General features: G+C 43.0%; 2 protein-coding genes across 12 annotated transcripts; both read left to right on the top strand.

Annotated features, from left to right (window-relative positions):
* The first annotated feature begins 11,996 nt into the window (after window positions 1-11,996).
* LRRC8B (leucine rich repeat containing 8 VRAC subunit B) lies at window positions 11,997-54,136 on the top strand. 10 transcript variants are annotated; one of them, XM_030573149.1, is made up of 8 exons: window positions 12,001-12,066; window positions 27,946-28,203; window positions 29,012-29,067; window positions 32,952-32,977; window positions 33,702-33,838; window positions 44,575-44,673; window positions 47,739-49,900; window positions 50,684-54,136. In XM_030573149.1, exons 7-8 carry the CDS (start codon window positions 47,765-47,767, stop codon window positions 50,954-50,956), a joined length of 2,409 nt encoding a protein of 802 aa, XP_030429009.1. In that variant the 5' UTR covers window positions 12,001-12,066; window positions 27,946-28,203; window positions 29,012-29,067; window positions 32,952-32,977; window positions 33,702-33,838; window positions 44,575-44,673; window positions 47,739-47,764; the 3' UTR covers window positions 50,957-54,136. The 10 variants fall into 10 exon arrangements, with proteins under 10 accessions (XP_030429014.1, XP_030429008.1, XP_030429010.1 ...); XM_030573148.1 differs by lacking the exon at window positions 27,946-28,203 and having other exon boundaries at window positions 11,999-12,066; XM_030573150.1 differs by lacking the exons at window positions 27,946-28,203; window positions 32,952-32,977 and adding an exon at window positions 30,685-30,744 and having other exon boundaries at window positions 11,999-12,066.
* A 35,622-nt stretch (window positions 54,137-89,758) lies between these two features.
* LRRC8C (leucine rich repeat containing 8 VRAC subunit C) lies at window positions 89,759-114,809 on the top strand. Of its 2 annotated transcripts, XM_030573619.1 has the most exons (4): window positions 89,759-89,804; window positions 90,631-90,712; window positions 109,522-109,663; window positions 112,368-114,809. In XM_030573619.1, exons 3-4 carry the CDS (start codon window positions 109,526-109,528, stop codon window positions 114,636-114,638), a joined length of 2,409 nt encoding a protein of 802 aa, XP_030429479.1. In that variant the 5' UTR covers window positions 89,759-89,804; window positions 90,631-90,712; window positions 109,522-109,525; the 3' UTR covers window positions 114,639-114,809. The 2 variants fall into 2 exon arrangements, with proteins under 2 accessions (XP_030429479.1, XP_030429480.1); XM_030573620.1 differs by lacking the exon at window positions 90,631-90,712.
* The last annotated feature ends 18,052 nt before the right edge of the window (window positions 114,810-132,861 follow it).

Genomic DNA, 132,861 nt, shown 5'->3' with positions numbered 1-132,861 from the left:
AACCTTGGAGTAGTGAAGTGTAATCCTCATCCTCAGTACTGGACAGTGGTGCCATGGCACTGGGCCCATGGTCCAAAGGGACCCCATCCCCGCCCGCTCTTCTCTGCCCCCGCTCTCTTCTGCGGGGGCAGAAGTTTGGTGCTGCCCCCTTCCACATCTCTTCCCCCAGCATGCTACATTCCTGCCCCTCCCTCTGTCCCTGCCACCTCTCAGCTGTTTGCTGGCAGGAGGGAGGGAGAAGAATGGCATCTCAGGATGCTTGCTCTGTGGAGGAGAAGAGACAGGGGCAGGTCCTTGGGGAAGAGGCTGGAATCAGGGCATACCCCCTCTGCCCCCTGCCATGAGCACCCCCATGACCCCAGCCCACACCCCCAGCCCCCTGCCCTGACCTCTGCACCCCCTCACATACCCCCAGCCCCCACCCTGATACCTGCACGCCCCCACACCTCCCCAGCCTCCTGCCCTGACTCCTGCACCCCCCACACATACCCAGCCCTCCCCACAGCCCATGCCCTGACTCCTGCACCCCCCCACATCCCCACCCCCACCTTGAGCACCAAACAGAAGCTTCTGCACGCCCCCCCCTTCTCACCTCAACTCCTCGCACCAAACAGGAGCTGCCCCAGGTAAGCACTCCACATCCAAACTCCTGAGCCCCCTCCCTCACCATAGCTCCTGGCCAGACCCCGCACTTCAATTTTTTTACATTTTTTTATAAAGCGTTCCTATCCAAAGCACTGCCGCAGGGGCGGGGGGCACCCCAGGGCGGAGGGGGAGAGCTGCCGCGGGGGAGCGCCTCAGAGCAGGGGTGTGGGGGGGGAGGCGCAAGGTAGAAGTTTTGCCTAGGGCGCGAAACATCCTTGCACCGGCCCTGCTTGGGCTCTGCAGCTCCTGAGCATGTGAGCCGCTGCCGGGGCACAGAGCCCTGAGCCTGCTTTGGGAGGGGCAGCAGCTCACACTCCCAGGAGCTGCAGAACCCAAGCGTGGCGAAGCAGGAGCCAGAGGAGGCACACGGGGGCCTCTGCCCACATGCATCTGCTGCAGGGGCCCCCAGAAGGCAGCTCCTCCCTGCCGAGCTGCTGCAGTGGCCCAAGCCCGGCAAAGCCAGTGAGTGGACTCGGGGCGGGGGCTGCCAGGGTGGGGAGGGCTCACGGGGGGCTGTGCACCCTCCAGGGAAGTTGAGGGGGTGGGGAGGGGAAAACCTGGTCTGGGGAGCAGCCCCTGAGCATGGTTGGCCCCTGGGGTCTATAAAGGCTTGTTGGAATTTGCCCCTCAATGAATCGATGTTATGGGGTGGGAGGGCAAGTTGGAAGTTTCGCCTAGGGTGCAAAATATCCTTGCTCTGGCCCTGAATATACCATATCTATTTGTATTTCCTTTTCCTCTCATTACTCAGAACACTTCCTTGATCCTGACTTTCCAATTGCTGGCTGCTGCTCTATTTCAAACCTTCCCTTTCTCAGTACACTCCTTCAAAATTGCTTTATTTCTTATCTTTCTCACCATCTCTCCACACAAGATCCTTAATTCTTATCAATGTGGATTTTCCTCTGGCCACAGCACGGAAACTACTCTCCTCTATGTAGTTAACTTCTTTCTTTCTTCTTTCATCCAGCTTGCCCTCAGTGCAGCTTTCAGCGCTGTCAGCTACTCTGCCTCTTAATGTTGCAGCATCTGCACCTCTCTTCATCTGTCTTCTCCCTTGCTTATACATCTTTAATTTCTCTTTTCCTCTGTTATTTATTTTAACTTTGTAACTGTTATTTAATTCAAAGTGTTTTGAAATAGTTTAGATAAAAATGCTATACAAATAATATTGTATTGTATTATTATTAGAGACAGGGACAGACTCAAACACTGCACTTTGGGACAAGCTGTAATTAAGCCAAAATTAAAGTTACTTCCATGTTTTTGATGGAGCTAGCACTTTTTACTGTTGAACCAGACTGAGACTAATGCTTGCTGAAGTGTGTAAATATAGCTGGTTTGAAACCCAGCCACAGCCTTAATTCAGCAAAGCACTTAAGCACATGCTTACATGTATCCTATTCAGCAAAGTGCTTAAATATGTGCTTAAATCCAATTAAATTAAATGAGATTTAAGCATATACTTCACTGAAATGGGGCCCAAATCAGTATATTCCTCCTCCTAAAGGGCAGTTTGAGTCATGGTACAATCCTCTTATCTACTCATCTTGCAGATTAACACCCCCCCACACACACACACTCTCTCTCTCCTTCTGTATTAGTATGTAATTGCAACCCCTGACTAAGAGCTTTGATGGCCACAACACACTATTCTAACATGAGTGTGATTTGAATACAGGAAGATGCATCTGGATGTGACAGTTTCTGTCAAAAAGTCATTTAAAATGACAAATATTCTGGTTATTACCAGCAGGATGAAACAGGTGGCTAGGCAGGAAATATAGGACCCAGTTATTGAATATACTTTATGAGTCACAAACTGCATAAACAGTGTTTAATCTCCTTTTGGGGAATGTAACCTTTTGCCATGGTGCCCAATATATGCATCCTACATAGGAAATCCTATGCTTATAGGGTTGGATGCAGTGTAGCTGTAGTCATATCAGTCCCAGGATATTAGAGAAACAAGGTGGGTGAGGTAATATCTTTAACTGGACCAACTTCTATTCATGAGAGAAACAAGCCTGGGACAAGCATGAAGTTGGTCCATTAAAAGATATTATCTCACCCACCTTGCCAGGGTTGGAGGCAGTTTTAAACACAAACTTAACTTCATGCTTCATCTGTCATATGGTTCCACTTGTCACTAAAGAGGAATTAAATATTGATATAGACTACATCCATAAAAAGCACCATCGGACAACAGATGCATAGAGGTGTCCTTACCAAGTACCACGTATGCTATAGAGTCATTTATATTTTTCAGGGCCTCTGCCCTTTAATAGGGCAAAAAACGATGCTGTCTTGCTGCTATGGCTATCTTGTTTGCATTGACTTAGTCACAAACAGTCACAGAAAATGGGAAACAACACAGAGTGAAAGAGGAAAAGGAAAATACGTATCTCTCAAAAGCCCTGCATAATGCAGGATGTCCCAAATTTGGGCTGTATTTCTGTCCATGCCCCATGGTTCACTTCCAAAGTGAATTAAGATAAACCGAATTAAGGCCACTTTAATTCTGAATAACAGTCCACACAGGGATTTAATGTGATTTAATTAATCCACTACAAATTCAGACCTTTAGGTCTTATTTACTCTTGAAATGCTACTGTGGCACAGCTCCACTGCTGCAGTTGTGCTGCTGTAGTGCTTCAGTGTAGATTACTACCAATGATGACGGGAGGGGTCTCCCTGTCAGTGTAGGTAATCCACCACCCTGAGAGATGGTAACTAGGTTGACAGAAGAATTCTTCCATTGATGTAGGGGCATGTCTACACTACAAACTTAGGTTGACTTACATCCATCACAGTAATTGTGGTACACATCCTTACCAGGAGTGCTTTCCCCGACTTAAGAGGCTCTCAGCTTTACACGCAGCTCCCCACTGGGAGCTGGTTCCACCCCCCCCCAAAAGATCTCCATGCCCTTGGGCTCTCAGCTCCCCGCCGGAGCTTTGAAATTGACAAGAATGACAGCCAACAGCTGATGTAAATAGCTTGCAGTGTCTACACAAACACTGCATCGCCCTAACTACACCGATATAAGCCCTACACCTCTCGTGGAGGTGGAGTTATGTTGGTATCGTAGGGCACTTACATCATCAGGAGCAAGGCTGTAGTGTGTACACTTGCATAATTAGGTCTATGTAAATTGTCTTATGTCGATCTAACTCTGTAGTGTGGACCAAGCCTAGCACTGTATATGCTGGGGGGGTTAGGGCAGCTTAACTGATTTTTCACACCCCTGAGCTACGTTGTTAAGATGACTTAACTTTGTAGTGTAAACCAGGCCTTAGTTAGATCACATTAATTTTCTTGGCTATCCTTCTGTAGACAAGCGTTACATTTCTCATTGCATTGCAACTAATAAAGCAGCAGCTGATCATCCTGGCCTCATATGCCTAATACTGGCTGCTTCCATATTACCAGGGCTGCTCTGGTCTCTTCTTTTCCAAATGACTGGAATTAAGGCACAGGATTAATAAGACTAGGCTTTAGAGTCTCAGAATTTCAAACCATCCAGGTTAGCCAATTCTGTGGTGAGAATCTGGACTATTTGATTTTAGTCTGTAATATCCAAGGCTCTGGGATTGTCATCATGCAAGCGGAGACTACACTGATCTTCCCAACCAACGGATGCTGGATAAAACTTTTCTGTTTGCCACAATCCTTAGATGAACTAATTAAGAATCCTTATGCAAGCTTGATGCTGTTCTAAAAGCTATTGGCAGAATTACTTATTTGCCTATATAGTGCCACAAAATTTTGGCAGGTCCATGCATGTGGATTCAGTTGTAAGCTCCTATATATCCAGTAGAGGTCACTGTTGCTGCAAAATATCCTTTCAAGATAGCTTCTGATTTAAACCTATGTGATATGCAATTTCAGGAATTACAAAAGGAGACACAGAAACTTTAGTAAGAGCAAGAAGCAATTGAATAGTATCAGATTTCCTGAATATACCAATAGGGAAAGCCCAAAGGATTGTAAGTAAAGTATTTGTGAACCTATAGTATTGAGGTGCAACATTTCAAGATGCTTCAAATCAGAGCCAGTAGCCCTAGTAGAAATATCAATGGTATTTTTAGATTACAGTTGTCAGAAGGGCTCCATGGGCCTCTCAGGATGATCAGCTGATTCTATATTGTTTCAGCCAGACCATGCAGATGTTATCTTTAGGGTCAGAAAATGGGATGGGGAGAAGCAGAAACCAGGCCAGAAAAAACATTGCTACCATAGCTTTGCCAGAGATGCATGTGGTGATCATCGGAAGAAGTTATCTATCAGGCAAATTCTTCATACAAGAGGATTGGCTCAGGGCTTGTCTATTGTGTGGTGGGGTGCACGTAAGGTAACACAGTATGCAAGCCACACCAATAGTGTGCAAATGAAACACCTGTTCCATCTTTCAGTTTGCATCCTGTATACACACAGTGGTGGCTTTACTGCCTGCCAAGCATGTGGTGTTCTCAGACAGTATCTCAGCCTGCATCCTAGGATATTTTTTTTCCCTGTGAATTGTAGGATGCAAAGCAGAAGCCAGGTGGGTTCAAAAAAATTTTTAAATCCCACTTTCTTTGCCCATGCTTCCTTTCTGGATGGGCTAGCGCCCTTTTTGAATTGCTGTTATTGGCCAACACCCAACAGTGCTCCACGCCACTATGCTGGCAACTGCAAATTGGAAAAGGTTACTTGGGCTGTATTTCAGCACTCAAACTTTCAGCTTTGATCTTCACCCATTGCACCACTCAGCAGATGATGTGGCAATTGCTCTTCCAGCAACGGGAGTAGATTCAGCAGCAGAGGAAGTGGGATGAGGACAATGAAAAAGAGAGGGACACAGGGCAGTTGATGCTAGAGGATTGGTTCCTAGAGCAGCTTCTCACCATGTAGTACCATTTCTGGGCTTGCAAAACCAGTGTGGATTGGTGGGAAAGGATTGTTCTGCAGACCTAGGATGACCAGAGAATTTCAAGATGGGAAAGGCAACCTTATTTGAGAGATGTGCTGAGCTAGCCCTGGAGCTGCAGTGGAAGGGTACCAACATGGAATGTCCTATACCCGTGGAGAAGTGGGTCAGCACTGCCATCTGGAAGCTTGCAATCTTCAAATGCTACTGGTCCATAGTCAACCAGTTTGGCATGGAGAGATCAACTGCTGGGCCATTTTCATGCAGCTGTGTCACACAATGGAAAAGGTACTGTCACACGGAGTTATAAAGCTTGGTAATGCTCAGGAGATTATTGGGGTGTGGATGCTCTGGCTCCGTCCATCAGGGGGTGGGTGAAGGAGTCTGCATGCTCTTCTCCCTTGCTACATCCATATTCCTCACTGTTTTAGAGATTCCCACATTCATTGCATTGCAATAGTGGTTGTAGCAAAGAGCATCATGTCATCAGACTTAGATTTTTCTTTTTCTCCCCTGCAGACATGGAAAACGTGTAGAAAAAAATAGATAGGTTCTGCAACAATAGTCAGTTCTTTTCCTGTAAGAATGTGTGTTATAGGCATTTATACCTGAGCAGGGAGCAATCATTTTTGTATGTTTATGTTCATACAATGTCCATATGTTACTGCAGGGAGCCCTAGGGAGAAGACTGGCTTCCCACAGGGCTACAGAGAGACCAGCACTTGGGGAAGGGCAGGTGCTAGTAGGGTCTGGGGAACTAGAGAGAGCTCCTGATGGGCTGCCAGGATTTACAGGCTCGAGGCCCTGGGAAGAGGGCAAAGGAGCTGGAACCAGAGGCAGGAGCAGAAGGAACTGAGGCTGCAGGGAAGTGGTCGAGGGTATAGAGACAGTGAGCTGGAAGGAAGAGGCAGCAGGAAGCTGCTGTTTGCAGGGTCCCTGGGCCAGGGCCCAGAGTAGTGGGCAGTCCTCCCGCCACTAGCCGCTGAAGGAGCGGTGCGGCTGTGGACTGCCAAGCTGCTGCGAGGAGTGTCTGGACTCTTGTTGGAGGAGTCCCCTGGAAGTGGGGAAAATCAGATGGTGACAGGGCTGGAGGGCTGTGCCACAAAGCAGACACCGAGCAACAGAGTAGAGACTGCGGCTGCACCATGTTACTGGCTGCCATTTAGAGATGGCGAATGGCGGTTGAGAAGGGGTTTCACTGGGCAGGAGAGATAAGGGGAGGATTAGGAAAATAAGTAGATAGACATGTGTCCTTTGTTGTGTGGGCCTGAAAATGGTTGATGGTCAGGTCTTTCGTATGTGACAGAGGCCAACTGCCGGGGCAGGGGAGCTGCCATCTTGGAAATGTGTACTGGGGACTGAACAGACAGTGTGGGCCATAGGAGGGAGGGATATGGGGACTGGAGACTCAGGATCTTATACCTAAAATGGCTGCATCCCCCGGAACAGAAGATAGTATGGCAGGTATCGGGTTCTCTTTCAACCTGGCTGGCATCCGGGTCCTCAGTCCCAAACCTGTCTGGCATCTGGGTCCTGAGTCCCAAAGAGAACCTAGTTGTCATCATCCAGTAATTCTTGCTGGTTGTCCTCGGGGTAGGGGAGAGGAGTGGGCAGCAGCATCCACAACATTTCTGGGTTGGTGTGTAGTTGTGAAAATTCTGTCCAGTTCCTCACAAAATGAATAGGTCACATGTCTACTGCTAGATTTTTTTTTCCTTTCATCCGCCATTTAAATGTAGGTCCTCCTGAGTTGCTTGCTCTTTATCCAGCATTGGTCAGCATCCCAGACAGGAACCTTTTCAGTGTCTACAGACGGCTTCCACATGAACTTTCTACATTAATATTTCACCCCAGATGGTGATGAGATCCAACATTTCAATACAGGTCCAAATGGTGAAGCATGTTGTGGGGCTCCTGGACTAGTATTTCAGCAATGCTAAAACACTCAAATCTAGGAGGAATGGGTAAGATCTGGCCCTGCACCTGCTTTTAAACAGGGAAGGGGACATTATGGCAGGGGAGGCACAAAGGTAAACAGACAGGTCAGTAATCCAGGTTAAACCCCTCACATAGACTAGCCCTCAAGTTGCAGATAGTTGCTTCCAAAGGAATGGTCAATCAAGATATTATTGTTCCTGCAACTCTGCACAGTTAATAGAGGAATGGGGAGCCACATATTGATCTCTCTGGCACTGTGAAGAAAGCTCAGTTAGCAAAAGTTTGCAGTAGGTTCAGAGAACCAGCATCCTGAGCAGTGGATGGCTTTTCTCTAAAACAGAGTTTCTCACACTGTGGTCCATGAACTCCACTCAGGCGGTCTGTGGATAGTTGCCTCTATGGTGTGTGCCTGGGCGGCTGCACACAAGAGAATGAAGGGTCACCCACCTAATTAGTGGAGCCACGCAGGTGTGGTTCCACTAATGAGGTGCCTGGACCCTGGAGAAGATGCACATGTAAGGTGAGGTGGTGGCCTTGGGGGGAATAGAGGGTAGGTGAGAGGGGGCAGTGGGGTGAGAAGAAGGGGTGGGGGGAATTTGGGCCATGCAGGGCTTCTTTCCAGCCTCAGTTCTGTGGCTGCTGTGGCAGAGGAGATACCCACCTCCTTTCCAGCCCCAGCTCGGGGGCTGCCATGGTGGGGGAGAGAGGGAGAGACCCCCCCCTCCTTCCCAGCCCAGTTCAGTGACTGCTGCAGTGGGGGAGACCCCCCTCCTTCCCAACCCCAGCTCGGGGGCTGTCACAGCAGGGAAGAGAGGGCAAGTCCATTGCATTAGAAAGGTAAGACTACTCATTTTAAAATAAGTTGTGCGCTTTTATTTGTAGAACAAAAAATGTTTATTATTAGTAAGGTTTTTTAATATATATAATACTTTTATTCAAAGTGCTTTACAATCGTTAGCTAACAGTCCAAACAATATTTGGAAAATCATTAAGTAGTCCACCAAGACCCTCAGCAATTTTCAAGTGGCCCATGAAAAAAAAATTTGAGAACCACTGCTCTAAAATATATTGGGACACTATCTATGTCATAGCTCCTGTCTTTTTTTATATCCCCAGTGTTCTCAGAACTGTGAAACTGAAGGGATCAGAGTAGGTGTTTGTCTCACATTAGTCACACAGAGTATAGTATTTGAAACTGATGTTGCTTACCAGAATTCTGGCAGATTTGTAACTACTTTCATATACTTCCAAATACCAATCTAGAAAAGCTTTGTCTGATGGCATGGCTTATGAGAAGTGAACTCTGAAACACTTTGGATTGTCATGTGGTAGCCAGCTATCTCCAATGCATATTATGTAGTGTGGAGAACTTTTATTGAGGCAGTGCTGCACTAGGAAGTTTGGGAGAAATTCATTTCTAGTATAACACCATTGCAACATGAAATTACATGAACACAATGAATATGGCCTGTTAAATGTAAGACTATAGGTGCACAAATGAAGACATGTTGATTCTTTCAGTGGGTGGCTAACAAATTGTTCCCTTTGGACACCGTTAGTCTTCATCCGTTTGACTTTTCGAAGGTGCAATTGATGTGTTGAATGGTCCTCCTATGCTTTTCCTTCTGTTAAGTCAGTGACAGAACAGATAACTGCTAAACCTAACAGGTTGGCGACTATGAGTTGTTAATGTGACTGCTATGGAACTTTTGAGGTATCAGATTCAGTTTTATGATTTAATCTGATACATTTCCTTTAATTTTTAGCACAACAGAATGTTTGTCATAACTATTCCTAGTTTTGTAGTTTAACAGGATATTAACTCATCTTCTTTTGGCTCTAATCCTGTTGCTGACAATGAGACAATATGGCAGATCCTGGATATAGTTCATGTTTTAAAATTTAGCAGACTTAAAAATAATAAGATGATATTTTATTTTGTTTACAGGAGGGAAAATAGTTCTATTACAGCTGAATAGATTAAATCATGTATCAGGAAAGCACCAACATAGCAGAGGATTTATCTTTCTGATGGAAATCAAGGTGCAATCAGCCGAGGAGATAGGAATGTCATGAGCCAAATGGCAATTGCTTTTTAAAGGAGAAATTTGCCAGCCAGCTATCTAGTGCTTATCAGGAATTAAAAAGAATTCTGAGTTCAGTAACTGGAGACAATTCCATTCAATCTTCTTTGTTGACATGACAGTAATGACTTAAATGATTTAGAGTAATGCTAATCAAAGTCCATCCCCTGCAGGTTAAAGGGATACTATGGATTTAAAACAGTAACTTTGTAAACATTTCCTTCCCCAGGTTACTAATAACATTTTAGATTATTAAAAATAATAATTAAAAAAAATTTACATTTCACTGTTTATGATGTTTGTTTACAGTTTGCATTTCTCTCAGCTTGGACAATGAAGTCAGTTTCACTTTTGTTTTGAGTCTTATTTTCAGGCTCTCAATCCTATGATGTTTAGGTTGCAAGGGAGTGTGTATTTTTATAAATAACTGGTTTAGTTGGAACTAAAACAATATTATCTTTTTAAGATTTGCATGTGCTTATTTTCACAAAATCTAGTTTGTGCCATTTGATTTATGCTGTTCTCTCATGTTCTGAGCAGAAAAGGAAAGTTTGGTGCTTTTTTGAAAAAAATAATTAGATCCACTTTCCTGGAAGCCAACCTGATTGTTGGATAAATGGCTTTTTATAGTGGAATGGGTATAAAGAGTAATACTGTATTGAAAATTGAGTTCCAAATGAATCTCTGTTAGAGAGCTGCTAAGAATGAAAGCTGGGCATAAAAATTCTGCCAATAGATTGGGCTGTCTGTCTGAGTCACTAGGAAGCAGGAGCATTCCTGTCCCAGATTATAAGAGCTAGATGCAGAAATTTAAGTAGGAATAAAAAAAAAATCAGTCTTTAATGGACAGAGGCAAAGAGGAAGCTGCTCTTTGCAATCATGTTTGAAAGGAAAGTTTATACTGCCAGTTATTGAAACAGGAAGTGAAGAGGGAAATTCAAATAAATATGTGGATATATATTTAAAGAATTGTTCATATTAGTGAACCTTTTAATTTTATTCTAGGGTTTCCATTAGAATCTGAATTAGCACGGAAGAGCTATCCACACAGACAGAGGGATCATATTACTGTGACTCAGAAAGCATTTGTTTCTGCATGGACACAAAGGAAAATCCTTGCTGCAGTAGCTCACAGGATTGCTGCCACCAGCTTTGATTTTGATGGGTCACTTATGCTTGCAGAAAATGTAATATGTTAAATGTACTTTGAGTACAACTCCAGAGTGGCAACATTATTATTATTTCTAGTGCACAAATGTGCCAGGTGCTTTATAGGAAATATGTAAGAATAGATCAATGCACCATCACATCTTTCTGGTGCAAAGATATTTTCCCCACAGAACACAGCAAGAAAGATAGCAATCCTAAGCATTAGAAAAGCTACCCATGGCAAAAAATGTTGTCGTCTGCAAGGAATATATTATGGGAGATAATCCTGCTCTAGCCTCTGCAGAGGGGAGTTGGACTGGATCAGGAGTTGTTTTAGTATGGACCACATTTAATAGCAACATTATCGTTTGGCCGGCTTCCGTCCCATTAATAAACACGCAATATTCCTCTGGCAACATTCCTTTACCTGGAATACGAATACAGGGTAAAACATGTATTTTCAAATTTTTTAATGCAGCTGGAAATGAAGAGCCAGTTGTCTATGGACTTGAAATCAGTAAGTGCTCTCCAGAACACTAGTAAATCTAAAATCACAATTTGGGAACATCTAGACTAGATGACCTAAAGGGTCCCGTCCACCTGTAACTTCTCCGACTATAGAGGAGTCCAAAGGCCAGGTCCTAGGAAGGCCACTGCCTCCATTTCAGCCACGCGTGGGTGAAGGAAGTGGTGTTTCACCGCTGTGGCTGGCACACACACGGACTCTGTGGCCACATGCGAACTTACAGCTGTTTCTCACATGGTCCGTCATCGCCTCTGCCTCGGTGCTGGATCTTGCTCTCCAGCTCTTGCGGGCAGTCGCTGTCTCTGGTGCTAGGTGTTTGCAGGGTGCCCGGCTAGCACCCTGGGGCCGTACCCTGACTGAGGCTTTGGGGTGCTGCCCTACTAGCGATCCCCACTGCGGATGCCCGGGGGGCAGAGGCGCGAGCAGGGACGCAGCGAGGAGTCCAAGGGCGGGTTTGCTCCGCCGGGAACTCGGGCGCCCGCCGACGCCTCCAGGCAGCTCCTGGGCTCTCGCCGGTCGCCTCCCTCCCGGGTTGGGCCGGGTCCCCTGTGGGCGTATCTCGCCGGCCAGGCCCGGGCGCAGCGGCAGGACCCCGGCTCTAGCAGGGGGTGGGCGACATTCTGCGCCTCTGTCTCCAGCCCCCCGGTCAGCGGCTCCGCCAGCCGGGCCCCCATTGGCGGAGAGGTGGTAACGTGACTGGGGAGGCGGGCGGAGCCTGAGGTGCCGGTTGGAGCCGGTCCCCCGCTGGGCGAGCGTGCGGCGGGAGCCCGAGCGCTCGGCGCGGTGGGCCCTGGGGGACGCGGACCGGCCGGGTAAGCGGGGGCCGGCGACCGCGGCAAGCGCCTGGCTGTCCCTGACGTGCGGCCGGGGCGGCGGCCTGAGGCTGGGGGAGCCGGGAGCCCGGGGGGGAGCTGCCCGCCCGGTGCCGGGGGCTGAGGGAGCGGCCTGCCCCTGCCCGCTGTGCGTGGCTCTGGGTGCCCCCGGGCATCTCCCATCGGAGGTGGGCTGCCGGGATCAGCCTCCTGCGTGCGCGGGGCGGGGGCAAGTTGCTGCCAGTTTCTCTGTCCGGCCCTAGTTACATTGCTGTGCCCCGGGGGGGCGGGGGCAGTGAGTCTGGCTACCTGCCCCACGCCCCCCCCCCCCAATGGGGGATTATCCTTCGGCGAGCGAAGAACCGTAGCGTGTGTGCACGTCCCACAGCTGCAATTAGCCTAGGAACAAAACCGGTGTGTGGAGTGTGGGGCCCACCCCAAAGCTTTATTCTGCCTTACATAACTCGGCTTTCTTCAGGTGTCGTCTGGTGACCCTGTGGTCTAGGTTACCTCAGAGCTTGTTTTCTTCCCTCCCCAAAATACTGATGAGCAGAGGTGAACGAACCCCTAGATCCAGGCGTGAACTTATTATCTGGTCCTCAAATGAGAGGGGCCCAAAGTCTGGATCTGAACATCTGATCAGTAGGAAAAGATCGGATCTGAAATTAGCAGCTCAAGCTTGTATTGTGAATGAATACCTCTGGACTTCCCAAGAAACGGTTCAACAGAAAATAAAAAAACTTGGCTTCTTGCACTTGCTGCTTTCCTATCTAAAATCAAACACAGCTTCTCTTTATATTCTGAGCCATGGTGTTGAAATATCAAAATGCAGTGGTGGAATGAAACTTGATTAGGTGGTGCCTCCACGCTCTATAGCAAAGCTGATCCAGTTTCCTGAACGGAAATGGAGATCTTGAGTTCTACAATAAAATTAAAAAATCAATTACACTACAGTGATAAAACTGTCAAAATTGACTGCCCTATAGCTTAACCTACTTTTAAAACGGTGTCATTTAAACAGTCCTGGTTATGGAAACTGTTTCTGAAATGAGAACAAAAATTTTAATTTCTAGTTGATGCTATAGCAGGGGTTCTCAAACTGGGGCTCAGGACCCCTCAAGGGGTTATAAGGTTATTACATGGGGGATTGTGAGCTGTCAGCCTCCACCCCAAACTGCACTTCTTCTCCAGCATTTATAATGGTGTTAAATATATTACAATGTGTTTTTTAATTTATAAGGGAGCGGTCACACTCAGAGGCTTGCTGTGTGAAAGGAGTCACCAATACAAAAGTTTGAGAACTGCTCTGTAGTAACAAACTGAGGGCACTGAGTCCTTCACACACTTGTGTGAGAGTACATATCCTGCTAAGCCTCTGTTTTGCTTTTCTGTCCTTTCTTACTGAATTTATAGGATAAGGATCCTGCTTTCTGATGGCAGGATTCTTGCGTATTTTAGTATCCTGCCTGATGTGCACACCCTCAAAGCAAAACACAGCTGGTATGTCTAATTTTAAGTATAGTGGTCTTGTATGTTTTTTTAAATCTTTCAGAAAAAGATAAAAGGGGGGTAAAAGTAAAGTGCAAATTCACTATATCCTCCAGTATTTAAGTACAAGCCTCAGGATATAAGTTGAAAGATGATCATGATTATTTTGTGCATTAAGTATGTGTGTTAGGAATAAATGTTTATACATCAAAACTTGCCCGGCTGGTTCTGTGAGTTATGGGTGGAGCTTTGTTCCCCCCCCCCCTTTATTTAAAATGTCAGGTACTAGTTGCTACCAGAGGCGTGGTACTAGTTTAAATAGTGGTTCTTGTATGTGATTTGTGGCAAATCCTAGCTATTGATCATATGTACAGTATGGCTTGCAAAGCAGTTTGAATGGCATCCCATTGTACCTAGGTATTCAGTTCTTGGTATAATCCCTAATTTACATTGGTATGTAGAATAATCTAACTTTACTGTATCTATTTTGTTAATTTTGCCTTGAAACTGTTTCAAAGATGCCTGTGACAATATGCTTTTTTGCTCATTTTTACAAAAAACAAATGTACACGGACATCATTGAAGTCCTAGTTTGAACAGATTTACCCTAATGAAACAAGAACACACAGTAAAAACCAAATGTTTTTAATGGTTACTTTAAAAGAATAGCTGCTATAAAATGTGATGTTAAAATGTATTACAAAACTGCATTCTGGCTTCTCTGATACCATTTTAGTCTATATTTGTGCACAACTTTTTAATAATAATATCCTTTCTATTAAGCCGTTAGGGCATAGCCCTTGGGCCTCATTGAGATGTGAAAAGATTTTTTTTTTTTCTTTTGGTAACTGCCTTACAGGTGTTAAACGGGAAGGCTGACATCTTTATCGGTTCTTCTCTCCCATCTTCTAACCTGGCCTATCTTATCCAATTTACAAACTCTCTTTTCTTCATTGGTAGAGAGGACTCAGTAACATTAGATAATGGAAGTAGTACCAACAGATCCTTCTCCCGCGAAGGCCAAGGGAAGAGGAGTTGATCAAAGTTTTTCTGTCACTTTCCTTTCTTCCAGGAAGTCAAAATGCTCATGAGGAGGAAGACAGTTGCATTTTTCCTGTTGAATTTCCTGTATAGTTGTAACAAACTGTGGGTACTGGAGTAGATGAAACATGCTGAGTAACTTCTGGGTAATTTTCAGTGACACTAAATTATCATCCCTCAGAATTGGGAATGGTACAGTGCAGGATAAATTCTACAGAGTGAGCTGCTATAGTGGGAGCACGAAGTATAGCATTTTTGGTAGGTTCCTAGCACTTCTCCTGTTCTTCCAGTGCATGACCAGGCCAGCCAAGTGTCACTCCTCTCAGAGATAGTACTAGAGAGAGACCCTCCCTCATAAAATACTTTGTAATGTATGGAAAGGTCGTGCATTGGGGTTTGAGTTAGGAGACCATGAGTTCTAGGCTCTCACTGTTAATATTTCTGCAGTTCACAACCTTTATTATTGATCAAGGCCTAATACCTTACTTTGGAATATTATGACAGACCCAAGTCTTATCCCCTTAGATCAGTGGTCTCCTATCTTTTTACGCCTAAGATCACTTTTGTATTTAAGGGCAACCCAGGATCTGCCCCGCTCTGCTCACTTCTTCCCCCCTCCTCTTTCCGTCACTCACTCTCCCTCCCCCGCCTTCACTCACTTTCAGGAGTGGGGTAGGGAGTTGGGGTACAGGAGGGAGTGAGGTGTGCAAGCTCTGGGAGGGAGTTTGGGTACAGGAGAGGGTTGGTGCAGGGGGTTGGGGTGCAGGAGGGGGTACAGGATACTGGCTCCAAGAGGGGGGTCAGGGCTGGGGCTTGGGGTGCAGGAGGAGGTATGGGGTGCTGGCTCTGGGAGAGGGCTCAGGGCTGGGGTTTGGGGTGTGGCCTCCTGCCAGGCAGCACTTACCTGCAGTGGCTCCTGGTCTGTGGTGTAGTGTGGCTGCCGCTAAGGCAGGTTCCCTGCCTAGCCCGGTCCCCACCACTCCCGTAAGGGGCCAACATGCCCCTGCCGGGGGGCTGAGGGCACGTGGCTCCGTGCACTGCCTCTCTCTGCAAGCAAGCCCCCGCAGCTCCCATTGACCACAGCTCTCTGTTCCCAGCCAGTGGGAGCTGTGGGGCGGAGTGCTTGCAGGCAGGAGCAGTGTGCAGAGGGAGACCCCTGCCCCGAGGCCGCACTGGCCGCTTCCAGGAGCAGCGTGGGGCCGGGGCAGGCAGGGAGCCTGCTTTAGCGGCAGCTCTGCTACACTGCCAAAGATCACGATCCACTGGTTGATCCTAGAGGATCTCCCAGTCGATTGTGGTCGACCAGTTGGTGACCACTGCCTTAGATACACTACCTTCCATGTTACAGGTATCCGATCTCTCACCAGATACCATACATCCTCAGCATAGGTTCAATGTCCAATTGACTCTTTCTACCAGATCGTTAGTCTGTGGACGATAGAGGGATGCCTGTTAAGAACAAAAACATGGTCAGGCCAATGATCCATCTGGCCTAGTAACCTGTCTTCTGACAGTGGCCAGGGCCAGATGCTTCAGAAGGAGTGAACAGAACAGAGCAATCTATTGAGTGATCCATCCCCTGTCATCCAGTCCCAGCTTTTAGCATGCAGCAACTGTCAAGCATTTCATAAAGTCTAAACACATTCTTGTAATTCTGTTGCCTATTTTAACGATACAAACACACAGGTGAGCCAGAGGGTTCCATCTATTTGTCAGTGGTCAAAAGAGACATAGGAACCTGGGCACGAGCTGGTGCCTGGTCTACCAGCATCATACATACCCATCAATAAGGAATCTGATGATACTAATGTAACATGGTAGTAGGGAGGCAGCTGTTTTTTTAATTAACTTTTTGTAGTTTTAATTTATTTATTTAGATAGTAAATCATGTTTATAAAACATTTAACTCACTCAGATGACATTAGAAAGATTGTTTCCTTTTTTGAAAAGATGCAGCACATTTCAATCTTGTATCCAAAACCAATATTGTCACCAACCATAATAAAGTGATACCAGCTTTTTAAAAAATCCCTTACTCATGTTAAATTATAAGCTTTCTATAACTTAAAGTAATTCTAGTTCCAGTACATAGTTTGACAACGTGTATCTTCCTATTAGCCCAGGAATTGTACTGACAAATATTATAGTTTAGACATTTAATACTGTAATTTTTTAGGAAAATATTGCTCTTTGAAATACACCTCTACCTCGATATAATGCGACCCAATATAACACCAATTCGGCTATAACGCGGTAAAGCAGTGTTTCTGGCCAGGAAGTGGGGTAGGGGTGCACACTCCAGTGGATCAAAGCATGTTTGATATAACACAGTTTCACCTATAACGGGGTAAGATTTTTTTTGCTCCCGAGGACAGCATTATATCGAGGTAGAGGTGTACAGTGATTATGCTATTGGCACTATAAAATCTGAATTAATTTTTTCTTTTAAATAGTAAATGTATCCTGTGAAGAACAACAAATATGAAAACTTAAATGCTATACTGTGGAGGGGTGAATTTGGGAACTGAATTGAAATTGTCATGTCTGTCTCCAGCCAGTGGATTTATATTGATAAAAGCATGATAATTTATGATTTCCAATTTGCAAGAAATGGAGGCGAGTGAAACTAATTCCTGTATTGCTTTGCTTGTGGATTAGCATCATGCGAAAACTGAGGGAGTAAATGTTAGACATCTTGTTTAAATATTAACATGGTAGTGACGCTGACCCCAGTTCAGCAAAGAACTAAAGCATGTGCTTAACTGAAGTAGGATGGGATCACTGATGTGCTCAAGTACCTTGCTGAATTGGAGCAATGATGTCTACATGGCCCACCTCAGTGAGCCTTTCAGCCTCGATAGACTCGGGCTTGCACTACCACACTAAAAATAGCTGTGTAGCCATTGTGGTTTGGACTTGAACTCAGGCTCTGAAGCCTAGAGAAAGAGGTGTGCTTCAGAGCCTGATCTCCAGCCCAAGCTGCAACTTCAGAGTGCTGTCTCCACAGCTGTTTTTAGTGTGATAGTGCAAGCTCTCAAGACTGAGTTTGTCAGCCTAGACTGAAAGGATCACTGCTGCAGGCTGTGTAGATGGACCAAACAGAGTGCACTCTGTCTCACATCAACAATCTAAAAGTGCACAGGTAAGAACCTTCAGTACTGTATTTGCTAAAGTTCTTAATTGACATCAGTGTTAGTAAGCTTATTAAACTTGGTTCAGAGTTTGTAGTACACCGCTACCTCGATATAACGCCACCTGATATAACATGAATTTGGATATAATGTGGTAAAGCAGTGCTCCGTGGATCAAAGCAAGTTGAGTACAACACGGTTTCACCTATAATGCAGTAAGATTGTTTGGCTCCCAAGGACAGCATTATATCGAGGTAGAGGTGTAGTTAGATGAAAATTTATAGTGGTGTTTCAAAGGCAACCTGCAGAGAAGTGATGGTTCCTGTAACATTGCTAATTGAAGAAGCAGATACTGAATCTCAAAAGTAAAAGATTTTGTCAATCTTAAACCACTTTTTAAGGTGACTTGAGTAGCGCTCTTGTAAAGAACTTAATGCTTTGTATTTCACTCCCCATATTATGTAATGTATAACTTGGCCTTGATGGCAATATAAAAAGTGTGTGTGTGTGTACAGATATTGAGTCATGTTTTGCATTCACCTTGTGCAACTTGGTGAGATTACTCTAGGTCCTCAGTGCAGTATTTGGCTTTCCGTGTTTGCACTCAGTTTGAAGACATAACATTGCTAGTAGTTACATTAAGAGATGATGGTTGTGTGTGTGTGTGTGTGTGTGTGTGTGTGTGTGTGTGTGTGTGTGTGTGTGTGTGTGTGTGTGTGTAACAAGATTTATAAAGGGTCACTTTTAGGCACTAACAATGTTAATGGGGAGGGAAATTGCAGTACTTCGTTTAAAATTTTTTGACGGAGTTGGCCCTAGAGTCCTGCAACAGCACAATATGCAGGGTGTGACATGGACCCAAAGTGCACTGTGGAGGCAGCTCACTCGTTATCTGAAGAATGGTAATCTCTTGTTATTTGGCCACCTCAGAAATATAGTTTTCTCCTCTGCCCCCCACTACTTCTCAAAAATTGGTTTTATGGCTTAATTTGATACATATTCACTTTCATTCAGTGATAATAAAGTGTGCTTAAGAATTTTGCATAATGTTTATAAGCATAGTACCCGAGACCTTACAAGATTTGTGGGCATACAATAGAGTTGATATCAGTTCTGTACCACCACATCAATTTGTGCCACTATATCACTTTGTAATTACCATATATACTTTGTTCATTAGCCCATTCATTTATAAGCCGCCCCCCCCAAAATGGATAGGTAAAAATAGCAAAAACTGTATGACACTTTCATAAGCCGACCCTGTATTTCAGGGGTTGGAAAACTTTGGCTCCCAGCCCATCAGGGTAAGCTGCTGGTGGGTTGGGATGTTTTGTTTACCTGGAGGATCTGCAGGCATGGAGCCTCTCGCTTCCCTGTGGCTGTGGTTCGCCGTTCCCAGCCAATAGGAACTGCGGGAAGTGGCGTAGGCCAAAGGATGTGGTGGCCGCCTTTTCCTGCTGCTCCCATTGGCTGCGGTTCGCCGCTCAAGGCCAATGGGAGCTGCAATTGGCTGAACCTGCAGATGCAGCAGGTAAACAAATTGCCCCGGTCCACCAGGTGTACCCTGGCGGGCTGCAGGTCAAAAGTTGCTGATCCCTGTATTAGATATTCAATTCAATTGATTCTGTAGAGTTTAAAATCATCACATTTTGGTGTAAATCTGTTTATAAGCCAACCCCCTGCTTTTTGATGCATCACATTTTTACCAAAAATATTCAGCTTATGAACGAGTATATATGGTACACATCCAAAATTAGTTTAATCTTACTAGGCTGACTTTGAATCACAGCTGAGTCTTTTTAGAACCAGAAATATTTCATCTTGTTCAATAAGAGATGCACTAACCACCAAGAACAACTTAGTCAGCTAAAATAGCTTTCCAATGACAGGGCTAGAATGATATATATTCTGTTCTGTAGGGTTGCACCTGTACTTACGTTTCCATGGATTTAGTTACAGTGTAGGAATTGGAAATAATAAACTCTGAATCTCCTATCTTCCCTTTTGGAAAAGCTGTTTAAGAGGACAGCTCGCTTACTTATCAAATCAGCGGTTCTGGGTCACCAGTGTTAGATTTTTGGCTGCCCCATCTCTGTGCAGACAGCCAGCACAGCAGACCTTAAGCAAACCACCGAATGACCACAAGATCTGTTAAGCTACGAAGGCACCAGGTCAGGTTTATTGTCAACAAAGCACGATAATAGCACCTGGCACACTTTACAAGGATAACGAGAAGTCCTGTGGCACCTTAAAGACTAATGGATTTATTTGGGCATAAGCTTTTGTGGGTAAAAAAAACAAAACAAAACACTTCTTCAGATGCATGGAGTGAAAATTACAGATGCAGGCGTAAATATGCTGATACATGAAGAGAAGGGAGTTACCTTACAAGTGGAGAACCAGTGTTAACAAGGCCAATTCAGTAAGGGTGGATGTGGTCCACTCCCAATAATTGATGAGGGGGTGTCAATAACAAGAGAGGGAAAATTGCTTTTGTAGTGAGTCAGCCACTCCCAGTCCCTATTCAAGCCCAAATTAATGGTGTTAAATTTGCAAATGAATTGTAGCTCTGCAGTTTCTCTTTGAAGTCTGTTTTTGAAGTTTGTTGTTGTTGTTGAAGGATGGCTCCTTTTAAATCTGTTGTTGAATGTCCAGGGGGATTGAAGCGTTCTCCTACTGGATTTTGTATTTTACCATTCCTGATGTCTGATTTGTGTCCATTTATTCTTTTACGTAAAGAAAAGAAAGAAAAAAAGAATAAATGCTCAAATAAATCTGTTAATCTTTAAGGTGCCACCAGACTCCTCATTGTTTTTGTGGATACAGACTAACACGGCTACCCCTCTGATAGTTTACAAGAATACTAAGATGTGTATGCCCGTGACAATGGATGCAGCTAAGTGGATGGCGGAACTTTCCATTCCCCTCTCAGCTGGACCAAGACACTTGCTTAGAAATACCTCTTTATACCCTGATACAAACAGGTTATGTACTGCCCCTCTGACACAGTTAGTTACTGCCCCCTGATGTGGCTAGTTATCATCCATTTCATTGTACATGTTGGTTTGATTTAAACATTTTTATTCATCACTCTGTCATCCTGACCTTCTCTTTTAAGAGGGGTCAGTATGGTCCTGTTATCCTTTTTGTATCATCCTTGATATTGGAATGTTCTGGTGCCATTCTTCTGGAATGTGTTTGCATAAGTACTTTGTGACTAGCACTTCTTAGGAATGTGTGTTTCTGCAATATCAGCCTTATTCTTGCCAGATTCTGTGAACTTGCAAGCAGACAGAGCATGATGTTTGCTCACAGCCTGACTTTTGCTAACTTTGCTTTATATCCGCAAAGCTTGTCCACTACTTTAGCTAAGGCTTCGTACCAGCCTCTAATAAAAGGGCTTATGTCTCGGGCTCTCTTCCTACTACACCATCTACTGTCAGCAAAATTTAAAACCTCTTGAAAACTTTCTAGACATAGATCCAGACTAACATGGCTACCCCTCTGATTCTTTCTAGATGTGTTTTTATTGTATTTTATTTTTAAATCAGTATTAATTTTCAACTTTTAACTATATTTCAGTGTGCTGGGAATTGATTTGACATATATAATGCATGTATTTTTGTAATGTACATTTTGACCTGCTAATCTCATTTAGATTTGTTGTTCTTAACAATTGTTCTTACAAGGCTGTGTAAATCTTATCAATGTTGGAAAAACATCAGCTTGCTTTTTAGTTTAGATTCAGTGATCTTGAAAAATTCTGCTTATTTGTACTAATAATTGTTCAAGTAATTTTAGCAATATAAAAGCTATTCTAACAGAACATAGTGCATAAAGAGTGCATTTAGACTGCTGAGGTTAGAGTAGAGAGAATAAGCACATTATTCCATCTGGAGTATCCATAGTACTGGCCATGAGTTGTGCAGAGTAGTTAGTGCGTAGACCCATGCTATTTATTTCTGTGTGAGCCTGCTCTTTGGTTGCTTGGCTATAATAATAATGCCTAGCTCCTATGTAGTACTTTCCATTAGCACATCTCAAAGTGCTTTTTTACCCAGGAGGGTTGTATCGTATCTCCATTTTACAGGTGTGGGTGTGTGTGTGTGGGGGGGGGGGTTACAGTAACTTGCCCAAGGTAACCCTGCAGGCCAGGCAGAAGCATTACAATTAACTGTGCTAGAGACCATAAATAGTTCAATATTCTAAAGTCATTCCAAAAGTGAAGAAATTTAAGTTAATGTAAAATGGAGATGAAGAAAATCCATGACCACTTTATCCATTTTATAGCACTGGACGTAATTTTTCTTTCAGAGCAGAGTATTACATTTCAATCTTAGTTTCTTGGTGTTCAGAGGTCCTAGTATGTTGGAGTAAGACTAGCAGAATCCCTGCAGCTTTTAAATAATTGTCATCGATTTTAAGGCCAGAAGGGACCGTTGTGGTAATCTAGTCTGACGTCATGCATAACACAAACCGTAGAATTTTGCCCAGTAATTTCTGCATCAAACCATAAACTTCATTTCTGAGCTAGAAGATCTCTTTTAGAAAGACATCCAGTCTTGATTTGAAGATCTCAAAGTGATGGAGAATCCATCACACCCCTCAACAAGTTCTTCCAATGGTGAATTATCCTCACTGTTAAAATTTACACTTTAACATCTAGTCTGAATTTGTCTAGCTTCACCTTTAATCTGTTGGTCAGCTACTAACAGAACTATTGACCCCTTGTATCCCTACCTTGGACCAAAATATGGAGAGAGAACCCTCATAGACCTAATAACTCAGAAATGCCCCCTCTGGCTGAGAGTTCTGCTTTTAAGGGGTTATCTTAGAAGCACTGTAGGCTGGCCCCGTGTGGATTTACAGGAGTGCCGGCACTTCCTGGGGTGCCTTAAGGGGCATTTGAAGACACTGCTTGTTTTTCAGTGACCTGGGTGACACATCAGAAAGTAGTTAAGAAAAAAAAACAGAGACTGTAAGATGGGGGCCACAGAGAAGAGATTCCTACCTGAGGAAGCTTTTTCTTGCTCTAGGACAGTGGTCCCCAACCTGGGGAGAGGGATAGCTCAGTGGTTTGAGCATTGGCCTGCTAAACCCAGGGCTGGACTCAATGACCCATCAGGGTCCCTTCCATTTCTAGGAGATAAGTATATCTCCATAATTAAAAATTTAAAAAAAAACCCTTTTCCAGGTGGTGGGTACTAGATGACGAGCCACCAAGGACCATGGCCAGCGGACAAGCATCCGCCGAAATGCAGCTGAGAAGCGGCAACGTCAAGAGGCATCGCTGCCGAAATGCTGCCAAAGTAGCATCACCAGGAGGCGTCGCTGCTGAAAATCAGTGGCATTTCGGTGGCGGCGCCTCCTGGTGATGCCACTTTTTGGCGGCATTTCAGCGGATGCTTGTCCGCCGGCCAGTATGCGAGCGCACATAGATGCCCCAGTGGGTGTCATTGTGCCTGTGGGCACTGCGTTGGGGACTACTGCTCTAGGAGATGTCTACATTGCATCTGCGAGCAAGCCTCCCAGCCTGGGTCCATAGACTTGTGGTAGTGGGGCTCTTCCTGGCGCTCTAAAAATAGCTGTGTCAGTGTTGCTGTTTGAGCTGGAGCTCAGGCCTTCAAGCCCACTCCCCCACAATCTTCATAAAGCAGGAAGGTATGTCTCTTGGCTCTGCACTGGCCTGTGCAGTACTGAGGTAGGTCAGGATGAAGGAGATCCATGTCTGGGGCCTGCATAGCCATGTAAGGATGTGGGGAGCCCATCGCAGATCTTGATCTTTCTGTCTGATACGGACCTGTGGTGATTACTGGTGCGTCAGGGGGGTTATTGTAAAGTCTCATAGGGCTGCCATACTGGAAAGGAGTAGAGAAAATAAGAGGGTACGGGAAGTCCTCAAGCTTATCAAAAAAGTTTACTTGGTATGAGATGTTTGTGATGATGGTGTCTTGAATCCTGTGCTTGGTGACAGCTCTGTTTCATTCAGAGTTGTCAGCCAGGACTACTGAATTAGAGCAAGATAGCCCCCTTTATAGGGACTTTTCTCTCCCCTCTTTCCCAAGGTTCAGACTTTAGGTAGCCACTGAAAATGCACAGCACTTTCCTAATACCCTTTTGATTTCACAGATTTCACCCGCTGTGAGCTCTGAAAAACTAAGTTGCTGCATAACATTCATGCAGTCAACTCTGTGCAGAGGTTTCTTCCCCACCCCCACCTGATTTGGTTATGGATTTGCAAAATGGACCCAGTAGCTCTGTGCTAAGAGACAGTTGGGACTGGATTTTAGCCCTAAATGCTGTAGGATTCAGTTCTTTGTCATTGTAGTTTGGCTTGCTAAGTAGCAGTAGCATACCTTGTTGGTTTCTTAAATACAGATTAACTTTTAATTATTTATTGTATCCTTATGTTCCTCTGTCTAAATCAGGGGTCGGCAACCTTTCAGAAGTGGTGTGCCGAGTCTTCATTTATTCACTCTAATTTAAGGTTTCGCGTGCCAGTAATACATTTTAACGTTTTTAGAAGATCTTTCTGTAAGTCTATAATATATAACTAAACTCTTGTTGTATGTTAAGTAAATAAGGCTTTTTTGAATGTTTGAGAAGCTTCATTTAAAATTAAATTAAAATGCAGAGCCCCCCGGACCGGTGGCGAGGACCCGGGCAGTGAGAGTGCCACTGAAAATCAGCTCGCGTGCCGCTGAAAATCAGCTTGCGTGCCGCCTTCAGCACACGTGCCATAGGTTGCCTGCCCCTGGTCTAAATGGTTCCCTGTGAAGTGTTTGTGCATTAAGGATACATCACTTCCCTGGCTGTATTTGATTATCAGCGTTAGCTAGATTATACAGTGAGATGGTGGTAGCAGTGGTTAATGTTTTTGCATTATACGATCCTGATAAAATATCATTCTGCTGTCTGAAAGTAGGAGAAATATCTATGGACACTTTTGTCTGTATTATTTTCCCTTGGAGCAAATCCTGCAGAACCAAAATCCCCATCAACTATAGCAATTAGTTTATACTTTGGAGAAGGGGCTATGTTAGTGCATGTACCATTGGAAGACATAGAAGGGGACAGCTAATAAGGAGACTGGGAAGGGGTCTGTACCCCAGAGGCACCACCTAGAGGTTGGGTGAAAGCATGACAGATACTTTTCAGTCTTGCGCCACCTGATGATAGCCACTCCAGCCCTGCAGTAGTCTGTCCCCTCTGTGATTCAGCCCTCCATTTATGGCACAAGTTGTGTCCATCCCTTCTGGGTATGTAAAAAGTCCAACAAATGCTAGTTCCACTGTCCAACAAGGGACTTCAGGCTTCACCCAGCCAAAGTCTCAGACTCAGGACTCTCTGGGTTATGGGGTCTTCCTCATCCTGAGTCTAGTCTCAAAGATAGAGTTTTTGCCTCCAGCCCCATTAGGAGGCAGGTTGGGGAACCCAGGACCACCCTCTGCACCAAATTCTGATCCAGGACCCCAAGGTAGGCAGCTGAGTCCTGCACCCTGGAGTGCCGTGCATCTGCCTCCTTGGATCACTTCATATCAGCCTCCCAACACAAGAGGGAACAGCAAAGCCATGTAAACAAACTAACTCAAAGAATACGTCTTCCACCTTGCATAGTCTTTTTCCCTGAGCAGGTCAGACTGTCAATAGTCAGGGGCCTCCATAGCTGGGCCTCCCACAGTGCTCCTTTTGCAGAGCTTCAGGTTGTAGGTCTGCTTACCTCCATAGGCAGCCTGTAAGTAAAAGGGGAACAGAGTAGCTCAAGGTCCTCTTCCAGCTTATGCATGCATTGCAGGTGTGGCTTGTAAACCCCGTCACAGAGACCTGTACAAGGTTTCAGTCAGGTAGCAATTCCTCTGGCACTCTTCAGTAGTTTGGGTTGTCAGAATAACGAAAGCAAGGCTCCGAACTGAATAGTCCAACAATGCTAGTATTTTACAGCTCAGCATCCATAAGGCTGCAGCAAGAGAAACGGAAATGGGATATTGCCCCAACTCACTGGGTAGCAAATAGAATTTGCCGGAACTATGTATTAGATACTTTACTATATTTGTAGTCTTTCCACCTCTCAATCCTTGTCTTTGTCATCATGCTTTCTCCAGTGTGCCATGGTCAAACATGTTCACCAATGGCTCTGACCACACGCAGTCAGCTTAGGGCAGACAGCCCTGCAGGGTGGATTTAAAAGCAACCATGTTTTATAAAAAAATAAAAAAATATTTTTTAATTTAAATACATTTTTCTTTTAAAAAAATATAAATGTACTTAAAATTATGACAAATTATGTTAAGGCCTAAACTTACTAGTGAATAATCATTTAAATAAAAATAAAATACACACAGATTTCAAAATGGAAGTATTATGTTGAAAGTCCAAGTCCATGATGTGGCTGACAAAATGCAGGAAACACAACTTCGTTAGTTTGGATGCAAACAGAGGATGAATGAGGGGATCTGCTGAAGATAGTTTGGCAGAAGAGGGTGCTAAAAAAGAGAAACTGAGGAAGCAGTGGATCGATTGCATCAAAGAAGATGGTAAGCAGGTGGACCTTAACGCCACCTCAGATGGACAAAGATGGTGGATGCTTACACAATGATCTGACCCCAGTTGAGGGATTAAGGAGAAGAAGAAAGATTTAAATTTAAAAAAACATTCCAGCAGTACATTTGCTGGAGTTCTGAAGAACGTCATATCACTGAACTGGAGGAAGTCACTGGGTAAGCACCTTAAAACAGAGTTTTTGAAGTATTAAACCAGCTTTTAACAGCAGTAGTCTCTTCCACAGGTGCATTGAGAATATTTTCTTCATTTAAATTTATTCAGCTAGTTCAGTTTAATGATTTCTTAAAACATAAGAATGGCCATACTGGGTCAGACCAATGGTCCATCCAGCCCAGTATCCTGTCTTCCGATAGTGGCCAGTGCCAAGTGCTTCAGAGGGAATGAACAGAACAGGTAATCATCAAGTGATCCATCCCATCGCTCATTCCCAACTTCTTGCAAACAGAGGTTAGGGACGCTTCAGAACGTGGTTTTGCATCCCTGCCCATCTTGGCTTATAGCCATTTATGGACCTATCCTCCATGAACTTATCTAGTTCTTTTTGAACCTTCTTATAGTCTTGGCCTTCACAACATCCTCTGGCAAAGAGTTCCATAGGTTCACTGTGTATTGTGAAGAAGTAGTTCCTTTTTGTTTGTTTTAACCTTCTGCCTATTAATTTCATTTGGTGACCCTAGTTCTTGTGTTATGAGAAGGACTAAATAACACTTCCTTATTTACTTTCTCCACACCAGTCATGATTTTATAGACCACTATCATATCCCTCCTTAATTGTCTCTTTTCCAAGCTGAAAAGTCCCAGTCTTATTAAACTCTCCTCATATGGAAGCTCTTCCATACCCCTGATCATTTTGTTGACCTTTTCTGTACGTTTTCCAATTTCAGTATATCCTTTTTGAGATGGAGCAACCAGATCTGCATACAGTATTCAAGATGTGGGTGTGCCATAGATTTATGTAGAGACAATATGAAAATTTCTGCCTTATCTATCCCTTTCCTAATGATTTCCAACATTCTTCCCTCCTTTACCATATCTTCACTTTCTCACTCTCGTAATATTGGGTGTCCTTATCCTGTAGGTTAGTATATTAATTAGGCAAAGCTCATTAGTATATACTAATGTCAGTTGAATTACCATGGTTACCTGCAGTTGAGCATCTGCTGATGTCCCCTTCCAAAAATACTCTAAACTGGTGCAATCTGCCTTCTTGCGGTTACCTACCAGCAGATTGCAATACTTGTGATTATTACAAAACAATAAACAAAGTCTTGTGCCATCTCATGACTTAAGGTCACTATTAGTTTAATTACGTATGCTAATTTATTGAGCAACAATTCCTGCTCAGACTATAAAGCTTTATGCTAACTGCTTAAGCTATTCTTATAGATCCAGGCCTATAAGTCACTTGTGTCCCTGCTATCAGTTCCTTATCCCTTTATCTTCTAATATCTACTATAATTATTACATGGCTACAATTAAAATCAATTTAAACCAAGATATCCTGCCTGCTGATTTTAAATCATGATTAAAATCAGTCCACCCTGTAGCCATGCATTCACACTGACAGCCACCTTCTTCTCAACTCCTAACATACTCTACAGTTCTTCACAGCTAGAAAATCAGTATAAGTCCAAACCTAAATCCTTCTTTTTTCCAGTCTTCTCTCTCCGGGCCTTGGACTATTACAATAAGGAATTGCTTCGTAACTGAATCCAACCTCTGATCAAAGGCAGGGCATACTGTGCTGGAGTTGCCTTTAGCAACAGTCAGAGAAAATACTCGGCTTTTTAAATTAAATCAATATAATTACATAAACTCCTATCATGAAAATCCTCTCAATGTGGATGCAACAGGAAAGATTGTAAAGAAGTTAGTCATACAGAAGAAAACTGACTTACCACATTCAAGCACTACTGTGAGTACATAATGCTCTGCGGGTACATAATGCTCTTGCAATCCCTTTTTTATATATATATATTCAGTAAAACATCTAGGGATCAAGCTAGCTTTTATCTGTAAGTGTACCCTAATATGTGTGCATTGAGCATTGTTAGCTTAATTCTTATTCTTCCCACTCAGATTCTTTGTATGGTCTACGAATTAACCTCTCTTGCTGTGATCAAGTGTACCTTCTTGAGGGCCAAACTGAATTGGTTTTCCTCTTTGCCAACTTGCAGAGTTTTGCCTATCTGTATATTTGGACTGCTTTGTTTTCTTGATACACTTTAATGTTTTGCGTATTGGAATTTTTTGCATAGTGCTGAGATACCTGGTGATATTTAAAAGTGTCAGATGTCCTAGTGAGGGAAGGCCATATATTTCAGTTCTGTGAAGTGTCACTATTGGTAACTCTTCCCCCCCCCCCCTCGCCCCCCAATTGAAGTGCTTGATATTTTGACTGCTGAAGCAAAACAAAAAAACAAAACAAAAAAAAAAGTGGCCTGAATCCCGCCCTTGCAGTTGTGCTGCCCCAAGCACGTGCTTGGTTTGCTGGTGCCTAGAGCCCATCCTGTACAGCATACCATTAGGTGCTGATTTGGTTAAGTTGGTCCTATTTTCATTTTGTATGAATGTTGGAAGTGATGATTTCCAACAGAATCAATTTATAAATCTTATATTGTGTTCTCTATAGTGTACCCTTTAAGGTTTTTAAAGCATTTATTGATATTGAAAATAGTTCATAATTGTCCATGTATAATAATTGGTTTGCATTATCTCTATAGGAATTGTCAAGCAGAAATTCCAACAGCAGAGCTCCCAAGTGACTGGCATTCAGCAGGTAAGACCAGTGTTTTGAACTGCTGAAAAAACTCTGCCTTATCTCTTTGTATTTAAAGTAAGATAAGCAGAGGTTTCACCACTTCAGAAACTAAGTAAAAGGAGCAAATGCAGAATTCTTCTGCTTAGCATTTAAAAAATTAATTGCAGTATAGACTCTATGTGGGTGTATAGACCAAATAACTAAAAGAAAAATCAACAGGCATTGTAATAAGGTCAAATAAATAAAACATAAAGAGCAAATAAAACCTATGCCTTTATAATAGCAAAGAATTCACCATTTGGATTCCTTGTAAAATTGATCTGGAGCATTCTCTGCAAGATAGCTTCTTATATCAGCCTTTTCTATATTCAGCATTCTAGATGCCATAGATTACGACTTTTGCTTCAGAACTTGTACAAATCTTTGTCAGGCAAATTTGTAGTTAATAAATTAAAGGTACAACCATATTTCATTGACAAAATGATTTTAAAAGGTTACTAAGTGCTCTTCAGAGTAAGCTTAGGTTTGGGGGGGGGGCTTAAAACTAGTAAGATGAACATAAATATTTTGACACATTTGGTCTGGGCAAGCAGTTGGCTCTAAGTGCTATTAAACTAGTAGAAATACAGATATAAACCAAATCGATATTTTCCTGCCAGGTGGACAAACAAAACTATATGTTATGAGCTTATACTGAAGACTATCTGGCAGAAAGAATGAAGAGACCACAGTGTCTTAAGGCTTGTCTATATGGGGAAAGGGTTTTTTTCAATATAACTTTAGCATTTTTTGGTATAAACTGCTTTGTGTCCATGCAAGTTTTGTTTTGTTTTTGTTTCCAGTTTATCTGGCATCTGATCATGCTTTAATTAATCTGTTCTGGAAGTGAAATAACTCTATTATAGAATGAGTTATACTGCTAAAAGGTTTATGTCGATGTATTCCTATTTTTAATTAACCATACTGTTTCAGGTAGTCCTCCCACTCTTCTAGCGATATCTACGTGGCATCACAGAAGTAATGCCAACTCCTCCAACTCATCCAAAGCCTCCTGCTTGCATGATTGTCAGTACATCCGGTACACCTTATTCATATTAATGACAGTCAGGCTCATGGTGCACAGCCGTGCTTCTTCCATGCTGCCTGATGTGTTTGGGCAGTTGGAAAATGGTCCTGGCCCAGTAAAACCGGATGAGTTTATGGGATTCCAGGAGAGGAAACATGGGAGTTTTCCTATTTTGTATTTTTGTTGACCATGTCCTGGCATTCCAGTAGGTTTTGGTAGGTATTCCACAGTGCTCTATGAGAAAAATCCCTGAACGCATTGAGCCTGGCAGCAGAACGTGGGATACCTGCCCAAAATGCAGAGCAATTTTTTTTAAAAAAAAGTTCAGAGCCATGTGGACACACTGACTCAGAGAGGAAGTAGATTAAGTTGGCATCAGCAAAGCGATGTGGATGTGCTTTCACTGTAGTTACGACAGTATAACTATGGTAGAAAAACTTACACTGGGAAAATATTTCCTTTGTAGACAGGCCCTAAGTTTCATTGCCTGACCTATTGGGCTAATATTCAAAATGTAACACCTCACCATATGAACTGGACAAAAGTCGTCTGTGTGCCTTATATTTCAGGTGCCAGTAGTAAACTAGCAATGGTCCACGTGACTCAGCGTACACAGAACTTGCAAGAAGGTAATAAAGATATGGCCAAAAATATCTGCCTTTCCACACTGCCAGACACCCAGCATGAAGCACATGTTGCCTAATGAGGACTTGAAGAGAAAAGCACAAGTTAAGCTCTCCACTCTAAAATAGTGGAGCTGAGAGAAATCTAGCAGGGGAAGGTGATGTCTTCACTGTGTAGGTTTGAAGTCTGGAGAGGATTTAGCTACTGAGATAACTCTGCTCTCCAGCAAGATTTCTCAGGGGTATTAATTACTTGCCCTTATTACTTAAGGATTTCAAGAGGTTAGAATAATTTGTTCTAATAATTGGGCTGGTATCTATTTACAGTTATTTCACAGATTAAAACAAAGAAACCTGTCTCTAGAGCACTTTCGCAAACAATAGGGTGTACCCTTATGACTGGATATAAAATCTTCCAAACAGAGATAAGAAAAGGACAGGGAGCCACAAAGCTGTGGTTAAATGTAGTAATCCAGCTGTAATTATTTGGTACGTTTTAGAACAGACTTTTATTCTGCTGCGGCATGCTGAGATGTTGGGCACTTCCACCACACTGATTGCGTTGCTCAGTTTCATTCATGGAACAATCAGTTGCAGGCTTAATTTGATAAACATTATTGCCATCAGCAGTCAGTCTTGTGTGAAATTAACAAATACATAAATAAGCAGAATTTTCCGCACAGAGGCGGAGAAAAACACTGAGGGCAGATGAAAGAAAGCAAGTAAAGTGAAAGAAAGAAATGAAGAGTGTGATTAAGCTAATTTATTTCAAGAATAAAGGGGCAGATGATATCACCAATGATGAAGGGTGTGATCCAATGCCCACTGAGGAAACACCTACCTATAGGCATGAAATTAACCTCTAGCTGCCATTTATTTTGCAGCTTGTTCTCCTGGCGAGGCCTCTTGTCCCTCCCCTAGCTGATGATTGTTTTAGGCTTTCTCTGCGTGGGAAAGTTGCACTAGTTTAACTTAAATATTTTAAAACTGATTTAGTTAAACTGTTGGAAACTCCTTTATAGACTTGCTTATTTTGATTTTTAACTGGACCTGATTCCCAATTAGTTCAAACTAAACTGCAAAAAGCCATAGTTAAACCAGTTTCTGCATGGACACGCTCATTTTGGTTTAAATTCACATTTCCTGAAATGTTAGCAACTTTGTCAGCCCTCAGTGATTGGGATTGTCAACAGTTCATGCTGCAGGAGTGAATTGACAGAGTAGTTCCACACCAACACACAACACAGCAACATACCAACACAGCATCCTAGAACTCGACACTGCATCACGTGGCTTTTGAATGCTGAGAAATTGAATAAAGAATCTCTGACGTTTTCACATGTTCGGCCCAAAGTTTTGTAATCTGTTCCATCTCTTCTAGAGTCTTGATGTTTTGGTACAGTTGATCTTACTAGTGGTTGCTTACTTGACCAATGGTAAACTGAATCCTTTGTAGTCAAACACAGACTCTTTTTAACTGAGCGTGGGAGAATATTCTGTAGCTTGACACACTGCTGAGATTTAGTCACTGTAATATGTGATCAGTTGACTTTTGGTCAAACAAGGAGTACAGCCTCTTCTTTTAGAATGTTTCAGCAGCACATCAATAAGTGGGGAAATACATTGAAATAAACCTAATCTAGCTCAGTTCAAATTTTAAACTGAAAAGCAGTTGATTGGAAGGTACAAGTAGATGATTTTGTTCTAGTCTGCTTAGGATGTCGTGTATTCTCTTGCATAATATTTTGTATGGAAAATCAAGCAGTACAATGCTAGGGTTGTCATTGTGACTCCCTACTTGGATCTGATTTTAAGACCTCATCCATATATTAATAGACAGACCCTTCGTCTTAGAACTAAAAACGCTCAAACCTATGGATTGTATCAGTGTTTGAAACCATTTTCCAACAATGTTGCGACCTCATGCCAGTTTTATCCAGGGCTATCAGAGTGGAAAATGGTGGCCAAGCACAGTTACAGCAACAGTATGTGTTTAAGAATATACATGCTGTAGTTTCAATACGGGATTTACTCTCATAAGTTATTGAAACACTAGTATTAGTTAAGAATTTTCTGCAAGGCAATTGTGATTCTGGTATCAAAGACCTTCTGCAGAGATTTATCAATGTTGCAGAATTTGGGAAACCATTTTTATTGGTTGCATTGAATATAAAAGTATAAATGCTCATGTGTGTTCCATTTCTCACTTACAGCATCCTCCTGAAAGAGCTAGGAAAGGGTTTGTCTTGATTTTGTTGTCTGAGTCCTGATTGTGCTTGATGCTGTACAGACACAGAAAAACACAATATCTACCCTAAAGAGCCTACAGTCTAAATTGCATGAAAACAAAGAAGGAATAGTTCAGACAAATATGATGCAACATTGAAAGGCCAAACTTCAAGTCACATAGAATTTTTATAAATATACTGGTGGGTGTAATGCTGAAAGAATTAAGGAGCCAGTTGTGCAATTGAATCTGCCTGGATTATGCAGCAGTCTGTTGACTTTGGTGGAGCCTGACACACAGTCAGAGGTCTGCCCATGGAGTTCTGATTGCAGGGCCAGGTCCTTTGTTTTTAAAGACTGGATTTGGCAGTGGAGTGCATGGTTGTAATGAGAAGGATGAAGACTGCATGAAAGGTGACATGAAGATGAGTGAAAGAAGAATAAAAATAGAGGTTTTGTGATTTGTTTCCTTGTGGATTCACACTTTCCCCCTTAGTATGGGAATACCGTTAGTATCTAATATAGTTCCTATAACTCAGATTTCTAAAAATTATCCCTTATGTAACTTTAAATTTGGTTTCTTGCTTTAAATCTTTATTTGCTTTTGAACATTGCTTTTCTTCCAAAGCTTCTGCAATTAGTGTTGGAGGTCAGGAACTACAGCTTGCCTAATCAGTGACCTGGCAGTAATAGTATTGGATACACTTTAAGTAAAAATTGTTGGTGTCTCTTATCAGGGCCAGAAAGTACACCGTCTCACTGGAATAACAGAAGGGGGCCTTCTGAAAGACACTGGTTGAAAAGACTTGATGCGTGTGCTCTTCTGGAAAAGAGAACCTACAGAATTAGAGGGTCAACTAAAATGCTTGACAAGGTGTGGACTACATAAATTTGTTTTCTTTGGTTAATGAATGTAATTGTACTTTGAGCCAAATAATACATAATGGGGCTCATTAAAGACTGCTAGTTATGAATTGTCAACAAAAAGCAATATCTCTTTAAAACTAGAACTGCAACTTCTGTTCAGTGAATCTTCCTCTCTCACACCTACACCTTTTGCTCCCAGTTCACCATTCTTGGGGAGAGGATAAAAATACAGCTTCTGGAGCTTATATATATATATTGTGTGTGTATGTATACACACACATATATAGAGAGAGAGTGTGTGTGTGTGTGTGTGTGTGTGTGTGTGTGTGTACAAACACACATATATATATACACACATACACACACACAAATAAAATAAAAAATGTGGCATAAATTATGCAACTTTGACGAGTGACAGCAAAATCTAGAAACCACAAGACAAAGTAGTATACCGAAACTTTTTAGATTTGTAATACTGTGTAGGGCAGGGGTTCTCAAACTGGGGGTCGGGACCCCTTGGGATCATGAGGTTATTACATGGGGGGTTGCGAGCTGCCGCCCTCCACCCCAAACCCTGCTTTGCCTCCAGCATTTATAACGGTACTAAATATATAAAAAAGTGTTCTTAATTATCAGGGGGTGGGGGTCACACTCAGAAGCTTGCTATGTGAAAAGGGTCACAGTAAAAAAGGTTTGAGAGCCACTGGTGTAGGGACTACATGCTTTATAAATTGTAACTAATTACTAGTATTTTGTTAGTTTCCATTGACCACCCTTGTAAGACTTTCAGACCTGAAGTAATTATTTACCTGGAAACTGACAGGGTGACAGGCCTGTCAGGGTGACAGGCCAATTTAGTCTGTGATGTAATTCCAGTGAAATCAGCAGAATTACTGTAAAGATGAATTTTTCACATCTTTTAGGAAAGATTTCCAGTTAAAGCACTTTGGAAAGCTTTTATGGCTTGGAAATGGGTTAAAAGCTGCTGAGAAGGAATTAGAACTGTCAAACCCACTACACGTAAACATTTTTTCATTTGATGAGTCACTCAAACATATTCAAACTACAGATCCGATCTGGAATAAGGATTTTGTATTTTAATAAAATCGGTTTAAGCAAAAATTGGTATTAAATATAGTACAAAATGGTGGGCTATTACGTTTAATTGCTTAAATATTACAGAATTAAACACTAAAGTTATAAATAGGATTAATGCCTATAAGTTAACTTTAATGCACAAGCATAGTTTGCCAGAGGTTTCAGAATTTAGTTATTAACAAGTCCAGATGGTGTATAAAAACTTAGTAGCATGACGCTTGAATTTTTCTAACAGAAAAATGTACTTGTGCTCAGAGACTGGAGAAAACACGTGGTCTGTCTGGGATATACAGTAAAATGTTGTAACCTTCTGGATATGTGTGTTACAGGGAACTACAAACTGATGAAGAAAAGTGTGTGTGTGTGTAAAATGCACATAGTTTAGTTTCACTTTTATATGAAAACTTCCATCTGTGTATAAACAAAAGCTCATTGTAGTCTTTGCTTCACAGGACTGTTCTAAGAAACTGTCACTAGGCCATGCTTTCTTGATATTTAGTTTATTAAAAATATCTTGGGACATATTTTCATCAGTTTTTGCTTTGAATTGATTTAAGTTTGCTATTTTCTGTCTTGATTACCATCATTTTTTAAAGGACATGCAAACTCTTTATCAAACATTTTGAAGGATAATCACTGTATCTTTTTTCACATTGAGTTCTATGGGCTGCTGTAGTCAGCGGAGGCCTTGCTTACACTATGGATATGGCTACACTTGCACTTCAAAGCGCTGCCGCATTCTCTACGGGTGTAGCTTGCAGCGCTAGGAGCCACGCTCCCAGCTCTGCGGCACTGTTTACACTGAGGCTTTGCAGCGCTGTATCTTGCAGCGCTCGGGGGGGGGGGAGGGTTTCACACCCCTGAACGCGAAAGTTTCAGCGCTGTAAAGTGCCAGTGTAGCCATGGCCTCTGAAATAGAACTATTGCTAGCATCTGAAAAAGGGCTAGGTGAAGTTTCCCTGCATTTGCAGTTCAACCAGGCACATCATTAGTTTAGTTCAGCTGCAATAGTTGCTAATTACTTGTCAGTAATAGTTCAAGTTCATAATGTAGACAAGGCCTGAGAATGAGAAGGCCTGTAAAATACATAGCCATACCTGTAGTATTTCACTGGTGACTGAAGCAGGTCTATATAGCTACAAGAAGAAATTTTTCTAAGGGTATGGCTACACTTACATTTGTGCAGTGCTGGGAGTTACAGCTGTGTTTGTACAGCTGTGTAGGGACAGCACTGCAGTGTGGCCACACTGACAGCTACCAGCGCTGTAGTGTGGCCACATTTGCAGCATTTGCAGCGCTGTTGGGAGTGGTGCATTGTGGGCAGCTATCCCACAGAGCACCTCATCCCATTTTGGCGCTGTGGGAAGGGGACGGAAGGGTGCGGGTCATTCCGCATCCTGTCCCAATGCCCCATGGTGCATCGCTACACATCCCAGCAGTTTGGCGCCATTGTGGGTCTGCAGCGCGATTTCTGTTAGAAATGGAGCCCGAGCTGCTGAGGACCTTGCTGATGAATGTTGCCAGCACATCACGTTTGGCAGCTGAGCTATTCCTTCAGCTCCAAAGTGACAGTGAGGAGTCAGACGATGATATTGATTCGCCTGACGCGCAAGACACTAAATTGGTTATGGAAGTAACGGACGTGCTCAGCACCGTGGAACGCCGCCTTTGGGCTCGGGAAACAAGCACTGAATGGTGGAATGACATTGTCCTGCAAGCTGGGATGACGAGCAGTGGCTGCAGAACTTTCGGATGAGAAAAGCCACTTTCATGGGACTGTGTGAGGACCTCGCCCCCACCCTGCGGCGCAAGGACACGAGATTGAGAGCTGCCCTGCCAGTGGAGAAGCGGGTGGCTATTGCAGTCTGGAAGATGGCAACTCCAGACAGCTACCGATCGGTCGGGAACCAGTTTGGAGTGGGAAAGTCGACCATTGAAATAGTGTTGATGCAAGTTTGCAGGGCCATTAATCACATCCTGCTAAGAAGAACCGTGACTCTGGGGAACATGCAGGACATTGTGGATGGCTTTGCACAAACGGGTTTCCCTAACTGTGGAGGGGCGATAGATGGGACACATATTCCTATTCTGGCCCCATCCCACCTGGCATCCGAGTACATTAATCGGAAGGGGTATTTCTCTGTGGTTCTCCAAGCGCTTGTGGATCACCGTGGGCGTTTCACTGACATTTACACAGGATGGCCTGGAAAGGTGCATGATGCACGGATCTTTTGGAACAGTGCCCTGTTCAGGAAGCTGCAGGCCGGGACTTTTTTCCCAGACCGCAAGATCACAGGACGTCGAAATGCCCATTGTGATCCTTGGAGACCCCGCTTACCCCTTAATGCCATGGCTCATGAAACCGTATACAGGGAAGCTTGACTGGAGCAAGGACTGGTTCAACTACAGGCTGAGCCGGTGCAGAATGACTGTGGAGAGTGCTTTCAGCCGTTTAAAGGGGCGCTGGAGGTGTCTTTATGGGAAGCTAGACTTGGGGGAAAGCAGCATCCCCGCTGTTATATCCATGTGCTATACCCTCCATAATATTTATGAAGAGAAAGGTGAAACATTCAGTGCGGAATGGACCTCCGAGGTTCAACGCCTAGAGGCTGAATTTTGCACAGCCAGAGAGCAGGGCTACTAGAGAGGCCCAGCACAGGGCTTCCAGGATTAGGGGTGCCTTAAGGGAGCAATTTGAGGCTGAAAGCCAACAGTAATGTTTGGTGCCTTGCATGGGTGTGAAGTGCAGTGGTTACAATGATTTGCAGTGCCTGTTTTTCCCTTGGGGTACAGTATTTTTCACTTTCTGCAATAATAAAAAATGTTTTAAAAGACGAGAAATCATTTATTCAAAATACAGTACATAAAAGAGCAGGGGGGTAGGGTGCTGAACTGTACATTCAGAGGTTTGAATATGTCCTGCCTGGATTGCCGTGCAATGCCTGCTGCACTTCAGGATTAATATGCTGCATGGTGATGGGGGCTGAGTGCATAGGGTAAGGGTCGTAGTTCTCAGGGCTGGTAGGTGAACGTACAGGTGTTGGGGGCAGCTGGTGGTGGTAAGAACCAGGCTGCTGGAGAAAGGGGTTTTGAGCAAACACTGGGGCACAAGGGAGAGAGCTTTGGGGGGGTGGGGTGTTAGCACAGTACTGATCTGCCTGCATGGCTACGAGGGACTGCATACAGTCCGTTTGGTGCGGCAGGAGGCTTATTAGCTGCTTTGTGCTTTTCTTGGTATCCAATTCCTTTCTCCTGCTTTGTGTTTCCCTCCACTGATGCATTTTCTCTATCCAGTCCTGCAGCCTCTTATTCTCTCCGGCATACTGATTCATAACTGCTTTCACCAAATCTTCTTTGCTTTTCCTTGGTTTACGCCTCAAGTTCTGTAATTTTTCAGCAGGCTGTGATAGGGCCGGAGGATTCAAGGACACTTTTAAAAAAAACAGAAATAGAAACATTTAATACAGAGGCTGCATTGTTTATTATCACAGTGAAGGAGTTTGTAGACTATTTGTAGCATCATTTACACATAGCAAACATAGCACAGAGAGGCCACAGCAGCGAAGACATGGTGAGTAATGGGGTGAGTGTTTCTGCCACGACTCACCTGGGAAGGGGAGCTGCTTGAGTCAGGGCTCACTGCAGTTTCTGTGCATTGGGGAAAGCAGAGAGCAGCTGGGGGGAAAGTGCACTGAACACCACCCCCACAATTGTCACAGCAGTTACTCCTCTGGGAAGGGGAGCTGCTTGAGTCAGGGCTTACTGGGGTTTCTGTGCATTGGGGAAAGCAGAGCAGCTGGGGGGGGACCTGCACTGAAACACTATCCCTACATTTTCAACAGGATTTTCTACTGCCAGATATATCACTGCTGCATGTTACCTGGGAAGAGAGGGAGGGTCTTCTACAGCAATGTGGATTCCGCCCTGGTCCCTATACAGCTTGCCTGTGTGCAGTAATGGTCCCCCCACTCCTCGCGCCACAGTGGCGCGGACGCGTTAGCCTGACTGGGACAAGGACCACAGTGACTCTCCCTATAAACTTGCGCAAGCGCATTGCTCACGCTCTGGCTGAAACTTTTGAAGAGATTTCCGAGGCCTATTACAGAGATGTGATAGACCAAATCAATGGGCTATTCCACATCCTAGGCATGCATGCATGCAGCCATAACCCCCTCCTCCCCCTCCTCCTCTCCCAAAACATTTCCATCCTTAAAATAAAAACTGCTTACCAGGAACCCGCTCCTCTGCTTCTTCTTCACCAACAAGTTCCAACTGCTGCGACTGGCTAGCCTCCTCCTGGCTTGAGAAGAGCTCCTGGCTGCATGCCTCCTGGGACTCCGGGGTGTCTCCCTCCATGCCAGTAGCCTCACTCTCGGTTTTCTCTACACCCTCCCCCTCTTCTCCTTGCTCTGAACTCTCCATCGTGGTCCTCGTCCTCAGATTGGCAGTGGGGTCACACCCAAGTATGGCATCCAGCTCCTTGTAAAAACGGCAGGTTGTGGGGGCAGCTCCTGAGCGGCGGTTTCCCTCACGGGCTTTGCAAATAGGCACTCCGCAGCTCTTTTACTTTAACCCTGCACTGCAACGCGTCCCGTTCATGGCCCCTTAGCAGCAAGGACTTTGATATCTGCCCATAGGTATCATAATTTCTACAGCTGGAGCGCAGCTGTGACTGCACAGCTTCCTCACCCCAAACACTGACGAGGTCCTGCAGCTCGGAAGTGTTCCATGCTGGGGCTCGTTTGGGGCATGGAGGCATGGTCACTGATTGATTGATTGCACTCCGCACCTGGCTGAGCAAACAGGAAGGGGATTTTTAAAATTCCCGGGGCATTTAAAGGGCGGGTCACCTGAGCCCAGGGCAGTGGAGTGTGAAACGATGAGCAGAGTGGCTGAAAAAGTATGCTGGGATACCTCCTAATACCCTGGAGGCCAATAAAAGCACTTTTGGTGGCCACACTTGATGACCAGCGCTGCATCACCAGCGCTGGAATCGTTACACCCCGAGCAGACCAGGTGTACAGCCAGTGCTGCAGCCAGGGAGTTGCAGCGCTGGCTGTGCTTTTCAAGTGTGGACACAGAGTGAGTTGCAGTGCTGTAACCCCATCACCAGCACTGCAACTCTCCAGTGTAGCCAAGCCCTAAGAGATTAAATACCATACTGATGCTGCTGTAATGTAGGCTTGCTTGTATTTTCTGTCTCAGTTTCTGAACTGGTTTCTCTCTCTCTCTCTCTCTAAGAAAGATTGGGGGAGTAAACAGGAAATGGTGCACATTTGTGCAGGATGCGACAGCAGCTTTACACTTCTTGCTGTTTCTTATAGCACAGTCCCCTGTAGGCAGTGCTTAATTTGTACCTCTAAGCTTGGCAGTTCTTAGGCCTGGCACCTCTGGACATGCCACATCTGTTATGAAAGTAAAAAAAAACTTGTTTGACCCCAGCACCTCTTTCATAGCAAATTAAGCACTGCCCATAGGCATCCTGTAGGTATATTCATGTAACACTGAAATATTGTAGGCTGTGTGTTTTGACAGTGTTAAATTAGGAATTTTTTTCTGGGCCATGCTACAACCTTTTAAAATGGATGAGTTAAAAAGCTGAATGATGAACAATCTGGAAGTGTGATTCATTACACAAGAAGAATAAGCTTGAGCAACAATGCCCAAGGGTTAGGAGTATATATTCTGCCAGGATAGACACACTTTAAGTGTAAAGGATAAGGTCTAACATGGTACCTATGACCCACTCATAGTAGCAGATTGATTGATTGGAAACACCTCTTAGAGTATGGTATGGATTTTTTTAGGAATATTTTGTAAATACAATGAGAGACTTTTAGCTGATTTGTTAGCCAGGAGTCTGTCATAATTTGGTGTAACGACTATAGTATATCGTGTTCCTTACAATTATTCTGTACGCCCAAGTTATATTCTACATGTTAGTGTCCAGTTCATTTTTTGTTTTACCTCCACAGTAGATCTGGATTGTTCTTAGCCTGTAATAAATGATAAAAAGCAGTCCATTTCTGAGCCAAAGGAGGAAATGGAATAAGTGAATTCAGACACAATTACAGTTGCTAAACACCATTTGTATCTAATTTATTGGTTTATTTACTTGGCAAAACCGTTTGTCTTGTACAAGCAGTATCTCTCTTCTATTTGAACTGAGAGTCCAGTGAGGCAGAGGTAAATAAACATCTTTTTAATGTGCAGTCAGTTCAAAGGCAACTTTTTGTGTTTTGTTTTAAAACCATCTTAATTTTACTCAGAGCTTTCTGTTGCTGATCCTCATCAGTTTCAAAGACTCATTAATGTGGGGCAGGCAGTAGTAACATATGGACTGAGCTGTAGCTCACGAAAGCTTATGCTGAAATTAATTTGTTAGTCTCTAAAGTGCCACAAGTACTCCTGTTCTTTTTGTGGATCCAGAGTAACATGGCTGCTACTCTGAAACCTATTTTAGGCCAGGGACTCCGGGTACCCAGGATAGCTGTGAATTAAGCTTTAGCAACTGCAAGCAGGCAGTAAACGAGCTGCATATAAACTGAATAAAACATAGAAAACTGTGTCTATATTATAATTCCAGTAGGTTCTCTCATAGGCCCTAGTTCAGGAAAACACATACACAGCCTTCTTGAATAGGGATGCTTTATGGAATCAAAGCCATAGGGACCTATTGGCAAGAGCTGGATATTCTTAAATGGGTTGTAAATAAGGGATTGGAAGTGGCCAGCATAAGCAGGTACTGTATTTAAAGCTGCCTTAATTTAAAATCCATATGAAAGCAGCCTCTCTTTAAAATACGTACAAGTAATCTAGACAGTGAGACTTCTCTGTCTAGAAGGAGGAAAAGCTCTCCAACTCCAAGTAGAAAGTGAATTGCAGTTTTACTTCACTGTTAAACAAAAAACGAACTTTGTTCAGATAAACTACATCAGTGTAGGATGCAGAATGTCTAACTGACAAGAGCCTTTCAGACTAACGGCCAGAGATGCAGAGTCCATGTTTTCAATCTTCCCACCTCTCCCGAAGCTGGAGAGATGGGGTTCTCAGCCTCTCCAGTTCCAAAGCTATCAGGAGGTGGAGAGGTTTCTCCAGCCTCAGAGTTGGGAGGAAACATAAGGGGCAGAGCTTTCTGGCCCTCGAGCTTGGAGTATGGGAGAGAGGCAGGCAGCAGACAGAAGGCTCAGAAGCCCTCCTGAAAGTGTCAGTTTCACTTTTTATCTGCAGGCAGAAAGTAGAATTGACAAAGCCTTCCCCTGGGCAGCTGGGAAGTTGTTCTTCTGAGGTTCCTGATGGAAAATTGAAATTTTCCTATTAAAAATTTTCTTTAAAAAATAAATAAATAAAAAATCATAAAATCATTCCAACAGAAACTTCTGACCAGCCCTCTGAGTTTCTTATGTTGTCTCCATTACTATGCTTTGCACTCCTAAGTATGTGATTAAACACTGCTAATTGGGATCTAAGCCTTTGTATTAAACTTGGAGGAAAGATACAATTGCCTTTTTATTCTCGGTTGGAATTCAGTGCAGCAGTTCGACAGCCCTCTTTCTGCAGCAGACTCAGTGCAGATAGACTCCTGCACAGAGGCTCGCTGGCTTCAGTGGAGCTAGGTCCATTTGCAGGATCAAGGCCTTAATTTGGATATTTGCAGTACCATTTTTCATGGTCTTGAACTTAAGTGTTTTGTTTTAAGAAGCAAGAGAGGGGGCTATACCCACAGAAAATTTGTTTTTAGAAAGTATCAGGATTCATTTTGAAATGGACCTCTGAAGTTAGCAATCCCTGATTCTTTCATCTTGTTTAAGAATGGATCTCTGCAAGCATATACCAAGGAAGGGCAAAGAGGTTGTTTTGTCTAGATGTTCAAATCTGGTGGAGTTCTAGTGTTAGAGGGCTTTCCCTTCACCTTCTCCTCTGGTTCTTGTCACATAGACAGAAAGCAGAAGACCAGAAGCCCGAAGCACAGACAATGCAATGTATATTGGGGTTAGTTTCCAAGCAAGCATATTCCAAAGCCCTTTACAACAGTCGAGCTTATCTCTATGTGCCGATAGTCTGTTTCCCAGTGTTCTGTTCCCAGCTCTGATGCTGCAGAGCATTTACCCTGTATCCCCCTTTCCAGCTCTGATGCCTCAGAGCCTTGCCTGTGTCCCTGTTCCCCTTTCCCCCCACTTCCTGTTTGACCCCAGTTTATATAGTAATATTCTCAGCTATATCTTAACCAATTGTTTTACTGAAATTTAACTAACCAATCCTAAAATATTGTAACACAATTCTCTAACCAATTATATCCCACTACCCTCATCAACTTACACCTAGCAAAATTAATTATACAGCAGACAGAAACAATTGGAGAACAAGACAGATTAACAATAGAAAAGTTGGGGGCCATAAAGAAAAAAACACAGAAATGAGGATTTCACAACCATTGATAAGTGATTTCTTGCCAGACAGGATGCTATCAAACTAAGTTTTCTTCAAGCGTCTTAATATCTGTTTATCTGGTGGTGATGAGCGCTATCAGGACAGGATTGTCTTCATAACAGCCCAATACCACCTTATTTCAATGTGGCTGGTTTGGAATGTGAGGATGTGACAGTTCACTTCCCAGTTTATGGCTGCCCCTGCTGCTTAGCCAAAGGCCTTAGCCTAAGAACAAGGCCTCAGACTATCCTAGTGAGAGAAGCCCCATACACAGGCAGACTGTGATTTTGATTCTTTGATTTTATATACCTGTAACTAGCTAAGTGATAAAAATACACAAGAGTCCTTAAAGTATAGTCCTTTACAGGCAGGACTGAATATCTATAGTCTAACATTCAGCATTTTGGTTCTCTGATATTTTATCTGTCTTTAGGGATGGACGATAGTTATCTGAGCCCTTCTTCAATTGCTTTTCAATAAGAGGTTCCTAGAAACTTAGCCCTCTGTCTCCCCATTTTAAACTCTTTGGAGTTGAGGCACCCCAGCAATTACCAGACAAAGGTCTCAGAGGGGTAGCCGTGTTAGTCTGGATCTGTAAAAGCAGCAAAGAGTCTTGTGGCACCTTATAGACTAACAGACGTTTTGGAGCATGAGCTTTTGTGGTATACTTTCTAATCAGTTTGCCCAGCTCTAGCATCTTGTAACTTTGGATTAGTAGCATCCAGAGTATGGCTATTAATGGTATTTGGCAATATTTTACTAGCTTGTCCCATATAGTAGAATTTGTACTCTTGGTAGTAGTTTCCATTACTCTTTGTATGTCAATGCTGAAAAAATATTGAAATGGACTAAATTATATCTTGCATTTTTTTGAAACCATGCAGATTCCTCCCACATAGCCATTTAGCAAGAAACTATAGAATTGCCATCCAGTATTAGTTAGGGATAAGTTCTTTTATGTGGTTTCCTTTTTATTTGTTTTTCGTATGGGTTTGGCAGGGTGCAGAAAACTTGACCTTCAGATTGTTTCTGAGTATATTGTTGCAGCTGCAAAATGGAGAACATGCTGAATTAGAGAAAGGGCTTGTAAAGCATACCCTTTAAACAGGTCACATCAGCAGTGAAGTAAGAATTCTGATTAAGGCTGATCTACTTGCTCTCTTTTCAAAATAGTCTCAGCTACTTCAACTGAACTCCCAATGTTTTCCCATGCAGAATGAAGATAAACGCAAAGATGGCATGTCCAAGGAATTTTAAAAGGTGTAGACCTCCTGATTGAAGACTGTTGTGTATCTTATTCTCTTAACCAATAAAGTAAGTGTGAACATTTTATGTATGGTATATAAATATTGATTTGCACTTGCTAAATTAAAATAAACTCAACTATATTTATTATCATTAACACACAAAATACAATAGAGCCTTGCTAATACACACTAATTGGGCCACTTACCCTGACTATTGAATTTTATGAATTAGGAATAAGCAAAAAATGCAAACACAATGTGTCATGATCAGTATTTCTCTTCACTTAGTTGTACTTAATTATAATATCATACCACGCTAGTTTTCTATTCTGTAGCATATCTTATAAAATCAAGTGTTTGGTAAGCATACACTTGTCTGTTGAACTCCACTTCTAAATTTTTGCTGGGGAAAGACAGAAGGGTTGAGGGGTGGCCTGTGTGAATTATAGGGCGTCAGCTATCAAAGTTGTATTGCAATTCTAGTCCATTTGGGGTGTTCTGTTTTCCTCAGTTGAACAGAATTCCATCTAATATCAGCAAGTCTATGTCAGGCAGTACTGCTGATATCTCATCAAGATTGAAATGTTCTCCTTATTCTGTACTAATCGGCCATAGTAATCTGGCGAGGGTAATTACTCCTGGAGGAGTTCTACACCAAAAAATTTAAAAGCTCCATAGACAATGTTTTAAAATTTTGCAAAATTTGCATAGTTTATTTGTCAAAAAACACAATTTAATCACTCCGGTTTTAATTATTTTGGTAATTTATTTCAAAATGCCTGTCAGCAAGTTTGTCTGTAACAATACAGACAAAAAAATTTAGGAGGTGTTATTTTGACAACTAGATTCCTTATTAGACATATTAATACAAACTTTGAGTAATAATAATTCATTTAAACTACAATACAGAAACGTATTTCCCGCACCCCTCAGAAACAGTGCAAAGACTTGGCAGAGTCAGGGCAGGGATAGTGGAGGAACTGAGGGAGAGGGAAGTAATTGCTGGGAAGAAGCCTAGGAAGGTTGTTGGATGTGGGTGGGAGAAGTATGAAACAGGGCTTTTTTTGCAAGGAGTTGGAGGGGGAGGGAAGGGAACCTTATTGGGGTGCCTCCCCCATGCAGACTCTGGCAGAACCCTAGCCTCTCCCAATCAGTCAGGCACATCTACCCCCATCCCCATGTAGCCCCCCCTCCTATTCAGCCCCTGGCTCAATGCCATCACCCACTAGCTCCTGAGTCCATGCCCCAGTCTATCCACCCCATTAGCCCTTCTCAGCCCCAGTCTGTGACCCCACCCCCAGCAGTCCTATGTGTCCTGCTCTATCTGTCCCATGCCTCCTCATCTGGCTCCGAAGACTGGTTGTCCTCTCTTCTGGCACCAAAGCATCCCCTGGAGGGTGAAAGGTGTAACTGCAGCGCCTCTCCAGCAGAATCTATTTATGGCCAAGATTAGTCTTAACTCTTTATGCTGTGATTCAAATGCCTTTCCCAAAAGGAACAATATAATGTTTACTACTATATCACTTTAAATCAGGGATCTCAAACTCAAATGACCACAAGGGCCACATGAGGATTAGTACATTGGCCTGAGGGCCGCATTACTGACACCTTGCCCCCTTACCTGCTGCCCTCGGCCCTGCCCCCACTCCACCCCTTTCATGAGGCCCCACTCCTGACCTGCCTCTTCCCACCCCTTCCCTACTCCCATTCCAACCCCTTCCCCAAAATCCCCACCCCAACTCTGCCTCCTCCCTGCCCCCTGCAGGAGGGATATGGGGTGTGACAGGGGCTCAGGGCAGGGAGTTGGGGTATGGGGTGCAGGAGGGATGAGGGGTACAGCAGGGGCCTCAGGGCAGTGGGTTGGGGTGCTGGAGGGGTGTGGCAGGGGATTAGGGTTCAGGGTGCGGCAAAGGGCTCAGGGCAGGGGGTTCGACTGCAGGAGGGCCTTGGGGGCAGGCTCTGGCCCGGCACACGCCGGGGGCAGGGCAGGTTCCCTGCCTTTCTGCCTTGCCCCCGCACCGCTCCGGGAAGCGGCTGGAACGTGGGGGAGGAGAGGCACAGGGATGTGTGTTGATGTTGCTTCAGGCACCGCCCCCAACATCTCCCATTGGCCGGGAATGGGGAACCACAGCCAATGGGAGCTGCTGGGAGCAGTGCTTGAAGCAACATCAACACACACCCCTACGCCTCTCCTCCCCCATGTTCTTTCCACTTCCCAGAGCAATGCGGGGGCAGGGCAGCAGCGCGTCAGGCCAGAGCTGCTCTAGATAAATGCTGGGGTAGGGCGGGGGTCCATGAGGAGCTCGTGGGCCGCATGTTTGAGACCCCTGCTTTAAATGCTAAACAGTAAGTGAACTGCTATTTGTGTTTTCAGTAAGAATTTCCCTAGCTAAGTTCCACATTTTTGTAGCTGTTCCTGTGTCAGAGCAGTAGAAAACAGAATGACCAAAGGGTCTGTCTCATCTCTGATGCATATAATGCTGTTTGAACTCTTCTTGTTTAAATGTTCATATTGTAAGACATGTTTACTTTATCTGAAATGGACCAAAACTTGGTCTCTTCAATGAGTTCATCTCTTGAGGTCGGATTGTTAGCATTGAAGCCTTTCCTAATCATTTACTTAGTATTTATAGAATGTTACATGTATTACTCTAAATACTTCCAATACCTTTGTGAGCCACGTACATTTTAGCCCCATTTCACAGATGGAAAAACTGTGGCACTGAGATCACAAGACCATGAACTGAACAAAGCACGTAATCAATGCTTAACTTTGAATTCAGTGGGACTACTCTTGTTTTTGGTCTCACTGGTAAAGTTCTATTGGAGGAATCAATGGAACTACTCAGAACATACCTAATTTAGGTAGTTTTCCCATTGACTTTGGGGGTTCCCTAAATGACATCCACCAATTCATTATTCAATTTTATGCAAGTACTAGGATTACAATTTGGGAATTATTGAGCCATAGTCCAAAGCTCAGTCCAGTAGATCAGTGTTGTTATGCTTGTTTATAACAGAGTAAACTGCCTAATAATCAGGACTCAAAATAATTGTATTGCATAGTTCGATTATATTAAGTAAATAGATCTGAACACTTGTTCTAAGGATCTTTCTCTTTCTCTTCTCTAGTTGCTGCTGTCCTACAGGTGAAAGTCATGATTACGCTAACTGAACTCAGATATTTAGCAGATGCTCAGTCATCCTACCACATATTAAAACCATGGTGGGATGTCTTCTGGTATTACCTCACCATGATTATGCTGCTGGTTGCTGTACTAGCCGGGGCTCTCCAGCTCACTCAAACTAGAGTGTTGTGTTGTCTTCCTTGTAAGCTGGAATTTGACAGTCGTTGTGCAGTGCCTTGGGATTTGATTAAAACCAACCTTAACGTGTCCTCTAGCTCTGCCACACAAATAATTCTCCCTTTGAGAATCCAGAATGATCTTCACCGGCAGCAGTATTCCTACATTGACGCAGTGTGTTATGAGAGACAGCTTCATTGGTTTGCCAAATTTTTCCCATACCTAGTGCTTCTGCATACTTTCATTTTTGCAGCTTGCAGTAACTTTTGGCTCTACTATCCTAGCACAAGTTCAAGGCTTGAGCACTTTGTAGCCATTCTTCACAAGTGTTTTGATTCTCCATGGACAACACGAGCCCTCTCAGAAACAGTTGCTGAGCAGTCTGTGAAGAGTCTACCACTATCCAAATCCAAAATATTGCTTTCATCACCTGGGAGTTCAGCGGATACAGAGGCAAACAGGCAGTCTCTGCCATATACACAGCCTGGTTTAGAAACAACTGGAAGAGAGAACTCTTCGAGTGTTCTAGACAAAAAAGAAGGGGAACAAGCTAAAGCTATATTTGAAAAAGTGAAAAGATTCAGAGTACATGTTGAAGAAAAGGATGTCATATATAGAGTGTACATGAAACAGATTATAATCAAAGTAATTGTATTTATAATAATAATGATTTACGTCTCCTATTATTTAACTTTTATTACACTTGAAATTGATTGTGTAATTGATGTTCAAGCCTTTACAGGTTACAAAAGGTACCAGTGTGTTTATACACTCGCAGAAATTTTTAAAGTATTAGCTTCATTTTATGTTGTTTTAGTGACCTTCTATGGCCTGACCTGCACTTACAGTTTGTGGTGGATGTTGAGAAGTTCACTTAAGCAATATTCTTTTGAAAAGTTAAGAGAGAAGAGCAACTACAGTGATATCCCTGATGTAAAGAATGACTTCGCATTTATTCTTCACTTAGCAGATCAGTATGATCCACTTTATTCACAACGATTCTCAATATTTCTATCGGATTTGAGTGAAAACAGACTGAAACAGATAAATCTTAACAATAAATGGTCAGTGGAAAAACTGAAAAGTAAACTAATACGAAATTCCCAGGACAAGATCGAACTTCATCTTTTCATGCTAAATGGTCTTCCAGACAGTGTCTTTGAACTGACTGAAATAGAAGTTCTAAGCTTGGAACTGATTCCTGAAGCCAAGCTTCCTTCAACAGTGACTCAGCTAGTCAATCTCAAAGAAATGAATATTTATCATTCATCATTAACTGTGGATTACCCAGCACTAAACTTTCTAGAAGAAAATCTGAAAACGTTGCGTCTAAAATCCAGTGAAATTGGAAGGATTCCACTTTGGGTCTTTCATCTAAAAAACCTCAAGGAATTGTGTTTAACAGGATGTTTTTTGCTGGATTACCACAACTCTATATACAATGAAGGCTTTCAGGATCTAAAGAATCTGAGAACAATTTACTTAAAGAACAGCCTTTCCCGTATACCTCAGGTGGTTACAGACCTTTTGCCTTCACTGCAAAACTTATCTATCAATAATGAGGGAAATAAACTGGTCATACTAAACAACTTGAAAAAGTTGGTAAACCTGAGAACCTTGGAGTTGATCTCCTGTGATTTAGAGCGCATTCCACATTCTATTTTTACCCTAAACAATTTGCATGAAATAGATTTAAAAGAGAATAATCTCAGAACAGTGGAAGAAATAATGAGCTTTCAACATCTCAAGAACCTATCTTGCTTAAAATTGTGGCACAACACCATTTCATATGTCCCTGTGCAGATTGGTGCATTATCAAACCTAGAACAACTGTACTTAAATTACAATAACATTAAAAATGTTCCACTGCAGCTATTTCTTTGTAAAAAGCTACACTATTTGGATCTTAGCTATAACAAGCTAACATCTATTCCGGAAGAAATCAGTTATTTGACAAATCTGCAGTACTTTGCTGTGACAAAAAACCATGTAAGTAGAACTCTTAAATTTAAGCATTAGAAATTCTGATTTTGTCTACCCTGTTTCGTCTTGAAGACTCTATGGCCTGCTAGAGCTCACCAGCTTTATGGCACTGTAAACAACAGGGATGTGAAACCCAGTTAACTGAGAGGGGAAGTGATTTGATTTTTTTTTTTTTAAACTGGTCAAAGCAGGGTCTGAACAATCAGGTAGTTGACACAGATGTTCTGTTTAAATTGGCCTGATCTGTAATGACTGTTCAGTTGGGTTCAGCGGTGTTAGATATAACTTGATTGTTCACAGATGCGTTCAAATATTCTTAAAGTGTTTGTATAGCAGACCAAGCGCCTGAGTACTCACTCACTGCATGGATGCAGTTCTGCCTGCTTTGTCAAAAGGATTGTGGAGTACTTAGGATGGGCCAAAGGAATGTCATTTATTAAGTATAATTCTTAAGAAGGAGCATAAGTAGGAAAAACAATGTGATCATACCAGCAATTTATTTTTTAGATTTCCTTGATGTTCTATGAAGAATTAAACTTCTCACCTAGCCACATTTATAACCAGAGATACACATACAGCACTGTTTTCGTGCAAATATTGAAAGTAGACTTTTTCCTAACTGTATCCTTTTTATAGCATAAACAGTTGTCCTTTCCTTACGCTGTATCTATCTTTTTTTTTTAATTTAAAAACATTTTGAGGGTAAAAAGTACATTGAGTAATGAAAAATATGCAGTTTTTGTATAGCTTAACAAGCTTTAATTAGCATGTCCTCCTTCCTCTTTGTAGATTGAGATACTGCCAGATGGATTATTTCAGTGCAAAAAGCTGCAATGTTTACTTCTGGGACATAACAGCCTGACGAGTTTGTCTCCTCGTGTCGGCCAACTGTTGAACCTTGTTCAGCTAGTGCTGATTGGGAACTACCTTGAATCGCTTCCTGCTGAACTAGAAGAATGTCAGTCTCTGAAACGGAGTTGTCTAATTGTAGAAGAAAGGTTGTTAAAAACGCTTCCACCTTGTGTGAGAGAGAGCTTGCAGACGTGCTTGGATAAATGTTAAATGAGATGAGACTGTGTACGTCGATAAATCCTTTAGGCCTTTGACTTACTGTCTGTGTAAAGATAGATGTAGGTGGAAAGAAGGAAAGAGAGGCAACAAGTAGTTTACAATTCAGGTCTAAATCTACCCATGTTGCCCTGAGTCGTCTTTATAAGAAAAGGAAAAAAATGCATTTGTCTTAAAACAAGCAAGCAGAAGTGTAGATTTAGCAGACAGACATTTGTGAATAACCTGATAGGTAAGTGATTGGGTTCTACTGGCTGATGTGCTTTCAGTAGTAAATGTTTATGGTCACTAGTGTTGGGATAGAAGAGTTGCTTGCTTAGCTGTAGAGTATCTCATTTTTTCATGGAAAATTTTATTTCTTCTGAAAACAATTTTAAATGGCTTAATCGTATATTATGTTGGGAGCAAGGATTACCTAGGTTTGTTTTTTCAGATACATACTTACCACTGACTTGGAGTAGCATGTGTTAAGTTGGGACTATCCTATTTAAAGTAACACAATTAACTGGTTCATTGTGCATTTTGAAAATCATTTTACAACGTCATTTTACAGTTTTAATGTTTTTTTCATGTGAGAAAAGTGTTGAACGTTAAACTTGTAACTTGGGAAGATGCCACTTGACTCTTTTTATTAAAAAAGTTGGACAAGTATTCTACACAGCCTTCTACAACCCACTTCAATATTTTATGTCTTTAAAGTAGCAAAAATTGAGCTAATTAACTATCTCGTTTGCCTAGTAGGTGGGATTCAAATATAGCTTATTTAATTTTAAAAATCAATCCGAAGAACCCTAAGTATTCAAGTAGCTACTGTTCATGTAACAAAGGTACTTGCTTTGTTCACATGTACTTAACTGAGACAACATAAATTGATAATTCCATAATACCTACCTTCATTGATCATAATGGCAAATGGAACACAGTGCAGCCATGAATTGTTTGATAAGTTGTGGGGATCCCAGCTGTTAGTGTGGTGTATACTCCCACTTGCCACTTAACCTTCCAATTGTTGATTCCCTCAATATTCCCTCCCCGTCACTCCCACTGCGGTATTAATGTACTGGTGAAAAATTTTCATCAAAGATTAATGGATGGAGAGGGAACGATACAACTTTAAAAAAAAAAAAAAAAAAAGAGGAGGAGGAGGAAAAAAGCCCATGCAGTTCAGAAGTGCTTGTAAAAACACCATAAGCTTTTTCTTTTCTCCTAAGTGGTATGTGCCTACAAGCTGTGAGCTGAAGGGAAGCTCTTATTACCCTTTCCTTTATTTAATATACTCCAAACTGGAAGGAAATAAAGTGATTGCAGATTTTATATATTTTTTTCCTGTACACTTTGTTTCATTATTTACTTCTAAGTCTGCTATTCTGGAATTTATCATCTCAGCTAAGAATTTTGGATTTTGCCTGTTACGGTATGTATATACAGACACACAACCTGCTAGCATGTATTCAGGGAACATTTTTCTAATGTGTTAAAATTCAAATGTAAAATGCAGGCTAATGTATGTTTAACCAGATACAACTACATCTGACAAAAACACTAGAAACATTGACTTCTTAAGATTCTTGATGTTGAATAATTGTAATCCCTGGTTTGTCATTAAATCACTAGAAGATGAGTTTAATCTAGTTTATTTTTTGGTCACTCTGCTCTCATTCACAATGGCATTGTCTTGGAGTTAAGGTTTGCCTTTTAATTTAAAAAAAAATCATATACTTAAATTCTGATCCCTACATATAAAGAGGAGATGGTCTTTAGCTATCCAACAGGTTAATACTTATTCATCAGGCAAATTGCATTCCAAAGACCTTTCTAAATAAAACATTCTTCTCAGGGAACCGAACATATGGAACTTCATGAATTTTTCCACAGCTTTTCAATCTTTTAGTTTTAGTAGGTGCTGTATTGAATGAAATTTTGTGTGTCAACTGATCAATCACATCTAAATGTTAAGCAATATTTCTAGAATAGTATCTTTTTGTAACTTCCATTTCTAGTTTTTCCAAGTCTTAGTCCAAGATATAATTTTCATGTCATTATAGGTCCAAGGGGACTTGCATAGTTCACAAACAGAGCTAGTCTTAGAATATAACTATGTTAGAGCGGAACAACTTGTGCCACTATCAATAGAGTTGAGTTAATAATTACAGTATAAATTATGTCAGGAAATTTTAAAATCATTTTGTGCTGGAATTTGCACAAGATTTTAGCCTACAAAGTACTTTAAAAATAATATTACAAAAGTAGATTTTGTTTTGGATAAAAGTTCTTTTAGTCTTAAGCTTTATTTCATTCCTTTGTTGAAAAGCAGCATTGATATTTAAAAGAGCATAAGGTTAAACAGATAACTGTTTGCACCAGACATTTAGAACAAATTTTTACAGCTTTTTAGTTGTGTAAACCCTTTTTCTTGATTAGCACTCTGACACTGCTTAACTATGGCTTTGATCTACTTTATTTCATCCAGAGTTTGTCCTTCAGAAGTGAACTACACTAATAGGAATAATGTAGAGGCTGATCTTGCATTCTTAAAATGTGCATAACTCCAAAAGAAGCTGGGGAAACTGTCTAAGAACCATGGGATTAGACCCATAAACACTGTTTCATGAATGGAGTCTTTTTAAAAGAAAAACAAAAAAAAAACCTACAGCTGTACTGGATGTGTCTAACATTTTGTTGGTTTTTCCCTTTTAAAAAGGAGAAATGAACTCAAAGCCTACATCTTAAAGTAATATAATATGAATATTATGTTACACCCTGACAAAGGCCAGAAAGTTTAAAGGCTGACATCTCTAGCCTTAACTCATGCCACAGTGTGCCTTTTTTGTTTTCCTTTCTGTACCTGGACACTCCCCTCCCTAATATTTAAGAATGGAGGATGGAGGCAATCATAATGGAATTTCATGATGTCTATTTCAGTCATCATTTAAACATCAGCTTAACATTGAACATTTGTTCAGAATGAAGAGATCATCAGGGAATCGGGATATTAATCCAATTTCATAACTACTGTACAACAAGCTCTGGTGACATCTGCCCTATTTGTATAAACCAGTCCCATTCATCAAAAAAAGGCTTCTCAGTTTGTTTCAATTCTGTTGTGTTGTTGTTTATGTATTTTGTATTAATTGTGACCTTGTATATTTTGGACATTTTTGGCTGAAAAACTATTAAATTCTTTGCATTACAATTCTATGCACTTTATTTCCTTACCTACATACATGTCAGCAGCATTTCTCCCCATCTTTGACAGATGAAATTTAGTCATTAGAACTTTGTTCTCTTCTGTTAAGGGAAATCAGTTATTTTAATTATTTATAGTCCCTCTGTGTTTGGATCAGAAAACACACCAAAGAAACCCTGCTCCTTGAAGTGCCTCAGCTGCCTTTAATTTGAATTTAAGATGCCGTATAAACAAATTCTGAACACTTTTTGGTAATGCAGCACAGCATTACACAGTGGAACCTGGCAGATGCTGAGCAAAGATCACTTCTCCTGTGCTGAGCAAATAAACCTCAGTGCATTTAACCCGCTGCTTAATGATGGCCTATAGGGGGTTCTCAGGACAAATTTGGTGGCCTCAGAGTGCGGCCGCCAGCTCTTGCTGATGGTCTTTCTCACACTTTTTCCTAAAATACTTAATTAGCTTTAAGAGAAACAAATAAATATACATGTCAAAATCATTGTAATTTATTTATTTCTAGCTTATAAATCTGTTGTGAAACATGACATTAACAGACATACAAGTATCACTTTTCACAGCAGACTTAGCTCTGGCAATCCTGGGGACAAATTAAGCCCTGGATGGGGGTGGATGGGTCGGGGGAGGCAGTAGGGGCCGGAGTCTGAAGCTCCTGGATGGGGGACGGAGCCCGAAGTCACGCGGCAAGAGCCTGGGGCCCCCTACTACACAGTCAGAACTCAGGGCTGGAGTCCGAAGCCCGTCACCCTGATGCTGAAGCCCAAATCCTGAACCCTGGGATGGGGAGCTCACCAGCTGCCTGCTCCTCCAGCATAGTGCCCCAGGTATCTCCAGAGGAGGCACAGCTCAACCCTTATTCGCGACCCCAACTCCAAGGTCATGCATCCAAGAGCACCAGAGAGGGGCCCTGTTCCTCTCCCCACCCCCCACAATCTCAATCCAGAAGGCTGTGGCTGTAAGAAAAGCCCCTGGTTGCTACATGCAGCAACAGTGGCCACACTTGAGAAACACTGGTATATATTGCTCATAGAGTGACCATATGTCCCATTTTTAAAGGGACAGTCCTGTTTTTTAGGACTTTTTCTTATACAGATGCCTATTACCCCCCACCTCCTGTTCTGTTTTTTCACAGTTGCTATCTGGTAACCCTAATTGCTCATATTACAAATTGTGTGATAATCTTTATTAACAGGTTGCTAAGATAAAATGCCCACCCTATTGTGTGTTGTAGTTAGTGGGACTTAGCTTCAGCAGGATGCCATATTTAATGCAAAGTTCCAGTTTATAGGGATGGAGCTAAAGTGAGCATGTATTGGCAGGTAATGATTTTGAAGTTTTCCTCTTGCAAAGAAATTGTGAAGGCAATAGCTATGGCAATGTCAGGAGCTTCAGCAGAAGTGTACTGTCTAGGCAGTTCTCATACAGTGTGCTGTAAAGGAAACACTTGGTGGTGGAAACTACTTAGCTTTGATCCTCTTCACAGTCACTGTCTTGCTACAGAAAGGCCACATCCCCTAACCTTTCCAGCTACACTTCTAGGAGCTTGTGATTTTATATAAGCATGAAGTGCAGGCAGGGGTCACAATGAAAGGAGGGGGAAAGGTGATGGTACTCTTCCACTTTCTGCCCCTACAATAACTTCTTCCCAGGCAGATGACCAAAATGAGATGGTGCTCACAGAAAATTGTTCATATGTTCAAAATATGATCCTGTATGGGCTTTGGATTCTCTTGGGCTTGTCTCCATGATTTGGAGGGAAAAAAAATAAGTGGTGGTATCTCCCAAATGCTATATTCTTGGGGCATCAGAATGAGATCTTGTGGTAAATTGTGCAGATCTGTGATCCTTCCCTTCCTCTCTTGTATGAGGAATGGAACAGTTAGCAAGGTTGGCATCTAAATTATCATCACTGAGTTAATGCCTCACGAAGATAAATGGGGCAGTCAACATCTCAGAACTATGGTTCCAGGCTCTGTGAAAACTTGTCTCTGTCTCAGTTAGGACTTGTCTACATGCACACTTTTAAAGTGTTCACATGGGGAATTTAAACCGGGATAAGTAGAATGGTATAGATGCCAGTAAATTTCCCTATGTAGACCAGCTCTTAACCTCTAAAATGTGAATGTTTTTCTACAACTAGTCAATAGTTTCTGGAGAACTAGATGTCAGGAGCTTGAGAGAGAGGCTTTTGTGGCAAAGGAGTGTGAGCCCTGAGTGCAGGAAACAGCTCCATTTCCTCTTGCAGATTGTTTAAATCAGTAAAGTTCTAGAACCTTTGAGGATGTGTCAAAGCTATTTGGGGTTTTATCACACCCTGTATTTTCTCAAGTGTACAAATCTAATGTTGCATTTCATGTGAGCGAATGTGTGTCCTTGGAATGTAGGAAATACAGCATATAGTTTCTTTAGTGCATAGTTTACCTGGATTTGGGCCCCTCAGTAAGCCAAGCCTGGCTGTGAGCATCCACACTGCTGAGCCACACTGGAGCCATAGCTGTGTAGCTGCATCCATACAAGTACTGCAGTAACCTGGATTAGACACTAGGATTTGGGAGTGGAGGATGGGCATATCCCATGGTTCACAGTGCTGCAGTAACTTGAGCTACTTTAGGAATTGTTTCACAATATGCTTATCTGTCCTTCCCGAGCTCCTGTGTGGAAGTATTCTTTGTCCACCAACACAATAAACTAAAACCCTTCTGGTTCTGTACGCACCTCACTGTCCATTCCAGCTGGTGCCAAGGCGTGGATCCAGCATAGGACAATGACCTGTTCCTGCTTTTGGCTGAATTGTTACTGAGGGAAAGAGATAGTTGGGGCAGTGGCTTGTAGCCCTCAGAATATATTGACAGTCTTGTGAGGAGATTGTGCGGACTATATGCTAACATGATAGAGTGGAGACAGCTAATGCAGATTGCAATAGCTGTGAATTCCCCCTATGTGGACAGGTGGTTCTGGTGCAGGAAGGAGGAGGAGGAGTAATGCCACGTGATCATGCACACCTGCGATGACCAGCAGCAACTCCAGAATTTCCACATGAGGAAGACGACCTTCTTGAAGCTGTGAAGCTGACCTTCCAGTGCCAGGGCATGTAGATTCAGGTTGCTATTGCCATCTGGAAGCTGGCTGCCCCAGTCTGTTACAGGTCAGTGATTAACTAGTTTCCTGTTGACAAATCAACTATTGGTGCTGTGTGGATGGAAGTTTGAGGCAGTTTGCTCTGATTTACCTACAGATGGTGGCTATAGCTAATATACCTAAAATAATAGGTGGCTTTGAGAGAATGGGGCTCCTAAAACATGCTGGGACTCTCATGACACAATTATGCCCAGGCACATGAATGATAATTGTATAGGTGGCTATGTTCATTCACAAGCACCAATGTGGGATGTACTGAGAGTATGCCAATACCCTGATGGAAGAGCACCTGATAGAAGAAGGATTAACTACACGCTGAGCAGCTGCAGATGGCCATGAAATGTACATTTGACCAGCAAATCAAGATGGTGAGGCCTGCAAAGTCATTTGGATGCCACTGTGCTCAACACTATTCATCTTATCAGGGCATGCTGCGCACTACACAATGTCTGTGAGGATAAGAGTGAGAGCTTTCACCACAAGTGGGCTCAAGGTGATGCTGGTTTACAGGCCCAGTACAGGAAACTAGAAAGTGGCCTCTGATAATGGGCGGGGGCCATGCAAACAATGGAAATAACAATAACAATGTGTCAACATCCTTGTGTTGTGTGGGGGAATGTGATACTGTATAGTGTTGTAGTATGCGTATCTATATAGCTGTCTGCTAGTGCTGAGACTTTATTCAAAGTTTTGGATGCAATGTCCTACCTCTTCATTGTTTCCCAAGCAGCCTCACACCGATGTGTAGTGTAAAAACCAACTACTCTTTAAAAATTAATATGGGCAGCTGAGCTGCCATTACATAAAGTATGCAAATGTTCATAAAAGTGAAATGAACATGGACTGGAAGGCTGATCCAGTGACAACTCACTAGTAATAAAATTCAAAGCTCATATAATCCCAGTTTGTGTGTGCATGGGGGGAGGGAGAATTGGTCTAAAAGTCAGGTAACAGCCTGAGTCAACTGCAGTGAAGAGTCATGCCCATAGCCAGCCAAGTATGGCCCAGCTGCCAGTAACCAGCCATGTGTATTGATTTCTTAGTTTTAAACGATCAGCCTTGTTCAGTACAGAAATTGCATGAAATAAAATCATTGGGCAGGTCAAATGATAACTTGAGCCCTTTGTCAAAATAAAATTACTTCCCACGTCCTGTGGGTCTGGGTTGGTTTTGTGGTTTTTTGTTTGTTTGTTTTTTAAGATGCCTATAAATTATACTGGAGCCTTAAATAGTTACACCTTTTAAAAAGGGGCTACATTTTTTTTTTGTAGCCCAGTTTTATGACATGGCATGTTACTAGCTTTTTACGCTAGTAAATATACTGCTAGCAGATGTACTGTTATCATCTGGCTGTTGAATCCGGTACACTATCTGGCCTAGCAAACACTAGTCTGCTGAATGGTTTCTTCTGTTATAGCTAGAAGAGGACACCAGTTAAGTGGAAGTAGGTGTGTATGTGAACATCACCTAGAACCTAGTCATCAGGAATTTTAAAATAGTCCTTTCAAATGCTGGAATTGACATTATGGAAAACCTTTATATAAGGTAAAATGTATATAGTGATTTACAAAGTAAAATCAGGGCAGCACTGTCAGAAGAAAATGTGGAACTGTTACCTTATCTCACAGATTTTAAATGTATGCTATGTAACTGGCTGCTGTGGGAAAGAACAGCCAGCCGCAGATAATCTTTTTGTTCACAAGGAAGAAGACCTAGCACTTACTTCTGAATAGAGAATATAAGACTTTATACTGTGATTCATTTTCATTTTTCTGTTAATGCTGTGTTTGTTTGAAAACAAAAACTTCCCCTCCTGTCCCAAGCTGTCCAATATCACTAAGTAAAAATACAATTCACAATCCTTGCACAAAACCAGCCCCCAATCCAACACAACATCCAGCAGCCCATCGGCAACCAGATATTAATGAATCAAAATTATTCCACTTCTCTGATCTTTTTAACAAAGCAACACGTACATCCTTTGCCATCTCAGCCCTTTCAAAGGGCCATCCAAAACAACAAATTCTGGTGATGGTGGACTAATGGCAGCAATGGCCGGGTTGTGAATGCAAGGCAGACAACTCTGCCGACAGTTCCTTCTCTTATTCTAAGGGAGCTGCAGCTGGAGAGTCTGCCCAGTGCAGCTGTGACAATCACAGGGGAGGAGAAGTGATCTCTCAGTTAGGAAAGTGCTATGCCATTAGGGCTTTACAAGTCAGTATCAACATGTGAAACTCCAACTGGAAACTCATAGCGCACTTCATGGAGCACTGGGGCCGTGTGTTGACAGCAAGACAATCCTCTCAAGTGAGCTGCCACATCACTTCCAGAGCAGGTTGTGCATTGCAGTTAGATGCTGGTGGAAGGCAGTCTTGGTTACCCTTGCTATCAGAGCTTTTAAAAGCAACTGGAAATCTAACCAGATCTTTAAATTGGGAACCATGGTCAAGAGGCTGATAGGTCTGTCAAATATTCCAGCAGCTTCCCTCAGCCTACCACAATCCCCTTAATTTTAATCTACATTAAGTCTTATTCACCTTGCACTCATCCATGCCCTAATCTCATCCAGACTCTGGGAAAGACAGTAAACACTTCATTCTCCCAGGTAATCCTTGTTTGCGATAGGAAATTCTCATTTACTAACGTGATGGGTATACTGAATCCACTTCTGCAAGCTTATGTGAAAGCCCTGGCTTCTCACTGAAGCCAAGATGAGTTATGGGTACTTACACTTCACCTCATAATGAATAACCCTTTGTTTCCCAAAGATGTTTTCATAAATGAAGGTTGTTGTAAAGCTAGTGGTTGTTTTTCTGTTCTGCAGATATAAATTATAACATATGCCTGAAGAGGAAATGGAAACCAAATGATTTGCTAATTTAAAAAACTGGCAAGAAAGCAAACGGCAATGTCAAGATCAGGAAAAAAAATCTGATTTGAATTAAATCCATTTTATGCCAAGTGTGTGCAGCTCTTGTTAAAATCAGGAAACAGCTGGCCTAGATGGTCCTGATCAACAGAATACATTATTTCTCCAGCATTAGTTCCTTATGCACTTTATCACGATCTTGAGAGACAGATTTCTAAATGCTTGAGCCTGTCTTTTAGCTACAGCTGCCAGTTTTCTGGATAGAAAAATACCATTGGATTGTTAATAGATGGTTGAATTGAATTCCAGTAGATTCATATATAGTCCAGTGTGAGTATAGGCAAGGTCCTTATATATTCTATGACAAACTAGGTTCCAATTCTGCAGCAAGGTTCCTGGACCAGCCAGCTAGAGATTATGTAATTATTCATTTAATTTTGCTTTAAAAAATTGAGATTTTTAATTAGCTAAATCTGAAAATGAACAATCCAATCATCCAGCTTGTTCTGCCTGAGAGGAGGACTTCTGCCAGCTCAGCTCTGTCTGTCAGGGATGACACCTCTTCACACCCCAACTGACAGAACTATGCCAGCAGGAAGCTGTAGCACAGACATAACCCAAATTCAGAACATGTGCTAACAACTTTATTCACTATGCTCACTTCAGGACTATCCTTCAGATGCCATTTTGGGCCCAGCCCATCTACCATGTGAAGGAATGAAGCTAACAAGCACCACCAGTAAAAACTATGCCTCTTGGAAGGGTTGCCTATACGCTGAATAGCGATCCCTTGAAACATGGGCATTTTCCAGTTTGCCAGGTAAGTGAACATTTAGAAGGATGCAAATATATGTTTATCATCTCAGAAAGATTAAGGATTAAGACAATCATTTTTTCGGATTTTTTTTAGGAGTTATATAATTCCGAGGGACAGTGGAAAGGGGATAGAGAAAACAAATCAAGGCAAACCCTAATTAAATAATTATACAATTTTATATTCTAAAACTCAGATTTGTGTGTATATCTAATCCCTGCAGACCTGCATCACACTCTTTTCAGGGAAGCAGGGTAATGTGGTTCAATCACATGTAGTTAGTAATTTAACATATATATAAAACACAGACCAGGCTGTTGTCTTTTGCCTATGGCAGGGGTGGCCAACCTGAGCCTGAGAAGGAGCCAGAATTTACCAATCTACATTTCCAAAGAGCCACAGTAATACGTCAGCAGCCCCTCATCCACTCCCCCCCTCACTCCCAGCGCCTCCTGCCCACCGGCAGCCCTGCTGATCAGCACCTCCCCCTCCCTGCACCTCCTAAGCAACTGTTTCATGGGAGGAGTGAGGGCACAGCAGGCTCAGGGGAGGGGGCAGGACGGGGTGGAGTGGGGGCAGGGCCTGTGGCAGAGCCAGGGGTTAGGCAGTTAACACCTCCTGGCTTATTGGAAAGTTGGCGCTTGTAGCTCCAGCCCCAGGGTCGGTGCCTATACAAGGAGCTGAATAGTAACTTCTGAAGAGCCGCATGTGGCTCCGGAGCCACAGGCTGGCCACCCCTGGCCTAGAGTGACATGCTCTTTCACATAATATGACTATCAACACAGACTGCCAGACTGCTGATCTAGATGAGTAAAATAGTTTCTCACAAAGATACTGAAATCAAATAGGTGTGAGTATCTACTTACCAATGTGGCTAAGTGGTTAATGAATTAGCCCAGATAATATCAAGATGTAGCAGTACCTGAATAAAATGACTGATGAAGTGAAAAAAAAAGAAAACTACTCCCAATAAATTAAAATGTAGTTCCTAGTGAGGTGATGTAGGCCTTCATTCAGTCAGGATCATGGCCTTCCTTTCCCACTAGGTTTTATTTTAAAATTGCCCTTTTCTATTTAATTCTGTGTACATGTAATGTGCTCGTGTGTCCCTAAAAGCTGTCTAACTGCTATCCAATTGTTTATACCTGAAACTTCATGTAGATGTGGCTTCTAAACATCTATTTTTTAAAAATCTACAATTCCTAGACTTTATTGAGGACATGAACTAAAACATGTTTTGCTCTTCTGCTCCCTCTGCTGGCACTAGAGCAGATTTTTAAAGGACTTCTTTAAGGTGATCTAAAATGAAAAATTCAGCGTTATTTATTTTTAAAAGCATGATCTGTGCTTTTTCATAAGCTAGAAGATGAAAACACTATTGTTTGAATTTAAACCTTCCCCAGCTGCTCAGCAAATGCAGGATTGGGCAAGTGTGGGGAAACTGAAGTGTTATATCTGATTTCAAATTTAGTCTTCATTTGCATGGCCCAAATAGGATAAAATGTAAAAAGCAAATGCCCCTCGTAAGTGGGAGCAAAGCAAATGAGGTTTGTAAAAGTCAGGTTTAATGAAACAAAGGTATCATAAGTAAGGCAGGTGAACATGCTGATTTTTTCAATGTGTCTTTCCCCTGCTGTTGTCACTGTAACAAGCCTAACTCTCAGAGTGGGGCTGATCTCCTGAGTGAGGCTGGAGCCCAGTGGAGAGGTACCAACACAACCTACGTTCACTTCCTGCTCCATCGGCACCAGAAGGAGAGGGGTGATTCAATGGAAAGCAAGTCATGGCTGTTCAGGAAAACGTCCCTTGTGAGCTGGGAGAAGAGATCATCAGTGGTGCTGGGGAGTTGGTCATAAATCACAAAGGGCCAAGCAGAGCTCCTCCCCTCCCCCTGCCCATTTTGGCCTGAGCTCCTGGCAGTGGGGATCCATATCTGGGCAGGGCAGGGTAGGGTATCAGTGCCGAGTGCAGCCTAGGGTACAGAAATCTCCTCTCCCCTCGGCAGCTCCCATCCCCGCTCGCCAGCTGACTTTCTGCCCCCGCCCCAGTCCTGGGGCAGGACCGGCGCTAGCTCATTTGTGCTGCCTCATCTGTCCCTGCCCTGCCCAGGGAACTTCTCTTCACCTCGTGCTGGCAGTGACTCAGCTGGGAAGGTGTTTTCTCAGGTGTGATGTAAAAACAGCCCTGGGCGCAATTTCACCCTGAATTTTTAATCCTCCCCCATTATCAATCCATTTCTGGCTCAGATCCTATTACTGTCTAATGGATACATCCATCCGCTGGGCAGCGGTTCCCATTGCACTTGGGCAGGTAATTACTGGAGATGTGGTTTAAAAGACTTCACTAGCGGGCAGGTTTTATAATGGAAAATACCATCACTTTGTTGCATGGTGTGTGGGTTACACAAGCAGGCCAGGATGTTTCTGCATTGAGGTGGGGCCAGTAGCACGCAGATTGTTGGCTGCTGAGACAAGCTGGTGTTTCCAAGTGCTGTAAACGTGCGGGGTGGGGTACTCGCACCAGTAGTAGAGCTGAGGAGAGCAGAGACTGGTGATTGCTCCGTTCTGATCAAAGGACTTTGCAAGTCCACAGGAGCCCGCAGGCTGCAGGTAACGTTGACCTGAGAATGCCCCGGATTGGAATAGGGCTGGCACGTGCATTTGGGAATTGCAGCAGAGCCAACACTAGTACTAGTAGTAACTGAAACTGTGTTTCCAGGCCCGAGAGATGTCACTTGATCATGGTTCTGAAAGTAAATATGCCACTCAGCTGACAGGGATCAGTAGCCACTGACTCCAGTGGTTACACACTGAACTTCATGCAGTTCATTAGCATCTTGATGAACTGCCGAAGGATCATCAGAACCCATGACAGTGGTTAAAATTCCCCAGATTCAGGCATACCAGCCTGGCATTCCTAATTTGGCTTCAAATGCCTTTTTAATATGCTTTCCCCTGTCTCAGGTTTGGTCCAGTGTACAACAACTTGATCTTTTAGTGCTTGACGTCTCCGAGACAAGTGGCTGCTGCAGCTAGAATGTAGGAGGAAAGGAATATATAGGTGTGAGGATAAATTTCAAACTATGATTAGGTTCCATATTTTTAAGATGACTTTTACAAATCATCTAATTTGGTAAAATAAATAAAATATAAATGTCTTCTGGCCTCAAACAGCCCATCCCACATGTGAAATTGAATGAACTTTGAAAGAGGGAGAAATAAGGGAGGGAGGAGGGGAAGGCAAAGTTTAATTTAGGAAGAGCGTGGTTCAGTTGAAAGCTCCACCCAGGAAGGGTGCCTGTACAAAGTGCTCATTTGCTTTTAGTGAAATTCCTTTATGCGCTTAGGAAAAAAATTTCTTGATCCAAAAATACCATCTGGTGCATAATAAGTACGACAGGAACAAAGCAAGAAGGTAGGCATAGCTCAAGGGCCAGAGTTAAGGTTGTTTGGGAGACTGTTATTGTGAATTTCTATGCTGTCAAATGTTTGGGGTGGGGGTTGAAATAACATATAATTTCCTGTCTTTTAAATGGTTTATTGTTTTATACAAAATTACAGTGTTCTTCTAAAGTTTATAGCACTAGAGTCATTGGTCGTTTGTTTTCAGTCCCATAGCAGTTTAACAAAAACTTTTTTGTGCAGGAACTGTTTGACATAGACAAAGCAGAGTGTGGTGTGGAGACTCCCAGTCATACTCCACAAGAAGATCTTTGCTATTAAACATTATCTCTCCTGCTGCTTTAATTTACTGTCATGTCTACCAGTGTTTCAATGAGGTCAAAGAAACCTCGAGTTGGGACTTGTGTAAAGTTCCAAGAGTTATACACTGCACTGTACGATACATCTGTTTGACATTGCATGTAACATGCTTAGGGAGCATTATTCTAGTGCAAACTGTCTATTAGTGTTTCATAGGTGGCTATGTGATCTGGAGGAAAAAGCACCAATGTGGGAGGCAGATAGTTATACTGTTATTACTTTATTTTATTATTTGTATCGTGGTAGTCATGTACCAGGCCTCCATTGTGCTACGCACTGTACAACACTGAACAAAGAGACAGTCCCTACCCCAAATTGCTTACAAATCTAAGTCTAAGATAGAGCCAGTGGGTGGATGCAGACAGACAGACTGGGGAGTACAAAGAAACACTGAGACAATATTGGTCAGCATGATAAGCAGTGGTCTGAGCACACCAGCAGCTCACTGTGAGCTGATTGGTAGCAAGAAGATGTGGAGGATGTGAAGGCCCTGGAAAGTGAAGACAAGTAGTTTGTTTGATCTGATAGAGAAAGGGGAACCAGGACAGGGATTCAAAGAAAGGAGTAACATCATCAATACGACAAGCTAGGGAAATGATCTTTGCAGCAGCATTCTGAAGGGCAAGAGTGGGGCAAGCTGGGATTTGCCGAGGCCTGAGAAAAGGATGTTGTAGTAATTGAGACATGAGATAATGGGAGCCCAGAATAGATGTAGCTTTGTGGAGGGGGAGGAAAGGCTGTATCTTAGAGGTGCTGTGCAGGAAACACTGGCAAAATTTAGAAACTGTGTGAATGTGTTCTGTTCCTCACTCCGATGTCAACATGGTGTGTAGCCTTGGGCAGGTTGTTTCACACACCTGCCTCAGTTTCCTCCATTGTAAAATGGAACAGATAATACTTTACTTTATAGGGATGTTGTATGGGTTAATTAATGTTTGTACAGAACGTTGCATATTCAAAGTTACATAAATGCTAGGTAAAAAATTATTATTTATTAGCCATAGAGAATAGGGCAAAGCAGCCATGGCATCATTCCATCATTGTCCTTCAAGCCATGTTAATCAATGAGAGGAATAAAATGACTGTCTCATAGTACTTCCTTGGATTTACACAGATGGTTTCTGCATTTTCCTGCAGTCTGTTAGTGCTGGACCAACAACGGAAACAGCAACAATAGTAGCAGCTTGAGAGATTGTTTGGAAGTATGTTGCAGGAACATATAGTATCTCTTTTTTCAGTTCCACACAAATGCCTCTGTATGACTGAAAGAATGTTGCAGAACTAGATCTCTGCAAAATATTCCCATTGAACCCCAAAGCCATTCAGAGGGAGCTTTGGGTTCAAGGTTTGATGTGCTCAAAAGCCTCAGCCAAAGGTCAGTGAAATGGGCTGAGGTGATTTGTCTATGGAGCTGGGAAGCTGCCAGCTCCCCCTCCATGAGTCTGTCAGATTCTGCACCCACAGATGGTGTCTAAGGAAAAGGGGACTCTCCCAGGGCCTGTTAGCAGAGCAGATATCCTTTGGGGTGGGGTCAGGGCAAAGGGGTTCCCTTGCAAGGTTTGAATTAGTTGAACCCTGTGGGTCAGTTTCTTCCACCCTGAATCATACCTTGCTTAGAAAGTACTTTCAACGATCTTATTTCTGGAGTTAGGTACTAGCGAGCATGAGCAAGGGTGGCAGTATCTCGCTCCGAATGAATGTGCAGGGGTTGGGTTGCTAGGGCTTGTGAACCAAACTGCAGGAGTCAGATTTTTAACCAGAAGCTGCAGGCTCGATTCCTACAAAGAATTTCTAGCTGGCTGCTGATTGTCATTGTACCTGTCCCCCTGTGCCTAATGAGAGAACCTGTTTTAATCATCCATTTATTATGGCAAAATGGACACAGACCACTCACTGACTCGATTACCACTGTGTTTAGTTAGAAGAATAGTAGATTCAGTTTCATAAGGCAAATCATAACACTGGACAGAATACTATTTATACTATGCTAACCTTGTATTGATTTGCAATCAGAACCTGCTTCTGGGTTATCAGATACCTCTATGAGCCTAATAAAGCCTTTTCACATTTTGGCTTTCCTCACTCTTTGCTATAGGAAGTACAACAAAATCAGCTGGTTTTTAAGACCACATGCAAAATTTTTGTTTAGATGCTCTTAATTTGTTTTTCTAACCTCCATGAAACGTGTCCTATTCTAGGAAATTCCTCACATTACCTGCAGTTGTGTCCTCTATCTGATGTCATATTTCTAAATTAAAATAGTTCAATTAATTTCCACTTGTTTGAGATTTCTGGAAGGCTTTGTCATATATGATCATCTAAAAGGGCTTAGATGCAATGAAGCAGGTAACACACCACATCCAAAATGCACAATCAGCCATTTAAATAAATTATTAACAATAGATTTGGATGAGAAGATGCCTTCTGTGTGCTCTGAGTCCATTAAAATCTCCAAATGTACATATGTAATCCTTAGTCACAGTAAATGTTCAGACAATTCATTTTCCTCTGTTGAACAAATGAACCATTATACTATATGCTGGATCAAGTACAGCACAGCCTACAGATAGCCCAAAACAAAGTTCTCAGATGTTCCCTCCCCACCCCGGCTTTGTACTCATAATAAACAAAAACATCTCACAACTCTAGCAGCACACTTGCATCTATTTAAATACAGGCTATAGCTGTACTCTTTGACTGCTAAGAATTAGGAGTAACTTCTTAACAACAACAACATAAAAGTTGCATCTAACCCAAGAAATATCTCAGCTTTTTATTCTGAATTAACAGACTTGCAAAGTAGCACCCTTAACTCTTTGTTGGTTGGTGCGACTGGGGCTATTTTTTCATATATACATAAATCTCTGGCAATGCAGCTTAGGCTCCTCAGACAAGTATACAAATTACAGTGCAACCAGGCACACAGAACAGATCTGAGAAGGAAAGAACGGGCTCCAACACTACAATGGTAGGTCTATCTTTCAGACGGGTGGGTTGGGAATGGCTGGTGGCCAAGAACTAGAGTAGAAAGAGCACTTTAAAAAATAAAGACATACAGACTCCAGAGCCCAGATTATATGGTCTGGCTGAGCTGTGCTCAGCATGTAGTGGAGGAAGGGAAAGGAGCCATCTCAGGGAGTAGCTGCCCATTAAGGGGAGTTGGACATGGCTATATCCATGATGGATTTGCTACCTCTCATCTGAGACTGATCAGATAGGGGTCAGGTGATTATAAAAGCCAGCAAGTAGGCCATCTGGGTAGAGTGTGACTAAGTAGCCCGTTGCTCATGGAGGAGAGCTACGGGAAACAGGCAGAGAGAGAATCTGTAGGGAATAGATATGCCCCTGCAGAAGGTGGTGGGTTAGGGGGAAGAGACAGTTAATGTGCTATACTATTTACATGTGGAAGAAATAAAACTGAAGCCTTCTGAAAAGGGGCCTGAACAAGACTCTAGGCACGGGCTTACTTCTTCCTGGGTTGTGGAAAATTGTAGGCCAATAGCCTACAGGTCAAAGGTGGGTTTATGCCTCAGGGACTTGTTTAATCTAAAGGTTGCCCTAATTTATGCCTGGCTGTCCTGATCCCAAGGGGCTGTTCAAGCAACCAGAAGTGCAATTCCCCTTTTTGCCTAAGGGACATCCCCTTCACTGACTCTGAACCATGTGGGTGGCAGGAGGAATTCTCTTTATGTAAGAGGAATCCACAGGTGACCTATTAAGCTGGATTCTAGCTTCTTTTTCCCCTTCAGAGTGTCATGAAGTGGTCAGACACCCACCCCAAGACTTTCAACAGATTAAGGAAAACCATTTTCTAGTAACGGCTCAAGACCAAATTTACCCTTATTGAAAAACAACAAAGAGGTTCTAATAACTGTGTGTAGTGTATACCGATCCATGGATGAGTCTATGGGTCATAAAAGGGAAACTCACTCAATGTGATCAAGTGCATGCCTAGGTACATCCATGGCTGTGGGTGTGTGAATAAAAGGAAACTGTGGTCCACAAAAATCCATAGCTTCCACCAACAAGGATGTGGAAACAATGGAGCAATATGGTGCTTGGGAACCAGAAAGTGGGGCCCATTCATTCTGTGCCTGTTACAAGTCTGTTGATATTAGAAATGCTGGGCCCAGTTCTCCCCTCTGTTATGCTGATTTTACATACACCTTCAACAGAGTTATACCAGAATAAAACTAGTGTAACATTGTGGAACAATAGGGCCTGTTTTACCTATCCTGATTGTAGCAGGATGAACAGCTCTAGCCTATAGCAGATGTGAAAACTGGTGCTAGAACAAACTATAGTGGCTAATGTCCCAAATGCCTACCATTAGAAGTGCCAAAATATGAGTCTTATGAGCTGACCTGGGACATCAGTTCTAGAGATCCAATCTCTGCTAACTACAGGGGAGCCTAAGGCCATTTCATGCATACAGAGGCCACCAAACAGACATCAGCAGCATTTGATCACTAACATCCCAGGCTGGATTCAAACCAGCATTTCTGTGGTGAAAGCCTTGAAGATTCTAATTCCCAGTCCCTACAACCTTCCGGCCCCCTGTTGAACACGGTATTTCATCAAATCATTTGTGATTGCTTTCTAGCAACGAGCACTATTTTCAGCAGTTACCACCAGACTCTTATATGTTAGGTAGCCAGTACTATTGCTATATTTTAAAACCCCTTAATTTAAAGAGCTCATCTAATTCTGATCCTTTCCATTTTTGTTCCCCAGATAACGACCATACCATATGTCTGACTATTCCGCTTTCCATGCAAAATAGGGAATCAAAAACTCCACACGATTAACAAATATTCTTCTTGTTTACATGAAAAAGCAACTGTTTTAAAATGCCATGAAACATTGGGGGAAATTTCTTTCAAACATTTACTTTATCGTTGTTGGAGGTGCAATGGGAATTTTTTTTAGGAACATGCTGTTTATGTGTTTTAGTTGAATTATTGACATAGATTTGCTGGCAGAGAAAGCTCTGAAGACTGCAGTGGAAAAGAGGTTGGGTAATATAATGGTGGATTTTGTAAGAGAAAACAAAGAATAAAGCTGTAAGGCTGAGATTTTCAACAGCAGCTAAGAATGTAGAGATGGGCATCTAAATCCCTTTGGCTCCTTTGAAAATCCTAGCCTAAAACAGAGTGACCACAGACCACACTCTGATACCTCTCATACCAAAACAAATCAACTGCACCATGTCATGTTGTGTGTGTTTCTAAAATAATGTAACACTATGGAGGGGATACCGTGCACAATTCAGCATTGCTATAGCAAACAGAGACACTGATGGAGTTGGAGCAGCTCTGAAATAATTTATGAATACTGTATGTTGATCTGGTTACTGGGGTATGTACTGGTTTAGTTTAATAGGGAGCTGTACGGAAAAACAAACAGGAAAGCCACTGAATGGTCTAAATAAGTAACTTCTCCACAAACAGTTAAGGGTTAAGAGACAATACCATTACGGGAAAAGGCCAGCACACACCAGAGATCAAAAGGACCATAGCAGTTTGAAAGGGGACTTTGTCTCAGGAGCTGGGGAGTTGTTCATGAGAACTCAACTCAGTCATAGGCACTCAGTGGGTTGTCTGAAGAAGTTAGCTCTGCCTAGCTTACCAGCAGGAGATGGTAGAGCCTTCAGGTAAGATATACAGGCCTGTACACTCTTGTTCCTAAATCCTTTTTTTCTCTTATGCTTTGTTCCTATTAAAATAACCAACACTTGCGTTTAAGAAGACTGTCTGATCACGCATCCGACGAAGTGGGTATTCACCCACCAAAGCTCATGCTTCTATACATCTGTTAGTCTATAAGGTGCCACAGGACTCTTTGCTGCTTTTACAGATCCAGACTAACACTGTATATCACTGATCAGATGTACAAAGGGAAGAACCACAGGTACCTGAAGCCAGTCAGACCTGTTGGTGCTGGGGAAGCACAGTGGATACACAAGGGACTGTAGCCCCAGCACTGGTCTAGGAGTGAGTGAATTGTGGAATTCCACTGCTGAGGGAAAGTAAGGCACACGGATGGGTGTACGAGAAAGGGGGCAGAAGTGCAGATAGCCCTGGAACTGTGCCGGAGGTGAATGATGATTTATCATTTTTAATCCTGCTGACTGGCTGAAATAATTTGTTACCATATGTGACTGCTTAATTCCTCTGGCTGGCTGAATTAATGAGATATTTGTCTATGAGTACGTAATGCTGCAGGGAGGCCATCATTACAATGCTGTAAGTTTTGTTAGTTGTTAGGACACCAATACATTTTGAAAGGGCATTTTTATTGCCCTTTTCATTTATTATTTATTAAATAAATAAATAAATAAATAAATAAGGACCCAGTCCTGAAAACCCTTATTCATGTGAGCAATCCTGACTCTGTCAGTAGTCTCACTGAAGCATGTACTGCCCTTCTAATTCTGGCCTGCTGAACCTCTCTTCACTTACATCCCTCCTTAACCTTGCCTCTTCCATGATGCCCATAAGAAGCGCACCAGTAATAATAATCATTATGTTTAAAATAAATGTCAGTGAACCATCTCAAAATTTACATGCTTATGCTGAGTAACCCTGGACTTTTATTGCTGTAACCCTGTTCTCCTTCCCTGTGTGTCTTGCCCCCACTCATTACATCATGGCTAAAATTAGCCTATAACAGTGGTTCCCAACTTTAACAACCTGTGAACCCCTGTTACTAAAATGTCAAGTCTTGCGAACCCCCCTCTTAAAAATGAATATTACCAGGGATTTTCTCCTTTACCTGAGTATAAATTATGAGAGCAGTGATCTTAGAAATATAAAATTTGTTTTTGACATGCTTATTACACACTATTTAGTATTAATTATTACAGTATTTTTATTATGTTATGAAAACGGCAACACTCTTCCAAGATCTCACTTTCGTAGCTTTGTATCACTTCGTAGCTTTCGTATCACTTTGAATAAGCCTGTTATAAGACAAGGCTCCTATGTTTCATCAAGGAGTATCAGATGAGAAACAGCATGAAGGTATTTAAGAAGCCAACTCAATGAGTTCCTCCTACACAAGCATTCAGGTCTTGAGCAGTCTAGGCAAACAACGCACGTTAAAACCATTCTTAAACTTGTTCTTCATAATAATTTAAAAAACAATACTAGATGGCTATTTAATTTTAAAAACAGCAAAAAATATCCACCTCCATTTCCATTTCTTATAAGGAGTCTTGAAGTTTAAATCTCAGTGTGATAGGCATGCTTGCTTTGATCTGCTTAGCTCTTGGAAGTCTAGGGGCTCTGGGCTGCTGGCCCCATGCTGCCCAGGGTACCTAGGGACAGCTCTGTCTACCGTTAGGGAATTTTTCCCCAGAACCCCTGTAACATTTCGCAAACCCCCACAGGTTCATGAACCCCAGTTTGGGAACTGCTGGCTTATAAGATCCTATAGTCTTCTCTTTGTCCTGTAAAATGCCTAATACCCTTTGGGACACTGCAAAAACAACCACAATAATAATGAATAATGAACATATCTGCTCGGCTTTTCAGTTAAAAAAGGAGTTTTCAGACAGACACTAAAGAACCTAATGTTGATCAAAAGCATACTACTCTTGGAAACAGCATTCAGAAGCCCAGTTCAGCCAAAGTTCAGAAAATGGGAGTCAATCCTTTTTTATGGTGTGTACACAGTTCTTCACTTATTTAACAATACAAGGTATTTGGAGACCATTGTCAACAGCTAAAATTGTCTCCACAGATAAAACAATTTGGGCCAAACTCTTCCCTGATGTAACTGCACAGATATCATCAGTTACATTAGGGATGAATTTGTCCCCTTGGAAACAGCAAGAGAGATCAGGAAATTAAACTTCCCTTGAGCTTTTAAATTCTGATTAAAGCAGTTTTCAGTATGTCTAAAATGTTCCACACTTTGTTACAGTAATATATATTTCAACTCATCTAAGATCTTTGCTTTTACTTTCCAGATTACCCCCTGATCTACTAATGCTCATAATTCTGAAAGGCCACCCTTGAAATTGACTTTATTATTTGCATATTTAAATTCTAATTCAGATTTAAAAATTATTTTATGCCCTAGAGAAAAAAATTGAAAAATACAAATCTGGCTAAAAGCAAATTGTGTGGGTCACAAAAACTTATAAAAGCAGAGTTTTATAGTAACCTAAGAGATATCAGGAATGCCAAGTCTTATCTTTCCTATTTGAATTGAACCAAATCACAGTCATGTTCTCAGAGATGCTACTGAAAACAATATTGTTTGGTCTATGTTAGAAACATACACTGTTTTCAATAGTTTCTGCAGGGGAATAGTTGATGATGGGAAACATTTTCAGCAATGGCTCCATTTCCTCCAGTAGTCAAAACTCTTGATTAATGCCCCCAACAGAAATGGTCTGCCCCATAACACTGTCTTGAAGCACAAAGAGTGTGATTCTCATCTCCCACTGGCTTCAGTATTACTCGCAGGAGTGATGAGTGCTCGATGCACCCTGGTTTTATATTTTACAAGATCAATTCCTGTAATTCTAACTTAGAAAAAAGACCCAAGCTGAAATCAATGGAAGTCAGGGAGCATTCTTCTGTAAGGTGCTAAGCATCTCTAGAGAATTAGACTATTGGTAATTGAATTGGTGGCATAATACCAGGGTAGGCACTAGTCTGATGTTTTCACATGACTCCTGTGGTTTTGGATGCAAGTTGGTTGTAATTTCACTGTGTCCCAAACCAGCGCTGCATTACACTGTTGTAGTGTTGTGGTTGTACTGCCTTCTGGGTATATCTCCCACAGTGTCCAGTACGAGTGCCTGGGAGATGTCAAAAGGCCTTGTGGGGTCCTGGGCTGCTGAATTGCGATCCAGATCTGAGCTTTCATTGAGTTCAGAAGTTTTTGGATCTGGAGTTTTGCTCTGAGCCTATTACTGGGCCAAATTCTGCTATCAGGTACACTAGTGCAAATCAAGAGTTACTCCACATGTATACTGGTGTAAATGAGAGCAGAGCTTTAATATTACTGATTTTGATTTTTTTTTTCCAAAAGAAACATTGTAAATGGTCAGGTCACATGTCAGATATTATCTACAAAATTCCAGCCATGTCTGTTTTTCAATTTGTGTCTGTTGTTGCATAAAACTAAACCAATACTTATTAAGTGACCAATCATAAACAAACCAATACCACTAGGGCCTGGTCTACACTACACGTTTAAACTGAATTTAGGAGTGTTAAACCGAAATAACCCTGCACCCGTCCACACAACGAAACCCTTTATATTGATATAAAGGGCTCTTCAAACCGATTTCTGTACTCCTCCACGACGAGGGGAGTAGCACTGAAATCAGTATTGCCATGTCGGATTAGGGTTAGTGTGGCCGCAATTCGACGGTATTGGCCTCCGGGAGGTATCCCACAGTGCACCATTGTGACCACTCTGGAAAGCAATCTGAACTTGGATGCACTGGCCACGTAGACAGGGAAAGCCCCGCGGACTTTTGAATTTCATTTCCTGTTTGCCCAGCATGGAGCTCTGATCAACATGGGTGGCGATGCAGTCCCAAATCCAAAAAGAGCTCCAGCATGGACCGTATGGGAGATACTGGATCTGATTGCTGTATGGGGAGATAAATCTGTTCTATCACAGCTCCATTACAGAAGACGAAATGACAAAGCATTTGAAAAAATCTCCAGGCTATGATAGACAGAGGCCACAGCAGGGACTCAGCACAGTGCTGTGTGACAAGCGTAACGGAAAGCCAAAGAATCAAATGGATGCTCATGGAGGGAGGGAGGGGGTACTGAGGACTCCAGCTATCCCATAGTTCCCGCAGTCTCCGAAAAGCATTTGCATTCTTGGCTGAGCTCCCAATGCCTGAAGGGTCAAAAACATTTTCCCAGGTGTTTCAGGGTGTATATTGTCAATTTACACCCTTCTCCCCCGTCCAGAAGAAAAGGGAAAAAAATCATTTCTCGCCTTTTTTCAATGTCACCCTATGTCTACTGCATGCTGCTGGTAGATGGAGTGCTGCAGCGCTGAACACCAGCATCCCCTTCCCGGTGGCAGATAGTGCAAAATAACTGGTAGCCATTGTCATCATCAGCCCGTGAATGCTCCTGGCTGGCCTCAGTGAGGTTGGCCAGGGGCACCTGGGTAAAAATGGGAATGACTCCCGGTCATTCCCGGCAGACGGTACAAAAGGCTTGGTAACCATCCTCATCATAGCAGCTGGAGGCTGAGCTCCATCAGCTCCCCCTTTCATGTCTAAAGAAGATTCTGTACTCCCTGGACTATCATAGCAGCGGGAGGCTGTGCTCCTCTCCCCCCCACCCTTTAATGTGCTGCCTGGACTATCATAGCAGCTGGAGGCTGCCTCCCCCTCATTTTATCTCATTAAAAACTCAGTGTTTCTTTTTCCTGCATTCTTTATTACTTCATCACACAAATGGGGGGACACTGCCACAGTAGCCCAGGAAGGTTGGGGAAGGAGGGATGCAATGGGTGGGGTTGTTGCAGGGGCATCCCCTAGAATAACATGCAGCTCATCATTTCTGTGGGATTTCTGGGGCTCTGACCCGGAGCAGCTGTGCTCTCTGGTTCTCTAGTACACTTGCCCCATATTCTAGGCAGGACTGACTATTGTTAGACAAAACATAAAGAAGGGAATGTCCCAGGGAGTCATTTCCATTTTTGTCCATGCACCCCCGGCCAACCTCAGTGAGGCCAGCCAGGAGCACCCGTGACAACAGCAGACGGTACAAAAGGATTGATAACCATCATCGCCAATTTCCAATTGCAAATGGTGCAAAATGACTGATAACCATCATCTGATCACCAATTTACAATGGCAGACGGTGCAACAGGGATGGTAACCATCTCTGCTACCTTGCAAAGGCAAATGAATGCTGCTGTGTAGCACTGCAGTACCGTGTCTGTCAGCAGCATCCAATACACATATGGTGACAGTGAGAAAAGGCAAAACAGGCTCCATGGTTGCCATGCTATGGCATCTGCCAGGGCAATCCAGGGAAAAAGGGCGCAAAATGATTATCTGCCATTGCTTTCACCGAGGAAGGACTGAGTGATGACATTTACCCAGAATCACCTGCGACACTCTTTTTGACCCATCATGCATTGGGATCTCAACCCAGAATTCCAATAGGCGGGGGAGACTGCAGGAACCATGGGATAGCTACGGGATAGCTACCCACAGTGCAACACTCCGGAAATCAACGCTAGCCTCGGTACATAGACGCACACCACTGAATTAATCTGCTTAGTGTGGCTGCGTGCACTCGACTTTATACAATCTGTTTTACAAAACCGGTTTCTGTAAAATCGGAATAATCCCGTAATGTAGACATACCCTAGGACAGGAAACTCATCAGTGTGTTTACAATGGGAAGATACTGAGGTGAGGTTTCCTTCTTCCTCAAAATATTGAAATGAAATCAGTTTAAAGCAAGAAAAGTCCTGGGTCCTTAAGCTATGGCTTACAATATGTGACAATCTCTAATAAATACTGGCATATATGAGGTTAATCAATAATGATAACTCTTATGCAGCCTCATCCAAAGGCTAATGAAGTAAATTGGACTCATTGACTTCAGTGGGATTTGGATCAGACCTTCAACCGGAAAAGAAACATAAAAGAAGCATAGTTGGAAGTGAAGTACAATTGAAAACTGCAAGCACATAAACATTTTCAGTTTTAAAATTGGCTCCCTTCTATCTTCACCTCTATGACTTTTATGGTGTTCATTCAAAAATAGTCACAGGCTTCAAAAGCCTCCATAGTCTTAAAGCATGTAATACGGCATTTGTATATTTGTACTGAACCATTTTCAATACACAGCAAAATGTTTCCAATGCACCAAAGATGACTCTGTAAATGCCTATGCTCATGATTAACTTTATGCACATGAGCAGTCCCCAGTGGACTATTCCCATGCATAAAACTACTCATGTGGATAGGTTTTTGCAGGATCAGTGTAATCAGCACCAAGTATTGGAAAAAGAAAAAAGTATGGGCCCAGTCCTATTCCCATCAAAGTTAATGACAAAATTCCCATTGACTTTTATCTATCTCTCTATTATGTAGGCGTTAATATCACACACATATGTCCATAGCATCTGAATACCTATGTTAGTGGTGTGACATTCCCCTCCTGGTGTTATCTGGACCGATGATCTGCTAGGTCACTCCAATCCTTGACTCTGGGAGCCAGCCTTTTCTTGCTCTGCTGTGAGAACCCCCACCCCTGGGCTGTTCACGCACAGCCTCTGGCATGTAAACTGCTCCTTGGATTGTGCAACCGAATGACACTAGCCAATATCTCCGGTCCCAGACACAACCCTAGGAACCTCCATCTTGCAGCGTCCAGTTATGTCCGCTGGACGCTGAAAGCATATATGAATTCATCAATTTAACAAAGAAATTTATATGTACCAGGCGTGTTATCTCAAGGGGTGTCTCTGACACGCTTCAAACCAAATGCCCTGCTTCAGGTAGAATAAACAAACAGATATATTAACTACTGTCATAAACAGATAAGTAAGAGTTAATAGAACAAAAGTGCTTCATATCTCTTTTGCCTGGAAAGGGTTAACAAGAACAGTGAGCCTGGCTGTCACCTGACCAGAGGACCAATCAGGGGACAGGATACTTTCAAATCTTGAGAGAGGGAAGTTTTTGTGTGTGCTGTTAGTTTTTTTGGTTGTTGTTCACTCTGGGGGCTCAGAGGGACCAGACGTGCAACCAGGTTTCTCTCCAATCTCCCTGATACAGGCTCTTATAAGTTCAGAATAGTGAGTACTAGGTAGATAAGGCGAGTTAGGCTTATGTTTGTTTTCTTTATTTGCAAATGTGTATTTGGCTGGAAGGAGTTCAAATTTATATTTTGCTGAAAGGATTTTAATTTGTACTTGAATACTTAGGCTGGGAGGGTATTCCCAGTGTCTATAGCTGAAAGACCCTGTACCTATTCCATCTGAAATAATTTTTATTGTTTTTTCTCTCTTTAATTAAAAGTTTCTTGTTTAAAAACCTGATTTTTTTTTATTCTAGTGAGACCCCAGGGGACTGGGTCTGGATTCACCAGGGAATTGGTGGGGAGAAAGGAGGGAAGGGGGAGAGAGAGGTTAATTTCTCTCCGTGTTAGGATTATTTTCTCTCTCAGGAAGAGTTTGGGAGGGGGAAAGAGAAGGAGGGGGGAAGGTGCATTTTCCTCTCTGTTTTAAGATTCAAGGAGTTTGAATCACAGTGATCTTCCAGGGTAACCCAGGGAGGGGAAGCCTGGGAGAGGCAACGAGGAGGGAAAGGGTTTACTTTCCTTGTGTTAAGATCCAGAGGGTCTGGGTCTTGGGGTTCCCCGGGCAAGGTTTTGGGGGAACCAGAATGTACCAGGCACTGTAATTCCTGGTTGGTGGCAGCGCTACAGGTTCTAAGCTGGTAATTGAGCTTAGAGGAATTCATGATGGTACCCCATCTTTGGGACGCTAAGGTTCAGAGTGGGGGTAATTGTAGCATGACATGGTGTGCAGCGTTTGGGATAGATAGATAGATAGAAGTCAAAAAGCCAGTGAGGTTTTTATTTCTCTCCCTGTTAGCTATCTGCAGGCAGACTGAGAGGTTTGGGTTTAGGAGCAAAAGCCAGTAGGATTTTTTCTTTCTCTTTCCCTGCTAGCTGTGTGTAAAGCAGGCTAGAGGAGATTGTTTTAAAAGCAAAGGTCTGCAAGTTTTTTTGGTCTCTCCCTTCTGAGTACTCTGAAGGCAAAGGCATTAGGGTTTAACAAGGATCTTTGTTAAACAAAGGGACTCCAGTTGTGAGTCACCATACACCAACAAAACACATTTGCAAATGAATGTTTTTTTTTCTTTCTAACTCTGTCGGGAATAGCTAGGTAGAAGGAGTTTAAAAAAAAACTGTTGCTAAGCAACCCGAAGAAGGCAACAGAAAAGCAGCAGTTCAAGCAGTAAACAGAAGAGGGCGCCCCAGCACAAGGGAGCCGGAAGTATGAGTTCCAAGGAACGGGCAAACCTGGATGCAGAGGCACAAATCAAAGATGCAGACCACAAGCGAGACATAGAAAAGAAACAAAAAGAACTAGAAATAAAACAAAAAGAGAGAGAACTGAGAGAAAAAGAGATGGAGCTGAGAGAAAGAGAAAAAGAGGCTGCCCACAGGAGAGAGCTGGAGATAAGGGAAAAAGAGAGGGAAGAGAGGGAAAAAGAGAGGGAAAGAGAGAGAGAAGAGAGGGAAAGAGAGAGAAAGCATGAACTGGAATTAGTGTAGGCTAAGCAGAATAACACAGCCAACCCTAACAGCCCTTTGCCAGTTGTTGTTCCACATCCCAGGAAATTTCCTACCTACAAGGCAGGTAATGACACTGAGGCCTTCCTAGAAAATTCTGAAAGGACCTGCCATGGGTACAGCATCTCTGAAGACCAGTACATGATAGAGCTGAGGCCACTGCTCAGTGGATCCTTAGCAGAGGTGGCGGCTGAAATGCCTAAGAACATGAACGATTATAAACTTTTTCAAGCCAAGGCCAGAATCAGAATGGGGCTAACACCTGAGCATGCCCGTCAGAGGTTCAGAGCCCTGAAGTGGAAACCAGATGTGTCATTCACCTGACACGCCTACCACATTGGAAAGAATTATAATGCCTGGATATCAGGAGCCAATGTTAAATCTCTGGACGACATGCACCTAATACAATTGGAGCAGTTCTTAGAGGGTGTTCCTGAAGAAATAGAAACGAACATCCTAGATGGGAAGCCCAAAACGGTAACTGAGGCGGGGGAGACTGGAGCCAGATGGGTGGAAGTGGCAGAAAAGAAAAGAGCTACTATCAAGGGGAGCGAATACCCCAGGGGGCACACCGACAATAAACCCTATCACAGAGGGCAACCCAAGACCCCACCTATAACCCAAGGAAAGCCGCCAACTCCCTATTCACCCACCTCACCAACTTCCAGTAACTCACCTCGGCCCCGTGACCAGTCAGCGGGGCGATGCTTCAAGTGTAATGAACTGGGACATATACAGGCCAACTGCCCCAAGAACCCCAACCAAGTGCAGTTCATTGTATCTCCATCACTCCAAAGATCCCCAGGCCCAGAAGCCTCTCAAATACCCTCGGAGCAAAGGGAAATTTTGAGAGTGGGCGGAAGGAAGGTTATCGCGTGGAGAGACACGGGGGCACAAGTGTCAGCTATCCACCAATCCTTAGTGGACTCCAAATTCATCAACCCAAAGGCCCAAGTGACAATTTACCCCTTCATGGCACAAGCTGTAAACTTGCCTACAGCTAAACTGCCTGTCCAGTACAAAGGATGGTCATGAATGTGGACTTTTGCAGTCTATAACAATTATCACATCTCCATGCTACTGGAGGAAGACTTGGCCAACCAGGTAAAGTGGGCCAAGAGGGTGGGAATGGTTACACGCAGCCAAGCCAGGCAAGCTTCCAGACCCATCCCTGTTCCTGAGCCGTCCACAGCCGCCCCATCTGTGTTAGCAGAGTCCCAGACAGAGGTAGTGGACCCGGATCCCCTGCCAATGACTGCAAGAGCCACAGTACTTCCAGTCCCAGACCCGGACCTGGAAACGCAACCAGCACCAGAACCATTGCCAGCACTGACACCAGCGCTTACAAACGCATCTTCAACCCCAACTCCAGAGGGCGCCAGCAAGCCAGAACTGGCAAAAGCAGCAGACCACCATTCCCAAGAGGCTCAGCCAGAGCCTGAAATACCACCTGGTGCACCAGCGGAGAGCGGTTCACCAGCCACAAAAACAACCCCATCACCTACACCGCTTCCCGAAGGACCAAGCCCAAGTCCACAGTTTAAGGGAGAACTGGTGTCTCCAGCCTCCAGGAAACAGTTCCAGACTGAGCAGGAAGCAGATGACAGCCTTCAGAAAGCTTGGGCGGCGGCATGGAGCACCCCACCACCTCTCAGCTCTTCTAACCGATCCCGGTTTGTTATAGAACAAGGGCTTTTATATAAGGAGACTCTTTCTGGTGGACACTGGGAAGACTGGCATCCACAAAAACAGTTGGTGGTTCCAGCTAGGTACCGGGGAAAGCTCTTAAGCTTAGCCCATGATCATCCCAATGGCCATGCTGGGGTGAATAGAACCAAAGACAGGTTGGGGAAGTCCTTCCACTGGGAGGGGATGGGCAAGGACGTTGCCAAGTATGTCCGGTCTTGTGAGGTGTGCCAAAGAGTGGGAAAGCCCCAAGACCAGGTCAAGGCCCCTCTCCAGCCACTCCCCATAATAGAGGTCCCACTTCAGCAAGTAGCTGTGGATATTCTGGGTCCTTTCCCAAAAAAGACCCCCAGAGAAAAGCAGTACATACTGACTTTCTTGGACTTTGCTACCCGATGGCCGTAAGCAGTAGCTCTAGGCAACACTAGGGCTAAAACTGTGTGCCAGGCCCTAATAGACATTTTTGCCAGGGTAGGTTGGCCCTCCGACATCCTTACGGATTCAGGGACTAATTTCCTGGCCGGGACCATGAAAGAACTGTGGGAAACTCATGGGGTGAATCACTTGGTTGCCACCCCGTACCACCATCAAACCAATGGCCTGGTGGAAAGGTTTAATGGAACTTTGGGGGCCATGATATGTAAATTCGTGAATGAACACTCCAATGACTGGAACCTAGTGTGGCAGCAGTTGCTCTTTGCTTACAGGGCTGTACCATGTCCCAGTTTAGGGTTCTCACCATTTGAGCTTGTGTATGGCCACGAGGTTAAAGGGCCATTACAGTTGGTGAAGCAGCAATGGGAGGGGTTTACACCCACTCCAGGAACTAACATTCTGGACTTTGTAAGCAACCTACAGAACACCCTCCGACACTCTTTAGCTCTTGCTAAAGAGAACCTAAAGGATGCTCAAAAAGAGCAAAAAGCCTGGTATGATAGACATACCAGAAAGCGTTCCTTCAAGGTAGGAGACCAGGTTATGGTCTTGAAGGCGCAACAGGCCCATAAAATGGAAGCATCATGGGACGGGCAATTCACGGTCCAAGAGCGCCTGGGAGCTGTTAACTACCTCATAGCATTTCCCAATTCCTCCCTATAGTCCAGAGTGTACCACGTAAATTCTCTCAAGCCCTTTTATTCCAGAGACTTACAGGTTTGTCAGTTTACAGCCCAGGGAGGAGATGAAGCTGAGTGGCCTGACAGTGTCTACAATAAAGGGAGAAGTGACGGTGGTGTGGAAGAGGTGAACCTCTCCACAACCCTGCAACATCTGCAGCGGCAACAGATCAAGGAGTTAATGCACTCTCCAGTGACAGTTTCCCAGAATCAACTGGTTAAAAATCATCCTTACAATGTGAAAAATCTTGTAGTTGTACATAATTAGTAGCATATTTAAGGGTGCATGTGTTTATTGAACTGTTTATTCTAGAGTTCTAGGGAAAAATCACTGCCAGTGTGGTTCCACACTGTCAGTGATTTGGGTGGCGTGTCATAAACAGATAAGTAAGAATTAATAGAACAAAAGTGCTTCATATCTCTTTTGCCTGGAAAGGATTAACAAAAACAGTGAGCCTGGCTGTCACATGACCAGAGGACCAATCAGAGGACAGGATACTTTCAAATCTTGAGAGAGGGAAGTTTTTGTGTGTGCTGTTAGTTTTTTGGTGGTTGTTCACTCTGGGGGCTCAGAGGGACCAGACGTGCAACCAGGTTTCTCTCCAATTTCCCTGATACAGGCTCTTATAAGTTCAGAACAGTGAGTACTAGGTAAATAAAGCGAGTTAGGCTTATGTTTGTTTTCTTTATTTGCAAATGTGTATTTGGCTGGGAGGAGTTCAAATGTGTATTTGGCTGGAAGGAGTTCAAATTTATATTTTGCTGAAAGGATTTTAATTTGTACTTGAATACTTAGGCTGGGAGGGTATTCCCAGTGTCTATAGCTGAAAGACCCTGTACCTATTCCATCTGAAATAATTTTTATTGTTTTTTCTCTCTTTAATTAAAAGTTTCTTGTTTAAAAACCTGATTTTTTTTTTATTCTAGTGAGACCCCAGGGGACTGGGTCTGGATTCACCAGGGAATTGGTGGGGAGAAAGGAGGGAAGGGGGAGAGAGAGGTTAATTTCTCTCCGTGTTAGGATTATTTTCTCTCTCAGGAAGAGTTTGGGAGGGGGAAAGAGAAGGAGGGGGGAAGGTGCATTTTCCTCTCTGTTTTAAGATTCAAGGAGTTTGAATCACAGTGATCTTCCAGGGTAACCCAGGGAGGGGAAGCCTGGGAGAGGCAACGGGGAGGGAAAGGGTTTACTTTCCTTGTGTTAAGATCCAGAGGGTCTGGGTCTTGGGGTTCCCCGGGCAAGGTTTTGGGGGAACCAGAATGTACCAGGCACTGTAATTCCTGGTTGGTGGCAGCGCTACAGGTTCTAAGTTGGTAATTGAGCTTAGAGGAATTCATACTGGTACCCCATCTTTGGGACGCTAGGGTTCAGAGTGGGGGGAATTGTACCACGACAACTACAAAGATAGATTTTAAGTGATTATAAGTCATAGCATATCAAGTGAGATTTAGTCAAATGAAATAAAAGCAAAATGTATTCTAAGCTGATCTTAACACTTTCAGTGCCCTTACAAACTTGGTGATGGTGTCTGTAGATGGAGTTGGTAGAGAGAGGAAGAGCATGGCAAACATCTCTCCCCTTTATCATGTCCTTTCTTCCTCTTGGCTTTGCCCCCACCCCTTCAGAGTCAAGTGAGCATTACCTCATTGCAGTCCCAAACTGACCAAAGAAAGGCGGGGTGACTCACTTGAGAGTCTAACAGATCCTTTGTTGTTGTCTAGGCCAGTGTCCTTTGTTCTTGTGAGGCTGGGCTGGGTTTGTCCCATACATACCTTGATGATGTGTGAACTTTCCCTCTGCTTTCGGAGAGTTTTCGCCTGTGTTTGCTTTAAGCCATGAGGATACATTTTCAGCCTCATAACTATATGCATGAAATTATAACCTATAACATTACTGTAATGACAATTTCAGTGCATCATGAGCCTTCGAATGACACCAACACGACAAACTTTGCAATGGATACCACACAATCATTTTATAAGGATGAACATGGGGGTGTAGGGTGTTCCCATGAGGTACAGAACATCACAAGTAGAAGCAGGCTTGAACCCTTCAGTTGCACTTTTATAAATACTGATCTTCTGCTGATATGACTCAACTCTCTGTTTATTACCAAATACATATATAAAGTACAAAAACATTAGTGTCCTCTAATAAGGATTCAGTTGTGTAATATTCTTCTGGCGTCTAACTGGTTTTTATTTACTTCTACCACTCAGAAAATTCCCATAATTGAGAATTGCACATATCCTGAAAGGAATCCATAAACAGTTGAGAAACATCATCTCTCATTAAAGAACCAAGAGCTCTGCTAGGAGCTCACATATCACTATGCACCAAGCCCACATACTTAAGAAGCTTGTGCTATAACTGCCAATAGAACCTCCTTTCCCTTCCCACATCAACGATCTTCCCCTGACTGTAAACTGCCTACTGAGAAGTAGATCAACATTCAAAGCACTTTGGTAACGCTGAATAAAAATAACCCAAAAAAACCACAACAGGAAACGCTAACAATGGCAGGGTTACTGGCCACCATATCATATCAAATAAATGAGCAAGTGGGAGGGAATTAGACAAAAGCAACATGATTATTGCCTGGAGAGACAGGCCCATGAGAAAAGACTGAATAGGCTTAGTGATGACTAAAGACCAGAGGAGCATAATAACTGTTTACAAGCATCTGAAAGGAGTGAACATCAAGGAGATAGAAGAATTATTTAAGGTACTGCCAGGAGATAGAAGTTAGGCGTAACGGAATGAAATCAAGAAAGAGAAAACGTTGACTGAATATCATGATATTTTAATATTCCACCTCTAATTTCTATGAGTTTAGGAGAAGGAAAATTCTTGTCACACATACAAGTAACCTTGCTGAACTGTTCATAAGGACCGTTTTATTTATCTAGACTTAGCATTATCCTCAAAAGTAAATGATGGATTCTCTGTAACGTAGTCTTTAAATCAAGATTTGAGGACTTCATTACCTCAGCCATAGGTTACTGGCCTGTTGCAGGAGTGGGTGAGTGAGGTTCTGTGGTCTGCATTTGCAGGAGGTCAGACTAGATGGTTCCTTCTGGCTCCTCTGAGGCCCCATTTCAGAAAGTAGCCCTATACATAGGGACACTTATGCACAATTTTAACTGTAAGCATGTGCTTAAATCCCATTGATTGAAGTCTCATTGACTTCAATGGGCATGAAGCACATATTTAAAGTTAATCATATGCTTATGTGCTTTTCTGAATCTACTGTTATAAACTTAGCACTTAGATAATGCTCTGACTTTGCTGGAGCACTAAATATCTGTCCCTGGCCTCCAACTCACAGCCAAAATCTGTCAGATTTAGATTTTTGGCAAGTGTTTTAACCCCTGAAAAAAGAATTCTCCTTCACAATAAAGACATAGTTTAGTTCAAATAAGAAGAAATATGGGTCTCCCTACCCATCACTTGTCCAGCAGCTTGTAAATTCCTTCTTCATTCCTAGAAAGAGGAGCAAGTCAAAATCCCAGTTCTAGATCCTATTGTTTCTCAAGGTCCTCTGTTTGAACTGGAAAGTAATGGACTGTTTCTGGACTAGATCGTGCAGAAAGGTCAGAGTTACAAATACCCCTTTAGAATGTACTTTTGCTTCCAGTTATATTTCATTTAATCCAACAACCCTGATATCTCTAATCCTATTAGTTTTCAAGACCTCCAACATAGAGTTTATATATTTTTGGTTTTTTTTAACGTTTTCTCATCAGCTGTCTCTAAGTCCTTGACAGCTGCTCCTTCCAATGCAGAAATTTGTCTCTATTTCTGTGCTCTGGTTCTCCTTGAGGTTGACATTTTTCAGTGATAGTGGACAGTACTCGCTGCATGTCAGTAAAAACGCTTTTAACAGCTCTTATGAATTGCTGGGATAGATATTTATGCTTTTAATTTGCATGTCAGTCATGGTCATTGCTAATACAGCTTCCAAGATCCAAGACCTCTCAATGTTTTTTTCTATGACCTGGAGTTTTAGGGTCAAACACTTCCCATAACATTTTCTGCTGTCATTCTCTGGACAAGAATTTAAGCTGGCTGACAAATATGAGAAATGATTTTTGTTATTTTCTTTTTCTTCAGATGTAAACTACCCACAAGTAACTCTCATGACACAAACATAAAATTCACAAAAACACTGCATTTTCACTAATTTTTCATGTTGGTATTAACATGCATATTACTGGAGCTCCAACAGGCTATGAGATCAGGAGCCACTTGTGTCTAGGCATTGTACAAATGTAGGGTGACTGACAATCTCTGGTGGGGAAGTCACATATGGAAGTATTTGTATTGTTAATATTAATCATATTTTCCTTAAATTCCATGGCAATGATTAATGTACTTTTATCAATTGGGCTTCAAAATGTTCTTTAGCCCTCCTGTAACATTAGGAATCTATTCAGGATCTTCATATCAATGCTATTCTTTATCCAGCATTAAAATGTTCAGAGCATAGGTCACAGATGTTAGATATGGGAAAAAGGATGGATAGTACACTTGATCTTAGCCCAGTGTTCCTTTATCTGTGCATCAAAGTGCTCCAGGCTCTCAGACACCGCAAAGAAGAACACAAGAGCTTTCTCACTAACTCTTGTTGTACCACGAGATGATTCTGCACATCCTCGTCCGCCACCTGAATCATTCCAAAGAGCTCCTACCATTTGTTTCTAAATATTTTAAAGCCACAAGTCCTTTGGTAAATGAAAAAGGTTATCCTGATTTCTGGAGGGATGATGGGGATCCCAAATAAATATCAAACTATCAGGAAACAAATTCTGAAATCACTTGGGTGAAATCTGTGGGGCATGTTCAGGGAGAACAGAGTAGCTTCCCTATAAGAAGGGAAATCCAGAAGAATTGCAACCCTGAGCATGACACTCTCACTCTAGATCACTGTGTTGGGAATGTGTCTCCCAGCAACAGCCCCATTGATCTCATGGCATTAGTCAGCTGTGTGAAATTATTCACCTGTTTACAGGCTGGAGACTAAAAGACACAGGCTTGGCCTACACTACGCGTTTAAATCGATTTTAGCAGCGTTAAACTGATTTAACGCTATACCCGTCCACACTACAAGGCCCTTTATATCGATATAAAGGGCTCTTTAAATCGGTTTCTGTACTCCTCCCCGACGAGAGGAGTAGCGCTAAAATCGGTATTACCATATTGGATTAGGGTTAGTGTGGCCGCAAATCGACGGTATTGGCCTCCGGGCGGTATCCCACAGTGCACCACTGTGACCGCTCTGGAAAGCAATCTCAACTCGGATGCAGTGGCCAGGTAAACAGGAAAAGCCCCGCAAAATTTTGATTTTCATTTCCTGTTTGCCCAGCGTGGAGCTCTGATCAGCACGGGTGGCAATGCAGTCCCAAATCCAAAAAGAGCTCCAGCATGGACCGTACAGGAGATACTGAATCTGATCGCTGTATGGGGAAACAGATCTGTTCTATCAAAGCTCCGTTACAGAAGATGAAATGCCAAAGCGTTTGAAAAAAAAAATCTACAGGCTACACAGTGCTGCGTGACAAGCGTAACAGGAAGTCAGAGACTCAAATGGACGCTCATGGAGGAAGGGAGGGGGTACTGAGGACTCCAGCTATCCCACAGTCCCCAGCAGTCTCCGAAAAGTATTTGCATTCTTGGCTGAGCTCCCAATGCCTGTAGGTTCAAACACATTGTCTGGCGTGGTTCAGGGAATAGCTCGTCAATTTACACCTCCCCCTACGTGAAAGAAAAGGGAAAGAAATCGTTTCTTGACTTCTTTCAATGTCACCCTGTGTCTACTGAATGCTGCTGGTAGACGCGATGCTGCAGCAGTGAAAAGCAGTATCCGCTTCTCTCCCCTTCCCGGTGGCAGACAGTGCAGTAGGACTGTAACCGTCCTTCTTATCAACCCGTGAGTGCTTCTAGCTGGCTTCAGGTAAGGCTGGCCGGGGGCGCCTGGGTGAAAATAGGAATGATGCTCAGTCATTCCCAGTAGATGGTACAGAACGGCTGTAACCGTCTTCATCATAGCAACCGGAGGCTGAGCTCCATCAGCCCCCTCCCTTTCCTGTGTAAAGAAAAGATTCTGTCCTGCCTGGACTATCATAGCAGTAGCATGCTAGGCTCCTCTCCCCCACACTGCTTAATGTCTTGCCTGGACTGTCATAGCACCAGGAGGCTGCCTCCCTCTCATTTTATCTCACTAACAAGTCACTGTTTCTTATTCCTGCATTCTTTATAACTTCATGACATAAATGGCGGGGACACTGCCACGATAGCCCAGGAAGGTTGGGGGAGAAGGGAAGCAATGGGTGGGGTTGTTGCAGGGGCACCCCCTATGAATGGCATGTAGCTCATCATTTCTGCAGGATCTGACACAGAGCAGCTGTGCTCTCTGATACACTGCTTCTCTAGTACACTTGCCACATATTCTAGGAAGGACTGACTCTATTTTTAGAAACCATAAAGGAGGGATTGACTCAGGGAGTCATTCCCAGTTTTGCCTTTGTGCCCCCAGCCGATCTCAGCCAGGGGCACCCATGATAGTAGCAGATAGTACAGAAGGACAGATAACCATCATCTCATTGCTAAATTACACTAGCAACAGAACAACTGGTAACCATCTCTGCTATCATGCAAAAGCAAATGAATGGTGCTGTGTAGCGCTGGAGTATTGCCTCTGTCCGCGGCATCCAGTACACATACGGTGACTGTAAAAAAAAAAGCTGAATGGGCTCCATGGTTGCCGTGCTATGGCGTCTGCCAGGGCAATCCAGGGAAAAAGGACGCGAAATGATTGTCTGCCGTTGCTTTCCCGGAGGAAGGAATGACTGACGACATTTACCCAGAACCACCCGCAACAATGATTTTTGCCCCATCAGCGACTGGGCTCTCAACCCAGAATTCTAAGGGGCGGGGGAGACTCTGGGAACTATGGGATAGCTACGGAACAGCTACCCACAGTGCAACGCTCCGGAAATCAACGCTAGCCTTGGACCATGGACGCACACCATCGAATTAATGTGCTTAGTGTGGCTGTGTGCACTTGACTTTATATAATCTGTTTTATAAAACCGGTTTATGGAAAATCGGAATAATCCCGTAGTGTAGACATACCCACAGAGAAGAGAAGCAGGATGGACTGGCTGGGGAGCGCAGCTGGGGCTGTAACCCACCACAGCCAGATCCTGCAAACACTGCCTAGCAGGTGTGCACTCCCTGCAGCTGCCAGGTGGCAGGGACTGGGGGAGCAGACCCCTGTCTGTTTTCCTATTGCTCAGCGAGTTTGCAGGACTACAGAGCCAAGCTCACTTTGGGGCACTGTGACAGGGCAGCGATGGGTGACCAAGGCTTGGCTCTCTTCCTCGCTCCTTGCTGCTAGGGGCCAAGGCTGCTGCTGGGCTGCACTGGCAGCACTTGTGGGGGCGATTCCTGGGGATCCTCCCGATGACTAAACTGAGCCCTGGGCCTAGGGCTGCCAACCCTCCGGGAGTCTCCAAGGAATTCAAGGTTAATCCTTGATTGAAGATGATGTCACGTGATGAAACCTCCAGGCATATGTGAAACCCTGAAGCCTGGCTGGGTTGGGTCCTCTTAGGCGTGTTACTTCTCACCACCTAGGATGGAGGCGGCAACGGCTGCCCCTCCCTGGCCCAGCCATGCGGCCCCGCCACCCGGATGTCTGGCCCCAGCGGGGACGAGCCCCGCTTCCTGCGGCGAGCCCCTAGCGTCTGCAGCCAGGACAGCAGGAGCAGCGGCGGCGGCGGTAGGAGGGGCTGGAGGAGGGCCGGGGGCGGCGGCCTCGGCGGCGCCCAGCGTGGAGCGGGGAAGCTCCAGCCCGCCGCGCTGCCGCCGCCGGGAGCCACGAGCGCCGCCACCCCCGCGCCCCAGCCCGCCGCCGCCGCCGCCGCCGCCGCATCCCTTCAGGTAGGCGCCGCTCGCTGCCCCGGCCGGGCTGGCGGGCGGGATCTCAGCCCTGCCCGGTGCCCGCGGAGAGCCCGCTCCGTTACGCGGAGCCCGGCATCCTCCGCCCAGCGCTGTGAGGCGGCTGCATCTGGCCCCGGGCCCGCGCCCCCCGCCCGCCTGCCAGACCTCGCCCACAGCCTCCCGGGACTGCCCCGGGGAAGGTGCCGGCGCTGGGGAAGCAGCCCTGGAAGCGGGCAGGGCTGGCGCCGTCGAGGTGGGGCTGCCGGGGGTCTGGGAAGCATCCAGAGGAGCCCGGAGGCCTTTTCCCCCACTGGCCCGGACGGCAGAGGAGCCCTGGACTCGCTCGTTCTCTCCCGGGGGGTGGGAGGTTGGGGACCTGCCCATCCTGCCTTTTGCTAACCGGCCCAGGCAGCTGCATTTCCGATGCCGTCAGGGCTGCTCTGTTGGGCAGCCGCGCCGAGCTGGACTCCGCCAGCAGCCAGGGGAGGGGTCGCCTGTGTTTTTCCCCCAGCTAAAGAGCCCAGGAAGTCGGTGAGTGCAGGGGACTCTCCTCTCTTTCCCCCCCCCTGCACCCATCACTAAAGAGCTGCTTTAAACCGAGAACGTTTCGATATTTCATTGTGCACAGTCCATCTCCACACACCGCCCCCCCCCCGTGTCTTCTGTAGCACTGTGAGAGCAGAACTTTATCTGGAATCTCAGAATTTCTTCTGCTGACACGGTACGTTTTAGGGTTGCCATCAACATAAAGCCAGTGTAGATGACAACAGAGGAACTCCCAGCGCTGAAACCTGTAGCAATTCTGGACATTTGGTTTTCTGTTTAGAAACAATAGGCTTGAGTTACCATGGTAGAAGCAGCCCTGAGGAGTAGCGATACAGCAAAGGAAAACAGCAGCAGCTTCTAGTGTAAGTGACATGTTTTCTTGTTCCCCTCCTTCTGGTTTGCGAAGAATTCAGGTAAAAGAAGTCTCAGTAGCTGAAAGATAAAATAGTCGCGATTCATATGGATTAGTTGAGTTAACCAGTTTTTTTTTATATTTGTCGGGGGGACAAATAACGGAAAGCCTTGAATATGCAAGCCATCCACAGTGCTTTCCGTATGTCACTTTACAGAGACATGAACAGAAATCCTGTAAACAAGGATTATTCCGGTCTTTTTTATGTGCTCCAAGCTGATCAGGAGTCTCTGAAAAGGGGTGTATAAGTGATGGATTTGATTAGCACTTCAGATAGTCTGAGTTCAGACTAGTAGAATATTTTATATTAGAAATTTCAAAATGTGTATTTCTAGTTCCTGTTGTGAGGCTATTGTATTTCTAGCTCTTATTTGTTATATGTTTGGTTTGGTAATTAGCAATAAGGTCCCAGCATAATGGAAAGGGATGACTGAAGAGGAAAATATAGTTAAAGGCTCACGAACGCATGGCTCTGATTTTTGTCAAAAATTAAAATGACTCTGATTTCGAGATCAGTTTAAAATAGCTTTGCTGTGCTATAATGTGATGGATGGTTTTGTTCATTATAAATGAAATGTAATTTATCCAGTTAACCAGACAGAGTTGACCAAGCAAAATGAGCTTATGAAAATCTGCCAAATATACCTTATAATAATTTTTGTCACAAACAGATTATAGATTTGTTTTGTATTCTCTTATGAAATTTACGTTAGATATCAAACATAACATTTGGAATAGCATCATTAGAAATATATGTAAACCTTTGCTTGTATAGATCACTTAGGTTTTGAGGATACTATGGAGTATGCTAAGAAAGAGAGAAGCTCTTTTTAAAAAAAATAGATGTGAACAGTTGGGGGTGGAAACTGCAAACAAAGCTAAAGAGAAAATGTGTGCTATTCAAATGTAATAAAACTCAATTAAAAAATCTATGTATTATAATTTCATTTTTGGGCTTAATCCTTGTAGTTAAAAGTCCAGCACTCCTCATTCCCACTTAATGGTATGCATCTACTGAAAACTCCCTTTCACTCCTGTGGTGCAGGGTTGGACCTTAAAGAGGTATGGAGGATGCTGAGCATGTCACAGAATTTGGCCTTATTATGATTTTTAAACTAATGGCAACTTGCTTATGTGTAAACATAACTGAATTGTCGCCACTGAAGCATAAAGGCCTTGTACTGAGCACCTGTGGTGTCTGAATCATTTCCTTTTCCAGTCTCACTCTGATTCTGTTAAAGTTTGCTGAAGTTTTTGCTTTGTTCTCCTTCAATATCTGAGTGTTTAAAGGTAGCCACTGGACAGCTCATATGCAGTTTTAGTTTTTATGGTATTATTTAGTTTTGTCCTGTGAATTAGTTTCAAATGTAAACTTTTGGTTCCCAACCCTAAAAATCTGATTACTCTGTACACACAGTATTTGTGACCAGTGCATCCTGGTTCCCAGTAGAGGTAATCAGAAGACTCCTGAGTTTCATCGCAAAGGTACTTAATTGTGTGCTCAGCACTTTCTGGAAATCAGGCCCCTTTACTGTACATCAAGCTGGGCTCTCAACAATGGAGGCATCCAAAATCCCTCATCACTTTTCAAAATGAATGCCCATATTAGTGGATATATTTTTGTAGTAAATGTGTATGTTGGGTGGAGATGTGAGAAAGTTAAACAAAACTCAGGTGGCTGGATGGTCAATAGGTAGCATTATACTATCTTGTGATCACATGGGTCAGAAAGTCTGACAACTGCTGGAGATGCAGAACCTTGCCTTTCTTTGAGCAGTGACCTTAGAACAACACTCCTTTACTTCAGAGGCAGTGAAACTTGGCCTTCCTTAACTGGAAGAAATACGCTTCCCAACCAAACACCTCTGAATGTGAAGGGAAATGAAAGAGGTAATTCGTCAGAGCAATTCACAATCGTAGGAGCTGTGTTGTATTTAATTCGAGAGCTGGTCTGGAGAGGGTTTGTTTCTTTCTCTTTTCTTTCTCTGCTAAAAATTTTGATGAACCTGATTTTATTTTTTTTTGTTCAAAATTTTTTTAACTTTTTTGGGGTTTCTTAAACCTGAAAACCAAACATTTTTCACTTTCTGAAATCTGAAAAATGTTTGGTTTTCAGGTTTTCTAAGAAACCCCCAAAATTGTCCATGGAAAGAGATTTTTTTTTTTCATGAACATTTCAGTGTAGTTGAGAAACCATTTTCCATCTCAAAAAGATTCCACGGAAACTTTTCAACCAGCATTTAACTCTACACATTTGGTGCACTGAAAGCTTCTCTCTGCAGTTTATCCTTAACCTCTCTGTCTTGATCTTGTGACATAACACTATTTGGAAACTCATGGCACAGTGAATGGGGACCTCTGAATACCGTTGATGTGGATTTATCAGATTTTTTCTCCCCTAAAAATGACAAAATACAAGGCTTGCTTGCTTCACTCTTTTGGGCTCTGAGCATGCAGTTTGTACTTCAGACATAACCCTTCAGACATAACTCAATTAGCCCACGTCCACACTACAGGGTAATATCGATGTTATTAAAATCGATTTTATAAAGCAGGCTTTATAAAATCGATTTTGCGCGTCCACACTAGGGCTACTTACATCGATGTTGAGCGTCCCAGGTAGGCCAGGCACTGTTACCACTGCTGTTCTCTGCCAAAGGAAGCTTCTTTAAACTTGTCCAGTAGACACTCTGAATTGGTTTCTCTCTGCTATATTCTTATATAAAAGTGCCAAATCACATCCTCAAACAAGGCGTTCCTCTGCCTATCTTGCCTGAGGGGTCTGATCTGGGCGGCATTCTCAGAGCAAACCTAACCTCACACAAAATGGCTTGTGAAGGAGTAGGTGGTAATTAAATTTGCAGTGGAGCAGAGGGACTGAACCTGGGTCTCTCGCCTCCCAGGTGAGTGCCTTAATCACCGGGTTGTAGAGTCATTCTTACACTCTTTGGCTCTGTTCATATTTAATTATTTATACACAGTAGAACAACTTAAACAGGGGCCATAGAGATTGGTCTCCCCAGAATATCCCAGGGCCCAATGGTTAGGGTTCTCTTCTGATGGGAGAGACCTAAGTTCAGATCCCTTCGCCACATCAGGTGGAGGAGGGGACTTGAACCTGCGTCTCCCACATCTCATTCGGCTAAAAGTTATAAGGGAAGACATCAGCACCTCCTCCTCTGTTTCTTGCAAACCACAGCTTATATGGCTAACTCCAGGAGAGGGCACACAGCTGAAAATCCCAGGCACAGATAGGCACCTAAATCTAGCCCAGATTTAGGCACCTCACTCCTTTGGAGCATGGGCACTTAGTCCACATCTCTCTCCTTGGCATTTCCTCTGGTTAGCTGAGGTGGCTCCCCTACTCAGTGTGTTGGTTTTTGTGAATCCTAATCTTAAGTGCCTATCTCTCCCCGTGCATTCTATAGGGAGCCTGTATGCCTACACTGGGGTTGTGGATTCCACTGGTGGCAAGTCACCTAAAAGTTAGGCATTGCGATGCCTAAGGGCTTGTCTACACTACAAAGTTAGGTCGGCTTAACTACATCACTCAGCTGTGAAAAATGTCATGCCCTGTGCAATATAATTAAGCTGACCTAAGCCCCAACGTAGAAATTACTAGGTCGACCAAAGAATTCTTCCATCAACCTAGTTACCACCTCTCGGGGAGGTAGATTTACTACAGCAACGGAAGAGAACCTTATATTGCTGTAAAGTGACTATGCACCACTATAGTGTTTCCATGTAGACATACCCCAAGTCCATTTGGAGATCTAGCATCTGATCTGGACTGACCACGTGCATGCTGCTGACCATAACTGCTAAATGCAGCAAACCAAGAGTCAAGTGCTGCCCCTTGTATCATACCAGGTATGTCACACTGGAGTGCCCATGTTTCATGTTGAAATGCAATAACAAAAAAGTAGATATTGAACTGTAAGAAATGTAACTTCTGTTTGTCAGCTGAAGAGAGACAGTTGTTAGGCAAGTCCTCTAATTGATCAGTCAATCTTGATGACTTTTTGATGAATGGCACCCTCCTCTTGCATTGTGCCATAGAACTGTTGATAAATACTTTTCATGCACACTTGAAAATGGAACAGAGAAAACACATTTTAAACACCTTTTTGTGAAACCTACTACACCTGCTGTTATCATGATCAGGATTCCAGACAACTAAAGCTTTTATCTTGCAAAATTTAAGCTTGACCACTAGGAGTTACCTTTCTGTGTTTTGTGGTATAACAAAAGACTTTTTTTGGTTAAGAAAACTCTAGTCTGTCCTCAGAAGGGCATGGCTGAACACTGAGGACAAACAAGTCTGTAGACATGGGGATTATAGTGGCATAACTATGATGCCATAGCTATGTGGGTATAACTCTGTAATGCAAATGCAGCCCACAGCAATGGAAGGAGCTTTTCCGTCACTGTAGGAGCATCATGCCACCAAGCTGTGGTAGCTAGATTGATAAAAACATTCATCTTCTGTTGACCTAGCTCCGGCTACAGTGGTGGCTAGGTGGATTTTTCACATCCTGAGCACTGTAGCTATGTCGACCTAAATTGTAAGCATAGACCAGGCCCGATGAGCTGAAAGAGTCCTATAAAGAGTTCAGACTCAGATCTATTTTTCTGGATCCTTCAAACCTTTGAGCTTTATGACCTGTAAGAATCCACTTTAATGTTGGTAGTTATCAATATACAGTAGCTGTTAACATTTCTTTTTCTATTAATTCAGAACAGCACTTTGAAATAAGGAGATTATCTGGACCGAGTGCCTAAAAAACAGCATTCCTATTTTTTTAATTAATGTGTGTAGACCGGAGTGGCCAACCTGTGGCTCCAGAGCCATATGCAGCTCTTCAGAAGTTAATATGCGGCACCTTGTATAGGCACCAACTCGGGGTCTTGGAGCTACAGGTGCCAACTTTCCAATGTGCTGGGGGGGTGCTCACTGCTCAACCCTTGGCTCTACCACAGGCCTTGCCCCCACTCCACCCTTCCCACCCTGTCCCTTGAGCCTGCTGTGCTCTCGCTCCTCCTCCTCTCCACCCCCCAGCTTCCTGAATGCCAGGAAACAGCTGATCAGGAGGTGCTGATCAGCGGGGTTGTGCCAGTGGGCGGGAGGCGCTGGGGGCAGCGGGGAGAGCTGATGTATTACTGTGGCTCTTTGGCAATGTACGTTGGTAAATTCTTGCTTCTCAGGCTCAGGTTGGCCACCCCTGGTGTAGACTATACAACTTTCAAATTTTAGAACTGCCTTTCCTATTGCCCAGTCAGAAATGATACCATTAGTATAAAATGGGCTATGCTTCTATTATTGATCTGTCCTACATATGTGGTCTCTAGTGGGAAGCTTTTTACACTAAGGAGAAAAATGCGTGATATACATTTCGAGCTGAAAATATCTATGTGTTTATCCAGGTGTATTGGGATTAATGTTTTATAAGAATACTGCAAACTTTAAAAAGTCCCCTTGTACCACATGCAAGGGATAGAAGAAAAGATCCTTTATATGAAAAAGGCATAAATCATGCAAGCAGACACTTCTCTAATTTGCTTTGGCTCCACTACAGTGTGGTCTTTAACATTTTAGATGATAGAACTGCTTGAGACTCAGAATAGATCTCTTTAGATATTTTATGTTTCCTGACCTGGTCATGGTTGATTTTAATGTTTAATTACATCAGTAAAATTTGTTTATGCACCTTCAGATTTATGGATAATGAATATTTGTATTAAGTTATGGCCCCTGCATATTTCTAATCAATTAATTGTACTATTTTTTACAATGTTTTACAATGTTTGTATCCTCTAAAATTGAGGATTATTCCTCTGTGTGTGCTATCTGAATATGTTAAATAAGAATTTCCAAAGAACGTGGCAAAACTTTTGCTTCTCTGAATCAGTCTGTCAAATTTTAGGATGTCTTAAAATATCACTTTGAATAATTTCTTCTTATTCAATGTTTGAGTTTGATCTAATAGTTGGGTTTTTTTATCATGTAAAGAGCATTTTTATCATGTAAAGAGCATTTTGCTGCTCTGTGAGCAGAGCTCTAAGCTTGAAAGATATGTTAACCCTGTTAAGATAAGAGTATTATTTCCAAAACTGCATAATGCTGTATATGCCTTTTAAAGCAGTCTCTTTTTTGGACAGAAAAATTGAGGATTTTAATTGAACGTATTTAGAGAAATAGTAATCTTTCCTCAGTCCTGCATAACTTGTGCATGCACAACTCTCATTGATCTCAGTGAGGTTTTGAGGTGCATGGTCCAGCCCTACGTGTGTTTCCATAATCCAATAAAGTTGAGAGAGCAGTTGAGCATGCAGATGTTTGCTACTCACATGAAAAGGTATTATGGTTTTTATGTATTAAAAAACCCAGCAAGAATATTTTTGGGCTACTAACTCAGCAGCAATAGATACACTTGTATGTAGGCTAAAATTGCTGCTACATACATGTTAAAACACAGCATGGAAGTCAAAGAGAAACTGATTTCATCTGTTGAGTCTTGAAGTTCTCTGAGTTTCTTCTGCAGCAGTTGATGATGTCACAAACACTTAAAATAGAACAAGAAACATTTCTTGCACTTCCTCCTCTGTATTTCGTATGTGTCGTGGCTATAATTGTTTTCCAACATCTGCACATAGTGCCATGTGTCTGCAGAATGACACAGGGCATGATTTTCAAAAGTGACTAGTGAATGTGGGTTCCTAGCTGGAGACACCTGACGTGAAATCCTGGTTCCACTGAAGTTGATAGCAAAACTCTCCATGATTTCAGTAGAGCTACGATTTTCAGGTGAGTGTTCATCACGTCCTGAAAATCTACCACCCTTTAAAATGTCTCAAGTGCCACAAAATCACTAGTCGCATATAAAAGTCTTGGCCCCAGTTGTTGCCCTGGGGAGCCTAGAAACTGGGATCCTAGAACTCAGGGTTTTACTGGAAAGTGATGGAGGCTCTTTTTAAATGCTGTATGTGCGGAAATGTGCTGAATTATAGTCATGGAGACAAAAGTCCTGTTTCTGCACTGGACAGGCATAGCCCAGGGAACAGTGTATAAGCTTCATCCTGCAGCCCTTATCTAAGGAAAACGCCCATTAAAATCAATGATGAACATTGTCCATGTAAAGATGGTAGGATCAGGCGTGATTTTTTGTCTGAACCCTGACCTGCAGGGTCATGTTTCAAGGTGAGAGAATAATCCATTCTACAGAACAATGCAATGTTGTCCCTCCACAGAAGGCCAACTAGTACTAATTATGATGTGGAGGATTTTTGTTGTTTGTGGAATCAAATGAGCTTAATTTCACAAAGCCATTAGAGAAAAATTTTCAGTCACTACCAGCTCATACTGGATTCTTTCCAGAGAACTAGAGAAAATAATATATAGCACTGATACAGTACTTTTCATCCACACATCCTGTCACACTTTACAAAGGTAGTAAGCCTTATTGTGCCCATTTTACAGATGGGGAAACTGAGACCTAGAGTGATGAAGTGGCTTGCCTGAGATCATGCAATGAGCTAGTGACAGAGCTGGGGCTCGGACTCCTGACTCTTAGTCCATTGTCTCACTCATTAGGCCATATTTGTTGATCAGCCCCATCTACCAAGAAAATGAATTTCAAATATTTTGTTTTAAAATGTTTCTAGAACACAGTAAACATGTAGACCTAAAAATGACTGCCTTGAGGACCTAAATCAGAAGTGGGCAAACTACCACCCATGGGACTGTCCTGCCCGGCCTTGAGCTTCCGACCGGGGAGGCTAGCCCCGGGCCCCTCCTCTTCTGTCACCCGTCCCTCTGCAGCCTCAGCTTGCCGTGCCACCAGCGCTCTGGCCCGCCGCTCCTACTGGTCAGCGCGGGCGGCGTGGCTGGCTCCAGCCGGGCAGCATGACTGTGAGCTTCTGCTGCTCTGAGTGGCATGGTAAGGGGATGGGGAGCAGGGGGGGTTGGATAAGGGGCAGGAGGTCCCAGGGGGCAGCCAGGAGATAGGTAGCAGGGGAGTGGTTGGATGGGGTGGAGGTTGGGGGGGCGGTCGGGAACAGGAAGGTGGGGGGGGAGTTGGATAGGCATGGGAGTCCTGGGAGGCCTGTCAGGGGGCGGGGGTATGGATAGGGTCGGGGCAGTCAGGGGACAGGGAGCAGGAGGGGTTGAATAGGAAGTGGGGTCCCAAGAGAGGGGCGGTTAGGGGACAAGGAGCAGGGGGGTGTTGGATGTGTCAGGGGTTGGGGGCGGGGGGAGGTGGATGGGGCGGGGGCTGGGCTATTTGGAGAGGCACAGCCTTCCATATCTGGCCCTCCTTACAGTTTTGCAACCCCAATGTAGCCCTCAAGCCAAAAAGTTTGCCCCTGACATAAATGGATCTTTAAAAATGTATTTTTACAGTCTTTCCAGTTCTTTAAAATTGAGTTTATTACTGAGCAGTAGCAACACTTGTTTGTATTCCTTGCTCCCAAATATTGATGTTTTTACTGTGAAATTCTTAGTTATGATCAACAGAACTAAATGTAGCTCACCAAAAAGAGAAGAGCTGGGAAAAAGTGCAAGAGCTTTACAAGTGATCTGTATTCATTGCAGTTTTTCCAGTCTCCTGAAAATAAGTTGTGGCTGCAAAGCTTAACAGGGGAGGATGATTCATTCTTAGATGTATTGTTCCCTTCAAATGCCTAAAAGATAAGAAAAAATTAGTAGTAACATGCGTAAATAAATAAAACTTTATTTGTGTGGTATAAGAGGACCAACCAGAGACGCCAGTCAGGATTAGGTAGCCACTGTGCTGGGCACGACTCAAATGTATATAACATGATTGCCAAAATAGAAAGACAAGTCATCCAAGACCTTATTATATTACACACACACACACACACACACACAGTGTTAAAAGAACATTGTTAAGATGATAAAATCAAGCACTCAAATGTTAGGAAATGCCAGAATTAAGGTTGCCTGCGCATCCTTAATTCATCCCTTTTGTGCATATGAATAATGATAGACTCATCAATTATGTGATCATGTACTATTTTTTGCTCGCCCAACCACTACCAGTCTCCTGCCTTTAACTCCCAGGTTTTTTTCCTCCAGTTCCATGCTTATCAGACTCCTTGTCCCAATTTATTCCTTTCCCTCCCCTGGTCTGACCTTTGTTCCCTCTACATTCAAATCCCATGGCATCCTCCAAAATATTGACTGGGTGCCAGCAGGAGCTGGGGTTCATTGAGAGCACAGGAGAGGACAGCTCCCTACTGTCAGTTACAGTGCCCAGCCTGGAGTAGCTGGGAGCATCAATGACAGAGAAATTCCTTCTGAGCCCCTATAGCTTGGGGTTGGGGCATACTCAGTAACTCTGCAGCAATGGCACATGCGCACTGTCCAGTCCCACACAGGAGATGTGAGGGGATGGAGTATGTTCAGTCACTCTGTGGGCATGGTGCATTCACAGTCTGGTCAGCACTAGAAGCGGTGAGAGGCTCAAGCATGCTCAGTGAGGGTGGAATCTTCTGTTATTTCTAGCTACTAAATCAAAGAAGTCTCCACTGAGCATGTTTGAACTGCATTTTTTCAAAGGTTTATAACTTGGCCAAATTTGGCAGATTTTTGCATGGACAGCAAAAGGTTCATCCCTGACACAAACACCAGGTCCTACCAAATTTCAAGTCCCTGCTTCAAAGCCTTTCAAAGAAAAAGTCTCGAACTTTTTAATATGAGAAAAATGTATTTTTCCCCAACCTTGTTTTCAGAAATGGTGGAATCATATTGGCTACATTTTTTCTTCTACAAAAAAACAGCAACTATTTCAGACTGAGACAGACACTCTGCATGCAAAATTTCAGGCCAAACAGTTCAGAAAAGTTATGACAAACTGAAACAAGGTCTTAAAATGGGAAGTGTTGGACAACCTCAATAAATGGTAGCGCCAGCCCTGCTTATTCTGCTGCAGTTCAGTCTAGGAAAACTTGGCTGTAATCAGTGGGGCTCCACATTGGTGCAGTGACTTTTGTCTAACCAGCACCCCAGGCACGCCCATGCGGATCTGGCTGCAGAACTGTGGCCATAATTTAGTCTTATCCACTCTAGCTGGCTAAAGAGCTGAATCCTGTAGTCTCTGTGCAGACAAAAAAAAATTACTGGGAAGATTTATCTGCTCAGAACTGCAGAATTGGGCCCTCTGTCGTTAAACAGTTTAGCTTGTTTCCTTAACATGGTGCCTCGCCAAAGACATTACAGTACCCCTTGACAGTGGCACTGAAATATTACTCAGAGTTACAAATGTTTACAGCCTGTGACAAAGTGCTCCAACTTCAGGAGTGTGCCGTGTACTGTTTTATGTGAAGTAATACACGGGTGTAACCAGCACTCATCCAATACAAGGACTTTGTCAGCCCCCAGCTACCAGGCCGCAGGTTCATTGCTGCTTATAATTGCCACAGCCTGTATGTTAAATATGCATTGCTCTCTGCCATTTTAATGAAGATGAATGTTCCATAATTTGTGTATGGGAACCAGCCCAGAGACCTACTTGCAGCAGTTTTCCCAAAAGACACTTCATAATTCATACTAAGACAAAGAGTATATTTAAGCCAGCACAGAGACCTACTTTTGCCTAGCCCAGCACTTTCTGCCATCGGTGGATCTCCTGGCTTGAAATAGTGTGAATCCCCCATGGTTACCATCTGTCCCAAAATCACAGGATGGTCTTAATGCACAAACCTTCCACTCCCAGCTCTGCTGCTTTTCTACCTTCAGCTGGAGCCTGCCTGACCTTATGCCCCTCTAAGTCAATGGAAAAATTCCCACTGATTTCAGAGGAGCGAAATCAAGTCCATAGCCTTGTGACACACCCTCAAGAGGTGATGGCATTCATTCCGTATCCTATACTGATGCAGCGTCATGACCGAGAAATGTATTGCTAGCTAATGAATAATTTTATATCTCCTAGCTGGTTATTTTAAGAAATCCCACACCTTTCAAGCCTCCAAGCTATGCTGTCATCTTCATCTTCCCTCTTCTCCTCCTCCATTGTGTTCTTCACTCCCTGTTGCATCAGTGAGCTCCTGGGGGCAGGAACTGTTTTGTTAAATGTTTGCATCCAGCACAATGAGGCCCTGACTGTAACACACACAATAAATAATGATTGCCTCCTTGTGTTGTAACACAATTGATTATCTTCTTCCACAGGAAGAATAAAAATAGACAAGGGCTCGACCAGTAGTGAAAAACTCTGCAGGTTGGCAGACTCATTATTCTTGGAGTGGCAAATCTTGTTCCCCTGTGGGTGGTCATGTAAGAAACAAAAATCAGTGGAGCTTCCATTTTATGCTGTGTGTAGTGGACAAGATGTAGTGAAGTTGGGTATGGAGATCCAGTCTTGGGACATTGTTCAGTGAGGATATGGGGATGGCATGGAAGGTGGCTGGGACTGATGGGGCCTACCAGAGGGTCAACAAATGATACCAACCCCCTGATTGAAGTCTCCCATTTAGGGGGCGCAAAGCAGTCGGTAGCCTCTGCCACATCCTGGAGACTGCAGTTATTCTCCCAGAGTGGTTGATCCACCTGCTGGTACAGGGAAGGATCCTTCCATCTCCTACATGTCACCTGTGCACAACACATTTGTTTGGCACTTAAAGAACCTGGGAAAAGCAACTCTATACAAGCAGCCATCTTGGTGTCAACTTTTTGTTATTTTTGGGTGTTCCGTGAAGAAAATATGTTAAGTGTCCATACAGACATCTACAAAGACATGCTCCCTATCCCAGAGAACTTGCAATAGATAAAATAAAGGGACACTATCCAGTTCATTCTTGGCTGCAACTTTTTAATTCAGGACTGTATTTTAGATGCATTTGTATGTGTTGTTTTTAATTATAAAGTACACCTCTACCCCGATAAAACCCAGTCCTCAGGAGACAAAAAATCTCATCGAGTTATAGGTGAGACCGCATTATATCAAACTTGCTTTGCCCCCTATCCTTGTTCTCTGACTGCCGCCTCCAGAGACCCCCTCCCTAATCACCCCTGGTTCTCACCCCCTACCCAACCCCCCCGTCCCCTGACTGCTCTGATCCCTAGCCACCCCCGCCTCCACCCCCTGACAGGCACTCACGGACAGCGGTGGGAAGCAGAGCAGCACGGCCTCAGTCTGCTGCACTCCACCAGCTCCCAGTCATGGCGCTCTGCTTCCCGCCGTCAATGAGTGTGGGGAGGTTGGGGAAAGGATACCCCCGCCCCCCGCACTCACCTGCGGTGGGAAGTGGAGCGATGCAGAGCCCACTCCACTTTCTTTACCCCGGCCCCAGCCCTGTTGCTGGGGAAAAGTCCTGCACCCACCTGCCCAGCGGGAAGCGGAGCACCATGACTGGGAGCTGGTGGAGTGGAGCTGGCTGGGGCTGGGCTGCTCCGTGTCCCGCCGCCGGTGAGTGCGGGGAAGTTGAGGAAAGGATGCCCCCTGTACTCACCTGCGGCGGGAAGTGGAGTGCTGTGGCTTGGAGCTGGTGGAGTGGAGTGGGGTGGGGCTGGGCTGCTCCGCTTCTGCTGCTACTGGTGAGTGTGTGGGGGGGGGGGAATCCCTTACCCCAAGCCCCCTCCCCTGAGTGACACGGCTGGGGCGAGGGCGAGGGAAGCAGAGCAGGTTGCTCTCGGCCCCCCGCTAATCCCCTGGGCCACTTGGGGACTGTGGGGCCCCCAAAAGTGCCCTCCCACTGCTCCTGCCCCTTCCAGACCCTGTGGTGGGGGGAAGCCCCTGACTGCCCCCGAGACCCTGCTCCTTATTAAACCCCTCGTCCCCGGCCTCATCCAGCATCCTTAACACGCTGCTCAGAGCAGCATGTCAGAGCTTTACCGTGTTATATGCGAACCCGAGTTATATCGGGTCGTGTTATATCAGGGTAGAGGTATATTTTTCAAGACACTTGACAAAGACACACTGGAGTAAAAATATAGTAAAGCTCTTACAGACTACTAACCTACCTCTCTGTCATGGGCCTGAGGATATCAGCTCCACAAGGGGATAGTTGGTGAATGGAAAAACCTGCGCTGCTGTTATCACCCCTCCCCAGCTGCACCCTGCAGGTATTCCTGTGAGCTGTCAGTGGTTCAGGAATTGAATTATTTAATTTCCTTCATATCCTGAAATGCACGTCATCTGGATCTCCTGATCTATAAAATATATTCTCTTCAGCTGCATTGGCAAGAACCTTCATTACTTCCTAACTGTCTATACCACTTTTCTTTATTTAATTTGATGAAGGCCAATTGCAAACAGGCAGATTAGTGCAATGGCGCAGCCATTTTAGAATCATCATTTGATTTAATCTCTCTCATTTATTAATGAGACTAATTTGTTTCCAATTCCCTTCTTCCCCACCCTCATCTATTTATTCTCCTTAACTCCTTTAGGTTGCATTGACTTGGTCTGCTTTTTGCTGCTCTTATCTGCTCCTGAAAGCATTAACTGACTCTGTGGGCCAAGTTCTCAGCTGATGTAAATGGGTGAAATTCCACTGAAGTCAAAGATGCTGTGCCCATTTATACCCGCTGAGAATGTGGCCCTCAATGCATTTGTTTGCTTCTTCCCCACATCTCCATTTCCAGCACATGCCTGTTTGTTTGTTTGTCTTCATATTCCTTCAGAAGACCACACTGGCCTCTTCTTTTCCATGTGCTATTCCAAGCGCTGGCAGCCTACGGCATGTGTGCCAAAGGTGGCACACGAGCCGATTTTTGATGGCACGCTGCGGCGGGCTGAGCCGCTCAGCCCACCACCACTCTGGGGTTCCCGCTGCTGGCCCCTTGCCAGCCACGGTCCTGCCTCCAATCCCACTCAGCACCTGCTACCGGCCTGGGTGAAGGAACCCCAGGCTGGCAGCGGGCTGAGACCCTGGCTGGTAGGAGCCGCCGGCCGAAATCCCAGAGCGGGGGCAGGCTGAGACGCTCAGTCCGCCACTGCTCTGGGGTTCCTGCTGCTGGCCCCTTGCCAGCCGGGGTCCCGCCACCGGTCCCACTCAGCGCCCGCAGCTGGCCTGGATGAAGGAACCCTCCACACACTCAGCCCTCTGCCCTGACCCCTGCACCCTCCACACACACGCCCCCAACCCTCTGCCCTGACCCTTGCACCCCATCTCACACACAGCCCTCTGCCCTGACCCTTGCACCCCCCAACCCCAGCCCTGACTTCTGCACCCCCACACCCTATACCTAGCCATCCCACACCCTGACTCCTGCACTCCCTCACGCACCTCCAGCCCCTGTTCTGACTCCTGTACCCCCACACGACATGCCCTGACTCTTGCAACCCTCCACATTCCCACCCCCACCTTGAGCACCAAATGGGAGCTGTCCTAGGTAGGTGCGCCACACCCAAACCTCCTGCCCCAACCCTGAGCTCCCTCCCTCATTCTAGCTCCTGGCCAGACCCTGCACCCCAGTCCCCAGCCTGTTCCTTCAGCCCCAGCCCTGTGCTCAGTGCATCCCCACCCTCAGCCTAGTGCAGAGACAGAGGAAGAGAATGGGCCAGAACCAGGGAGAAGGTAGGTACCCACTCTTTGTGAGCAGGGCTGGGACCCCAGACCGACAGCAGGCTAAGTGGGGCCAGCAGCAGGGACCTCAGCTGGCAGGAGCCGGTGGACAGAACCCCAGACCGGCAGCGGGCTGAGCCACTCAGCCCATTGGTTGTCTGGGGTCCTGGACGCTGGTCCCACTCAGCCCGCTGCCGGTCTGGGGTCCCAGCTGCCGGCCTCCTGCCAGCTGGGGCCCCATTCAGTCCACTGCCAAACTAGGTAAATGGAACTCCAGGCCAGCAGCGGGCTGAGTGGGCCAGCGGCGTAAGATCAGCATTTTAATTTAATTTTAAACGAAACTTCTTAAACGTTTTGAAAACCTTGTTTATTTTACATACAACAATAGTTTAGTTACATACTATAGACTTATGGGAGAGGCCTTCTAAAAAACATTAAAATGTATTACTGACATGCGAAACCTTAAGTTAAAGTGAATAAGTGTAGACTCGGCACACCACTTCTGAAAGATTGCGACCCCTGTGCTATTCTTTTGCTGTTGAATTTCAGGGTTCCCCAAAATTCTTCTGCATGCCTGTATTTTCACATCTCTCATTGCCTCGTATTCATGGAATCAGTTTTCAATTTCCTTTATTTTCCATTGTTTGAAGTACCTCCCTAGAAATATTAAAAATATGTTTCCCTATTGACCCTCTCCCACCAGTTTTCCATCTGGCAAACCCTAAATTTTATTTTGAATTTTTTACAAACTAATGCAGCTTGTTTTGTGTTTGTTTGTCCCTCCTTGTTTGTAGACCACCATTGGCTGGTTCTCAGAACAGAGTTTAACTTGGGCTTCTTGTTTTAATTCTCTGCAGCAGCAGAATGCCAGATAGTCTAGCTCATACCTCCCTTTCTGTTTTAAGTTTCTGGAGAGCAAGGTGGGGTAGGGGAAGCGAGAGAAAAGAGAATGAGAGTGATTATTTTAATTAAGAAAATTAAGAGAATTTAGAATTCAGAGACTCTCCAACCAGATTATGACAACATTTAATATAGGTCAAAGCTTATGCCTAAACTATTGGGTATTGTGCCTGTAAATAGTAACTGGATGCAACTGAATTGAAGTCAGTGGAGCAGTACAAATTTATACCAGCTGAAATTCTAACCCACAATGTTTAAATTCATCTTTAATATTGCAATTCCTTTTAATAATAACATAAGAGAAACTCCAGTAGTTCATGTGTTGATCTTTTTCCTGAAATGTGGCATTGGTTTTAAACTATCTCTGTTCTGACTTGTTTAAAATAGTCAGCAGAATATAGATTGAATCTGAACCATTTCCGTTTGCAAAGTCCTTGTCGCATCTGATTGGAAATGAATCTATGAATAAAATACGGTTTGAATGTAACACTTCTTTAGGGTCAGAGTCCTTGTCCAGGAGGAGTCCTGGAGGAGTTATTTAGCAATTCTTTGAAAAAGATAAACACGCAATCTGTTTTTCTGAAGCTTTGGAATCCTCTGCTTATGGAATTCCAAGGAGTCTGCATGGTAACAGGGCTAGAAGCGTAATATGTAAAAGCAAGCTACTGTTGTAAAAGAAGTGGTAGTTATATGTATCCACTTATTGTGCAATCATTCAATCCAGCAGCATTGTAAAATACAGAATACAGATACCTTCCTTTGAATTTCTTATAGGCCTCTTCTGTGACTTCTAGTACCACAAAGGTAGCCTGCATTAGAGGGAGAAATGATTGAGTTTCTTGAGAGAATGATAGAAAATGGCTCAAATGTTCCATACCTTTGTGACCGGTCTCCATCTGAATCTTGCAAATATCCATGCTTGCAAAATATTGCAAAAGAAGGATCAAGCGTAGAAAGTCCCCACTCTATGGACAAAAGACATACAATTCAATTCCTGTTCATTGTATTCATTGTATACTGTCATTAGTTCATTCATATCCACCATTGGGACCATATATTGGGTAAAGAATGCTGAACAGTGCCTTAAATAGCATTCTGATATAGTTGTCACAACAAAACTGAACACTAGATTGACTCACCCCTGACAAGTTTCTTTAATAGTCGTTTTTTTCCAGTTCATATCAATACTTTTCTGAGTGCTTTTCTTCCCTGGTGAAGTTCTCTAGTCTGAAAGAATGGTTACTAATTTTCAGGTGCTGTAGATCTTGATTTAAAAAGATCAGTTGGTCTGTTTCTATTTTTAAAGTAACCCATCTATAAAGTTTCTACTGTGAAACCATAATGGGGCTAAGTATTATCTAGAGCTGGTTTGGACAAAAAATTCCATTCTGTGGGAAATTCTAACATTCCAAATTTTTGTTCCAAATCAGAACAAAAAGCCCAAATGTTAATGTTTCCCATGGAATGCTTCAATATGACATTTTCTGACAGAAAAACATTGCATCTGAAAATTTTCAGACTGTTCTAGTATTGTCACTTAGGTAGACTCAGATCATCCTTCTCCACAGATGGCCCTGCGATAGAGGGCATGAGAGACTTTCCTTATGCAAGTTCTCCCTCATCGTCTGTGGACCACCGACTAGACAGTGACGTGGTCATGTGCTCTTGAGCAGTTCTGATATTTCATATGCTCATTATCCAGGATACTGGAGGAGAAGGGAAGGAGATCCTAGGAGCATTTCCTTGTGGTGGCATATGTCTTCATCTAAATTCCTCATCAATTACCTACCTATAAAGTAATCAAACACAGTTATGATAAAACAAAACTACTTACAAATACATGGAGAAACCAGAATTCAAATTTACCCGGACTTCCCACAGATTTCAGTGCAGAATGATTTCTCATCCCATCTACTCCTACACTCAGTGCACTTCTTGCTGTGTGTTGCCAGCTCTCATGACATCAGGCGCTTTTCTTAAAGCTTTCCTTCTGGAGTCATAAGACTGTGAGTATCTCAACTTTGGTTTACAAAAAAAATTTCTACCTCTCACAGTTGTGGAGAAAAGCTTGAAAACATGAAACCCTGCAGGATCTGATGCCAGAAGACACAACACCTCCCTTCCCCCAAAACAAAAAACACCCCACAAAATAATCAACCCCTGCCCCCCCCCCAAGTTCTTATCAGAACAAAACAAAAAATGATTTTGAAGCCAGTCTCATGATATGTGGGATTTTTGAATGTTTGGAGCTGGCGGTACTTCTGTTGTCCGCAAAATGCCAGCTTCCAATGACTGAGCTGACAACCATGTAAATAGCAAAGCTTCAAAAGGGATCACTAAATGGCATCTAATATATTTAAATTGTATTTATGTATTCTTTAAAGAATGTATCTGTCTATGATTGTTTGATAGAAAAATAACAATTTTAAAATAAAATCTGATGTAATAGCATTCCAAAATTATTTAGATTTGTGCTGGAAATAAAGAAAAGGAAGGAAGGAATCTTCCTAGCAATGGCCATCAAATAGTACAACTTCTGGTACTGCAGAAAAGCCAATTTATGTCATGCTTTAGCTCTTGCTCGAGTCTTTCCTCTGTGTGACACTTATGGGCACTGCGATGCTGTCAGGTAAAGGATACCTAAAGTACAGTGCTCCACTGATAAGTGCTGGTCATATAATTTAAAGGGATGGATTCTTCCACTGTTTTCTAAAAGAAAAAAGAGTGAAGAGAAGGTTTGTCCTATTAGTCACTCACACCAGCTCTTCCTCTTTTGAAGAAGCACTTTCCCCTGGTTTCTCTGCTGAGTTTTTATGAGATAAGCACACAGATATCAGAAGGGACTGTCCTGGCTGGAGAGTCATAAAGAGAGCCATATACTATCAACATTACTGCAACAAACTGGGCATCAGTGCAAATTATGGATACAGACATTGCCTCATAAATAACTCTGATTTTTAATATGGTTTTGTGAAGTAATGCTTCAGTTATAGTGGTTTCATTGACAGTGTGTGAAATCTGAAGGATTTAAGAAGACAATATGTTAATGTAACTCATGCTTAGAGTGCCTTCTTTCCAAGGAGCTCCAAATACATTATAGCTATGAAGTAAGAATCCAGCAACCCTTGTGAGGTGACTATTTTGCCCATTTTTAGGTCCAAGGAACTGGGAGGGCAGGACATGAAGCACAGAATGCCTAATGATTGTAAAAGGTCAAAATAGCATTCCCCTCCACGCCCCCAGTGTGTCAAATATCTTTTTCCATGAGTCATATGAAATGGAGGAGGATAGCATGAAATGACTAAACACCAGCTTTTCTTGACTGTCTTTCAGAAACATGATTCCTGTTACTGAATTTCGTCAGTTCTCTGAACAGCAGCCGGCATTCAGAGTACTGAAGCCATGGTGGGATGTGTTTACGGACTATCTCTCAGTAGCCATGCTGATGATTGGTGTATTTGGATGTACATTACAGGTAAATTAAACAAAGTATAACTTAAAAGCGTGTTGTCAGGGTGTTCAAAAAATGCCAGACAGAGCCTTCTTTAGAAGAACATTGTCAAGTTTTGTTTTCGCTGTAGTCGCAACCAGCAATGCCAAAATCTGCTGGCCCAGATGAGTAAGTTGTGTGAACAGATGAGTAAAATATTAAGGGCCAGACTCTTAGCTGCTGAAAATCAGAAGTCAGTGGAACGCTGTTGGTTTGCACCAGCTGAGGAATTGGCCCATTTGTTTTTTAATAATCCTTAGTCATGGCAAAGGAGCGTGAGGAGATTTTGTGCCTTTTTTTATAACTATTTTTCAAAGCAAACCTAACCGTTGAGTTAAATTCTTGTTTTTCACTATTATTTACAACTTTCTTAAGGGCTTAAAAATATATTCTTGTCTTTTTCATTTGGCAAACATCGATTTTATTTTTCTCCCTGTGTTTTGAATAGAGCTGAAATGAATATGCTTATTTTATTCATAACCACCCATAATTAATAATTGTCCCTCCTCCATGCCAAAACGTTTTGAGGATGCTTGGTACATAAACAATTCATGTTAACTGCTGGGTTAGTTAAATGTTGCTACAGAGCCAAAATTTGACAAGAAGCAGAAAGCACTATGTATGGGGGGCTCCACAAAAAAAACCTGTTGTTTAAAAAAAAATAGATATTTGGTCATGAATATTTTTTGTTTTTACATCTTTAAATTTGAAGGACCTTTTCAACAGGTTTGAGAGTAGATCAAAGTTTAGACACACAAACATTAACTGTCCCTTTTAATTAAAAAAAAAAAAGGAGGGGGAGAGGGGGCACCTAAATTGTGATTTTTGTGTGTGAGGCGGTGCACAGTTGTGCAGACCCAGGAACTACCTTTCAAATCACAATCTACCTCCCTGTTTTTCCCCATTCCAGTTAGGACTTACCCTATGCTCGGCTTGTACCTGGTGCAGTATACCTCCCAGAGCCTTTGCTCTACTCACCTATGCAGGGAATAATGACTTGGAAGAAGCTTCTCCTCTGCATAAACCAGGGGTTCTCAGACTAGGGGTTGGGACCCCTCAGGGGGTCATGAGGTTATTACATGGGGGGTCGCGAGCTGTCACCCTCCACCCCAAACCCTGCTTTGCCTCCAGCATTTATAATGGTGTTAAATATATAAAAAAGTGTTTTTAATGCATATGGGGGGGCACAATCAGAGGTTGCCTGTGTGAAAGGGGTCACCAGTACAAAAGTCTGAGAAACCCTGGCATAAACCCATAGAGCATGCCACAATCTGGCCCTGTGTTCCTATCGCTGATATGAAATAAGCCTCACCATTTCCTGTTTAATCCCTATGCCATTTTCTTACCGATTCACATTGTTTTAGCAGGATTTGATCCAGCTGACGCTGCTGGATCCAAGAATACCTCTAACATGGAACTCACATTCCCTAGGAAGTGAAGTTAAAGGGACAAATTCTCTGCTGTCATAAACTGGCAGACTTCATTGGAGCTCTGCTCATCACCAGCAGGGAATTTTCTCCAGAATTTCAATGACAAATGTCCCAAATTGTGCAGGATGTAAGTTATAGGTTTGTTTGTATTATATTTTTTAAATATCTTCTGCTGCATACAGAAGATATGTATGTATGTGATATATGAATTCAAAAATTCCACTTCACGAGGGCACTTTTTGGGCCAGCAGCCAAGTGTTTGTTGACATGAACGAAGCATAGTTTCAGTCACTTGCATGCTTAACTGCTTGCCTGAATAAACCACAAGGGAAATAGTGTGTGAAAACAATTCAAATGAAACAGACAAATATTTACATTCCTGTTTATTACAAATGTGTAAACCCAATTTCAAGATAATGGGCCAGATCCTCAATTAATGTTGATCGGGGTAACTCTGTTGACTTCACTGGAGCTTTATACCAGTTTATACGAGTTGAGGATCTGGCTCAGAGTATCTAAAGGAGCTTTCTAAGCCTTGTCTACACTATCGCAGTAAGTTGACCCAACTTATGTGAATAACATAATTGAAGTCGACAGAGCTTTGGTCAACTTACCACGGTGTCTACACCGCGCTGTGTAGATGGGAAGATGCTTTCCCGCCAACTTATTTTACCCTTCTTGGGGAGATGAGTACACAAATTGATTGGAGAGCACCCTCCCAGTGATTTAGCATGTCTTCACCAGACCTGCTAAATCAACACCCACTACATCGATTGTAGCAACGCCAAGCTACTGGTAAGTGTAGACATGGCCTAAGTTTCAGCAGTTACCATGCTGGAGATAGTTAAAAAGTGATGGTGGGGTCCAGTCCTGCTAGGTGGCATGCTCCCTCAGCTCCTGCTGAAGTCAATGGGAAGTGTGGGCACTCAGGCAGAATAAGCCTATGTGTATATGTGGTGGGTTTAAATCTGATTGGTTAGTGCTGAATTCATGCAATGATCATGAAATCAAAGACAGAGCTACTCTTTCATACGTTTGTTTACATGTGGAAGATTTTTATAAGTATGGTAACAACTAAATAGGTCAGACAATTTAGTTTTTAGCATATATATTAATCGTGTGATTAACACATAACAAATAACAATAATGGACTTAGCCACTGAACTAATACTCAGCATAGAGTATGTCAAGGAGAAATTACATTTAGCTGATGCTATTATCCTACATAATTTGAAAGTGTATCTTTCTGTGTGTTTCAGGTTATGCAAGACAAGATCATATGCCTTCCAAAAAGAATACAGCCTTCACAGAACCACGCTCACATTCCTAATGTGTCTAATGCAGTCCCAAATACAACCCCACTTCCTCCACCCAAACCATCCACTACTCCTGCCACTGTTGAAATGAAAGGACTAAAGACTGATTTAGACCTTCAGCAGTATAGCTTTATAAACCAAATGTGCTATGAACGTGCCCTGCATTGGTATGCAAAGTACTTCCCTTACCTTGTCCTTATACATACTCTGATCTTCATGCTATGTAGTAACTTCTGGTTCAAATTCCCTGGATCGAGCTCAAAAATTGAACACTTCATTTCCATACTGGGAAAATGTTTTGATTCTCCCTGGACAACCAGGGCATTATCTGAAGTGTCTGGGGAAGACTCGGAAGAGAAGGACAACAGGAAGAACAACATAAGCAGGTCAAATACTATCCAACCTAGCACAGAAGGCACTTTGGTCAAGACTCAGTCTTTAAAATCAATACCTGAAAAGTTTGTTGTAGATAAGGGGACGGCAGGGGCACTGGATAAAAAAGAAGGAGAACAGGCAAAAGCATTGTTTGAAAAGGTGAAGAAATTCCGACTGCATGTTGAAGAAAGTGATCTGCTCTATGCTATGTATGTTCGTCAAACTGTACTTAAAGTTATTAAATTCCTTATCATTATTGCTTACAATAGTGCACTAGTTTCAGAAGTTCAATTTACAGTAGACTGTAATGTTGACATACAAGACATGACAGGATATAAGAATTTTTCCTGTAATCATACCATGGCGCATCTATTCTCTAAACTTTCCTTCTGCTACCTGTGCTTTGTAAGCATCTATGGGCTAACATGCCTTTACACTTTATATTGGTTGTTCTATCGTTCTCTAAGGGAATATTCTTTTGAATATGTTCGGCAAGAGACCGGAATTGATGATATCCCAGATGTTAAGAATGACTTTGCTTTTATGCTTCACATGATAGATCAATACGACCCTCTTTATTCAAAGAGATTTGCAGTGTTCCTGTCAGAAGTCAGTGAAAACAAGCTGAAACAGCTGAACTTAAACAATGAATGGACTGCGGATAAATTGAGACAGAGGCTACAAACAAATGCATATAACCGGCTAGAACTGCAGCTCTTCATGCTTTCTGGACTTCCAGACACCGTTTTTGAAATTACAGAGCTGCAGTCTTTAAAACTTGAAATAATTAATAATGTTATGATACCAGCAACCATTGCACAGTTGGATAATCTCCAAGAGCTCTCTTTGTACCAGTGTTCTGTGAAGATCCACAGTACTGCCTTGGCTTTTCTGAAGGAAAATCTGAAGATCTTGAGTGTCAAGTTTGATGACATCAGGGAACTTCCACAATGGATGTATGGGCTCAGAAATTTAGAAGAGCTCTACTTAATTGGTTCTCTCAGTCATGATATTTCCAAAAACATTACGCTTGAGTCTTTTCGGGAACTTAAAAGCCTTAAAATTCTCTACATTAAAAGCAATGTATCCAAAATCCCACAATCTGTAGTTGATGTTTCAAGCCATCTTCAAAAAATGTGTATCCATAACGATGGCACCAAATTAGTGATGCTCAATAACCTGAAGAAAATGGTTAACTTGACAGAGTTGGAGCTGGTTCACTGTGATTTGGAGCGCATACCTCATGCAGTTTTTAGCCTTCTCAGTCTCCAGGAATTGGATTTAAAGGAAAACAACCTCAAATCAATAGAAGAAATAGTTAGTTTTCAATATCTGAGAAAACTTACAATCCTAAAACTGTGGTACAACAGTATAACATATATCCCAGAACATATAAAGAAACTCACTAGCCTAGAGCGTCTTTTCTTTAGTCACAACAAAATAGAGGTTCTTCCATCCCACCTATTCCTATGCAACAAAATCAGATACTTAGACTTGTCTTACAATGATATACGATTTATTCCACCAGAAATAGGAGTGCTGCAAAGTTTACAGTATTTTTCCATCACTTGTAACAAAGTGGAGAGTGTGCCAGATGAATTATACTTTTGCAAAAAACTTAAGACTCTCAAGATTGGGAAAAATAACTTGTCAGTCCTTTCACCTAAAATTGGTAATTTAGTATTCCTCTCCTACTTGGATATTAAAGGCAATCACTTTGAAATTCTCCCACCTGAACTTGGTGAGTGTAGGGCTTTGAAGCGGACTGGCTTGGTTGTAGAAGACACCTTGTTTGAAACTTTGCCTTCTGATGTTAGAGAGCAGATGAAAGCTGAATAATTAACTTCTTTTTACTCAGTTTACAGAAAGATGCTTCTACCAAATACACTATATAAATAATTTGATAGTCTGAGTATGCCTTTATTCATGTGTTTGTTATTTTTTCTTTTGTCCTTTTAACACGAAACTATCTGTACAAACAAATGTGGAGTAAGGAATATATATATATATTTTTTTTTAATAAAAATTTACTTGTATTTTTTCACAGTTTAAAAATATTTTAAAGTTTATTTTGCCCTGATAACAAGAGTGTCTGAAAAATTATTTTGTACTGGCAAAAGCTAGTGGTTAGATTAACTGTTTCTTAATTTTGCATATTTTTTTAAATAGATGAATGTATCATCTGCTGGGCCATTGTTAATGCCTTAGGATTTGATATTCTAGGGGTTGATTCTGTGAGATGTTGAACAGCCTCAACCCCTATTTTCATCAATCGGCGTTGAAGGTGCCCAGAACCCCACAAAACATGACCTTGATTAAATATCCTTTTGTTGAGACTCTACACGTGCCAAATATTCTCCCAAGTGGTCAAAGTGGCCTAAGGAAATTAGGTGCACAACTTCTATTGAAAGTCAATGGACACCTAACTCCCTTATGCCCCTCTAGAAATCTCAGCCTCCATCTCATGCAGTATTCTGAACAGAACACATCTGCTGTCGTTATTCTGCAGAACTGAACAAGTAAGGCTAAGATTTTCAAAGTAGTATAGGAGAGTCAATCTTGGAAGGATTCAAGTTTGAGATTTTTTAAAAAGTTCAGGAGATGTAGCCTCCCACCTTCCATTAATTTGAACAGAAGGTATGTGACTAAGTCAGTGCTTTGAAAATCTCAACCCAGATCTTTATATTCTGTATTTTTATGTCTGAAATACCACAGTCAGGGAGCTCTCCCTCCCATACTCCAACCAACGGCCTATTCTTACACAGTGGTGAGTGTCTTCAACTTCCACTGAATTCAATCCTGTCGCCTCCCACCCCCCACAGGGTGTTTGGCATCTCACATGACTGAACTGTTTGGGGCTCAGGATCATTGCAGTTACCTTTTGGTCTGTGAAGCTTTTGACCAGGAAACAAAAAAGCTTCCAGCAGCTAAGAAGCTCTGCAGTGGGCTTAGTAGCGTATTACCAGGTTTGGTGGAGGAGCCTTTACAGATTTTCAGAAACCAGATTAAATAAAGAAAATCTAATATGAACATGTCAAGTCTCAGCATAGCAGAGGCTGGTGGTGAAAGCCACATTTGTTTTAATTTCCCAGCTAGTAATTAAATTGAAAATCGTAAAATTGGAAGCCTGCTTTTTAAAATAATGTAATAATCTGTAATAGGCTGACATGATAGTGCATCGGGTTGGGAATTTTATCAGCTAAATACATGTTAAATTATTTTGTCAACTACTCCTGCCATTTACTTTCTCATGGGCAGGTCTGGCAGGTGGTGTCCATTTAAATTCTATGTGCTGTTCAAAAGTTAATTTAAGCCTAATAAATAATTCACAATTTTCCCAGGGAGTCTCCTCTTCCCCTGTATGTTTGAATCACAATGCAGGCACTGGATAATTGGTAAGAGATAACTAGAAATAAGTACTTCCTTTGAAAGGGCAGTCGTGCTATTTGTAAACTGCAGAGGCTTGGCTGCTAATTTTTAAGTTATGTGAAACAATTACTAGGTGGTTGTCGGGGTATTTGCTCTTTGTTGCTAGTATTGCTTGTGCGGCTTGCACTACAGTTAATTTAAGTTTTGGGTCTTAGTACAAAAGCATGTTGTTGCTTTAAGAATCTGACATAATGGGGGTGGGAGTGATGAAGAAAAATAATTTTTTCCCCATTAATCCAGGGTGTACTATGTAGTTCAGTAAGAATACTGGCCATAGTACTTACTTTTTCCATATGATTAATGAGATGAGTTGGAAGTGAAGGAATCAAAGCAAGCTTTTTAAAAGGTTCAGCTTAGCTCTATAATTGATGTAGCTATTGCAGGGGCTACTTTTATTCATATATGGAATGCACTTCGCAATATAAGTACTCTAAATGTGCTTCAGTTGGATGTGATTTGGGAGAGAGAAATGTTTCATTGCTTATATTAACCTAATTATGTAAACCCAAGTGCAGTAGTTCCTGATGAATGTAAACTGTTTAAAATGTCCAAGTAATTAGTGAATTGGTATCATTGTCTTACTTAGATCTGAAATAGGAGATTACATTAGGGTTGATTTTAAAAAAAAATCTTTACAATGTCTATATTTTTAGACATAGCATTTCAATAACGTGTCTATTGTTGTCTCCCTTGTATAGTGCAGTGTATATTCTGAACGGAAATTACACACACCTTTTAGCTAAAGTTTTGAAGGCCTGGCCTACACACAGTTCTTATACTGCTATAACTATGTCAGTTAGGGACGTGATTATTTATCTATTATAGTTGTACCAGTACAACCTCTAGTTCAGTTGTTCTCAACCTTTCCAGACTACTGTACCCTTTCAGGAGTCTCATTTGTCTTGCGTAGCCCCAGGTTTCACCTCACTTAAAAACTACTTGCTTACAAAATCAGAAATAAAAATACAAAAGTGTCACAGCACACTAGTACTGAAAAATTGCTTACTTTCTCATTTTTACCATATAATTATAAAATTAAATTGGAATATAAATATTGTACTTACATTTCAGTGTATAGTATATAGAACAGTATAAACTAGTCATTGTCTGTATGAAATTTTAATTTGTACTGACTTCGCTAGTGCATTTTATGTAGCCTATTGTAAAACTAGGCAAATATGTAGATGAGTTGATGTACCCCCAGGGCTACATGTACCCCTGGTTGAGAACCATTAGTGTGGACATAATTATACTGATATAAATGTGCCTTATACTGGTATAACTTATTCCTGTTCCTGTATGGGAGTAGCTATACTTCTATAAGCACATTGGTATAATGGCATCCACACAAAGGGGTTTTATAGCATTAATTATACAGATATAGATAAACCAGTAGAGTTGTGTTTAGACAAGACCTTAGAATCAAGTGAATGATAAAATATCAAATCACAATTATCAGTTTAATCTTATGAAACAAACTCAGGTAAGCGGCTTGTTGGCTTTTTCTAAACTTCTTAATATCTAATCTGTGGGATGTATTTTCAAATTACAGTATTTTAGAAATGCTCTTGTTAACAAACGATTGTTTCCTAATTCTGTATGAGATCCAGGAAAGATTGCATATATAAATGTAAAAGTGCCATATTTACTCAGCCATTCATTTAGTACTCATATGTATATTTACCTGCAATGGATTATGGAAAATCTTTCTGGGAACTACAGTAATCTAGTAAGAATGGATGGACTTTTTATTGATAATACTATAGGCATGATTTGAATGAGCATATATGTCCAGTTATATTAAACAGGTGCCAAGTAACTAACAAAATTCTCGCATATAAACAAAGTATTTTACATCATTACAGAAAATACAAATCATTCTTAGTAATGGGAATAGAGATAACAGACGGTGGATCAAACATAAGAAAACTACCTTCCGATTTTTAAAAATGTGTACTGAACTTTTAAAGCAGACCTATTGCATGATCAAATCTGGGTATGTCTGTTTCCCCTGTTGTATCTAGCCAGTCTGACTAGCTCGTGCATATTCCTAATGAAAAGCACCTGTTCCAAGTCTCATATCTCACATTTCCAGCACTTCCATTAACGCATGTGCTTCAGTGGTGACAAGATCTGTAAGACTGTCCATGGAAAGCTTTGAAATTTGACTTAATGGACAAACATCTTAATCCTGTGGTGAGAAACTCCTTAATTCATAATAGGCCTGCCTAGTGTTACACTGCATTAAAGAACACACACACAAAAATAATAAAAATTGTTTTTTTGTAATTTAAAACACTGACTGACTGTAATGTGATTATTTGTTTTGCATACATTTTTCTTTTCCTATGTCTGTTTTACCTAAAGTCCAATCATAACCATTTCTTTGATTTAATGATTTTGGGGGGGGTGAGGAGTGGGGAATATGCTTTTGAAATACATCAAAAGGTTTTAAAGATTTATAATAATTTAATCTGACCTCCTGTGTAACAGAAGTGATAAAATTTTCACCCAGTAATTCCCACATCAGCAAAAAAACTTGTAATTAAACAGTGTATATACAGTGCTCTATTTTATTAGTAATATTTCCATATCCTGCTTTTCTGTGTCCAGACTAAATTTCAGCTGAGGTTGGCAGCACGGAATTACCCAGATTCCCTGTGTAGTTTCAGCTGGTTACAGTATTCCTCTCTCAAATTTTCTTGAATGGTTATTGTAAAATGCTGCTGCAGGCTGTTAGCAGGCTGTGAACATGCAACCTACTGTGATTGCATTTCAGGTAAGAAGATTTTGGTTTTTGCATCTGATTTATATTTTATTACTTTCTTTATAAAATGTACCGATCCAAAGTCATGGGCACGCGTATTGGTGGCATTCACCTTGTAAAGGATCTTGGACTCTTAGGGATTCTTGATTAAAGATGCTATGTAAATGCTTCAGTTTTAGTAGAAGTTAGTAGACTGTGTCTCTATTTTCCTTTAAGTTTCCCATAAAGGACTCATTTGTATTTTGAGATGATGGATTTTGTCAGACTCTTCAGTGTCTTCAGTCACAGCAAGAGATGGGTGGAAAGAGAAACCACAGCATCATACAGTCCTAGAGGCTGCAGTTACAGCATCTGAACAAAACAAATCACGGTTAATCACTTGTTAGATTAAAAAACTGTTGTAGCCAATTTACACGTTACCACCAATTCAAGCCAAATGACTGACTGAAACGTTCAGTAATTCTGGTTTGGGTTTACCGTGGAAGTGTCTGCCAAGTCAAAGCTCTCAATCCAGCTCTTCCCTTTTCCTGTTTTTTGCCCAGAACAGAGGGATTCTGGGGATTGTAGTCCAGATGGAAGAATAGGAGTTGGAGGAATGATAACCTGCTGGGAAGGGAAGCTTTATAAAGGCTAGTCCTTTTCTTCTTTGTGAGAGAGATCGGGGAAAGAGCAGGACTTGTGGTTCTTTCTGCTGAGAGGGCCAGGACAGAGTAAAGTAGATGAGAGGGAATAGGCTGGATTTTTTTACTGTGGAGGGAGACTGGGTAAAAGCAAGAGCTTTGAAACTCCCCAAGGGGAAAAGGGTTTACTAGGAAGCCTGTAAAAGGGGAAGGAAACTTAAGAGGCTGATAAGGGGTCAGTGCCCTGGAGTTACCCAGAGAAGGGCCACAGTGTAGGAGCTAGCCGTGGGAGAACCATAACTTATACCACCCTGAGGAGCTGTCTGCTGATGGCGTCATTTTTGCCCTGCATCAAGAAGGGTGAACCCGTCACAAGGGGTGAAACTTCGAACAGACACTGGAGACAGGGCTGTGGCCCAGGGAGTGTGGGACTGGGTGGAAGGCTGCTTTGGTCAGAATTTTAATTTCTTTTGGACCTTTCTTACCTTGGAAAGGGTGAAGTTCTGATTTTGCTGGAAAACAAATAAAACTCTGAGGCAGCAGCCGATGAGGTAAGCAACTGCTATGTGGTACAAGGGTGATTTTCTTTTCCTTCAAAAGTCATGTTTTAAGTAAACAAACAGCAAACCCTACTTTAATCGAAGTCCACCAATCCAAGGAAGATTTTTCTCTTTAAGAAAAAAATCCATAGGTACAACTCTAGAATCATGCAATCAGAAATGTAGGGCTGGACGGGATCTTCAGAGATCTAGTCAAGCGCCCCATGCTGAGGCAGGGCCAACTATACCTAAACCATCCCTGCAGGTGTTTGTCCAGGTGTTCTTAAAATCCTCCACTGATGAGGATTTCACAACCTCCCTTGCTAACCTATTCCAGGATTTACTAGGAAAAACTTTTGAGCAAAACGGATAGGCATCAAACCGAACTCTCCCTTGCTGCAGATTAAGCCCGTTACTTTTTGGTCTACCTTAAGTGGTATGATGGGGTGTCTACCCTACACAAAGCCTGAATAGGTAGAAAGACCAATTAACTCCACCACAGGCTGCACTTGGAGAAAAGTCAGGGCCTATAAACTCTAACTGATTGTGAAGCACAGCTGGGCAGGGGGAGGGTGAGCTGGTTTTAAACCAGGAAATGAAGAGCAAGAAGGGGCTTGTAGGAAGTAACACTGCAGTCACGACTAGAGAGAAGAGTTGAGGAGGAGTCCTAGTGGTAAGTAAGCACTGGAATCCTGCCTGGGAATCCAGACTCTGGCAAGAACCCAAGAAAGGGTGATGTAGCCACGGGGAAGGGAGGAGGTTCCAGATGACCAAAGAGGGAAGGTAGGAAACAGTGACAGGGTCTGGGATTGCTTAGATCTTAGTTGTTGGATTTAGGGTTCCAGGGCTGGTTCCCTTATCAGCCACTTGGGAAGTGGCACAGACTGTTTAATGGGACTTTATTACCTCAGAAGGGGTAAACTGTAGAGACCTGGCTGGAGGGCTAAGTCAGAACAGTGTATACTCTTGAGTCCAGGAAAAGACCACAGGGTGAGCAACTGAAGGAGAGGGCATCAGTCCAGTCAAGAGCTAATCCCGGGATGGCTACATACCACACTCCTGTTCATACACACCAAACTAATTAGTCTTTTTTGCAACAGCATCACACTGTTGACTTATATGCCGTTTGTGACCTGTAACACACCAAGATCCTTTTCTGCAGTACTACTGCATAGACAGTTATTTTGTAGTTATGTATCTGAGTTTTCATTCCAAAGTGGTCTCCTTTGTGCTTGTCTTTATTGAATTTCATCTTGTTGATTTCAGACAGATTCTCCAATTTGTAAAGGACACTTTGAATATTAATCCTATTCCCAGAGTGCTTGTAACCGCTCCTAGAATGGTGTCCTCTGCAGATTTTATAGGCATAATCTCCATTCCATTGTGGAAGTCATTAATGAAAATATTGACCAGTACCAAATCCAGGACAGAACCCTGTTGGACCCCACTAGATACATCATCCCTGGTTGTTAGTAAACCATTGATAGATGCTCTGAGTACAGTTTTTCAACCAATTGTGCATCCACCTTATAGTTATGTCATCTAGACCATATTTCCCTAGTTCATTATGAGAATGTCATGTGGGACTGTGTTAAAAGTATCAAGATATATCACTGCTAGTTCCTCCTTTCTATCCACTGTCAAAAGAGGAAATTAAGTTTTGATTGGCATGATTTGTTCTTGACAAATCCATGTTGGCTATTATCGCTTTATTATCCTCTCAGTGCTTCAATCATTTGTTCCAGTATTTTTCTAGGTATCAAAATCAGGCTGACTGGTCTATAATTTCCCAGGTCCTCTTTTGAAAGATAGATGCTATGTTTGCCTTCCCAGTCCTCTGTGACTTCACTCATTCACTGTGAGTTCTCAAAGATAATTACTAATGGTTTGAAGATTGATTTGCCTAGTTCCTTACATACCCAAAGAGGAATTTAATCAGGCCCTGCTGACTTGAATATATCTAACTTTTCTAAATATTCTTTGACCTGTTCTTTCCCTGTTTTGGCTTGCATTTCTTTCGCCTTGTTGTTAATAATTAATTGTGTTGAGTATCAGGTCACCATTAACTTTTTTAGTGAAGAATGAAGCAAACTAGACATTAGATACCTCAGATGTCCACCTTGATTGCATTGGCCTCGTTAACCCTACAAAAGTAATTTTCTCTCTCTTGATATTCACCCCTTCTTTGTCAACTGTTGAGAATAGGCCTCTTCCACCTTCATTGAATTGGCCTTGTTAGCACTGACCCCCCCCCCACTTGGTAAGGCAACTCGCATCTTTTCATGTGCTCTGTGTGTGTGTGTGTGTGTGTGTGTGTATACACACTGCTTACTGTATTTTTCACTCTGATGCATCTGATGAAGTGGGTTTTAGCCCACGAAAGCTTATGCCCAAATACATTTGTTAGTCTCTCAGGTGCCACAAGGACTCCTTGTTGTTTTTGCTGTTACAGACTAACACAGCTACCACTCTGAAATCAGACTTCTTAGTGTTGTCTGTTCTTAGCTCTACTTCCCTGCTAAGCAGTGGACTTACACTTTTCTTCATTCTTCTCTTGCTCTTAAATACTTATAGAACCTGTTCTTATTACCATGTAATGTCCCTTGCTAGGTGTAGTTCATTTTGTGCCTTCACCTTTCTGATTTTATACCTAGACATTTGCACTTTTCTTTTGTTTTCCTCCTTAGCAATTTATCCATGTTTCCACTTTTTGTAGGATTCTTTTTTTGATTTTCAGGTAATTAGCTTCTGATTGTTTTTTCTGTTTTCCCACGTTCTCTTTTTTTTTTTACTATCTAATCTAGTCATTTATGGCACACTTCCCAGACATTTGTGGGCACTTACTATATTAGTAGATTAATTAATTATACATCCATAGAATACATAAGTCACACAAGGAGACTCATAAATTCTCACAGCTTTGACACCAACCTACTTCAGTCACTCAGATTTCCTCTTTCCTTTCTTCCTGTCATTGGGATGCTTGGAGTGTTCCTTTTTATAAACTATGTAAAATAGGCAAAATACCTCTGATACAGACTATGAAGATTTTCATAGTCCATATCCCATGGAGACAAAGGACTCAAGAAGATCAGTTTTACAGGGATTTGAGGAAAATGATGCCTGACAAATGAGGAATCAAGGAAAATGGGGGTATCAAAAATCTACACACTTCAGACTCGCTTGTACTCCTGTTACAGGTTTTGCAAAATGCCCTTTGGCTTCTATGGGGAAAAATGAGATTTAATTAACATGCTGGTAAAATGCTGGATGTTAGCAGAACCTTGTCAAAGCTGGGCTTTCCACTAGTACTCCTGCTAGTCCATCATTAGAGCACTTAGGAAAAAATTTTTGCAAAATTCTTCAGGTACAGTCTGACAAGGTTTAGCAATTCAGGGGAGATTGCCCTTAGCCCGTAATCCAATGAGACAATAAAAGGTACATGACAAATCTATTTATCCCATAGCAATGGAATTTATCATGACTATTAGCTCCACATATATGTATATATTCAATCCAGGAATTAATATTGTCTATCCTATGCCTTGCACCTGGATAACTTAAATAGTGTGGTGAAGGTGGGTAAATGGTTGCTGACTGAAGCTGCTCAGAGATTTCCAATAAATAAGTGCTGGGAAGTGAATTAGTGCAAAGGTGATCCTTCACCACTGAAGTCAGTGGGAGTTCTGCTGTTGACTTCAGTGGAAGCAGGCTCGGACCATGAGCGAGGCCATCAAAGGAATATGATAAACGTAGTGTGTGACATGAATATCATCAGTTCAATACATGTGCTGTGTGGGATACAGATTTATCCTATACAAACATATCTATAAAGACCTAAACTTTTAGAGAGAGATCCAAGACACAGATTTTGAGCTCTTCAAAAATTTATAGGTGTTCTGGTTCAGCCCTTCATAAAAATATAGGTTATTTGCAAACCTCAAGCCTGGATTTTGGGCTGTGTCTAAACTAAACAAAACTCGCACCACCCTTTTTTCAACCTGTAATGACCTGGATTAAAATTATTTTTCTTATTTAAGCTCAGCATAGTGAAAAGCTAGCTTTAAATCAACTTTCCTGCAAAGTTTATATAAAGGGGTTGGCGATAGTATTAAACTCCGTCCATTTGGACCTTAATTCCATACATTTCTTGTTTAGAGGAAGCTACGCCTGCAGGATCTGCCAAATTAATTTATGACCATGTTATTCTTATCCTTTCCCTGCCTTAATATTATTGTATTAGAAATTATTCAGCTGTTAGAGATCCATGTTAATGAGGGTTTAGATACAATTCTTGAAAGGGATTTATACAGAATGCAAACATATAGTCCTAAAGTTTTCCCCTAATCCAACTATTTTTTCTCTAGAACATGTTAAACTTTTAACAGTCTCCAAGCATGTATTTATAGTCACTTCAGACCTCCAGACAATGCCAACATTTTGTTATGGTCTCTTAAACCCAAGTTTCATCATATGAGAATGGAGTCCAATAGAGTTTATGGGAGACTTTGAACTGATCCTGCTCTAATGCCAAATCTTAGCAAGTTTTATAGCTCTTAGCAGATTTTGAGTCAGTCTTTACCATGCATTGGATGCTTAGATAGTGAGTCTTATTCCATGGGTTGTTGTTTTTTTTTTTATAACATGGTGTCACTGGGTTCTTTGTTTCAAAGCCTTTAAAGCAGGGGTCCCCAACGCAGTGCCCGTGGGTGCCATGGTGCCTGTGGGGGCATCTAAATCTGCCCGCGTCCTGACCGGCAGTCAAGCACCCGCTGAAATGCCACCAAAATTTGGCGGCATTTCGGTGGCAACGCCTCTGGATGACGCTGCTTGCCACCGACAAGCAGCGTCATCCAGAGGCGGCGGCGCCGAAATGCCACCAAATTTTGGTGGCATTTCAGCGGGTGCTCCACCTCTGCCACGGTCCTTCATCTGCCGCCCGCCAGACAAAAACAGTTGAGGACCCCTGCTTTAAAGTACAGTAATGCCACACTTAAAGTCATCCCGATTAACTTTGTTTGGTTGCTGATCAGTTAGGGAATATGCTCGTTTAAAGTTGTGCAATGCTCCCTTATAATGTCGTTTGGCAGCTGCCGGCTTTGTCCACTGCTTGCAGGAAGAGCAGCCGGTTGCAGCTTGCTGGTGGGGGCTTGGAACTAGGGTGGACCTGCAGCCCCCCATCAGCTCCCTGCTCCCCTAAGTTCCCTGTGCAGCAGCCACCCAACAGGCTATCAGTTACTGGCAGTTCAGCTGTCCCTCCCTGCACTGCCATGTGCTACTCCTGCCCTCTGTCTTGGAGCTGCTCCCAGGAGCCTTCTGCTTGCTGTGTAGGAGACAGGGGGGAGGAGAGGGGGGCTAATGTCAGCGTGCCCCTCTCCCCCCCTGCTCCTGCCCCCTGATTACCCCATCTCTATAGAGCGAGGGATGGGGGACACAACAGGGCTCAGGACAGAGGGAGATTGCTGTCAGCAGCTACGTCTCAACTTGCTGATCTACTTAAAAAGGCAGTATACTTAGAGTGGTGTCAAGTATCAGAGGGGTAGCTGTGTTAGTCTGGATCTGTAAAAAGTGACAGAGTCCTGTGGCACCTTATAGACTAACAGAAGTATTGGAGCATAAGCTTTAATGGGTGAATACCCACTTCGTCAGACACATGCCATCGTCAGACGCACATAGGTCATGCGTCTGACAAAATGGGCATTCACCCATGAAAGCTCATGCTCCAATACTTCTGTTAGTCTATAAGGTGTCACAGGACTCTCTGTCACTTTTTAGACTGGGGTCATCATACCTAAAGGGGCAATGCGCATCTCTCTCACACACAGGGTCTGGGTCTCTGTCTGCCATGCTGTCTCCCCTCCCTTCATTTGTGCTGCCTTGTAGAGTGTGAGGCTTCATTAACAGCAATGTGTTAACCCTTGAGGGCTCAGCCAAGTACTGGTTCATTTAGCAGTAAGGCATTCCCTGGGAAATATCCCACCCTCTGACTTCACCACCTCAACCAAGCTTCACAATCACCATTCCTGTGTACAGTATTAAATTGTTTGTTTAAAACTTAGAATCATAGACGATCTGGGTTGGAAAGGACCTCAGGAGGTCATCTGGTCCAACCCCCTGCTCAAAGCAGGATCAGTCGCCAGATTTTTGCCCCAGATCCCTAAATGGCCCCCTCAAGGATTGAACTCGCCACCCTGGGTTTAACCAGCCAATGCTCAAACCACTGAGCTATCCCTCCCCCTTATACTGTGTGTGTACATATAATTTTTTTTCACCAGACAAAAAACTAATATATATACACAAAAAATATATAGTTTTTTTGTCTGGTGAAAAATATTTCCCTGGAACCTAACCCCCCCATTTACATTAATTTTTATGGGGAAATTGGATTCACTTAACATTGTTTTGCTTAGTCACATTTTTCAGGAACATAACTACAAGCGAGCAGTTACTGTACCATTTGTCATGAGTGTATAAGAAATGCACTAGGTCCTAGATTTATGATGCCTCATATAGAATTATGTGAGTTTTCTCCCATTACAATCCACATGGTGAAGTTTGTTCTGAAAAACTTCAAAGCATTTAAATATAAACATTTTGTTTTTCCTTTTTTGTTGTGAAAGAGAGGTGATATCCGCGGTGTGGGCACATTTCACAGTGTCATACAACAGGCAACAGATGTTATGGAAGCAAGAGGAAAGCCAGTAGCTATGACATGTGAAGCAACATCTGATGAGGTTAAGGCACAGGATCTGAGTAACATAGATGAAAACAGAAGCTGAAAAGCCTGGCCTCTCAAAAGGCTAGTTTATTACAGCACTTATGTGGCTGGACATAGGAAGAAAGATGAACGAGGTCCCTGCTTAGATTGTGACTCTGGCTGGTGTGAAGAGAATGGGGATTAACTAGTTATTCTTCCTGTTATGAGCAAATGGGTGAGCCCTCTCTACTCTCTGCCCTCTCTACTCACTGGCCAGAGTAGCTGGCTAGACACACAATGGACAGTAAAGTGGTCCACTGATAGAGGTGAAATAACTTATTCCTCTCCCAGGCCAAGCAGGAAACATGGGTGAGTTGGTGACTGTCACAAATTGTTCTTTGGTCCACTCCTGCAATAGTGCACTCTGCTCCTTCAGGCTGTATATTTTGAATCTAGCCTATATTTACAAATGATACGGAAGTCACTTTTCTCAGTGGCTGTAGCACAGGCCTGGGAATTGAAGTTCTGAATGCTATACTTGGCTCTACAACTTATTTGCTGCCCCACCTCGGGCAACTCACTTAACCTCTCCAGTTCCCCATCTGTGATATGAGGATAATTATCTACCTCTGAAGGAGGTCGTAAAGATGAATTAATGAGTTGCAGAGTGCTTTGAGCACCTCAGATAAAGTGATCTTTAAAAGTATTTTATATTTACTGTTATAAATATCAGTAGATTTTTTGGACCCTACCCTGCAAACTTTTGTATATATTTAAAATCATAGTCAACAAAATTTTAAAACAGTATCCATTGCACATAGTCATGTCTTGCAAATCATCCCATGGAACCAGTTGGTAGCTGGTACCTTGGTGAGCTGTAAATAACTGAAAATAAAGCTCTTTCTTTTTGGCTGGTTCCAGATCTTGGCTCTTAAAAGGTTGGATCTGGGCAGATGGGAATATAGATCTCGCTCTGATCTAAGGATTAACAGTGTGTTCAGCCCCTGCTGTTTTCCTTCCTCCTTGCCATGAACATTACTGCTCTTACACTTTCACCTTTAATCACAGTCCTGTCTCTGCTTGCAATGCAGTTGGTTGCTTATTGTCTTATCCCATTTCTCCTCCTCCTCTGCCCCTTTTAAAAAGGTGGTTATTTTCCTAAAGCTCCCTCCTGTCACTATTTCACATGCTTCTGCATGGCCCTTAATAAACCTAGAAACTGCGTGTATCCAAAAGCTTGGAGACCACCATTCAAGAGGGTCACAGAAACCAGAGCTGTTCATTGAAGTGAGTCTGGTAGAGCTGCACAGCCAAGTGAAATGATTGAAAGGCAGCCTAAGGCAATAGTGAGAGCTTTCTCTTCCCTCTCTCTGGACACCTCCCCTCCCCCTCTAGTGTCTGTAACATGCAGTATGTTAAAGTAACAAAGGCATCTTAACTAAATTCTGACTAATATACATTAATGGTGCTGCTTTATCTATCTACCATAGCCTTTGCCTCTTTGGTGCTCAACCACAACCCAGCCTGGGGCAATTATTGGCACTGCCGCAGGGCAGAGATGAGGGGAGTGTGCTACGCAGTAGGAGAAATATATTCTGCTGCTACTCTGAGTTGCTCTTCCCCTTTTACAGCTGAAATTTTAGGAGTTCTTTGAGGAGACTGTTACTTCCTGCTTCATTCCTCCTTCAAAATGTCCTCTTCCCCTCTATTTACTCTGAGGGCTTTTTAAATTTCTCTACTTGTGTCTAAGTCTCTCCCCATCCTGTTCCCTGTCATAGAGATTAAACACCACGTTATGCTCATGAAAAACAGGAAAAAATGAAGACTTACGGGAAAAACTGGGCTATTTTTAAACTTCCTCTCTCACACTTCATATCTGGTGGGGATTTTCAGCATCCAGCACCTTTTGCTGTCTGCCTCCTGAGACAGAGCTCCAATAAGAGCCAATGCCTGTGCAATATGGCATGCTCTCCACCCCTAGGGAAGTTCTCACAAGAGGCTTTTCACCTTATAAAATTGGGACCTAAGTGGGTAAGAGAAAAGCTTTTATTTTCTCATAGACTCATAGGTCAGAAGGGACCAATCTGATCATCTAGTCTGACCTCCTGCACAAGGCAGGCCACAGAACCCCACCCATCCAAATTTATAACAACTCCTATCCCAGGACCGAGTTATTGAAATCCTCAAAATTGGTTTGAAGACCTCAAGCTGCAGAGAAACCACCAGCAAGCGACCCGTGCCCCACGCTGCAGGGGAAGGCGAAAAACCTCCAGGGCCCCTGCCAATCTGCCCTGGAGGAAAATTCCTTCCCGACCCCAAATATGGCAATCAGCTAAACCCTGAGCATGTGGGCAAGAGTCACCAGCCAGCACCCAAGAAGGAATTCTCTGCAGTAACTCAGTTCCCATTCCATCCAACATCTCCCCGCAGACCATTGAGCAGACCTATCTAGTGGTAATCCATGATCAATTGCCCAAATTAACAATCCTATCATAACATCCCCTCCATATACTTATCAAGCTTTGTCTTAAAGCCAGGAAAGTCTTTTGCCCCCACTACTTCCCTCGGAAGGCTGTTCCAGAACTTCACTCCCCTAATGGTTAGAAACCTTCGTCTAATTTCAAGTCTAAACTTCCTAATATCCAGTTTATACCCATTCGTCCTCGTGCCTACATTAGTACTAAACTTAAATAATTCCTCTCTCTCCCTAACGTTAACCCTCCTGATATATTTATATAGAGCAAGCATATCCCCCCGCAGCCTTCTTTTGGCCAGGCTAAACAAGCCAAGTTCTTTGAGTCTCCTTTCATAAGGCAGTTTTTCCATTCCTCAGATCATCCTTGTAGCCCATCTCTGAACCTGTTCCAGTTTGAATTCATCCTTCTTGAACATGGGACACCAGAACTCCACACAGTATTCCAGATGGGGTCTCACCAACGCCTTGTATAATGGTACTAACACCTCCTTGACTAATTAAGGTACTTTCCTGATGGGAAAAGGAGGCATTGCTGTTGTTAATAGAAAAAACGTACTGTGGTTAACCAAGAAAAATAAGAGTAGCTTCTATAAGTACTAACTCAAGTGTATCACACAAGTCGGATGTACCTACAGCCCAGATCCTCGGAGGTATTTAAATTAGTTGAATTCAATGGGAGTTAGGCACCTAAATACCTTTGATCTAAACCTAAAAGATTATCCAATAAAAGCAATAAACTAATGTGAAATCACTGTATGTGTGCACACACGTGTGTACATGTACACAAAGCTCTCTGGACCTACCCATTGATAATTTTCAAAATTAGCAGATGTCAAATACAGCTGAGGAATAACAGCATTTGACTGTTTTCAGAGTGGTAGCCGTGTTGGTCTGTATCAGCAAAAAGGAGGAGGAGTACTTGTGTCACATGAGAGACTAACAAATTTATTTGGGCATAAGCTTTCACGGGCTAGAACCCACTTCATCAGATGCATGGAGTTGAAAATATAGGAGCAGGTATAAATACATGAAAAAATGGGTTGCCTTACCAAATGTGAGGTCAGTCTAATGAGAAATCAATTAACAGCAGGGTACCAAAGGAGGAAAAATAACTTTTGAAGTGGTAATGAGAGGGGCCCATTACAGACAGTTGACAAGAAGGTGTGAGTAACAATAGGGAGAAATTAGTATTGGGGAAATTAGGTTTAGGTTTTGTAATGACCCAACCAGTTCCAGTTTTTATTCAGGCCTAATCTGATGGTATCCAGTTTGTAAATTAATTCCAGTTCTGCAGCTTTATGTTGGAGTCTGTTTTTGAAGTTTTTTTTGTTGAAGAATTGCCACTTTTAGGTTTCTTATTGAGTGGCCAGAGAGATAGAAGTGTTCTCATTCAAAAACCAGTAGGTTATGCTTCCTGATGTCAGATTTGTGTCCTTTTACTCTTTTACATAGAGACTGTCCAGTTTGGCCAATGTATGTGGCAGAGGGGCATTGCTGGCACATGGCATATATTACATTGGTAGATGTGCAGGTGAACAAACCCTTGATGGCGTCATTGAAGTGGTTAGGTCCTGTGATGGTGTACCTTGAATAGATAGGTGGACAGAGTTGGCACCGGGGTTTGTTGCAGGGTTTGGTTCCTGGGGTGGTGTTTTTGTTGTATGGTATGTAGTTGCTGGTGAGTATTTGCTTCAGGTTGGGGGACTGTGTGTAAGCGAGGATTGGCCTGTCTCCCAAGGTCTGTGAGAGTGAGGGATTGTCATTCAGGATAGGTTGTAGATCCTTAATGATGCGCTGGAGAGGTTTTAGTTGGGGGCTGTAGGTAACGGCTAGTGGCGTTCTGTTACTTTCTTTGTTGGGCCTGTCCTGTAATAGGTGATTTCTGGGTACACTTCTGGCTCTGTCAGTCTGTTTCTTCACTTCATCAGGTGGGTATTGTCGTTTTAAGAATGCTTGATAGAGATCCTGTAGGTGTTTGTCTCTGTCTGAGGGATCGGAGCAAATGCAGTTGAATACATAGCCTTTCCTTTCTCTTGTTTTGTTTTGTTTTTTAATATTTTTGGTAGGACAATAATGAATAATTCAGCTAATGTCTCGCATTTCTGCTGGTTGGTTTTCCTGGTCTCTCTTGCATTTGGAACGTCTGTTAATGAACAATTGCTTCCTTTTGCCTCCCAGCAGGACTGTGCGATAGCTTGAGGGGAAAGGAGACTAAACTAATCTTTCTTCTCTTTCTAAGCTGGAAAGGAAGAATTTTTGCAAAGCCTGCAAGGCTTAACTCTTTGAGGGTACCGAGCCAAAACGAGGCTACGGATACCTCAGTGCTGCTATTGGTTTTCGCAGATATGCTTGCAGAATAGTTAGGAAGAACAACTGAACTGCACCATCCTCAGGTGGCTTTTAGAGGAGAGTCTGGGCAGATGGAGTCAAACCAATGAATCCAAGCAGTGGTAGATTAGTCACTGGGCCAACGGGGCCCGTGCCCATGGGGAGCACTGGAAAAATTGGCACTCCCATGCCCCGACCCTGTTACCCAGCAGGAGCACTGGAGGGGAAGGGGTGGGAAGGGGTCCCAACTTGTTCTGCCCTAGGGCCCCCACAAATCCATAATCTGCCTCTGAATCCAAGGAAAATGGACTCTCTTCCGGCAGATATTAGAAGTGTTCCGTGTGACTATCCTCCTTGCCCTCCCTTGCTTGGAAAGAGAAAATCCTCATCCAACAGCTAAAAGTGGCTCACCTAGAAGGCAGAGAGTGGGACTTGGAAGTGATCTAAAAATACGAAAAAGGATGTTGTGCCTTTCTCCCCTTTCCCCCTCCTTTGTAAAGGAAGAAGAAGGCTGCACTAGAATTGATGTGTCTCTTGTTTTTCCTGAAACAGACTATGACTGACTGGAGAGCTAGTAGGACTCGATTCAGCTCCCACTCAAGCCAATGGTGTGTTTTTCCTGTGAATTTCAGTCCAGACAGCATAGGGCTTTTTGTTTTTGCTAAAAATTAACTCAAATGCCTGACAAAATGATGGAAGAAAAGCACTTGTGTTAAAGATTCAGTACTCCCATCTCACCAATTAAAGAAGGGGTGGGCAAACTTTTTGGCCTGAGGGCCACGTCTGGGTATGGATATTGAATGGCGGGCAATGATTGCTCATGAAATTGGGGGTTGGGGTGCAGAAGGGGGTGAGGGATCTGGAGTGAGGCCAGAAATGAGGACTTCAGGATGCAGGAGAAGGCTCTGGGCTAGGTCAGGGGTGCAGGGGGTGTGAGAGCTCTGGCTGGGGGTGCGGGCTCTGGGGTAGCTGAGGATGAGGGGTCGGGGGTGTAGAAGGGTGCTCTGGGCTAGGGTTTGGAGTGTGGGAGGGGGACTGGGGTGGTGCAGGGGGTTGGGGCACGGGAAGGAATATGCAGTGCAGGCTCTGGAGGGCGCTTACCTCAAGCAGTTCCCAGAAGCAGCGGCATGTCCCTTCTCCGGCTCCTACATGGAGGCACAGTCAGGCGTCTCTGCATGCTGCCCTAACCGTAGACACTACCTCTGC

The sequence above is a fragment of the Gopherus evgoodei genome, chromosome 8 (genome assembly GCF_007399415.2).
Source record: "Gopherus evgoodei ecotype Sinaloan lineage chromosome 8, rGopEvg1_v1.p, whole genome shotgun sequence".
In the NCBI taxonomy this organism is placed as follows: domain Eukaryota; kingdom Metazoa; phylum Chordata; order Testudines; family Testudinidae; genus Gopherus; species Gopherus evgoodei.
Note: the sequence above shows the minus strand (reverse complement) of the source record. Positions and strands in the feature narration are given on the sequence as shown.

Excerpts from the sequence above, each read along its gene's own strand:
- LRRC8B (XM_030573154.1), top strand. The coding sequence starts at position 47,765 with ATGATTACGCTAACTGAACTCAGATATTTAGCAGATGCTCAGTCATCC. Across the intron at positions 49,901-50,683 it reads TTGCTGTGACAAAAAACCAT|ATTGAGATACTGCCAGATGG; the intron begins GTAAGTAGAACT and ends TCCTCTTTGTAG.
- LRRC8C (XM_030573620.1), top strand. The coding sequence starts at position 109,526 with ATGATTCCTGTTACTGAATTTCGTCAGTTCTCTGAACAGCAGCCGGCA. Across the intron at positions 109,664-112,367 it reads TATTTGGATGTACATTACAG|GTTATGCAAGACAAGATCAT; the intron begins GTAAATTAAACA and ends TGTGTGTTTCAG.